At 43.6% G+C, this 122385-nt stretch overlaps 1 protein-coding gene across 3 annotated transcripts; it reads right to left on the reverse strand.

The window, feature by feature from the left end:
* Positions 1-21268: 21268 nt before the first annotated feature.
* Positions 21269-120345, reverse strand: RSPO2 (R-spondin 2). Of its 3 annotated transcripts, none has more exons than XM_035125310.3 (6): positions 119984-120345; positions 118710-119060; positions 66304-66492; positions 54064-54207; positions 51100-51288; positions 21269-22134 (listed from the first exon to the last, which is right to left on the reverse strand). In XM_035125310.3, the coding sequence occupies exons 2-6, from the start codon at positions 118801-118803 to the stop codon at positions 22025-22027; spliced, it is 726 nt and encodes a 241-aa protein (XP_034981201.3). In that variant the 5' UTR covers positions 118804-119060; positions 119984-120345; the 3' UTR covers positions 21269-22024. The 3 variants fall into 3 exon arrangements, with proteins under 3 accessions (XP_034981201.3, XP_088531960.1, XP_088531961.1); XM_088675834.1 differs by lacking the exon at positions 119984-120345 and adding an exon at positions 119468-119672; XM_088675835.1 differs by lacking the exon at positions 119984-120345 and having other exon boundaries at positions 21876-22134; positions 51100-51285; positions 118710-118931.
* Positions 120346-122385: the final 2040 nt, after the last annotated feature.

Genomic DNA, 122385 nt, shown 5'->3' on the forward strand with positions numbered 1-122385 from the left:
GTTCTAGAATAGTGACGGGGGTGCTTCAGATGTTGTTGGATTGCTACTTCAATCAATCGCTGGCCATTGGCCATGCTGCCCAGGGATAATGGGACTTGGAGTCCAATAATCTACAGGCTCCCCATCCCTTTATCTAGAAGAACCAAGCATGGGTTTGCAGAACCAATAGCAGCAATTTAGCTAATGGAATGGAGCTTTAAATGGAACAGGTAACCAAAGAACCAGAAAGGTTCCCTTTTTGTCAATTCGCAAGAACCAGCCTCTTAGGAAGGCGGCTGGTGTTACTTAATACGAATGTATATAGAAGGAGTAACAACAAAATGCGGGTGTCCCGTTCGCCCCCACCGCCCAGTCTTGCCATGCTTTATAATCAAAGCAATAAAGAATACAGGCGCTTTGTTTCTGCTCTTTCATCCTGTTACATCATGACAGATATTGGAAGATGTTTTCTTGCAACGCCATGTTCATTCTGCTCTGTGAACCATGACTTCCCCTGGCAGATGAGGACAGCTAAACAGACCCAACCTGAAGTATTAATAAAATTGAATCTGTCAGAGGTAGGCCCATTGGGCATTCACTTACGTTCTAACAAGCCCAAGTATTGGCAAGGCATTTTGGCAAACGCTGAAAATTGAGTTTGGCACCAATGCAAACTTCTATCATAATTCAACTTGTCAGGCCCATCCTGCAGTGAATTTTGTGTACTTTATTTTAAATTGGTTTATATCACATAGAACACAGAATCCGGATCAATGTGGGGAGGGAAACCCCTACTATGCTGTAGTAAGAAGACCCCGAGGCCTTAACATAGCCAGCTAGCCAGGTGACTCATGCTTAAGAAATATGCCAGCATCTGAGCCATGTGAAATTCAACTGCCTTCTGTTTTCTACAGTTCAACATGGAGGCCCATATTATAATCATTAGCAGATTAAGTAGCTTCCTTTAGCCAGAGTCCTGAGTCAAACCAAAAGTGTGCGTAGCCCAGTCCAAGCTGAAGCTTATCAAGAAAGAACAGCGTAAAACCAACCAGCCTTCTCCAGCCTGGCTCCCTCAGATGTTGTTGGGAGCAGTAGTTCAGCAAAAACTGGAGGCCACCACATTTGGTACCCCTGCTCTAGACATCCATGTATAACTCAGGTAGGGTTGTTATTTTTTATGGTCAGAAACAGCTACATAAAATGTCAAAAATTCAGAGGGAGAAACTTTCTTCCACAGTTGCGCATGACCAGAATAATTGGTTCTTGGTGACTTTTGAAATTACTTTTGGGGACTCACCAAAGCTTTGTAGTTGGGCTCTTTGGAAAACAGTGTAAGATGTTCTCATTCAAACTGGTTTGTGGTGGCCAGGATAAACTATTGAAGTGGGGCAGGCTATAAGTTGAAGTAGGAAAGCAAGTAAAAGAATAAATAGAAACTCCATCTGTTGATGATTTCTATCTATTTCGTGATATCCAATGTTAGCCATACGCAGAGCTGACTCATTGAAATTAATGGAACTTAAGGAACTCAAGCCTATTGACTTCAATGGGCCAACTCTGACTTGCAGGATATATTCGGTAGAAGAAAAGGCTAAGAAATAGACTCAGAAATAGACCCAGTGCTTTTTTCTGGGGGTACAAAGTTTGGCCTCATTGAGGGACAGTATTTCAATAAGAGTAGGAAAATGAGAGTACCCCTAAACTAAGGTTACCAGATTTTTTTTCAATGAATCCAGGGACACTTTTCAACTTCCTACTAAACAGATGGATTTTGTCAGGGGGGCGGATTTGTAAATCTGGGGGTTGTCCCCGGGAAAAGGGGACGTCTGGTAACCTTACCCTAAACATTTTAAAGAAAAAAAAGCACTAAATAGACCATACACAAATGCAGTCCCTAAGATGGTTGGATGGAGCCTTATATGCCTCCTTCTGGCGACTTCTGCAGCCAAGCTGGTGACAAATGTATTGCTCCACTTTCCTTTGGACCACATAAGCGAGGGTTTTTTGGGGGGGTGTCTTGTCATCTGGACACCTCCAGACCCTAGGGAAGTCTCAAGCAGGTTGACTGCATCCAGGAGGCTCACTCCATTGCCTTGTGAGACAGACAGATTCCAGCAGCAACAACAATTCTGATTACAATTTAATTGGATATCATCCTATGGCTTGTGCAATTACATGAAAAATATGGTTGTCGATGTCTTCTGTCTGGTGCTGTATAGAGTCGAAAAGCACCATCCCACCCAGTCATTATTAGAAGTTAGCCTGAAAATGATTCCCACTAGCCACAAATGAGCCATGATTTGGTATTTCTCTTACCACCCGTCTGGCAGCTGTTCAAAGTGCACTGCAAAAAATAACTTTGCATTAGAGAAATACATTTCACTCTCCTCCAGACAACTCCTTTGTTTCCTGTTATTTTGCTTGCTGGCACCGACTTTGACTGTGTGTCATTAATCTTTATTTCTGGAAGTATTAAAGCATATTAGCAGAGGGAGGTAGAAGTTTAGTAAAGAAAACTGTGGAGACAGCTCAAAGCATGTTGTCTTTTTTCATATGGGATTTATGCAATATAATAGATGCAATTGACATGCCCATATGGAATCACTGCCTACACAGTCTGGATGTAGCTCATTACCTGATGACTGAGTCCCACTTTTCATGATGATATACCTTATGTAAAACGCACCGAACCAAGGGAATTTATTTCATCTATTTTTAAAGGCAACTTTGCCACTATAAAAACCCCAGAGGAAAAGTGTATAATAGCCGGAAACTGGTTTTAAGTCCATTTTAAAATGACTGCAGAATGAAGAGCTCATCATCACCTAGCGGCAAGTGAGTGAATTCCATCGCCAAAGAAAGCCTTGTGCACACTTGCTTTTAAGAGCAGATCCATGCCACCAGTCTATCTCTTGACAACACAGACTGCTTTTAGATGTGGTCATTTCCACCCTTTAAAAAAAAGAGAACAAGCACCAATCAACTGGATATTACGTTGTGCCGCAAAGTAACATTTCATCCTTCCCAACATTTCATCCTGCAGATGTGAGCACTGGGCCATAATAAATCAACTTCTCTTGCCCCAGCAAGTAAACAGGATACCCTGATAAACCAGTTGCAGCTAATAAAAGCCACAGGGCTAAATAAGTGTTTTAAAAACGAATTGCCTTTGATCCCTCTAAGGCCTCCCAAGTTGCGGGGAAAAAAGAACGTTTACTCTGCAATGAGGAACCCACTCCTGTTGCACTTGCGGACTCATGCTGAACTAGATTGAGCCAAAGCAAAGTGCAGTTGAGGACATTTTAAGATGAGAGATGGGTAAGGATCACAGAGTTTTGAAGACATTCTGCACAGATGATGAAATCTTTGCCTTTGCAAGTTTTGAAGGAAACATCATTTGAATATCTGGATTTCATCAGTGCATTTGAGTACCAGCAACAAGGACTCCATGCAAACATGCCTTACAAATGTACAATATTGGTCTCATCTTGCAGCTGCATTTTTTGAGGAGGGAGACATATTCTTCCATTTTTATCTTTATTTTTTTATTTAAAAAAACAGAATACTGAGTTTATACTACAAATAGTAAACACATCCCATTTATCTACTCAAATAATGGAAGCTCGCTTTTTCTCCTTTTTACTTGCCAAGACACAAGACTCTTTGAATAAGTGTAACATGAAGTGCATTGAGATAAAACCCTAGGGATTCTCACAGGCTTCTAACATTTCTTGGATCCATTAATAAATTCCACTGCTATATGCCTAGGTGCCCATATCGGCAGTGCCTCATGAAAATTTCTAAATTGCTTGAAACGTAATCCTCAGCTTCAGCATAGAATGGAAAGATGACGGGTTTTGAAATGGTTCTTCAAATCTTTATTCTAAAGCTGCAAAACCTCAAATGATATGGGTCTAAGAAGTTAATGGACTCTGCTGAGAATAAAATTAGATGGAAAGCTCACGTCAAGAGCTTCCAGGCTGGAGATCAGATTCCAGGGACTTCCACCAGTCTAAATCACCTTGATCACTAAATCTGCTGTTACTGATGGGCAACTAAGCAAAGAGAGTTTCATTGTTCTCTTCCTTTTAGACGATAGTCAGATTTCTTTAACTAACTGCTATCCTCTTAAAACCCTGCTGTTGGGCACAGCAGTTGCAATACTCTCACTGAAATCTTGTGGAAGCATGGATGGTATCGTAGATATACCAAGGAATAACTGAGTCTCCCAGCAGTCTCACTGAAATGTATGAGGGCTGGGATAATGTTTCAGTAGACTGTGTTCTCTGCACTTCCCCCCTTGAGAAACTGTTATTTATTGATTGCTCCATAACTATCTTTTAATGACCTACCGTAAGCTGGAACCCGATTAATCTTGTCACGGCCTGATAAATATCAGCCTTTTTCACTGGTGAAACTGGTTTTATGGGATGCTCCCCCTGCTGCAGTAGGGGAGGTCTGTCTAACTGAGTCTCCTGTTTTAACTGCTGTGTTGTTTCCATGGGATTGTTTTGTTGCACATTTTCATTATGGATGTTTACACTTGGATGTGTTAATGGGACTTCTTTGTGCATTTTGATTAGGGGCGTTTATATTTTAATGTTTGTGTAACTGGTTTTTAGACTTTAATAAACTGCTTAGAAGCCTGATTTTTTTCTTTTATATTTTTTTACATCCTAGTGTCAGGCTTCAGGGAATCTGATCCCTCCCACGGTGGGCAGCCAAGAATTAGATAAACAAGAAGAGTTCTTACAAGTCTTTTATTCAAGATTCACAGAGACAGGCTTTGAAAAGAGCCTCTTTTGCAGTAACGGCATTGCTCTGAGTGAAGACCAAGCCCCTCCGTCTCTCCTATTATACGTCATCCCTATGTTGGCTAATGTGAACTTTCTGCCTCTGAGCTTTCTGTTCTCCTACTCTCAATGCCCGCCGGGTTCTGGGAGGGGGTGTCTGGCATGCTTTCCAAAGACACTGAGTCTGTCAGCTGTCTCTCCCCTGGTGCTTCTTCTTCTTGCTGCTCCTCTCCCGATATTTCCCAGCTTCTCTCCTCTGCAGTTTCTGAGCTATGACCTCCCACAAACCACTGTTGTAAATCTATACTGTCTCCCTCTTCTCTGGCAGGTTCAGGCTGAAGAGGCAGTATCCACCATTTTTTCCCCTCCTCTGCCCAGTCCCTGACACCAAGCCAGGGGCTGGCACTGTCTGCCAGCTTGCTTTTTCTTAATCTCAATGTTGTCCTTGTAGAATTGAGCAGGGAGGAAGATGGGGACAAAACTACCCTTGTTGACCCTGCCTGCTAGTGGTCATGGTTGTGTCTACCATTGCCTATGGCGCCACCTACTGTTGGGTTCCCTGCTTTTCCACCATACAAAGCCCAATGGATACCAGCTACCATGGAGCAGTTTTGCAGCACAGCCAATGTGGGATATTAGCAAATGATTTAGCCCTGCAATCCTGTGCATATGTGCATTTGCTCAGTGAAACTGTGTAAAAAGAAAAGAAAAGCAAAAGACTAAAAAGAGAAGGCCCTCTCAAGAAATTAAAGCAGAAAGCTATTTTAATCGCTCATGTTAATCCCCTGCTCAGCACAGCTCTTTGTCTAAGCAATATTGTTATAACACTCTTGCCAACAGATGCGTTGCCAATATATTCTCAGAATGTTGATAAAGCTTTGCCAAAATGATATGAAGAAGGAACATCTAAGAAATGCAAACACATCGTAGACTTTTATTAAAAGTGATATCTGCTCAGTATCTCATAATTTAAAAAAACCACACACACCAAATAAAACAAATTCACAGTTGAACTTCAAGAACGGCTTATACTCCCTACTGCAAATACATGCATTTGATGTGTTTGTAAAACAGCCACTGATTGCTACCCTGTGAACAACACCAAAACAGTGCATTGCACACACAAAAATTTTTTTAACCAAAGACACACACACACACACCCGCACCATAACTGGTACTATCCTAATGATAAAATCTGCATATGAGAGAAATGCAATACAGTACAAGGATACAAACTTATTGAGAGGCGGGCTTTGATCTTTACATTTTTGGAATGACCATGCAAATGACCATGCTTTCAATCTATTCACCATACGACAGAGGGGTTTTGTTATGGTTTTTTTTGCTATGTTGCCCCTTTCCTCATCCACGTGCCATTTTTCTTCTTCTCCTCTCCATTTCTGCTGTAGCTGTGCTCTGAGAAAGCTTTATCTGTGGGCCAGAGCAGAGGTTCGCATTCAAGCTCCCCGGGTGCCTGCGCTCCTCTTTACACCTTTGAGTGCTTGCCAATGTGGGAAGGTAGCTCATCTAGGAAAGCTCTGGTCCTAAACCTCTGCTGCCTTGTGCCTTCAGGAGAAGATAAGGCTAAGGAGCAAACCCTAGACAAATCCGGAGTGGAGTCCATAGGACAGTTGGATGACACCTTGTACGTTTCCCTTTGGGAACTCCTGCAGTCAAGCTGGTGTATTCCTCTGGGCCACATCAGCAAGGTCATCTGGGAAGCCCAGGACCTCCATACATACTGCCCAGGCTTGCGCCCCGGAGAAGTCACTTCAGTGCTGTTAATTGTGATCAAGAACCCTGCCTTTTGGGGGGTCCCTAGCAGCACGATGCACATGCAACTTACATAGACGGGAGCCCTCTTCATACCTTCCTATGAACACCTGGAGTGATGACAACAAGTGTGATTCTTCCCCTTCCACCCAATCAGTGAATAGTGAAAAGATCTTTGCTTGTGAAAGGTGCCATTTCAGATTTTACTTGTTTATTCAATGAGTCAGCCAAGAGAAGCTTCATGCCTCAGCGCCCCATACTTTTTGTTTATAAAATGATGAAAAGCACTCCAATTTTGAAAGCTCAATTAAAGTGAGATCAAATAAATCGTCTCCATCTTTGGCCATCAGGATAGGGTGGGGTGATCTCCAGGCTGTTTGTACAGTATTAATAGGATGTTATGGCCCAACTGGCACTCCTGTAATGAGGCGTATCTCCCGTTTACTTGCTTGGGATTCCAAATTTGCCAAATCATAATGATGATTAACTATGTACATATCTCAAAATGCCAGCCTCAAACCCCTAGGGTTGTTGTTCTTGTTTTTCGGAGCTGCAGTCTGTTTTACATCCCAAAGACAAAAATCATGAAGAATTGTGATAAGCCTTCTAGCGATGAGATGCGGAGATACTGATTTCTCAAATTTTTGCATACGAATGAGCACAAAGGGCATTTAATTGAGGCCCGAGATGGATGAATGGACAGACTTGGTAATTGCAAAACAAATTCTGGGGAATAGCCAGAGAAAGGAATTAAAAGTTAATCAAGCCGCTTTCTAGCATTCATGCGGCGCTAGCAGTGCTTTCTGTCTTGCTTGCTATCTGCATCAGTCCCATCCTAATTGTTAAATGCAACTTTTAAAGAAAGGCTTCCAAAGGATGTTGTTTGACATTAATCATGCTAAGGCTGCCCTCTTCTGGCCAGTTCACAAAACACAAAACTCTGATCCCACATCGCTAAAAAGGAAGCTCTCCGTAAGTAATGTCGCAAATCCTTAGTGGCAATTTAGGAAGTCATCTATGCTTGTGCGTGCACACAAACACACACATGCAGAGACTGGGGCTCCATGGTTGACTTCGAGTCTTTTGAGAGAGTTTGAACCAGCTGCTTTCCAAAGGCCCAAATTTTGTTTATTTGTGTACTCAGATTAGAAGCTCGCGAATGCTCTTCCCAGAGGCTGTTTTCAGGGAGCACCACCAAAATGCTGTAGGACAGAGTGCAACAGGGAGGGGGTGCTGAATTTTAGTGTCACTCAGGGTGCTGCTGATTTTTGAGAGCCCCAAATCTGCCACTGCTCTACCCTTTAGCCCAGCGCACGGGAGCCGACCAAGCGGGCAGCGGGGGTTCCCGAGCGGGTGGCGGGGGTCCCTGGGCCAGTTAAACGACCCCCATGGGTCTTAGGCTGCCGACCCCTGGTGGAGAGGGTGTGTTTGTTTGTTTGTTTGTTTGTGTGTATGTGTCTGTGGAGAAGCCTCTGATTTGGCATGGTTGCAAGGCAGCCCACTGTAAAAAGGAAAGAGTCTCATTTGTTGCTTCTCCCGTTTTTGCCTCAAGCCATTTTTGCCTCCCGTTTTTGCCTCAGGCCCTGCTCACTGTCAGCATGTTGCCCTTGGAAGATTGTCTATGAGAGTATGTGGCCCTTGGTCTTTTTACATATATATATTTAAAAAACTCTCTCATCTCCAGACCTTCTCTTTCAGTATAGCAGAGACGTCATAAAGAAGGACAGGTCAAGCGAGTACAGCCCTTCTCTCTCCCTAATGTAGTTTGATTTGTATGAGACAGCTAGACTTGGGCTCCATCGAAACTCCCCATAGCTGTAGTCCCATTGATTGCAATGGGAACTAAGTGTAAGTAATTCAGTCTGGCTCTAACCCATAGATCTGATGGGGGAAATCCAAGAGGTTTCCCCACCCCCCCTTACTGCTTTTGGTTGTCAACGCAAATCCACTCTTGCCTCTCAGTAAAATTTATCTCTGAGAACTCCGATTGGATTTTCAGAAATTTGTTTCTGTATTTGAGAGTGTATCACAGCAACAAGGACTTAAAGGTCAAAATATCACATTTCATGTGTAAGATCCACATGGCTAAGTTGGTAACAAGGTGATCTCAACAAGAACTTGTTGTTTTTCGGGAAGCAGCTTAGACCAAGATCATGGACAATTGCCAGAAAAAAAATGAGGAAAATAACCAGACTTTGGTCCAAGACACACTTGAAACAGGCTGTGCTCCATCCCCTTCAACAGAACACACGGGGGTGAATTTTTTTCATTAGCAAGTGTTGTTGCTGTTAATGCAAACCTATCTGCAGCATCAAGGGCTAAAAACTTGCTTTGACATTTTTAAAAAACTGGAACGTTCCCTGGGTGCTGCTTTCTGCAGCTAATACCAATTTCATATGATCCAACCATTCCCACCTTGGGGTCCTAACACTTGAAATGCCCACTGTCCCTGTGCTTGCCTTGGCGGGGATGCCTTGTTTAAAATGTGACACGTTAACACAATTATTCTTCAGGGTTCATCTCCTTCATCAGAGTCTCTAGATCTCCCATTTTGGAATGGGAGATGGTTGCATGTTGTCTGTAGTTCACATCCAGATGGATCGTTCCAGTTGCTATTTTCTCCAGGTTTTTCTCCATGTTTCCATATGTCGTGATCATTCCAATGTTATTCCAGAACACTGGGCCACCTGATCATTCGCAGAGATTCTGATATTTGCGAAAGACCTACAGTTGCACAAGGTGCTTGCATCTGACCTTTTCACCCCTCCCATGGCAGCCTCCCCCCCCCATGCTGCCCAACATAGCCAGAGCTGGTCAAAAGCGCTCCAGACAGACAATGGTTCTCAAAGGCCAGGAGGTCACTGAGATGAAGAGGAGTCAAATGAAGGAGTTGGAGACCTCAGGAGGAAGCAGTTGGCTAAAGCGGGTGATTGGAGTTTGTACACATATGTGAATATAACCTGAACAGTCACAAATTGATTTTACCCCAAGATCTTCCCTAGGTGAACCTAATTTACTCCACTGGCAAATACTCAAAAATGTAGTGTGCATTCAGCTTCTTAGACCACCATGAGCCCTGGCCATAGCACGAGGAGGAGTGGAACAAAACCAATAAATGATTTAGTGTTTAATAACACCATGTCCCTTCGCAGAGATAAATCAGTTTTGTAAAAATGATAGTACAAAAAGTTTAGAAACAGGCAAGTTGACAAGAAGAGTACCTAGGAAGCCGCAGGAGTGGAAATTCCCTGGTGGATCTTTCATCTCGAGCCAAAGAATGCGAATTTGTTTCAGTAATGATGAAAAGTTCAAGGAACCTTTGTCAAAGTTCGGCAAGTGATTAAAGTTAAGCCAGTGGAGGCCTTCCAACCTCACGGAGAAATTAGATAAATGGGACCTCTGGGGAAAATGTCGAGTATAGAGAACACAGTGTTTTTACATCAAATAATGGCTACTTTTTAACTCTAGTGGTGGTCTGGGGTATCCAAACATTGTTCTTCTAGGTACTTCTTCTATGTGTCAAGAAAAAGGCTTCCCCCCTAATCCTTTGATGGGGAACATGTGACCCTTCAGATCTCGTTGGATTCTTCCATCAGCCACAGTGGTCAATGATCAGGTCTGATGGGGTCCAAGAACATCTGGAGGGCCACAGGTTATCCCACCCTTGATGGAATCAGTGAAATGTTTCACATAGCGCTTTATATCATCCAATATAAAGTGGATTGTGGTAGGGCTGTTAGGAAATTTACTATAGGGTTTGGGTTATGGCCTAGGCCACAGGTCATGCTGAGTAATGGGGGTGTGGGCATGCAAATTCGGGAATTGTGATTGGTTGAAAGGTCCCCCTTATAAAGATATTGCCCTCCATTTTAGGATCACTTTTTGCCTTCACATTTGAATCCCCTCCCACCCGCCCCTTTTTTCTTGCAGGTTAGCACGACATTGCTACTGCCTTCGGGGCCGCCTGTATTCAGGGGCCAGTAGGAATTTTTCCAATTGGCTGATTGGCTTTGCCTCTTGGTTTTCGCCTACTGCGTTAGCAAATTGTCACAACTTGTTAGGTTGGCGGTTAGGCTTTTGGTTGGTTAATCGGTTGGTAGAGGGGTGTGGCACCCAGATGCCTACCCCCACCTCCGTTTGCTCCATATAGAAGTATTCCGTTAAAGGAATCTCGGGGCTTACGCTCTTGTCCTTACCATCCCGCCATTGGCGGGGATGGTGGGCCCAATTATAAGAGTAAGAGCCTTGGGGAACGTTCTTGGGAAAAGAGAGGAGGGAATGACTGGGCTCAGCCACCACCTCTCCCAGGTATGTTTACTTGACTTCCCTTCAGGAAGTCGGAGCAGGTACTGTCCAAGCGGACAGTGGTGAGTCCTGTCCCATGGTGACAGCTGAAGTGAGTCCTGCCCCAACTGGGCAGATGAGGTGAGTCCTGTCCGAAGGGGACAGATGATTGAGTCCTGTCCCAAGTGGACAGATGGGGATAGTCCTTCTTAAGGAAGGATGAGTGGATAACCAAAAGCCTAAGCCAACACTCGGATTAAAATTGGTGTAATTAATAAAGTTGTGGCCCTAAATTAATTGCCAAAAACCAAACCATAATTCTGGTGTCAGTTGTGAGTTATTTAAGGTAATTTCTGGTAAGCCTCGACACACAATATCTACCATGCAGGGATGCTCCAAAGTCCCTTATTGTGAATGGGATTGCACTCCCCATGGAGGCTCAAGTTCGCAGTCTGAGGGCACTTCTAAATCCATCCTTGCCACTTGAGGCACAGAAGATAACTTCTGTGTCTCATGGGGTACTGATAGGAGCGAGCCAGCAGTAAATCACACCAAGCAAGTGAAGTTAACTCTTTATTAGCAAAAACAGTATCTGCACAGCAGGAGCATAGCAATTTTCATCTGGTAGGTCCCAGTTGCTGAGACTGAAGGTCTCCCCACAGCCATTTAGGTCCCCTCCTCTTCAGGGCATTTCCCAAGCAATCTGAGTGTGTTCCTGTGTAAAGTGAACTTCTCCACAGAGCCGTCTTTCACATTGGGCTTACTGGAGCGTTGTGCCAGGGTGCCGGCCTCTCAGGGATGCCCCAGCAAGTGGGGGAGCTGCACGGCTTTGCCAGTGGCCTCCCCTTTCCCTCCTGCACACCCGCCAGCTACGCCCTGTCAACCATATGGCTGGTGGGCATGCAGCTTGCCTCCCAAGCCTCCACGGGAGGAGAGCGATCCCTGCAGAGGCTTGGGAAAAAGTAGACAACTCTGGGAAACAGGGGGCGGGGTGCCGGAGGGATCTCTGCACCAGGGCGCCAGATATGCTTATGACGGCCCTGTTTCTCCACCCTTTTCATGCCTCTCCTGGTTTGGGAAACCAGGTGTCAGGATCTGGCAGGCTGCCGGCTTAGATAATCAGCATGCAGTCGTTGTTAGTTACAAGTAGATTTATTGTTCACAGTAATTAACCTCAGAGCCACTCACACTAGTGACTGTCCATCAAGATGATATTGAGGCATCTGAATTCAAAGTGTGTCTCCAACAGGAAACACGACAGTGCCCCCCTCACTTCTTCAATTGATGCCTTTCTCTGGAAAAGTCCCCCCTCCCCTGTATAGTGACTAGAGGCCGCTCCTCAGAGAATTGGTCTCTGTCCAGCCCACTTTCACTGTCCTGATCATTTGCAGCCTCTTCTCCTCTAGAAAAGTGGGGTTGTAGCCTACTGCCTTCAGCTGGCCGGGAAAGAGACCAGTCTTTTTCTCCCTCTTCTGACTGACTGCCCCACCACTCAGAATCCTCATCATGGCTGTGGGAAGTCATGTCCATGACACCGGGGCAGGGGAGGGGAGCTTGCCACAGCAGAAAGGGGACACCCCATGGCTTTTCAACAGCTGGACTCATTGCTACCTCTTGGTCTCCCTCCTCTCTTGTTTCAGCTTCTGCCTCTAATTCTGGACTTCTCTCTGCCACAGACTCTCCCAGCTCACTGAGTCCTGTTACCTCTCCAGCTTCCAACACCTTCTCTTCTCATTCTTCTCCCTCTGACCACTCATGGGTTCATCCCACCACCGCTCCCTGTGGTCTGAACTTTCTTCCCTTGGGGGGTTCTCCAATTGGTTCATCCCACTATTCCTCTGCATCCAGCCAGTCCATGACAGGTGCTTTCATTTATTTAGGCTGGTGCACCAGCTCGGCCCTATCCTAGATAGAGATAGCCTGACTACAGATATTGATGTTCTAGTAATCTCTAGGATTGAATACCGTCATGCATTGTACACAGGACTGCTGTTTATGTCTATTCAGAAACTGCCGCTGGTTCAAAACACAGCCACCAGCCACATATTGATAAAAATTTCCCTGTGTCTGCAGCATTGCATGCTATTTGCAGAGTCAGCCACTAGATGGAGGTCAGTAGCAGCTTATGGTATTCAAAAATTTATTAGACTGAATAACCAAGTTGATTTCTTCACAACCCTGTAATAAGCAACGAGAGGAAGCAAAATAGCATAGCATCAGATTAAAACTGTATCAACTGATTACATAAAAAAAATGCTTTTTCAGGCAGCTTCTCTTGACTCAGGGTCAAGCTGGAGCGTGTGCAGAGGAGGGTAACCAAGATGATCAAGGGTCTGGAAACTAAGCCTTTTGAGTAATGGCATGTGCTGGGTATGTTCAGCCAGGAAGAGAGGAGACTGAGAGGAAATATGATAGCCATCTTGAAATATCTCAAGAGCTGTCACGTGGGAGATGAGCAGGCTTGTTTTCTCCTGCTCTGGAGGGTAGAACTCGAACCAATGCCTTCAAGTTACAATTCTGGAGATTCCAACTAAACACCAGGAAGAACGTTCTGATGGAAGAGCTGTTTGATAGTGGAATGGTCTCCCTCGGAGTGTTGTAGACTCTCCTTCCTTGGAGGTTTTTAAGCAGAAGTTGATGGCCATCTGTCATGCTCTAGCTGAGATTCCTGCATTGCAGGGGGCTGGACAAGATGACCCTATGGGCCCTTTCCAACTCTTACAATTCTTTGAATCTATGATTCATGTTTTTTCTCTTTCTCTTCCTTCACTTTTCCCTTTCCCTGGTTAAATTTGCACACCTGTGTGTGCAAATCTCTCTCTCTCTCTCTCTCGCTCTCTCTCTCTCTCACACACACACACCCCCCTAATAAATTGATTTGATTCATGGTGTAGTGCCAAAGAGAATGGTTTTTTATTTTAAAAAAGGACAATAAGGCTCAAGTTGAAGAATTTCACTTATTTCTTGAATCTATTGTTTCTTAATTAAATTATTTCTTTATTAAATAAATATCACACTCCAGTGCATAATGTGAGAGGATTTTAAATACTTAAAGAGGAGGAGCCAGCATGATAGGAAACACACAAATCAGGATGCAGTTCAACTGCTTGGGCAGTTTCATGGTTTGCATGTCCTCCTGTTAGGGTCACTGGTGCCTTTCTGGGTTGCTTAAAGATAAAGGTAAAGGTACCATTGACCGTTAGGTCCAGTCGCAGACGACTCTGGGGTTGTGGCGCTCATCTCGTTTTACTGGCCAAGGGAGCTGGCGTTTGTCCGCATACAGCTTCTGGGTCATGTGGCCAGCATGACTAAGCTGCTTCTGGTGACCCAGAGCAGCGCACGGAAACGGCGTTTACCTTCCCACCAGAGCAGTACCTATTTATCTACTTGCACTTTGACGTGCTTTCGAACTGCTAGGTGGTCAGGAGCTGGAACCAAGCAACAGGAGCTCACCCCATGGTGGGGATTCAAACCGCCGACCTTCTGATTGGCAAGCCCTAGGCTCTGTGGTTTAGAGCACAGTGCCACCCACCTCCTTCTGTCAAACCAGGAAATGTGAACACTGACAGCATCTCCATCTTATCAGGATTGAGTCTCGGTTTGTTGGTCCTTATTCAGTCTGTCTCTAACCAGAGACAATTGTTAGAATCTTCACAGCTTCACCTGCATTTGAAATAAAGGAGAAACGGATTCGGGAGTTATCAGCATACAGAAAGTAATTTTTTTAAGTCCTAGGATTCACACTTTATGTCCTCATTAGAATGGTCAGTGCTACAGATGGGAAGGAAAATGAATTCAGTCCACATTTAAAAGTGAATCTACCCAATTCACACTTTCTGAAACAATACGTAAACCAAAAGACAGACAGCGTTCAAAATTCACACTCCTCTGAATTTTGCAGTACAGTTCTCCAGTCAAGTCATGTGTGCAAGACTGCATATGCCCCATTAAAATGTGCATGAAAATACATGTATTTGTGAAAATAGCATACAAAAATGCATTGAAACGGGAAGAAATGCTTTGCCCCCCAAAGGTGTATAATATGGAAAATTCACACTAAAATAATGATGAATTTTCATGACTGCGTTTTCTTTTTTAAAAAATCACAAACTAAGGTAGAAAGGTGGAAAAAATGAAGAAAAATGAAAAACACAAAGAAACAGAAATTGACAGATTCGCCCAACCCTAGTCATCACATAAAGCAACCCAATCATCTCCGCTGGCACGAGAGCCAAAGTGAATGTGTGCATTTTTCATTTGCTTCTGTGTAAACAGATAAAAATTAGAGTCAGCTGTCAGAGTAGCCCAAATTAAAGGCCACATGTTGCTTTAATGTCAAAATTGAATCCAGATCCTTAAAAAAAAAAAAGCTAACGAATGTAAAGGAACAAGTTACGCCTTTAAAAGGTTGCAGGAAATGCATTACAAAGTACAAATACTATGGAAACCCTAAGTCTGGACTCCGGATGCAATGGAGAATGTTGGTTTTTCAGTTAGGATACAGTTAATTCTGATGGATATTAATCTCCCAGCCTTTCAATGTGGCATAAGCCTTTCCTTGTCTCAGGACTGGAAAATGAAATTGCATAAAATGTCAGCAACCTAACAACTCACGGTAGAATTTTGAAACACTAGATTTGAGGGTATACATTCTTGTCACCTTTTCCTGCTAGTGAATTCATATATGAATGACGAGGAAGCTATTAGGTGGATTTGACTGACCAAAGCCAAAGAGTGCTTACTAATGGTTACCCGTCATCCTGGGAAAAAGTGACAAGTTGTGTGGTGTGTAGGGTCCTGTCCTGGGTAGAGATGAGAAGGAGGTTTTTAAAAATAACATGTTAAAATGAAAATAACAAACTATCGTAAGTTAAAGACAGCAGCTGATGAAAGCCAACCATTTTTCACCTAAGCTACGGTACCTTTGGTAATGGTCAGGTTCAGCCAGGTTCTTGGTATCACAAACTGTATTGTGACATTTGGAGGAGGGCAAAACTGGTAGCTAGGCAGTTTTGATCCATACATTAATTTGAGTGTTGCGTATTCCATCTAGGAATTTGCATAGACTGGGTCCCTTGGCAGAAGGTCCCTTGGCAGCATCTCTTGGCTTCCTGTACACTGACTTAAAGGTAAAGGTAAAGGGACCCCTGAGCATTAGGTCCAGTCGTGACCAACTCTGGGGTTGCGGCGCTCATCTCGCTCTATTGGCTGAGGGAGACGGCGTACAGCTTCCAGGTCATGTGGCCAGTATGACAAAGCCGCTTCTGGCGAACCAGAGCAGCTCATGGAAACGTCGAAACAAAATAACAAAATTCCTTCCAGCAGCACCTTAAAGACCAACTAAGTTTTTTTATTTTGGTATGAGCTTTCGTGTGCATGCACACTTCTTCAGATACGAAATGTCATTTACCTTCCCACTGGAGCAGTCCCTATTTATCTACTTGCACTTTGACGTGCTTTCGAACTGCTAGATTGGCAGGAGCTGGGACCGAGCAATGGGAGCTCACCCCGTCGCCAAGATTCGAACCGCTGACCTTCTGATCTGCAAGCCCTAGGCTCTGTGGTTTAACCCACAGCGCCACCCATGTTCCGTACACTGACTTACCAATGTAAAAAATGACCGGGTTGGCTTGATATGTGTCCACTTGACCCTGCTTACATTTCTTATAGCACTGAGTTGTAAGCCTTGTCCAGAAGCAGGAAAAGGCCAAAAACAAAGGAGAATAAACCTCTCCCAGTTTTGTTTTTTTAAATAAAAATTATGTGCTTGATAGTGCCAAAACTAACTCCAATTTAGAACAGAAACCCAAATCCAATTAGACAGATTTTCAATTCAGTTTGGATTACAGCTATAACCTGGCCTGTTAAAGGATTCAAATTCATTTCCCCCTCCAAACCTACTTGTTGAGGCTTTGGAATTTAGAAAGCCAGAATTCAGGGTCAAATCTTTTACCTTGCCAATAAGAAGGGCCTTTTTTGTCTTTAAAAAAAGCCAACATTTGTGAACAGTGCCATGGATTTTATCCACTGAAAACAAAATTGTATAACTATGATAGACAGTAACTTTCCACATCGTGTAGCATGTGCGCAAGCATTTCTAGTGAAGTTGGGAAAACAGCTAGAAGAGATGCAGTCTGGTACTGCCGAGAGTTTGGGAACTGGTCTGAAATTGTTGGCCAAAAGTTGAGTTCCATCGCTCCTGCAAAAGAAGAAAGCCCAGTTCCATATTCATTCAGTTTGTTTGTAAAGAGCATAAGAATGTTACAAACACCACATTTGAACTGGCCATCAGTTGGTAAAGTTCCTGCATGTAGATTTTACCACCTCAAAATCATCCCTTAGAGTTATGAATGTTCAGACAATCTAAACCAGGTATGGGGAACACTTGACCCTACAGAAGTTGGGCTCCAACTTCCATTGCCCTGGACCATCATCCATGCTGGTGGGGGCTGGTGGTAGTTTGGAGTCCAGCAGGTTCCCCATTCCCAATCTAACCTAAATCCATGCTTTAGAAATATGAGATCCACTTATATTTTGTAATTGGGAACAGAATGCTTACCGCTGCATTATAAGGGGTCCCCCCCCCCTTGCTTGCATCCCCTCTACAAGCAGAACCATCAAATGCCTTTTCACTTTCTCTTGGGAACATATTTGAACAGGAAATGGCACCTAATGTTCTCCTGGTACGAAAACACACAAGGCCAACTGAGAGGGAAATGTCAGAAGGTGAAGACAGGGTATTGTAATGATATTTCTAAAAAATAAAAAGACAACCTCGAAACTCAAAGCCAGCTTCTCCAACTGGTGCAGCTCTTTTAATAATAAAATGCTTTATGAGCTCCAAGTTCTGATTCTATTAGAAGCTGGGCAGATAATTCTCCTCTGTGCTTTGCAGGAGATGGAATTGAGTACAATTAAGCCTCATCTGCACTGTACATTTAAATCAGTACTGTGCCACTTTAAACAGTCATGGTTTTCCCCAAAGAATCCTTGGAAGTGTGGTTTGTCAAGGGTGCTGAGTTATTAGGAATTCCATTTTTTGTTGCCAAGGAACAGTTCCCAGAGTTCCATAGGAAGAGGGATTTACTATTAAACCACTCTGTGCATGTTTTATTCAGAAGCAATTCTGGCAGCGTTTGATGTGGCTTACTCCCAGGTAAATGTACAGAGGACCACAGCCTTAATTGAGCATATGAATCCCTGGACTGTGCACTGCAGCCTGTTTCACTTTTTCATCCCTGATTGAGGTTGACAATTTGTTCCAGTTTAACATCATCTGCAAATTTAATTTACTGGTTAATATTTCTACCAGATCTTGAGTGAACGTAAGGGAGAATTGATTCCAGTACTAGTCCCTGTAGTGGCTTCATGGCAGAACCAAGAGAGATATCCAGGAAATATATGTTCAGGTTTAATCCATTTTAGCTCCAACTTTTTTGGTGCTGAGTATGTATGTCTGAAATGTCAGTATCCCATCAGTAATGTTATTCTAAACTTTGCTCGGTACCTTTGCAGTTGCATTTCTGGAACACTCAAGAACAATTGACACAACCCAGGCCAAATTAAACTCTTTGCAATCCCAGCGATTTAAGGAAGAAGGAAGATTTTTGGAGTTTTTCTTATGGACCAGCACAGCTTCCTTTTTATGTGCCTTAAATAATATTGAATCTAGCAATTTGGGGAAGATTCTGCAACCAGAGGAAGATACTTTTCTACAACCTGGAGATAGACTTTTTAGATTTTGAGGGTTACATCCCATCCTTAGCTTGACTCTTTTACACATTATATCATCTAAAATTAATATCAGACTTTCACTCTACTGCTGGCCTCCACCTATCCACAAACCTCTGTGTTTTGTTTAAGGCAGAGGTGGGGAATCTCAAACCTCTGTTCCAAATATGGCTCTCTAGGCTTATTTATCTGACCCTTGCAGACCTCCCTAGCTTACACCTCTTCCTCAACCACATACTCTCCTTTCACCCTTCTTGAGTAAGCTGCTTGAGTGGAATATGGCCTTGAACTGTGAAAATGACTCCGGCTTGTCTGGCTGGAGAATGGGATGGGGAAGGCTGTGTGTGTGTGTGTGTGTGTGTGTGTGTGTGTGTGTGTGTGTGTGTACAATGTTTATGAAAGGAACATTCATATTTGTTGTTTCGCCCACCACCAGATGTGACCATCAGAAGATTGTCCAGAAGCAAATGAGGCCCTTGATCTGCAAAAAAAGGCTCCCCACTCCTGGCTTAAGGCATGGGACAGCTCTGGGTTACAAGCAGGGGTGTAAGGAGTCAGTAATCTCCATCCTGTCCTGTGTTTGTTGCATTCAGCACTGTTTCCATTCCATTGCAATTCACCTTCTGCTAAAACCGACATTGTCTTGCTTTCCATTCAGTGCATTTCAATGGAAGTGAAATATCAAAAACAATGCAGAAAGTGTCATGAATGTTAAACATTTACAGAGTAACACACACTCTGTAAAACAAATACTGCTCACTTTTTGCTTGTGTGATTTCCACTTCTGACCTCGGGCAAACTTGGGAACTGTGGCCATTTCCACTCCCATTTCCATTTCTGATGGAGTTCTCCAACATCTCTAGTTCCAAGCCAGGCTTTGTATTCCCAGAAATTAGATGCCAGTTCCAAGTTAACTTGTTAACTCTAGCACCTGAGAGAGACTACAGACTCTATCTCAGGACTGTGTCTCCAAGCTGACCCTTATGGCTATGAAGAGTTCTGTGGAATTTGAAAGCTTGACAGGAGTCTGTGACATTTTAATTTGTTCTACACAAATGTATTACCCAACTGTGGATTTCAACCAGTTTATGGATTGGCACGGCTACCTTTGCTTTTTATGCTACTTGGGAGTAAACCTGGTTAAACTCTGCAGTATTCATTTCTAAGTAAACATGTCCAGAATTGAGCCCTTACTCTTTCCTACAAAGTCAATTGGTGTTACTTGCAACACAGCCCATAAAAACACTCCCTGCACTCTGAGTGTGTATTGGAGGGGGCTGGATCCTGGCCCTATATAAGGGATAGGTGGCAATTACATAAGGCAGCTTTCTACAAAGCCAACATGGCATTTTTGTAAAGCTTAAATATTTACTCCACTTCCATATGCTTCACACTCCAAAAGCATTTCGATTCCAAAACATTTTTCTGATTTGCTCTGAAGTGGGTCTTTAGGTCTCTGCAATTTCAAAAGGGATTTGTTGACTGACAGGTCTCAATCTTGACTTCGCTCTGGTTAGCGAGTAGCAATCATACGTGCTTGCTGCTCTTGAACGTCTTGGTTTTGATTTGTTTGCCCGAGCACACAACTATTTATTTCAGTGCAGGGGGGAAAGAAATGTAGAAATTAAAGGCTTGTTGAGTTCCTGAGAGCCAAGCAACAATTATCGAGGTCACGGTGATCTAAAGAGTTGCTTAAAATTAGGGATGGAAGGATCTGTCAATTTTGGGTCTCTCCGTTTCTCATTTTCCCAGCCTTAAATTCAGTCCTCCACATTTCTGCAACAATATCGTTAAAAGTCAAATGGACTTCCTAACAAATTGAGGCTTTTGAAATCACTGGGATGAGAAATGGAAAAGACTGCTTTAGCCTCTCTCATGGTAGAGAGGATTCCATCCCCTAACCTTAGTAACATGGCTATCTAACTGTGTGGGTTGCAAGAAGAGCCATTTTGAAGGCCAACGTATTTTGGTACTACATCTGAGTGTTTAGTGGGTGGAAGAATGTAGCCAGTGGTGGTTTAACACTTCCAAATGGGAGAACTTTGAATCAAGGCTCTGAAAGGTTAATGACAAGGCACACCCCAAAAGCTGGCTGGGCTAAATAGAATGGGTCCTTGATATGGATTAACTAGAAGGCATGCTTCCTTGCCATCCATTTTCTCTTCTGTGATTCTTCCAAATGAGCAGCAACAGCAGTTTAAAAAATAAGTTGAGGTACACATTGTTAGTCTCTATGCTGCATTTTGAAAATGGTACAGATATGTCTGTAGCTAATGGAGGGGATGTATATGCTATGCAGATTTTAAGCTGCATGCTGCAGTCAATGGTAGTTACTTCCAACGAGTGCCTTGTTTCGCTTTGCTCTTTTCATTAAACAGATGGGATCAGTTCATCCCATTTCTTTACACATTTGCAGACATTGTAAACAAATCATTTCTCATAATTCTACACATTTGTCCACTATTTGCATTGCTGCACATACTTTTCACCAATGTACACATTGTAATGCACATTTTGGTCAGAGATGTGCATCGCAAAATTCGGAGCGCTGGAAATTCCAAAGTGTTTCGGCTGCCCTGCTGGTTCAGGAACTGCAAATTTGGTTAGGTTCACATTCCACCACCCCACCCAATCCCTAACTGGAACCAAAGTGACCGAACCCTGAAGATGAGTAATGACTTGCATATACAGAAAAACAGACACAGGCGTATTGTAAATAGGTTTATTTATACGTAGACAGCATAATATGTACACATGGGAACTGCTATGCTCCAGAAATACTAAGCAGCAACTCCTGTGATATATCAGTCGAGAGCAGTTTGACTATACAACCGTTCCAATATAACAGGTGCTGAGGACAAAAAGTACATTATCTACGAATATCTGCTTAGTGTTATTTACTCTTGAAAAATGTACAAGATGAGAAACGAGAGGACATATATATGCAATGCTAAACTCCCCCGAGTTCCTTTCCTTATATAAATATGCACAAGTCCGTCATCACCCAGCGATGATTTGCAGCCCGAAGCTCCTGCTGCAACATTCCATGCCAAGACGCTGGCTGCCTCCATCTTGCAGGCACCGACTGAAGTCAAAACAGAAAACGAAACAAAAAGAAGAGCTTTTTGGACACACACACATCCACTGATTCAACTCAGTGTGCTTGTTCTGTCCCTGGAGTCTCCAGGGTTTTTTTTGGGGGGGGGGGGGGGAAACCAACGACGACGGCAATAACGACGACAACAAAAGTATAAATAACACACATACAAACAAGCTTGTGGACATATTCTCTCTCTCTCTCTCTCTCTCTTCCTCCACATGTTATTTGCAACCAATACTGTCAAAGCAGCAGCTGAATTGCAGTGCATCAGTGTGCAGGAGCATTTAGCAGCTTCTGTGCATTTTGCAAAAACAAAAAAAAAGAAAAAGAAAAAAAGAACAACGGAAACACATGACCCAAGTCTTTACTGGCCAGCTCGGTCTGTAGCTAAGAGGAGGCTGTGCTGCTTCTGTGCTCGCTCCATTAAATTCTTTTTCTTCTTCTTCTTGTCTTTTATCTTCGGAGTCCTTTTACCTATAAGAAAGAGCGCACACACATCATAAGCCAACAGTGAGCAATTAGAAAGCGACGTACATTTTTGAGAGGCGGGGAGAAGAGAGAGAGAATGACTACAATAAAGTTTGTATCGGACAGCTGGAGCCCATGCCCAATAGAAAAGGGACAATGCCACAAACAATGGACTCCTCGCGGCAACTGATCCCCATCCATAGCTACTATAATGAACGGAGTTGGGGCATCACGTTGCAACCCTCTACGCTCCCTCTGATGGGCACCAGGAATGTGGAGGGGGGGGAGGAGGATGAACAAGGTCATGGTCAAGTTCCATGCAGTGCTTTTAAAATGTTGGAGGCCATGTGAGCCCCAGTCACCGCAGGGAGGTCATCCTTAGCAGCTTTCAAGTGTGCTCCAACAAGGAATGGGCACATCTGCCTGTTTCGGTTCCACCAGTTTCTCATTCTTCCGATAGAACAAACTCCACTTTTTCCAAGGCAGTCCCTTGAACTAATTAAGCCAGCAGTTCAGAGCACGGCCCTCCATTTTTTTTCCCAACGGGAAGCAGTCTAATGTCATTTGTTCCTCCTCTGAGAACTGGATCAAATTGCCAGCATGCTTTTGAAAATACATCATGTCCCCCGTGAAAGGGCAATGAAATGCAGTAGACTTAAGAGATTTTAGATCACAGGCTATCCCAGCAACCCACAGCAAACACTCTTTTGGTGGTGTTTCCCTATTCTAAATGCACCCTCAGCAAAGGCATATTTGCAGGTGCTAAGTGTCAAAGCATTGAGGGGCTGGGATGAAAGGGACATCCTTTTTGCAGTTTGGCACAGGGATGGGGTTAGAACTCAGTTTAAGCAGAACGGCATAAAAAGACAATGAAAGGGGAGAGAGGAGGAGAAATAAGCAAATTCAGGCTTCATGCTGCTCCGTAATAGTCACACAATTGGGGGCAGTCACACAAACTCCTTTACACACTGAAAGAAGTTGTAGAAGACGCTGTTGGACCATGTCGCCAAAGCCCTTCAAAGGCCACATTCACACATAAAAGTGGTATTATACCACTTTGAACAGTCATGGCTTCTACCAAATAATTTTGGGGGCTGTGGTTTGTTAAGGGTGCAAGGAAGGTGGAAAAACTATAGATAGCAGCAATTCAGGGAGTGGATGGATGCACCAAAAAGAAAGGCTGGTGTTTTGTCCAACATTATAAAATATATGTATCTCATACTTACATAACATTTCTTTATTATAGTATAATTTAATATCATGCATGGGCAAGGCATTCATCTGCTTGGCAACAGGAGTCACCTGTAGTTTCTTTGGGCTAGAATACACACTCTTCAGCCACAGGGGGGCACTAGATATTCACATTTAAAATCTGGACTGGTAGAATTAATTTATTGCTCTCCTTCTATTTTGTTGTTATTGTGCTAATTGAAATGATTTGGATCCCATGTATAGTGCTGTACCCAACTAAGTTTTACTCAGAGATGGCCCAGTGAAATTAGTGCCCATTAATTTCAGTGGCTCCGCAGCAGCGCTAACATTGGGTAATAGCCACAATTTTGGAAAGTGCCACACAAGCTATTTTTCCTACTAGAATTAAAAAGAAAAACATGTCAAGGGCATGATCCAGCCAAGCCTATTCTGTTGGCAGGAATGGGAGGAACTGAAGTGTATCCTTAGCTCTCCCACAGAAAATTAAGAAATGTGGCTACGCCTCATTAAGGCTCTGTCGTACCCCATTTCCCTTCCTAAAAATCCTTCCTAAACACTCCCATCCTTCATGCTAGGGCTACAATTCCAAGTTTCCTTGTGGAAAACTTATTCACCTTTGATCCTTTTCCATCCTCCCCATTTCTACTTCTCTTTTCTACAAAAGGTAACTAAACTTCCATCTCAGTTACAGATGCAGAGAGATCTCAAGTTGTTTATTGATTTGCTTGTTTGACATTCTCGGGCTCCCAAACAGGCTTCCATATAGCAGTCCCAACAATATCTATGAAACATAGGGTATAATGTGAAACATCAGCAGTAAAAGAGCAGGCAAAATAATAAAACAGTGGAAGCTGGGGCTGAGACTGATGATAATCTAGACGTGGCCTCCAAAACATTAAGGGATCAAAATGGTATTTCCAACAGGATAGAATCCCATCAATATTGGGACACTCCATGCCTCTAAAGCAGGTATGCAGTCTTCTGTATGTTTCTGAATGGTGCCCCAATATTTGGGGCCAGGCTTCCTGGGGCTGATGGGACTTGTAGTTCAGCAATATCCAGAGAGTCAATATTTTCCCCAATTTTATTTGGAGCAGAAAACTGGGAGGTGGCCTTATTTTTCAAATGTCAGATTGGCTTATAAAATCTACGGAGCTATTCAAATTGATTTTGTGAGTAACTTGGATCATTTCTCAGTCAGCCCAACCTAAGAAAGGTCAAGGTTGCTCATCAACTTCAAGAAAGAAGATTCCACCTAAACATTAGGAAGAACCTCCTGACAGTAAGAGCTGTTCGGCAGTGGAATTTGCTACCAAGGAGTGTGGTGGAGTCTCCTTCTTTGGAGGTCTTTAAGCAGAGGCTTGACAGGCATATGTCAATAACGCTTTGATGGTGTTTCCTGCTTGGCAGGGGGTTGGACTGGATGGCCCTTGTGGTCTCTTCCAACTCTATGATTCTATGATTCTATGATTCATCCATCTCTACCCACAAAGTTCCTCTGATGTCTGGCTCTAAGCAATGCATCTTGCCCCTCTAGTCTTGCACAACCAGGAGCACAAGCGACTGTCATGTGAATGTGCCCCAACTGGAGAGCCTGCTTTGCAAAACTGTGCTGCAAAAGTTGAAATAGTCTCCCTGTGTTGAGTGATCCCTACCCCAGCTGTAAACATAGGATGTCTGTCATCTTGTCAAGAATCCCCATGTCCCTGCAAGACATTACCTGCCATTGCTGGGAAGACTCTTAACAGAATGATGGTGATCTACATGGCAAATCCTTCAGCTGGGAACCACTCATTGTAGAGAGGGTTGGTTCTGCAGCTCCCTCATGGTGAGCATCTTGTACGCATTGACCTTTAGTTAAAGACTGGTTAGAAACTGAATGATTGAAAAATCCATGGCGCTTAGCTAATGGCATCTCTGTCATTCTTAATTACATATTTACCCTGCTGGTTGGTCCCTAGAGCACACATAGAGTGGCACAGAATAAAATACAGAGAATTGCAGTACCAAAACCACAGTGAACAAGAAACCATCAGAATAGACTTCAGAATTACAAATTAAAAACAAACAACGGATGGAAACCAAATTAGCAAGCCTCGCACCTAGGGGACGGGGGAGAATTTCGGTTTGGTTTGTTCCCATTCAGAATATGCAAAGTGAAATTGGCAGTTCTCCAAATTTTGCAATGCATTTCTCCGACGAGTCAGGATTGCTCAGAAAGGTGTGCATATTAGGACAAATCGACACTAAAATGCTGGTGAACTTTTGAGAGGGTTTCTTTTTTGTGGGGGAAACTGATGTGGAGAACTGAAGTTAATATTGGAAAAATGAGAACTTGAAACTGGTTGACTTGCTCATCCCTATCTTCATCCACGTTCAAAATATATGGAGTCCTGGAACTTGATTGGGCTCCTTGAAGATGAGTTTCCATAAGACAGGAGTCCCAGAAAGAAAGCCCTGTTTCCTAGAAGAAGCCAATGTAATATATGAAGGGAGTTGCATCAGAACAGGGCCTCTCCTGATCTTAGGCTATGGGGAAGCCAATGCAGTGGGCTATGCTGCTTGAGAGCAGGTTCATCTAGGTCCTTGATATTTCCAAGGGGGCAAAACCTGCTCTTCACACTCGACATTCCCACATTTATTCAGTTACTGAACTTCAAAATCATTGCCACCCAATTCCTGTTATTCCCACCAAACCGGTGATCACAAGAGCATCCACACACAACTCCTTAAGTGCAATTATACTACAAAGCCATTCGGTGCTTCAATGGAGATCAATAAAGTAAAGGATGGAGATGAAAGAGCTGCCACACCATGAAAGGGTTTATTAGCCTACTTTGGGTCATTACCTCTAGGAAACTACCAAGGTGGATAAGTGGGCTGTTCAAACACAAAACAATGACCACCAGGGTGCTTTGTGATTAACAAGCAGAGCTTCGGGGTGCTTCTTTGAAAGCAAAGTAACTACTACTTAACAGCTGTGAAAATGTTCGGTGCTCGCAGCGGACCACTAAATTAAAAGCAACTTGCAGCTGATGGTTAGGGATCAGTTAAACAGGTCTTTAGACAAAACATCAGGAGAGCACGGAAAAATGCACCACGTCCCGCATTCTGGCTTAGATTTCGCCCTGCTTAAAGTTTCAAAAGCAGATACTTTGCCTCCCTGTGTTCTCACCAGGCTGTGCTTGGCATACCTTCTCTCTCTCTCTCTCTCTCTCTCTCCCCCCCCCAATGCCGCAAAGAAGGGGAGGGGAATCCCGTGATTGTGGCGCCGGTAAAATTTAATTTCCACAATGCAAATCAGATTATGCTCCATTAAGGACCTTTTCTACGAAACGTCAAAATGTTGGGAATGTATTTGCTCATAGCCAGTTTTTCATTTGCAGAGTGCTACTCGTTAGAGAGGTGTGTAATAAATAAATAAGATGAAGGACACACACAAAAACCCCTTCCTCTTGCAAAAGGGCAGAACAACAATACTATACTTGTAGTCAGGGACTTTTTTCCAGCCGGAACTCGCCAGAACTGAGTTCAGGTGGGCACCACTGAGTTCAGGTGGGCACCATTGCCATTATAAGAGAACAAGGGAGGCCTTCATGGTGAGCTCCAGCACCTCTATTTCTAGAAAAATAGCACTGCTTGTAGTATTTATCAGGTATATATAGAGCAACTGGCACATAGGAAGTCTAGTCCTGTGTTCTGCACCCTTCAGAACACATTAGCTCAGTGCTGTCCACTCTGCAAGCAGACAACTCTTCAAGGTCTCAGGCAAAGGTCTTTCCCAGCCCTAAGATGGGGAACCCCATGTTACTCCTAATGTCATTGGACTACAACTCCCATTCAATGAGTCCAATGATCCCGTAAAGGAGGCCTGGACAGTCTATTTGACATCCACATGTTGTTGGAACTCACCCGTTCCCCATCGCCCTTGGCCACTGTTCATGCTGACTGGGGCTGATGAGAGCCAGAGCCCAACTACCTTCAGAGGGATGCAGACCACCTGTTATATAAATACAGGTACCTGCCACACACAAACCACTAAGCTAGAGTCCCTCTCCAAATGTACACTTATCCCAAAAGAGACCCATTTCGAGTCTTGCATGCTCAACAATCGCTAGCTAGAAGCTCTCATGCAACTTACAATGCAAACAGGAAAAAGAAGATCATTTGTACTGCCAGCAGCTATTTGTATTAGTATTTGTTTAACTTAGAAGTCTATCTTTATTCCATATGCCCTGAGCCTAGAGCTTTGCTGTACTTCTGGCCCAGAGTCTGTAGCTATGTCTGGCGCAGAGACACCGCCTGGGGAGGTTCACGTCATGTTTGGATGGGTCAACATGAAGATATTCATCATTGCTTCAGAGCTACTAAAATAGTCATGCTCACAGATTTTTCCATAAAATATGAACCTCCAACTTGATGGTAATAATTGTGCAGACATGGATGTCCACAATCACGGGTGACGCTCACTAAGCTTTGCTGCTGTGCCATTTTAAATACATTCCAATTTCTGTGGAGCTGAAATACTCTCACAAAAGCCCAGGTTGGGACAATTCAGGAAAGCAAATCATTTACTATCAGTTTCTCATAGGAAAGAACCTCATGTCCAGACTTTAATGCCCAGCAAACTATGGTTTGCACTAGATAATGGGAGAAGAGTAGCTACCAAGCTCATCACTTGCTTGTTCTCAAAACAACCACCACCACCATAGTTCATCTAGCAACAATAGTTAAGTCTGAACCAGGTCACTGGGACTTGGCAATATGCAATCTTGGTTTGTAGGGAGTGCTTAAACCAGCCTTCCCTAAACAGGTGTCCTCAAGGTGTTTTGGACTGCAACTCCCATCATCCCTGACCATTTGCCATGATGCTTGGAGTTGATGGTTCAGAACATCTGGAGAGTACCACACTGGGGAAGGCTGGGCTTAAACCAGAGTTTCCTGGTCTGGACATCATTGAGAAACTGTGGTTTAACAAACCAGAAAGTCTTCTCTGCCACTTGGTGCACGAGCACCTGTTCCATCAAATCATTGCTGAACTGAGACATCTGAACTGAGCGTGTCTTAAAAAAAATACTGAAGGAAGTGCAAGGAAGTTTAACAGTTTACGAAAAATGAAGCTGCTACTCATTGTCAGCCCAAAAGACCATCATTAAAATTGTTTTGTTTTGTTTAAAAAACCTGCCTTTTATATATTGTAAAATCTGAAGCAAAATACATATTTTTTGTTTCAGTTAAGCCTAAGTGCATCTAACGTAGACTGGAATCAATGTCTCTTCCAATCTGTGCTTTAAAGACAGAAAGAAAGAAGAGAAAGATTATCCAGGTAATGTTATAGTTGGCATAGCTATTTTTTATTCATACAGATAAAGACAGGTTTGATTTATTCAAATTGTAATGTATACTCAGATATTTCTGTCTTCTGGCGAAAAATTTAGCCCACGTATTAATGTCTCTGCTTTAGTCTCCAAGAAGCAGCCTGTTTCCTCATCATCTGTGGACTTCAGGGGACCTTGAAAACGAACTTTGCTAGGTTACTGTATTTCTTCACGCTTTTGGATGCTTAGTCGATTCCCAGATTTTATTCTGAACAGTGCATCACCCACTGAGACTAGGGATTGCAGGGGATGATTCATCAGTCAGTACTTTTTTGCAAATCAATATGACTGGTACCTCCTGAACCCATACACGAACAGAGACTCAACTTCCTTCAAAACTCGCCCCTCTCCAGATGTTGGGATGCAGTCCTGAAACCGAAAAATGCATGCAAAAAAATCTTATTTGGGGGGAAGGTTCACACGAAAACCACACTCACTGCTGAAATTAATGTACAAAATGCACTACTTGCAAAAATGTGCACCATATTTTTCGATGGCTGGGCAATTTTACACACAATTGTATTTACACAAGAACGGAACACCTTAATCTACAGGACGATGGAGAGGGGTGATGTAAGATACCTTCCTGAATAACATTATTAAAGGGTTTACTGCTGACAATATATCTGTAACCCACAAGCTCGTCTGTAAAGTTGTGTTTTTCCCCCAATGAAAATAAAAACCTGGCCCTTAACTACTTGTATTTCATCCCCCTTGGCTCTAAAATTCCATGTGGCAGTTGCCATTTGTTGCCAGCTTCTGAAAGCAGATCTGTTTTCTCATAAATGCAATGTTTACTTGCTAGGGAACATAACATCTCATAGGCTAGCTAGACAGTGGATCACTCTCAAATTCTTCACTGATACAAACACTATGCATGATCCCTGAACATTGCTTAAAGCTAAAATAAAATAAAATAGATAAAATAATTAATAAATAAAGGGGGAGGGGGGGTCAGCCAGCAGCTGCTTCCAAACTTGAGCCAAAACCCATCTAGCTGATCCAATCAGAGGAGCCACAGCCTGCAAGGATGGCTCCGGCTGAAGCAAAGTAAATTAATCATCTCGCAAGCCACATCTCACGGCCAACAAAAATCACTTTACTTATGAAATATGAAATGAAGATTTGAACTTGGCTCTTGGGAAACATAAGGTTAGCATAACAGCCCACCGCACCAGCAATTCCGGCACAGGACCCAGCAGGAATCTTAAGCATCACTTCAAGAAACATTTCCCTGCCAGCATGTACAATTTCAGTTCCACGACTCAGTTCCTAGAGCTGAACCCAGGTATGTGCCTCTTCAATCACCGCGGGTGAACCTCATAAGGAAAAAAGACCACCAGCAACCATAACTTCTTTTTAAAGTTTATTGTTATAATGATTCTGGTTGGGATTTGGAAATTCAGGTCAATAATGAATTAGTTTTTAACCTACATCGTAGCCTAACCCAAAACATGGAACAAGGCTAGAGAAACCTAGCTTTGATTACTGGGGGGGGGGGGGGTGTTGCAGACGGCACACTTCTAATTTTTTGCATGTTTCCTTTTCCACTTTGTCTCAGTATAATCTGTGCACACCCTCCCTCTCAAAATCGCATCTGCAGGTTTTTCTTAACTTCCTTTTTAAAAATACTCAGTTTGCTGAACTGGTACAAATTAAGCAGACCTCTTTTCTTTCTAAAACGCTCAATTTGTTGAACTGGTACAAATTAAGCAAACATCTTTCTTTTTCTTTCCTTCTTAAAACAAGAAAGATGCCCTGGGAACTGTTGGCTAGAAGAAAAATTGTCCAGAAGCAGCCACTGACACAGGACGATCTACATCAATCACAGGATTTTTATTTTTATTTTAAAAAAATAATCACTTGATTTTATGCAGAGAAATCAAGAGTGACAGTTTTCGGGATGTAATGTGGAAATGTAACGACTCCTGACACCCACAGCAGATTGTACAAAGTGCTACAAAGGCAGGAGCATGATCTGACAGGTTTGGCCAATGGAAACGCTTCAGGGGTCCCTTATGGAGAGGAACTATCATAGATAATGGGTGGGGAACTTGTGGTTCCCCGGTGCTGTTGGACTCCAACTCCCATCAGCCCCCAGCCAGCAAGGTCAATTGTCAGGGGTGTTGAGAGTCCTAGTCCAAGAACATGTTCTGCATCCTGGCTTTAAGTTGTTGGGCTATATTATACCTACAATTGTTATCTTCCAAGTCTACAATTCTATGATTATACATTTGGTAGACAGGAAAATCAAAGCTTTATTGAAAATGTTCAATACGATGCAGGCGAAGATTCAACTGTACAATTGATTGGGAATGCTGTAGATTAGGGAGAAGAAGAATAGAATTGGAAGGGTCTTGCTATTGATATCATATGTGGTGGTCGTGTAAGGTAATAAAAGCTTTCTGGGAGATGATATATAATGAAACGAAGGAAAATGTTTTAAATAACTTTTGTCAAAAAACCAGAAGCTTTTTTTTATTACGTTAGATAACAACATTCCAAAGGAGCAGAAAAGTGAGAGATTTTACTTTCTTGGGTTCCATGATCACTGCAGATGGTGACAGCAGTCACGAAATTAAAAGACGCCTGCTTCTTGGGAGAAAAGCAATGACAAACCTAGACAGCATCTTAAAAAGCAGAGACATCACCTTGCCGACAAAGGTCCATATAGTTAAAGCTATGGTTTTCCCACTAGTGATGTATAGAGTGAGAGCTGGACCATAAAGAAGGCTGATCGCCGAAGAATTGATGCTTTTGAATTATGGTGCTGGAGGAGACTCTTGAGAGTCCCATGGACTGCAAGAAGATCAAACCTATCCATTCTGAAGGAAATCAGCCCCGAGTGCTCACTGGAAGGACAGATCGTGTAGCTGAGGCTCCAATACTTTGGCCACCTCATGAGAAGAGAAGACTCCCTGGAAAAGACCCTGATGTTGGGAAAGATTGAGGGCACAAGGAGAAGGGGACAACAGAGGACGAGATGGTTGGACAGTGTTCTCGAAGCTACGAACATGAGTCTGACCAAACTGCGGGAGGCAGTGCAAGACAGGAGTGCCTGGCGTGCTATGGTCCGTGGGGTCACGAAGAGTTGGACATGACTAAACGACTAAACAACAACCAACATTCCAAAGGAGCAGAAAATACTTTTTATGTATGTGACAACAGCCACACGGATGCTACTAGCCCAAAGATGGAAAGAAGAAAAAGTCCTTACCAGACAGGAATGGTAAACTGAGCTGATGGACTACGCCAAAATGGCAAAGCTGACTGGAAAGCTCAGGAACCAAGAGGAGGAAAATGTTAAGAAAGAATGGGGGAAATTCATAATTTATTTAGGTGGCCACTGTAAGCAGATTAAAACATTAGCAGGATTTTAATCATACTTGTAAGAAATATGATTGATAATATGGATAGATATAAAATATAGATCATTATATAATATGTAGTTGAAAATGTTGACATTAGGACCCACGGAGGGGATGGGGGGGGAATTCGCGAGATACAGAGAAATATCTGTATATGGAAATGTATTTGGTTTTGTTATAAATTGATAATTGAAAAATCAAATAAAAAAAGATTGTTTTAAAAAGAAGAAGAGTTGAATGGGTCATCTATTCCAAGCCCTTGCAATGCAAGAATCCTGACCACAGCTGTCCCTGGGTGGGCTCGAACCACCAATCTTCTGGTTGACAGCCAGACACTCTGACCCACTGCTGCCAGCACAGCAATCAAGAGTTACGGTGACATACCAAGGGAAATAGAAATATGAAAGACTGGTATAAAAGAAGGTTGCATAACTATATATAGCCGCTTCGTCTTGGAAGAAGATCACTAAAATGATCTCTGGTTATAGCATCAATTGTGGAATGTATATGTGGAAGGTATGGATGGTGTGGTCCTACCACTGGACAGAAGGAGGCAGCTGCCTCAGGCGGCAAATACTGGGGGACAGAGAGCAGCGGTGAGGCGTTTGAGCACAGCGCATTCTCTGTGTGTGACACAACTTGCAATGCACTACCTAAGCATAGCTGCTGCCCTGAGGAGAAAGAGGCCTTCCCGTTGCCAGGGTTTAAATAAGAGTCATCTGCCAGTCCAGCTGGCTTATGTAGTTATGTGGAATAAAGGGGCCATCTTGTACTTTGGCGGTCCCTCTCTCTTTGGCAAGAGAACGAAGCTGCTAGCCTCACAACTGGCTGGAGTCTTCCCACATGCAACAGCCCCACCCTAACCCTGACCGCGTAGAAGAAAAAATATGTCAAAAGTGATTACACCTTTAATGTAACATGTAGCTTGGCCCTAATGGCGATAGCTCTAGCCAGAGTAGATCCATAACTGACCTAGATTGCAATGGGTCTACTCTGCGTAGGGCTAGCATTGCATGCAACCCAATACCATTTAAAGTAATTTAACTGTGTGGTATTCAACTACGTTTTCTTCAGAAGAGACACCTGGAAATGAATGGGCCTTAGTCATGTGCGTTCGTTTCAATGCATCTGCTCTTGAGGAAGTTAAATACCACCCACTGTATTAAATGTAAGATGAAATTTAATTTAATTTTTAAAATGTCAGGGAAGTGTACATTAGGGTTGGTTGAATCTATGTATTTGTGGTCCATGTCCATTTATTTTAAGTCATTTGTGTTGTTGTTTTTTAGAACATTTTGATTTTGAATATATATTTCACCACGACAGACATAAATATAATAACTATTTGTATCTCAACGTGTGCATTTCTAAATTATTTTATCTTAAAATATTCGTTTTAATGGATTTTTTGAGAAGAGAACTATTTTACAAAATTCAGTTTTTGGATGTTGTTTTTAATGAAAGCCCAGTATGTTTGAAGAGGCCAGGATTCCACAGTACCTCCCTCCCCTTACACTTATGGTCCTGCAAACATCATCGGAAGCAAATATTTCCGCGAGGAAAGTTTCCAAAGGACAAAGCACTAGCAATTATCTCTGGAAACCTGGCTTGAACCTCACCCAGAAAAGTAAAGGTCCACTTTAATGAAACTAGGAAGGTCATGAATGGTCCTGAGCAGCTGCAACAATTCAAACATGCCATACAATAGTAGCTCTTTCTCAGATCACTCTCATTTCTGAAACAGGCCATGCCAGGTTCAGGCAGGAGCTTAGAAATTAGGTTGAAAACCCTCAGCAGTTCAAGAAACCATGCAAGTCAGCAAATACCTTTCGAAGTCATTTTCACTTAAAAAATGTCTGCAGCAGAGATGCACGAGCCAAATGTGTTGGGGACTATAAAAATCAAAAGCCGATACGAACCTTGGCTCGCGAAACCAAGAAACATCTCCAAATTTCAGAATTACGTCCATAATTAAATACCCAATTTCCTGCTGTTTTCCTCCCCTTTAAAAAACAAATCTAGGTGGTTATAATCACAGAGCAAGGCTTCGAGGAGGAGCAAACCAGATCTAATTATTACTCCCTGCTTTTATTTTCCAGTGAAAGTCCTGGCATGAAAGCACAGCAAAAAGTCCAAGCGAGGCAGGATACTGCTAGGAGTTATAGCTTACATTTTAAAATAGAGGGAGAGAGAGACCTCAGTAAGGTCATTGAGAGCTCCTATTTTTAAAAGGGAAGTATGATTGTTAGGGGAAAATTTGATTATAAAACTCGCCTGGTATTAGCTTCATCCAAACTAAGCATAAACAAACTTTTTTTTAAGAAAAATAAATTAGTTACTGAACCATGCAACCACCAGCAGTAAATGTTATCACTTCATTTTCTGCAAAATAGCTCAGAAACCTTAAACCTCCCCTTGCTTAACCCATCCAGCTATTCTCTCAAACAATTATGTGAGCTGTTTTCATTCCCAAAAGGGAGAATTTGGTGGCTGGATGGCCCACGTGACCTGTCAAAAGCCCTGTTGAGCAAAAAATGCTGGAAGGTGACGCTTGCGGCAACAACTTATTAAATTGCAATGCTGGGCTTGCATGGAATTCACCTCTTTTGCTTTCAGAGCTGCCATCTTAAACACACAATGGATGGTGTCCCCTTGAGCCCAGTGGGACTTACTTCTGAGTAAACATGCACAGAGTTTACCCCCCATGTCTAGTGAGTTTTGTCATAGGCCTGCTCAGCTGATGGACCAAGAAAGTAATTCCACAACTGGGCCAAAGCTGAATGGCACAATGTATGGGTATTTTTGTGTGTGTGCAAAAAGGCCCAGGTTCAACATCAGGAATCTGCATAAATGACTAGGAAAGACCCCTCTGAGGAGCCCCAGAAGGCGGCTCCCAGTCTGTGTAGAGCGGACAATATGGAGCTAAGTGGACCACAGTGGACTCAAAGGATTGTAGAGTTGGAAGGGACCCTGAGGGCAATCTCGTCCAACGCCCTGCAATGCAGGAATCTCAACTGAAGCATCAATGGCAGCCATCCATCCAACCTCTACTTAAAAACCTCCCATGTAGGAGAGTCGACCACCTTCTGAGGGAGTCTGTTCAACTGTCAAACAACTCTTTCCACCAGAAAGTTCTTCCTGGTATTTAGTTGGAATCTCCTTTTTTTGTGTAACTTGAAGCTGTTGGTTTGGTTCCCACCCTCCGGAGCAGGAGAAAACAAATTTGTTCTATCTTCCTCGTGAGAGCCCTTTAGATATTTGAAGATGGCTATCATATCTCCTCTTTGGCGCTCCTTTTCCAGGCTAAACATACCCAGCTGCCTCAACTGTCCCTAACAGTTACCTCACCCAACCCACATTTTACCAGCTTCTCAACAAGAATATCATGGGGCACTTTGTAAAAAAAATTGTCTGATTTGGTGTAAAGGCACCTTTCTCCTTTCCTCCTGGAACCCTCAGAACTGTTTCTGAGGATAGCAGGGAGGATGCTATGAATTGGCATGGCATGTAAACTGGATGAGAAGTTACTCAATTATTACTAGTCATGCTTAGTCCTCACTAGGGTGTGCCTGAGGCCTCCTTTAGGGGGTACATTTGTTTTTGTACTGCTGCAAACCTTGGAACTCCCAATGCCTTGTGTGTGGATGGTGTTGTGTTGGTTACATAAAATAGGCCATGGGAAAACATTACTAACAACAGCCTCCTGATCACTTGTCCTTAGCCTTCATTAAGGGTTTTCTTCTCCAGAATTTCCTTCAGATTTGTTTTTCCTCTGTGGATCTCGTCTGGGTTGGTTGCATACATGGAACATGCTGCAAAAATAATAGCATTTGGAGAGGGAAATGAAAACCAGAATCATCACACAGTGGGACCTCGACTTATGAATTTAATCCATTCCGAATGCACACTCGTAAGTTGAAAACTTCGTAAGTCGAGTTTCCCATAGGAAATGCATTGGAAATGGAAAAATTCGTAAGTCGAGGAAACCGCATCTAGCCGCAAACGGGTTTTCCGTTCGGGTGTCAAAAAAACTGTAAGCGCACGGCCACTTTTTCGCTCGTAAGTCGAAAACATCGGATGTCGAGTACTTCGTAAGTCGAGGTCCCACTGTACATAGATCTGGTGTGTATAGACAATAGCTTTCGGTTGCTTCCTCCCCACTTATATTTCAGTTGGTTTTATTAATAAATCGCATCTATGACATTTGTTTTAATAATACGTTGAGCCAATAAATTTGCAGCAGTACAAGTCATTCGATAAGACACCCTCCCTTTCACACTCACGAAAAGGGGCGGGGAGTAAGCTGGAGTAAGAGAAGCAAGAGAATGAGAACAAAATATGAAGAAGAAAAATGGGAAAGATCCACACAAATGCCACGTACACACCATTTGACCTAGAAAGCTGTCTGCAGACAAACGCCGGATCCCTCGGCCTGAATCAAGATGAGCGCTGCACCCCATAGTCAAGTTTGACTGGACTTAACCGTCTAGGATCCTTTAGCTTTACCTAACACACCATACATTTAAAGCACATGTTGTCCCCCTAAGAATCTGGGGGACCATAGTTTATTAACTATGTGTTGGGAATTGCAGCTATGCGAGGGGTAAACTACAGTTCCTGGGATTCTTGGCGGGGGTGCACTTTAAATGCATGGTGTGTATGTGCAGCCAATGCAAGTCATATTTTAAACCCATGGAAATTGACAGGACGGAACACATGAGGCACAACTAATTATTCCCGCTAATTTCAACGGGGCTCAGAAGTGTGACGGGTTAGTTCGGATCCAACACATGGGATATATTCCCCGGGATTAAAGTATTAAAACTAAGATTCAGCGAAGATTATAAAGTGAGATTAGTTTCAGTTGCCGCATCCTGTCAAAGCTGCACAGCCTTAGGGCATGCGCACAACACGTGACACAAACTGCCATTGAGTTCACAGCAATGCCAAGCAGCAGGCGATATTGCAGAATTGTCGTTGTACCTGGTAATCACATTTACTCTGGGGGCCCTGCCAGCCAAACGGGGTGGCTTCTTTCCCCTCTCACAGTGGCTTAAGTTATAGCCTCTGGAAATGCTCAAAAACACACACCCTAGATATGTTTGGGACAGCTGGCAGTCCCTACTGAATGGTGTCAAGGTGAGGACTAAAGTGTGGGCATGCACAGGCATTGGTGCAATTTTTGCAGTACTAAATGATTATTTAGGTGCAGAATTACTACTCACCCCATGGTGTAAGCTCACTTCGGCAGCCAGACTGGTGACTGGGAGCGGCCGCCGGGACCACATAACACCCGTCCCAAGAGATCTACATTGGCTCCCAGTACGTTTCCGAGCACAATTCAAAGTGTTGGTGCCCTAAACGCCTTTAAAGCCCAAAATGGCCTCGGTTATGTATAACTGAAGGAGCGTCTCCACCCCCATCGTTCAGCCCAGACACTGAGATCCAGCGCCGAGGGCCTTCTGGCGGTTCCCTCACTGTGAGAACCAGGCAGAGGGCCTTCTCGGTAGTGGCACCCGCCCTGTGGAGATAAACAACTACCTGACATTTAGAAAATACATAAAGGCAGCCCTGTTTAGGGAAGTTTTTAATCTGTGATATTTTAATGTATTTTAATGTGTGTTGGAAGCTGCCCAGAGTGGCAGGGGGGACCCGGCCAGATCCTTCCTTCCTTCCTTCCTTCCTTCCTTCCTTCCTTCCTTCCTTCCTTCCTTCCTTCCTTCCTTCCTTCCTTCCTTCCTTCCTTCCTTCTCTGCCCTCTCACATACACAGCTACAACTCCTCTGCCTTCTATTCTGCAGGGTCTGCATCCTTGGATAACATCTCCATTCCATCAGGTTTCCACTTTTCCCCCTCTCCCCATATTTACTCTTTCTGCTTACAACCAAGCACACCTCCCCTATCTTGGCTCAGAGGCTTCTGGGTTGGCAAAAAAAAGGGGGGGTCACCTGCTGCTCTTCATTTGTAGAACTCAGGGCGGATCACAACATAAAGACACAAGGCAAAAACACAAGATACATACTAAAAACAAGAATAGGAACAAAGCAAACCAAGAACCCTCCAAAACATGTAAAAGCCTATAGGATGTTGATCAGCCAGTAGCCTGGTTGAAGAGTAACCTTTTTTGAATGGCGCCTAAAGGCATATAATGAAGGTGCCAGCCTAATCTCCCTGGGGAGAGCATTCCACAAACAGGGAGCTGCTGCAGAAAAGGCCCATTCTCGTGTTGCCACCCTGTGGATCTCTCATGGAGGAGGCACACAAAGAAGGGTCTCAGGTGGTGATCACAGGGTCCAGGTACGTTCCTATGGAGAGCGGGAGTCCTTGAGGTATCACGGTCCCTGCCAAACTTACAGGTGCCACTTCTTTTGCCCACACACTTGCCCTTTCCCCGTAGCTGGTGAAGGGGGCTGTCCAGCCATCAGAGCTCAGAGAAGTTACCACTGTTGAACGCCTGGCCGTTAGTTCCCACTGAGGAAGTATCAATCAGTCATTTGGGACATCTAACCTATAACCTAAGAAAGGAATATTCAGTCAGAAGCCATCATGAAATATCTATGTACAGTGGTACCTCGACTTCCGAATGCCTCGACTTCCGAAGGTTTAGACTTCCGAAGTCCACTAACCCGGAAGTACTTTCGCCGCACGCGCGTTCTGCGCATACACAAAGCGCAAAATCACACTTTGCGCATGCGCAAAATGGAGGTTTCGACTTCCGAAGAGTGCTACGGAACGGATTGCCTTTGGAAGTCGAGGCACCACTGTATGTGTACTGTTGATCTCCAAAGTGACCCAACTTACCACTCAGCCAAAAAGTAGAGAAAGTCATTACTTGGATGCTAGAGCTTGAAGGGAAACAGTTGAAAGGGAATGGAATTTGTTCGGCTTCCTATGGACGTGATTGCTCAGCCACATGATATCAGATTGTCGATACCTTATTCCAGTGGGCTTCCGGTTAAAGCCCCAAGGCTTCCCTTCCGTGAGTTCTCGGCAATGTTTTTCCTATTAGTCCTTCCCACCGCTAGACTTTCTCTGGGCCTCAAACCCTGCTTCAATCATCATTTTTAGCTGTTTAGGCCAGTAAAAACGCTTTGATACCTGATGTGCAGCGCTGCCTTGTATATCTTTCCTAGGAAGCTCATACCATTTGGCCCGAAAGCCTCTCCGCAGGCAGTGCTGATCAAAGACACCATCGCTCCTTCTTCTGCTGTAACCAAACCCTCCGAGTTTGATCCATCTAACAGCCCTATCAACATGACAGGCCTCTGTCTAATGTTAGCCTAAGGGCTTGCCTCTTCCATACCCAATCCAACTTATTAAATTCGCTCCCTTCTTCCTACGGTTTTGAAATGTGTTCAGCTTGACCAAAAGGAGGAGGAAAAGGACGGCATTTATCAGCAGCAGATGGCAAAACTGTATATGTGCCAAGTACGGGCAGCAAGCTGTGTGCTTTCCCCCGTAATTGTGTTACGTTCGTCCCAACTAAGAAAAGAAGAGGCATGTATGAGAGGCGGTGCTCACCGACATTGCATTGCTCAGGCTGCCTCATTAATGACAGTCACATTATTATTACTTATTAAATTTGTATACCGCCCTATACCTGCATGTCTCATGACTTCCCTTTCCATGATGGGACTCAACACTGGGTTTTCTGGTGCAAGATCCAGATCCACTTAAGTTTCCGCAAGGTTGATGCTCCTTGCACCTTAAGACACTGTCGGCACAATTGGAGGCCGATACCCTCTGCTGGTGTCACTGTTCATGTTACAGCTTCGTTCCATGCGCCCAGAGCTAGACCGGAGCCATTGTGTTTTGACAATATTGACATTTATCTCAAGGTTTCCCAGACTTGGGTCTCCAGCTGTTGCTTTTTAAATAGATTCAGAGAAAGAGTTCAAAAAGACATATTTCTGCTCCAGGTGAGATTTAAGCAAAGTCTTAGTGCTGAACAAACTAGGACCCTCGTACCTACACGGCCGCCTCTCCTGGAATGCCCCGCGGAGGACTTTAAGACCCACAAATAACAACATTTTGGAGATTTCGAGCCATAAGGTGGTCAGATTGGTCTCAAGTAGGGCCAGGGCCTTTTCAGTACTGGCCCCGACTTGGTGGAATGCTCTCTCACAGGAGACCAGGGCCCTGCAGGATTTGAAATCTCTCCACAGGGCCTTCAAGACAGAGCTGTTCCGCCTGGCCTTTGGGCTGGACTCAGTCTGACCCCTATGTTTTCCTTCCTTATGGTTTTGATTTGGGCTACCTTAAAATGAGGCCGCATCTTTTTTAAAAAATTAAATTAAAATTGTATTTTAACCCGTATTTTAATTGATTGTTTTTCTTTCTTTTACTTTTTATTGTAATTTTACTGGTGTTAGCCGCCCTGAGCCCGGTTTTGACTGGGGAGGGCGGGGTATAAATAAAATATTATTATTATTATTATTATTATTATTATTATTATTATTATTATTATTGCCTTGATTGTAGAACCATTGAACTGTAAGGCACCCAAACAGTGATCTAGCCCAACCCTCTACAATCCAAGTTACACTCGTCAGAGTTTGGGTTATTGGCAGGCATTATTAATTAATTAAATTTATATTCTTTCCTTTCTTTTGAAAAACAAAAGCATCACAATGGGCAAGCGTTCAAGAGAAAAGTGTCAATCAACACTTCTCCCCCTCCCCCAATATCCTGTACTGAACGTTACAAAAGCTGTAAAGAGCAAATACTTTCCAAGTCTTTTTGCTATATTTTACCCCCTTTTCTTTTAAAAGTTGCCCACCATTTGGATGAACTGTGGTTGTTGTTTTTTGGGGTTTTTTTCAGGGATGATGTCAATCACAAATGTGGTCAGACAGCAATCCATCTGCATGGAAATATTAACTGCCGCAAATCTATTTTGCCAAAATTCCTCCAACATGGGTGTCTGGAAGCCCATGGCCCTTGCTTGAACTTCTTCAAACAAAGTTCACAATAAATCTGACACCCCATAAAGCAACTGCTTCCATTAGCACCCTATGGTTGCTCTGGCCAATACCCTGCAACTGGATACCTCCACACTTGTCTGCTGCCCAGCCGAGACTGACTCCATATGAGGTGCTCAGAAATTCCATCTTATGCACACATCGTTCAATAAGTCACACTAAGTTATCAAGAAAACAGCATATTGCTTCTTCCCCCAAGTTATTTTGCTTGGAATACGGTTGAGGCTTGAATTATCAGAAACAACAAAATTCAGGCACTTTAAAAAAAAAAAAGTTTGCAAATGGGAAGAACTTTCTGAAATTCCAGTAAATCAGTGAAACATGGGAGATACATGTCACTGTCATTTCAAACGACATCTAGCCAGTGTAAAATAATAATATACTTTACTCAAAAAAAAGACACACATCAGAAATTTGCACAAATCCAGAACCCAAAAGAGTTAAATAGCCTAATTTAAAATATGCACATTTTGCTCATTTGCATATACTCACTATTTTCAGTTGTTTTAAAACATTTTTAATATTGTGCTTTAATGTTGTAACCTGCCCTGAGACCTTAGGGTGAAGGATGGGTAATGATAACAACAATAATACAGTGCATTATTCGGCTTCTGCCAGTGATGAAGAAGGACAATAAGCCACACGTTAGAAAGATGCCACATTTCCTAACTCCTGAAAATAAGGTTTCATCAGGCAACACCCAACCCCTTTAAAGCCTATAGGCTGCATTCATGAGGACTAGAATCTCATATGATTAAAACTAAAAAAAGAGAAAGTATTTGCAGGACATCGAATTCAGTGGTTTTTGGACACAGACTGCTATTAAACTAAAGCTGTTATAAGGACCCACTTTATTATTCTCTGAAGATTATTTATTTCCCTCGCTAGCATAAAATATGCCTACCCTGGCAGTTGTGGGATGCTTGTGTGGTTGTGTATTTCACCTGGACAATTCCGCCCTGTTATTTCCACATCAGGGCGAGGCCTCCAAGTCAAGAGTTCTAGACAGCCTAACCCAGGCATCCCCAAACTTTGGCCCTCCAGATGTTTTGGACTACAATTCCCATCATCCCTGACCACTGGTCCTGTTAGCTAGGGATCATGGGAGTTGTAAGCCAAAACATCTGGAGGGCCGCAGTTTGGGGGTGCCTGGCCTAACCAGTATGACTGCACCTCTTAGGTCTCTTAGATGGCAGGGGCCGCCATCTGATAAACTAGTGAAATAGTGTTTAAAGGTGAGCACGACTCTTGGCAGCTTTTGCTTGAAGAAATTAACTTCTCCAGAACGGATGTAATTCCTAAGTGCATGTTACAGATGGAGACGTGAACAGTTGGCATTCTTGCTCCAAGCAAAGAACAGCAGCACACACTGTGCTCCTTTTGAAGAGCTTACCAATAGTGTGAGGTGAAAAGATGTAGCTAATTTGAAATCTCAAGCAATGTCACATTCAATAAAAAAAAGTATCTATTGATGGGCTCGTTTCTTTGCGCGCACGCACACACCGGATCAAGTACAACCGTGTTAAGAATAAATACTTCAATATGGATTAGTATCTGGCTGCCATTCAGAATTTTTAAATGATCGTCAACTGCATAATTGCCCGGAGACAGCTCTAACTCGTGCTCTGGTCATTTCCAAGGATTTTTCTTTAAAAATCATTAAAAACAGGTAATTCCAGAAGCAACCCACAGATCACACGATACTTTGAGGGGCTTCTAAGAGACAACACACAAGGGAATCTGTCTAGTCAAGGGAATCTGTGCAGTCCAACCTAAAGAAACCTCTTACTTGTCCAATTTCTTGTGTATATTGTGGGAAAGCTGGGGGGTGGGGGTGGGATATGAACCATGTGAGAATCAAGCAGAACGAGGGCAGATTGTGCCCCAGTTCTCCAATCCCCAAAGTTAGGCTTAAGCAAGTTATATGTTAGCAGATGCTTGCTTCGTATATATCACATCTTCTCAATAAAACCCTGTGCTTTTTGAGGGTTTGACTTCATTTTATCTGGGGACCTCTACATTGCCCTGCATCTTCAAGCAGGACTTTTCAGAAGCAAGTGGGTTAGGAATACTAGCCATTCAAAGAAAGACTGTGTCTTCTGAATAAGTGTGACCTTTTTTAAGTCAACAGTCCCAGTCAACAGTTCCTTCAGCCAACCAACCAGGGGGTGGTGAAAGGCTACAAGTGTTTGCTTGAAGAGGTTGTGTATCTTATTAGGATGCTAAAGAGCTTTTCTTCTTCTGCATGATGTGCCATGAAATTGATTAATTAACGTGGATACATTATTGAGAATTCATTCATGCAGCAGTCATTACCTGATCTCTGCTTACATAGACTTAGGATAGATTATCCAATTAATGGGGGGTTGCAAGCGAGGAGAGATGGGGCAGGGATTGTTTTGCCGTGAATTCTTAGTCCCGCCCATCCTCATAAAGAAGATACGATCTAACTATTAGCTATGCTTGGTTTTTCCTTATGAGAACATATTTACTTTCACATAGTTGTCAAGCAAAAAAAAAGGCCTGAGAGAAGCCCTATAGGAAAACTCTATATACCATGCTTTAAATTTACTTTATAATGCCATTGCACATAACATGTGCTAGCTTTCCACTGACTAATTTGATAATTTCCTTTAGATTTTCCAAATTAGGTAGACAGCATCCTTTGCATTCAGTAGAGCAAGGATGGGCGACCTGTGGCCTTGCAAATGTTGCTGGACTACAAATCCCATCAGCACCAGGCAGCACAGCCAATGGCCAGCGATGATTGTGCAGTTGCAGCCCAACAAACAACATCTGGAGAATAACTAGGTTGGGGAAAGCTGCTATATGGGGAAAGAGGTGAGCATCTATTAGTAACAAAACCTCTCCTTGTTCAAGTGGTTAAACATGATGTGTGACTCTTCAGTTAGGTGGGACAGAACCAGCTCTTGTTAGCATATGGACTGATTAAGGTGGGCAATTCCCTCCACCAGTCACCTGAGACCAGCTCTGTATTTGTCCTGTGATTATGCCCATATAATTATGGAACTGGCTAGTCCTTTTTTTGGCACAAACACACTCTCTTCGAGCCCTTCTCAAAAAGTCTTACCTTAAGCCTGGCAGGGACTATTTACAGAGTCTGAGGGCAGGTCAAAATACAGATTTTTAAGAAGGGTGTGCATGTCTTCATTTCTGAAACTGGGCACACATTTACTCGGGCCATAGGAGTTTAATGTGCTCATGGAATTAGTGGGATTCTGCGGTCATGCAAGGACAACCAATTCTGTACTCCGATTGTCAGACTGCCGTGAACTCAGTAGCTAACCTCATTCAATGTTGATGAGACTTTAGGTGGGGATTAGGATGGGTAAAGGAATATTTGTATTAATTGGGGTGAGGGCTGAAATTCCCTGCCCATTTTTGAGGGGCCCAAGGGAGGGTGTTTCAAAACTTATGATACCACAACCAACAATGGAGGTTTATCATACCTTCAGCTCTCTGAACGTACTCATCAGCTGTTGCCAGCTAAAACGAAACAGGATCCCAAATGTGACTGTCATAAATAAGTTTTGATTGGATTAGAGGACAACCCAACTAGATAAGATCAAAATAGCTGTGAAATTAGCACACACGCAGTCTATTGTCTCTTGTCCCTTTCTATGATACTCAAACTTGTCCAGCCTTGAGGTTTGCTGATTATAAAGCAAAATGAGAGGTGGCCGTATTGTCTTTACAACAATGGGAGATTAGAAAGCAGCAAATGCTGCTCAAACCAAGATTGAGAAAACTGAATTGCTGAACTAATTGTGGGAATAAGAAAGAAAACGTGTGAGAGATTGCAACATTAGCTCTCCCCAGGCATTTGTAATACAACGTAAAGTAAACACACAAGAGAGGAGCGAGTCAGCTCGGCCCCATTGCTATCGCAAAGAGGCGGGTGTCCTCACAGAGGTTCCCTGCAGAGTTTACAACCCTGAAAAAAAATTCAGGATTCTAAAACTTTCCAGTGCTTTCCCCTTCATTATTGCACCTGCGCTGCTTCAGCCACAAACTAATGTGCTTTTCACCTGAGAGGGTGGAGAAGGGTGAATTACATCCTTACTAGGGTTGCCAGACTCCATAGAGGACAGGACTTTTGTGCCTTTAATTGCCCTGCTCTCTTTTGAGCCTGGAAACCTTAGAGAGAAACCAGCAGGCCCTTTGCTTGGAAATTAAACAAAGGGTCTGCTGGTTTCTCTTTAAGGTTTCCAGACTCAAAAGAGAGCAGGGCAATTAAAGGCACAGAAGTCCTGTCCTCTATGGAGTCTGGCAACCCTAATCCTTACTGATGACCTCTGTGTATTTTGCTTAATGTGGTCACAGAACTAACATACTTAAACCAATTCACACATGCAGCACTTCACGTCAAAAGGAATCCGGCTTTGAGGAAGGGAGCAGAACAACAGCCATTGCTTTGTTGTTACACAGCCACTACTGACCAGTGTGTAACATCTGGCCTGATCCTGCCCAGCCATCTTGTTTCGGCTGCAATGGCAACCAGTAAGTTTCAAGGTTCATGTCAAGTTTCTGGTGTTTAAGAATGATTCCCTTCAGTCCCTGGCTCCCATATATCAGGTCTCTTCATCCATTTGTCTCCAGTGTGTTCTTAGACATATAGAGGGAAGAGCACCTCACAACATCTCTGTCCCTGCTGCCTGTGCCTCAGACTTATTGGCTCTGAGCAAAAGGTTTGGAGGGAAAATCATTGCATGTTCAGCTGAACATGTTCAGAATATGCCACACTATGAGGAGCACTGTGTGGTCTGTTTTCCTAGATGCCCGAACAGGGCCTGCATCTTTTTACAATTCCTGGATGTCAGCATCAACTTTTCCTCTCAGAACCTGCTCCAAGCTCCACTTCCATTAGAGTTGCCGCATGTCCGGAATTTCCCGGTCATACCTGGAATACTGCAGTATCCAGGCGGAAATTGGCTAAACGTCTGGGAAACTCTGGATATATGGCAACCCATGTTGGCAGTGCAGTTTTTGGCGATTTCCCTTAGAAATAGATCAAAAACTTTTGCGTCCGGATTTTCACTTTTTGAAAAATGGCAACCCTAACTTCCATGCAAGAGGAATGACGTGACAAAGAGAAGGACTTTCACATCAATTGTCCCGAGGCTGAAGAAATCCTCGAAATCATCCCTTTTATTAGTCCTCTGCAGGTGATTCAAGACACATCTTTTCTGATTGGTCTTTTCTTCAGCTGGTCAATTGTATTTGTTCTTAACTAGTTCTTTCGGTTGTTGAGTTTGTTTTGCTTTGTTGACCTATCTTTGTAACTCTCAAGGCTGTGCACCAAGACAGATAAAACAAACCGACTTCAGTAATAAATCTATGAAGGTGAGAGGCCCAGTCCACCCTGTGCACACACCCCAATACTTGGGACCTTCCCAATTCTTAGAGCACAAAAAGATTTGAAGACAGAAGAATTACATAAACTGGGCACTGCGAGAAATGGAGTTACCCCAAAACAGATGGCTGTTCTTAAGATATCTCACCAGCATGTTCAAGTTGATTCTTTCACCTGAAAAATGGAAGGCTCCACTCCAGGTCACACAGAACCATCTGTTGGCAAAGCAACCAGAGTTTTGAGCTAGCCTTAAACCTAAAAAAGCTGAGATTTCTCATAACAGCAAGAGCAAAGATATTAACAAGCCTAGGCTATTAATCCTGTTAAAGTGTTTTCTTCCCAAGGAAAATCCGATTCTGGATGATATCCAAAACCCATCAGTTTGGAACGACTTGGAGTAGTTGAAAAAGCATTTAGGTAATACCCACTTTTCTTTTCTTTTTTTAATCAACAACATTTAATAGTTCCCCTAAGCTATTTGATGACTGAGAAAGTGATAACATTTCAAAATGTTACCTGTTCTTCCTGCAGTAGTATTTTAATTTTATGGATTAGGTTCATATTTGCTTTACTCTGCTATTTTATTTTTTTGCATAAGACACCATAGATGGAAAGGAAAAGACACATTAATGATCCACCGTATCCAAAGACCTGCTCAGAGGACTAGAACCTTCCTCATTTCTCTATATTTACGCAATCTCATCTGTTTCAACTGCAGCCCCATTATAACAATTGTGAGGAATAGCTCCAGGCTAAAAGCTGGCTGCACATTTCCTTCAAGCTGAGCTGCAGTGATGTCACAGAACATCTATGAACATTCCAACTACTGAGAGGTAAAGGTCAGCCATATGCTATAAAAGTAAAACAATATAAAATGCCAACATTCATACAAAATGAAGCCACTGTAAAGAGGAACATGAAGCTGGAGTGCCGCATGCTGTCGGAACCAGGAGGTCAAATGCTATGCTAGATATGTTAGATACTCGAAAAGTTTCGTAAGCAAGATATCCTTCCAACTGACTGCCATGTATCATCCTTATCTCTTTAGCTTGAGTGGCTACTATACTCAAGGACTGTCACATGCTGTTTTCTGGCCCAGACCATTAATCTCCCCTAGTGTGATATACAAATGAGGCTGGATGCCCTCATCCCAAGTGGATAATGAATACCAAGTGTTTCATTTGTTACTGATGCTAGCATTAAACAGTAGCAGTGCAAGATCAGGAGAACCGTTTGCCTCAGTTCGTAAAAACTAAGATCGAGAAGAAAAAGAACAGGACATCCTACCATAGGCATCCCCAAACTTCGGCCCTCCAGATGTTTTGGACTACAATCCCCATCATCCCTGACCACTGGTCCTGTTAGCTGGGGATCATGGGAGTTGTAGGCCAAAACATCTGGAGGGCTGCAGTTTGGGGATGCCTGTCCTACCACTTGTCTGCCTCCAAGGTCCCCCAAAACTTTGGTTCTCATTCTGAAGTTGCAGTTAAAACAAATTAATCTGATGGGTTTTGTTTCTTAGTTGGCAGTTCTGCTGTGTCTTCTGTTTATGAAATTAGTGGAAGTTTTTCTTTCGTTCCACGGCATTAACTTTGGTTTTACTGCTGCTATGACTGTCATACTGCAACTGTGGTGGATGAGCGCTCCAATATTTGGGGGCAAATCGTGGTGTCCTCCCCACCTTCCAGAGAGCTCCAAGTCACTGTCACAAACAGCATTCATTTCTCCTTGTAAACTCATTACTGGCCTCCCCTGCCTTCAGGCTCAGCAAAACTTGCTGTGAATATTTATCCCATCTGTCTTCTGTTTCCATCCTTTGGGAGTCATGAATATATTTGGCATAATTGCCATTAGAATAATATGGTCTTCTAACACAGGGATGGACACTCATTCTGTTTCTTATTTAAATACGTATTTTATCTCACTGCATCCACTTCTTTATTTATTATATCCTAAGATACATGTTTTCTTGTGGATTTTATTTAATTGGAAGCATTGCTAAACCACTTAATATTTGACAAATCTTTAAGCAATACACAAATAATACAACAACAAACAACAACAACAACAACATACTATAATAAAGAGAGAGATTCAACATAAAAGTACAGTAAAAGAGCGCATAAAGTCTTCAAGGATGACAGACTCCAATCTTGGAGGCTCAGAGAAAGTCTGGGCAAAAAAAAAATATGTCTCTACAAGATGTTCAATGCAATTCATGCACGATGCTTTAGCTTTACATGGCACAGGGAAGGGTATTTTACAGTGCAGGAGCCATGGCGGAAAATGCCCATTTGAGGAGTCACTGCCCTGCAGTGTGCAGTGCCATGAGTCAAATTTCCCCAGATGATCTCATTGATCTTCCATGTCTATACAATTAACCTGGTCTTCAGTTGTTCAGGGGTTTTATATGGTGGTAAAAAGACCTTTAACAAAGCTTTGAAGCTGATCGGGCTTTTGTACTCTTTCTGAGCTGAAAATTGAAGCGCAACATTCAGAAAGTGTGAAATCCAAAGGATTCCTGAACTAGTCCAGGAGGTGCAAACTATTTGTTGTTGAAAGTTGCTTTGAGTTACCTTCGGTAAAGAATAGAAAAGTGGCTCCCAAGTTTTAAAAATATTATTATTATTCGCTTACCGAACAAAATTAATTCTCGCAAGGCCAAACAGCTAATTCAATGCCAAGAGAAGAGGCAGAAGGTTTATATTGTAATCTTTACTGTAGACTCTTCAAAATGACCCATCAGGAAATCTAATAATCGACAACTGCATTCTAGTGCGATCTTTTAAGATGTTGCACTTAACATGACTACAGGAAAAAATACAAAGATAACACAAAGTTCTTTTGCCCTTGCAGCTGTCTTTCTCCTTCATAAAAGAGAAAGAGGTACTGCAAGGGGCCGTTCTTATAAAGCCACACGGGTATATGGATACACAGTAAGCGTGGATGCAAAAGCATAAAACTGTCACTGGAAATCCTGGAAAAAACTGTCACTGAAATTCTTCTATGGCCATCGTTACACATTAACAAAAATAGTAAAATGAAATGTCAACAAAGCAAACAGAAATAGAAAGCATATGGCAAAAGCACACACACTTGACCCTGCCCCACCAAGAATGTCCTCGCTTCCTGATCTCAGTTTAATCCATCACAATCTACTACTGTCTTTGGTTACATAATGTAAGATTTATCCCACGTGTTGATGAGAGTATATAGAATAAGAACATTAGGAAGGGGTCATTTTTAATATATTTTTATGCAGAATAGAGCTATCAGTCACAGAATATGACTCCCCTTACTACTTCCTGCATTTCCTCCCTACTTAACAAGACTGACCAGACACTGTCCCATATCAGGAGGCTAAAGTGAACACGCCAACAGACAAACTGTAATTAATTTCATTTTTCCCACATAAAAAAGGCACAATCTATCTCTAATCACATTTGAACCAGGGAGTATTATGACAGTAGAAACACATTGTCCCTGCTGCACCTGTACGTTAATAAGCTTGATCTAACTTCTTAGGGCGCAATCCAGTGCCCTGGCCTGGCTCCCACCCCAAAACACACAAGCAAAGACTCTCACTTGTAAGAAATAAAAAAGATCTCCATTCAGGCAACGAGTGGTATAGGCTCAGCAACAGGCCCAGGGCCCAGGAGCCACATCTCAGTTCAAGTTGGAAGTTCAGAACTAGTGGAAGCAATGAAGATGTCTCAACAAATTTCCCCACCCTGTCTGCCAAGCTTTCAAAGTCCAGCTGTGGCGCACTCACTCGCCTTGTTCACCTTGTGGGAATGTTGGGATTGAAAAAGCATGTTCCACAGGGATGGGGTGGGCTGCTCCCATCTGTGAAGGCAGTGCCTGGTTCTCAGCAACAAGCTTGCACCCTACTTTTCGGACTCCTGTCCAGTCACTGCCTTCTGCCTCCTTGACTGCTCAAAGGCCTCCTGAGCCTTCACTGAGGTCCTCCCCTTTGCAGGAAGAGTAGGGGTGTGCAGAGAGCTGGCATCCCTGGTCCCCCTCCTGAAGTGGCTGAAGTTGTGGTGGAGATTCCTCCCTCCTCCAACCCAGATTTCCCACCATTCAGGCCTCCTTGGGTTTCTTGCTCCTCCTCTGTCACAGTCTACCAATCCCAACATCATCATGGGGCTCATGATGACTGCACCCCACTGCTCTTCAGGTTTTTTGGACTCCAACTCCCATCAGTCCCAGCCAGCATGGCCATGTTGTAACCCCAAACATTTGAAGGCCACCAGGGCTGGAGGAGGTTGCTTATTCACACACTTACCTGGTATTGAACAAAATGGAGCTTCTTTAGGAGAAGAGTTGTAGAGGTCAGCTGTCTTGAACTGCTCATGGTTTAAACACCGACTCTTACCTGATGTTGCTGGAAAACAACATTCTATACAGCATGCCCCAGAATCTCATAAACATGTTCTCTCTCCCCCCCCTCTCTCTCCACACACACACACACACACACACAGTCACAGGCTGTGCTTCAGCCCTTGGGTACTAACAGAACGAGGTGGTGTGTAAGTTGGACGGTTCCTCCAGGTTTTTGAAAAACAACAGACAGTGTTCTATCTATCTTAGTTAAACAAGCACTGCTTGAGTCAGGAAAAGCTCATAAAAACTTTTTTGGCATCTGGCACGCTTACCTCCTGGACAGTGCCTCAGGGCCATTTTGCATCTTCTGGACTCTGCAATGGTTGGGCAGGGTATTGTGTCTTTTGCTGGCTTTTTCACAATTTGCCTCGTCCGTGTTTCCAAGCCCCACTTAAATCCGCAGGTCTTGTTATTTCTGCTGCACGTCCCCCATTCACTCCAAGGGCCCACTTCACAGCCTTCTGAGGAAACCAAGATACACAACACACAGCGCTAGTTAACATCTTCTTGCCATCTGATGCACATAACATGGCTGCTCCAAAATACATGTCAATGGGGGTCAGAGGGTGGGGGTGGCAGAGAGGATGAAGAAATTCAAAACTTCATAAGTGGCAGATTTTACTATTCGGTCACTGGTGGCTTTATTATAGGAAATTTCCACAGGCTGACCACTTACTTGAAGAACTGGTTTAAAACCAATCCCTGAAATGTGTTGTGGGGAGGCAATGCAATTTCTAGTCTACCATGAATTCTCCACACCTCCTTCTCTTCCCATCTTACAGTTATCTTCATTTTCCTTCCAGTTGCTTTTGAGAGGTGTTCCAATAATTTTTAATCAGATCTGGGGAACTGCTAGAACTCACCATGAACACTTCCCTCATTCTCTTAGAATGGCAAAGGTGCCCACCTGAGAGGTGCCGGAACTGAGTTCTGGAGAATTTTGGCTTTAAAAAAGCCCTGGTTAAAACTCCCATCGTTCCTGATCACTGGCATTGCTAGTTGGGACTGACTGATGGCAGTTGGATTCAAACATCGCCTGGAGGGCCACAGGCTCACTGCCCCAATTTAAATAGTGGAAATCTCAGGTCTCTTCTCTGTTTAAGCAGCCTTAACAAACTAGGCTGGGCACAGAAGTCTTTCACTTGTTCTTTTTTGGCATTAGGTTTCAGTCTGGTTTGCAGACACGAGTCACCAAGCCACATTAGGCGTTGTTTTAAAAAAAGAAAAATGATAAAGACCATTTCACAGCAACCTATGCTCTCCCTTTTATTAAGATGCAAAGAAAAATCAAAGGGACTCAACACAGGAGTGCTTCAGAGTATCCTTACTTGGAGAAAAGCCATCAGGTTTCAGAAACAGAGATTTCCCTAGGACCCATTATTTCTAGATTTATTAACGGTAAGAAGATGAATTGCATTGCTCTAACATTATTATAGCACATTAGCTGTTTCCATCTCACTTATGTACCAAACACTCGCCAAGGTTTTTATGCAGTGAGGTAATGTGTGAACTTGTAAACCTATCTTGATGTCCAGAAAGGTTTAGACCATAAGCATGATAATTATTTTAAGCGTTAAAGCAGAAACAAAAAGGCAAGTACGAGACAAGCCCATAATCACTAATGTTTCATGGCTGAAAATGTGGACATTAATTTTATTGTTCTAACACTCAGATTCTCACTGCCTTAGAATTCCCATCATTTGCTGCTGGTAGTGGTTGGGAGGGATAATGTGCAAGAGAAAGAAGTGGAACTACATGCTGTAGAGGGGAAAGAGGAAAAGGATACAATTTTTGAGAGCAGACAGTATTTTTCTCTGCTTGTTTTTGTCAGTTTGCAGAAAGTATTGATGTGATGTGTAGAGATCTTTCCTATTCTAATTAATTCAAGAGGGTTCTGGAAGCTTCCCTGTGTGAGGGAAACAAGTAGAAGGTTCGTGATGTTTGGGTTATTCCTTCAGAGAAGCTGAGTACAGTTGGTTTAAACTGGTTCTCTGATCTCTTTCTGTCAAGGTCATGCAGACTATAAAAGTAAGGCTAGAAGGAGCCTTGGTTCACTTTCTCTTCTCTCTCTCTTCCTTCTGGTGTGGTGTTGTGTCTATAGTGTTAAGGTTTAGACCAGGCATCCCAAAACTTTGGCCCTCCAGATGTTTTGGACTACAATTCCCATCTTCCCCGACCACGGGTCCTGTTAGCTAGGGATCATGGGAGTTGTAGGCCAAAACATCTGGATGGCCGCAGTTTGGGGATGCCTGGTTTAGACTTATTATAAGTTATTCTAAGTTTACGTTAAGTCTGCTGCAACTGGATTTCTTATGGACACTGCCAATCCTGAATGTATTGGATTTGTGACCACTTATGCTCATTTGCCTTCAGTAGCAGTAAAGTTCTGCTGGATGAAATACAATTGCCCCTGGTCTATTTTTTGGGAATCCTGCAACGTGCTTAAGTTTTTACTCTGCTAACTATACATTGGAATCTAATCTGGATCAATAAAGGTAAAGGTAAAGGGACCCCTGACCATTAGGTCCAGTCGTGACCGACTCTGGGGTTGCGCGCTCATCTCGCATTATTGGCCGAGGGAGCCGGCGTATAGCTTCCAGGTCATGTGGCCAGCATGACAAAGCCGCTTCTGGCAAACCAGAGCAGCACATGGAAACGCCGTTTACCTTCCCGCTGTAGCGGTTCCTATTAATCTACTTGCATTTTTATGTGCTTTCGAACTGCTAGGTTGGCAGGAGCTGGGACCAAGCAACGGGAGCTCACCCCGTCACAGGGATTCGAACCGCCGACCTTCTGATCAGCAAGCCCTAGGCTCAGTGGTTTAACCACAGCGCCACCTGGGTCCCTACAATCTGGATCAATATTGAGTAGAATTTCATGACAATTTTATGTACTGTTAACCAGAAATGGCTCACTGGGTAGCATATAAGAAGAGTTGGCTGGATGAGGCCAATGGCCCATCTAGTTCAGCTTCCTGTTCTTAGAGTGGCCAGCCTGTAGGAAACCCGCAAACAGGATCTGAGCACAAGAGCCCTCTCAGTTTTAAAAGGTCATCCCAAGAAACAGAAACACTGGAACATCGGGACTGTTACTAGTAAATAGAGAAAGTTGGATTGTATGCAAGTGGGTGGCACAACCTAATCAGGCAAAGTGGAAAATAATTTCAGAAACCAGTCTGAAGCAGAGGAGAGGATCAGAAAGAGGTAATATAGAAGAGATGTTCAAAAAGCACTCACCCACACATTCCATGGTCTCCTCCAAAGGTGCAAAGCCATCAGGACATTCTCCAAAGCAACGACCCCGGTAGAGATAAAACCCAGGCTTGCACTTTGTGCAAAAATCTCGACTGAAGCAAGAATCACAGTTCTCTATTCTGCATCCTAAGAGGTTGGAATAACAAATTTATTTATTTTTTTCAGGTTTGCAAATTCATTGAGTGATGAACGCATCAAAGCAAAAAAAAAAACATAGCAGGACTCAACCATTTAAGAATAATGGGTTCAGAGCTTACTCTTAAGAACCTAAGAAATGCCCTGTTGGATCAGGCCAGTGGCCCATCTAGTTCAGCACCCTGTATTCACAGAGCTCCACCAGATGTGCTTGGGAAGCCCACAAACAGGTCCTGAGTGCAACAGCGTAGTTGTTTTCATCTAGGCTTTTAATATATATATATGTACCTTGAGCACAGTTTTGTGGGAAGCTGTGAAACTGCGAAGTAACCAGCACATTAGATGTCAATGAGCTCCTGCTTCTTGACCCATCACATCAAACCCACAAAAAACAAATCTGAAAAGGGAGCATTATCTCATCCATTGTGTTCAAGTGAACTGCCCTGAGATCTACTGGTGAAAGGTGGCAAACAAATTTAATTAATTAATTACATTATTAACTTAGTCAATCATTGATTTGCAGAAGATTTCAGCTCGTGGAAATCAGCAGCATGAGAGAGCCTGTTGAATTCTGCTCCCTATAAGTAATTTGCTTTCAAATATGCACATTAAATGGGTCTTGGCATACTGATGAGATGTGAATGGGTCGTCCTGTAACGCACATCAGAAACGCCGGAAGGAAAGCTATCGCTATATAATTGTTGCCCTCGCATCCAAGAGATGCAACCATCTACAGGGTCAAGTATCAGTTGCTGATCCAAATATTGGAGGGGGGGGGGAAATTCAAGTGAATCCCTCTCTTTATAGATGGAAATCTTCCATTTAAAATACTAGTTCCTCTGCTATACGAAGAGGCTGCATGTTGTTACCTGTATCTTTGTCTCAGTCTTGGGGAGTTTTGTCCCTAACACCTTCCTGTTTTAAATTGAATGGAGAATACACATGGTGTTTCCTTATGTGAAACCTCAACTTTCAGTTTCTTGGCCACAGATCATAGCTAGATAGTCTGCGATACATTTCTTGTGTCTGCCTTTTCTGGCAGCCACTCTCTTATGTTTGGTAGATTCCACGCCACTGGAATGTTTATCATCACATTTTGAGAAAGGCCGACTATTCTTCATATAGCAAGCACCCAAACCAAGTTTTCTATGGCCAGCAAAGTTCTGCAGACAAGTGAATCTGAATGCTAGACTTTGATTACTTATATTTCAGTTCCATTAATGTGCATTGAATGCATATATTTAGCCTTAGGACTGGGGGTGTAAATAAAGGGGAAAGAAAACACTACAGGCAACATCACACTTATGAATATTAGTGTCATATCCTCGTTAGAATGCAGGGATTAAACCATAGTTGCCCTGTTATGATGCAACAGGAAACTATGGTTTAAACATAACAATGTATGTCATATATTTATACACATCTTAATACCAAGGTAGTCTCTAAGAGGTTTATAAAAATTATTATGATCTCAGTGACAAAACCAGACAGGCAAGGCAAGACAGACAGGCAGTTTGTTCTTTGGCCAACAACTCATGGCTTATTGGCCTGTCACTCTTACATCAAAAATGAGCCACAGATTATTACTGAAATCCTAGGCATGCCAGCTGAAATTTAGGTCCCACCAAGTTCAATGAGACTTTATCCTTTTTATGTAGGTATTGGATTTAGGCCTAAAAAGGCGTGCACATACACACTCAAGTTAACTAACATGAGAATACGTCTGCACAACCTATTTCAGTTTGCAATGAATTCCAGTTTTCAAAAAGCTGTTAAGGCCCCATGAGTTTTATGGACATGATACAGTGTACAAATCTAGAATAGTCAGAACCATGCTTTAAAAAATGTATCTTGTTGGGGAAATGGTATAACCTGACAGACAGACAAACAGACGCGATCTAAACCTCATGACAGTTTCTTAGCAATTACGGTAATTTCCAACCCCAAATGGCATCTGCTTGCTAGGCCAACATCGACACTTGCAATCCTGTCAACTCAGAAAACTGTGGAAGGTTTGCACTGATGAAATTTGGGGCAGTACGCTAGTGCTCGGTTCTTCCCCACCATTAAAAATGTGGCATGGGGTAGTGGTATATCAATCCAAAAGCCACCATTCCATAATGCAACAAGCCCAGATAGAAGCATTAGAATTATAACCGGGAAGACTAATGCAGTAATTCTCACGTCTAAATGCACTCATAGTTCATCTATGGGCTGTGTGAAGAAATAGGCTCATTATCTGCCCCGAATGACACTCCCACCTATTCAGCTGTATTGGACGGCTATGGATTCTGTTAATATGAGGGGGGGGACCTTCTTTTCATCCATTTTTTCCAATGCCATGCATAATATTATACACTCCTACTATGTCCACCCTTAGTTGCTTTTTTCCCCAACCTAAAAAGCCTCAAAGAGTGTAGCTTTTCCTCACAGGGGATTTGTCCCACCCTCCTGGTTATTTTGGTTACATTTTAGTGCACTTTCCCCAGCTCTGCAGTATCCTTTTTGAGGTGTGGCCATCAGAATTGGACACTGCATTCCAAGTGTGGTCGCACCATAGATTTGTATCGAAGCATTGCTATGTTGGCAGGTTTATTTCCCAACGATGCCTTTTTCACAGCCACCACACACTGTGTCGACATTTTCATTGAGCTCAATATCTCTTCTTCGGTCACTCGCTCACCGCCGCCAAATATTTCTTATGAAAGTTGGTTTATAATGCTTTTTGTTTCTACCCAGAGTGGTTTCTGAGCCAGCATATCGGTTTGTTAGTGAAACATGTGAGGGGAGGCAACTTTCCCCCTTTTCCTCTGCCTTTATTTATTCTATTAAAGAGAATTTATATGCCTCTTAATCAGGCAAAACCTTTAAGCAGTTTGCATACATCAAAATTACTGATTAAAATCAGACGTTAAAAAACAAGCTTCCCTTTACAAATTCCAAAATGAAACCAGCAGTTCTAAAAAATATATGTTATAAAATAAAATTATGCATTGAAGTTCATGTCAGATTTACCATGTCTGGGTTGCCTTGCTTAAGCCAAATATATTTGTAGTACTGTAGGCGCTGAAAATGGTGCAGTGAAGGCACCTGTCTACGGTCAAGGAGCAAGGAGTTCCAAAGTGTAGCAGGTGTTGCCACACTGAAGGAGCTATTCCTTGCAAGTGCAGAGCAAACATGGCATGGCAGTTCCCATGAAGACCTTCACCTGATGTTCTAGAGCAGTGTTTCCCAACCAGTGTGCCTCCAGATGTTTTGGGACTACAACTCCCATCATCCCTAGCTAGCAAGACCAGTGGTCAGGAATGATGGGAGTTGTAGTCCCAAAACATCTGGAGGCACACTGGTTGAGAAACACTGTTCTAGAGGGTCCTCCAGCTCTCTGGAACAAATTTGGAGGAATGCAAGGCAAATAAAGTTGGCAAAAATTGCCTCTCCTCTTCTGTTAGTGACCCAAAAGGATACAACTGGAACCACCCCATGCCAAAAAGAGGGTTTTCAACACTCTGTTCATGCAGCTCTTGTTCTGCTTACATACGTACATTTATTAATGCATAATAAATTGCCATTCTACAGATATGTAACGGGTGCTGCCGAGAGTGTCGGTTTTCTTCTTCTGACTCTTTGCTGCCAGGGGAGCAATAACGATTAATTTTGTTGTTATTCCTGGATCGGGACACTCCACCAAGGTACAGAGCCATAATCTGCAGTTATTTCCTTTGCTGCGTCATTGTTTTTCTAAGAGGCTCAAAACTTTAGCCTTAGGCCATCTCCTGACTCCTGTGAGTCGTGCCGAACGTTAGCGTTGTGCATTTAACAGACCCAGAAAGGGGTGCGCTCAAGTTATAGTCAACAGCAGTCCAATCTGTGCACACAAGGCGTTGGGCTGTTCAGTGAAATGTTCAGTGCTGGCACAATCTGTGTACCTGAATTGTTCCAAGTCAACAAGTGTACACAACAAGTTCACACAAATGCTTGCACGTGCGTACAAGACAGCTTGTGTTCAGTGTAACCTGCAAACAAGCCTATTGTCCAGTAGTGGCTGGTACCCCTTGGGACTGGTGGGGCCAAAAATAGGGAAACCAACAATAACTGGAGCCAGATTAGCAGAGTCAACTAATTCTAGTTTTGTCCTTATTCTCTCCCTGCTGAGTTCTGTAAGTGGCAAAACACTTCAAGAGGAGGAAACTGTGCAGGCAGTGGATCGGTTGCAAGCCAGAAGGCAGGCAGGTAAGGGTTAACTGAGGACAGATGGACGTTAATGGTGCAATGCTACATTTACCCAAATGAAGAAGCCCCCACTGCTATTCTCCACCGTTCTCCATGGAACAACCAGGTTTGGCAGGACCACTAAAACCACATACATCTAGGCCTGGTAAAAAGATTTGCTCACAACCCACAGAAGGTTTGGCTCCATGCATGCTACTTCACCACAGGTGAAGAAGAGATAAAGAGGAAATGGAACCACTGCAAAGGAGACCACAGCCTGAATCATAATCATAATAATTTTATTATTTAGATCCCGCGCATCTGGCTGGGTTTGCCCACCCACTCTAGGCAGCTTATAGCATATCTAAAAACATAAAATATCAAGTGTTAAAAAACTCCCAAAACAGGGCTGCCTTCAGATGTCTTCTAAAAGTTGTGTACTGTAATTCTTTATCTCCTTGACATTTGAAGGGAGGGCATTCCTTAGGGAGGGCGCCACTACTGAGAAGGCCCTCTGCCTGGTTCCTGTAACTTCACTTCCCGCAGTGAGGGAACCAGCAGAAGACCCTCAGAAGACAACCTCAGTGTCTGGGCTGAGCAATGGGGGTGGAGGCGCTCCTTCAGGTATACTGGGCTGAGGCCATTTTGGGCTTTAAAGGTCAGCACCAACACTTTGAATTGTGCTCAGCAACTTACTGGGAGCCAGTAAAGATCCTTAAGGGCCGGTGTTATACGGCGGCCACTTCCAGTCGCCAGTCTAGCTGTCGCATTCAGGATTAGTTGTAGTTTTTGGGTCACCTTCAAAGGTAGCCCCACATAGAGCATTGCAGTAGTCCAAGCGGGAGATAACCAGAGCATGCACCACTCTGGCGAGACAGTCTGCGGGCAGGTAGGGTCTCAGCCTGCGTACCAGATGGAGCTGGTAGAGAGCCGCCCTGGACACAGAATTGACCTGCACCTCCATGGGCAGCTGTGAGTCCAAATTGACTCCCAGGCTGTGCACCCGGTCTTTCAGGGGCAAGGTTACCTCATTCAGGACTCAACCTCAATCAGTTACCCGCCATCCATCTACCACCCGCCTCCACTCCACAGGATCTTGACCCCCCTCACTGGTCAGGTAAAATTGGGTATTTTCCAGCCTAACCCCCCCTGATGATCTCCCAGCGACTTCATGCAGATGTTAAAAAGCATGGTGGAGAGGACAGAGCCCTGAGGCACCCCTTAAGTGAGAGCCCAGAGGGCCGAACACTCACCCCCCCCCCCAACACCATTTTCTGGACATGGCCCAGGAGGAAGGAGCAGAACCACTGCATAACAGTTCCCCCTCTAGACAGTCCAGAAGGATGTCATGGTCAATGGTATCAAAGGCAGCTGAGAGACCCAGCAAAACTAGGAAGCAACTTTTACCCTTGTCCCACTGGACTTCATCGACCAGCACAACCAAGACAGTTTTCAGTCCAACAATGAGGCCTGAATCTCAACTGGAGACGATCCAAATGGTTCACATCCTCCAGGCATGCCTGGAGTTGTTCCAGGTCACCTACAACAACCATACTCGCTAGAGCAATCAGTTTGTGTTAAACACAAACACACACACACAGGCATGCAAGTTGTCAGGTTGATAGAAGTTGTCCGGTTGACCACAGCCACTCCTTAAGTATCTTATGTATCCCCATGACAGGTCTGAGGCTTGGACTGAAATAATTTTTGACCGGGGGGCAGCCCTACAATGAGGCAGCGGCCTCAGGTGGTGAATGCTGAGGTGTGGGGAGTGGACAGAGCTGTGAGCACCATGGGGTCCACCCTGCAGCCCTTACACTAGCCTTCTGGCCTCAAGTACAGTGGACAATACTGTCATTTCACCACTATTGTGGTAAGAGTCAACTACCAGTCAAATTGGCTTTTGTTTGCGCCTTGGGAGAGGGCGCCATCTTTTCCTTTGCCTCAGGCAGCGAAACGTCTTGAGCCGGCCCTGCATTTTACTATGTCCAAGAAAGAGCCCATCTCTTTCAGACCTGCCATAGTGTTGGTTCAAACCTCCTGTGACACATGGACCAAAACCCGAAGAATCCCTGTTGCCTCGGAGACCATGTGGTGCTCTTCATATATATTAGGTAAAGGGTAAAGGTAAAGGGACCCCTGACCATTAGGTCCAGTCGTGACCGACTCTGGGGTTGTGCGCTCATCTCGCATTATTGGCCGAGGGAGCCGGCGTATAGCTTCCAGGTCATGTGGCCAGCATGACAAAGCCGCTTCTGGCAAACCAGAGCAGCACACGGAAACGCCGTTTACCTTCCCGCTATAGCAGTTCCTATTTATCTACTTGCATTTTGATGTGCTTTCAAACTGCTAGGTTGGCAGGAGCTGGGACCGAGCAACGGGAGCTCACCCCATCACAGGGATTCAAACCGCCGACCTTCTGATCAGCAAGCCCTAGGCTCAGTGGTTTAGCCCACAACGCCACCTGGGTCCCTCATATATATTACTGGACTCCAACTCCTTTCAGGCCTAGCCAGCATGGGTAACAATCAGGGATGAGGAGGAGCTGAAACAGTATCTCCTGGGTACCACGCTGGCTACCCCCACTTTAGAGGGTGATTAGTTTTCTTCCATCTGGCAAAAATAAATAAATAAATCCATGTATGCAACTTTAGAGATGAAATTACATGGCACACTGTAACCAGGGAAAAAACAACTTTTTAAACAGTCTCGCAAATTTGAGATGCCTAGCTCAGAGTTAGTGAAGAAAATTAGATTTGAAAATGCACTTTTTTTTCATAATTCTAGAGCTGCTGCGTTGAGCTGCGTGGCATTTGCAGTGTTGTGTTTGGCAAGAGTGGCACTTTTCGATCCATGTTAACATTTTCCCTAAGATACACAGGTTCAAGCACTTTTCTATTGCAAATGCGAAAATGTTCCAGAAATAAGAAAAGGTTGAAGATTTCTTCTGCTCAAAGATATTAAGAGTGCAAGCGTTTTACACCAAACTCGCCCAAGACCCCCCTCTGTAAAAAACCAGTAGGGGTTTTGAATGCAGCCAAAGCTATTTTTAAACTGCAAAAACAATGTCAGAGCAACAGACAAAAAATGTTCAGAGTCAGAAAGGGCATCCAACATCAGGGAAGAAGAATTTCATATTTATTTGTGTATTTTGAAAATGTATGAAAGATAGTAGCGCAGGGTCTTAATAACTTGCAGTATCATATTGGATAACACAGAAAAACACAGGAAAAACAGGACCACAGATATCAGAGCTAAAAGGACAAGATGGTGAGCTGGTTTGGACACATAATATTAAACCATAGTTAAGTGTTTGTGAATGAGCTGCAGTGGCCCATATGCTGGTGAATTCCCCCTTCAGGGTGACCATAAGGACGCTTTTGGAGGCTTCCACAGTTTTCGACTGCTTGCCATACCATCTGAATCCATACAAACTGTGGTTGATCTTAACTGTGGTTAGTAGAAACAAACCAACTTCAAGCCATGGTTTATGAAGCCACCCATTAATCATAGTTAAGGTCAATCACTGTTTACGGTTCAGCTGACTTTCTAAATGGCAGTTAATCTAAAACGAAAGCAGAACCTTCAATCTCCCCTTCGCAGCTGTGCCAGAGCTTGCTAAAGCTCATGTTCATGCTAAGTAGCAATGAAATGCAAAGTGGCAATTGACAAGTGGGAAAGAAAACCAGAATATTGAGCCTTGCATGACCCTCTTACAAGCTAGAGTGTCCAGTCAAGCTAGAGTGTCCCAGTGGAAGACTCCGAGACCAAGCAGATGAGAGAATGGAGGAAGAGTGGAAAAAAATTAGAGTTTATTTAGGGAATTATTTTTGAATATAAAAGAACTGAACGTCTAGGGGAATATTGTTGTTAAGGCATTAGGGAAGAAAGAAATGATTGCAAAATGAATTAAAATTAAAAGATTGAGGTAAGGATGGATGAAGCAAAAAATATGATGATAAACATTAGAAGTAATGAATAAGAAACTGTTAAAGATGGTTCTAAAAAAGAAAATCAGTTAGAGGAGATTTGGGGAAGTACAAGTGACAATGATTTAAAAGACTGAAATAAGTTGATATCTGTTTGATTGTTTTTTAATGTCTATTTTATATTTTGTATTTGTTAAATATGTGTTTGTTTTCTTTTTTTCCTTCTTTATGTATATTTTTTCTTAATATTCGTTTTATATATAAAATCAATAAAAAATATTTTAAAAAAATAGAGTGTCCCAGTGGCTGGAACCCTGAACAGGATCATTCCTGTTTGGAAGTGAGAATACAATGCAACATTGAGGGATAAATCCCACTTGCATGTCCTACCACTGAGCTTTGATTCCTCCTCACCAACACAACCGTTAAGAAGAAGCTAGAGAGGCATTAGCCAGAAGTACTTTGCAAGGAAGAGACAGTAACTGTGATCTCTCATCCAGCACTGTGGTCCAACACGCAGCGCAGTGAAAGTGAAGAGAATCACATCACCTGAGAGAATCTGTGGCCCTCAAGACTCCAGCTCACATCAGCCTCATCCAATGGTCGTGGATGATGCAAACTGAAGTCCAACAACATCTGGAGGTCCACCACTGAACTAGCTAAATCAGGAAAGCATGGTTAACTCCTTGCCATCTTCAAAGGTCCACCCAAACTTCATTGGCTGGGGTGTGTGTGTGGCCGCTCACACCAGAAGCTCATATTAGATAGCCAGGGCACCAATATTGCAGCTGCTGCTCAACAGGAGTCAGGTGACACAAACAGCAAATAGGATTACAGGTAAAGGGTTCAACACAGTGCATTACTATGCTTCAGTATAGCCTGACTCAACTACTGTCAGATCTTTCATTACTGCTTAAAGCAGTGGTGGCCAAACTTGGCCCTCCAGCTGTTTTGGGACTACAATTCCCATCATCCCTGGCCGCTGGTCCTGTTAGCTAGGGATGATGGAAGTTGTAGTCCAAAAACAGTTGGAGGGCCAAGTTTGGCCACCCCTGGCTTAAAGACGGAAAGGAACTTGAGGGCTGAGACAGCTGGAATGAAGGAAAAAATGAGTATAACAAATCAAATGATGGTGATGATGATGATGATGATGATTTCATTTACACCCTGGCCATCTGGCTGAATATTCCAAAATATGGAATATTCAGGAGGAAACAAAAGGGGTAAATAAGACAAAATCTTATTTAAATTAAAGTTCATTCATTTTATCTTAGGATACATGGTTTGATCCCACTATACTACTGATTATATTAGATTTAGGGACGAAACAGGAAAACACACAGAGAAATATTGAGGTGTATTATATTGCTTCATTTACAGAGCATAATGTTGCTGTTATTCTATTAGGTCACATTATTTGCATTTAAAAGACAAAACAATCAGTACAATTCCTAAAAATAAATAAAGGGTGGTACTTAACTATGTTTTACTCAGAGTAGACACATTGAAATTAATGGGCCTACCTTGATCATGCTTATTAGTTTCACTGAGTATACTCTGAGTAAGACATACCTGAATGGAGTCATGCAATTCACTCCCATGTCTCAAACATGATGGCCGGATTTGTGAGTATAAAAATCCAAGCAAAAAAAAATGAAAGGCACAAATACAGGATGGGAGACACCTGGCTTGAGAGCAGTACATGTGAAAAGGATCTAGGAGTCCTGGTAGACCACAAACTTGACATGAGTCAACAGTGTGATGCAGCAGCTAAAAAAGCCAATGCAATTCTGGGCTGCATCAATAGGAGTATAGCATCTAGATCTAGGGAAGTAATAGTACCACTGTATTCTGCTCTGGTCAGACCTCACCTGGAATACTGTGTCCAGTTCTGGGCACCACAGTTTAAGAAGGATACTGACAAGCTGGAACGTGTCCAGAGGAGGGCAACCAAAATGGTCAAAGGCCTGGAAACAATGCCTTATGAGGAACGGTTTAGGGAGCTGGGTATGTTTAGCCTGGAGAAGAGAAGGTTAAGGGGTGATATGATAGCCATGTTCAAATATATTAAAGGATGTCATATGGCGGAGGGAGAAAGGTTGTTTTCTGCTGCTCCAGAGAAGCGGACACGGAGCAATGGATTCAAACTACAAGAAAGAAGATTCCACCTAAACATTAGGAAGAACTTCCTGACAGTAAGAGCTGTTCGGCAGTGGAATTTGCTACCAAGGAGTGTGGTGGAGTCTCCTTTTTTGGAGGTTTTTAAGCAGAGGCTTGACAGGCATATGTCAAGAATGCTTTGATGGTGTCTCCTGCTTGGCAGGGGGTTGGACTGGATGGCCCTTGTGGTCTCTTCCAACTCTATGATTCTATGCAGTCTCGTACCCTAAGATTTCAAGAGAAGTTCTTCTCCAGAACATTTATCCAAAGGCAGTTTCATAGACATAAAAGAGTTTGTTTGCATATAATGCTAAACTGTGGCATAGCCAGCATTGTTCTGTGCACACAACTTAGAGAATTTGTATCCAAACTTATTCTGCTGCTATTTTGTGCTCTGAAACCAAAGCATGAAAACTTCCAAGAATTTCAATAGTTTTGTAAGAAGTTATCACGCAAACTAGGCAGAGCTTTACCTGGAGACTTTTGCATCAAAGAAAAAGGACTGGAGCTGGGTTGCAATAATAAATACACTTATAAGTACACTTAAGGCCCGCTGGAGACAATTGGATTTACTTCGGAGTCATGAACAAAGTTATCCGAGTTCAAGTCACAATGACCCGCATGGGGAATTGTGGAGAACTGCAGGACTATCTTGGAAGCGACAAAAGGTTATTTCAAGTTAAGCAAGAAGTTCCAAAAAGAGAATTTAATTCATCATGTCAAAGTGACATTTCAAAAAATGAGTGCATATTCAGCACCAGAACCAAGATAAATAAAACGGTAACATAAATCATGAGTTCAGAACACAAAATGGTGCAAGCTCCCATTGAAATTAAACAGGAGTTGCCCAACAGCAGAGCTCAAGGCACAGAAAAGATAGCAGGTGTATCTCTTCTGCTCAGAGAGATGGGAAGAACCAATGTGGTGTTTTTTTCCTGGGGGAACACACACCCCTAAACATTTTGTGAATCTGTCCATTTACTGTATTTATTTTTCCCAATTTGAACGATAAAATGGTGATTTTCTTGAGTCAAAATGAGAGTACCCCTAAACATTTTTTTAGAACAAAAGCACTGGGAAGAACAGATTCTGACCCCAAAAATATATGAACGCTTACAAACATTTGTAAGTGTACCAAGCAAGAAGTTTGTTTCAGATAATTAACCCCCCCCCCATCGGCAGGGCTGGGGAACCTGTGGCTCTTAGTGTTGCTGGACTCCAGTTCCCATCAGCCTCAGACAGCATGGCCGTGGTCAGGGATGATGGGAGTTGTAGTCCAACAACATTGGGACGGACACAGGTTTGTGACCTAAGGGAAGAAAGAAGAAGTTCCAATGGATAATAAATTTACAGACAATTGAGGCTTGCACTTGCAATTGCATGGGAACTCTAAGAAATGGGAGGGGAACCAATGCACTTTTGATATCAATGGTTCAAGACGGGACAGTTTTGAAAGGTTCAATGTACCAACTTGATTCGAAATGGCATCTGACAGTATCCAAACACCAGATTAAAAACTGCTCCTTGATCTCAGGAACCATCATGTAAAATGAGTGCCTGGCGTGCTCTGGTCCATGGGGTCACGAAGAGTCAGACACGACTAAACAACAACAAATCTTAGGAGGTGTCCAAAGCACAACGACTAGACAACTGGAGATTCTTTTAGGAAGGAATGCCTACAATGTATTGGGGTTGTCTACAAAAGTATCGTCTTATGTTCTCCACCCTCACCAATAACTTAGTTTTGAAATTACAGATTTTAAAAAAAGAAACATGAAAGAAAACTCACTTGAACATCTGTTCATGTCTGGGGCTCGCAGACCGTAGTACCCTGGCGGGCAGGAATTCAAGCATTCCCCATATTGCCTCATTCCTTCCCTTCGGAGAAAGAAGAACAACTTATGCTGACATCTGATGCATCCATTGTCCTTTGAGCAAGACAAACAGCCTTTGCAAATTGGATTTGGTCCATAGTTGGCTGTGGAATTAAAAAAAGAGAAGACGGCAACAGTATTAGAACCCAAAAATAAGCATGTGGCGATATTTATCTTCCCTTTAAAAGCCTACCTAGAGGAAAAACAACAACTGAAGGAGAGGGCAGGGAACTTCAGCAGACATGATAGCGAAGTGGGCACTTCCAATTTGCTTTGGAAGTGAAAGCTCCATTCACTTCCCGCCCCCCAATGCCATGTGGTATAGTTTAACAAGCCAAAAATTATTACTCTACATGCATAATACAGTTGGAGAGCAACTTAAGGGAAGTCAGTGGACAGTGGTGGGCTTCCTGTGTACAAATGGGAGCAGCAACAATAAGGATTGGGTTCAAAGGAGGAAAGTGGTTTTTACTTCAGCATAAGCCCAACTCTTCCCCCACTGCTGCATCTGCATCTAAATTTGAGGTCATTTAATCTGTTATAATATGGTGTAGCACTAAATTAATCTCTTGTTGCACATGCAGAATGCTGCTGAGCACAGGAAAGCACAAGTTTTAAACTCTACCATGCGCTCTTGTGCTAGTGGACAGAGAACAGTGGATTTAATCTGAAAATTGAAACTAAGAGAACATTCTTTCCATTTGTGATATTTTTAAAAGAATGTGTAATTAAAAAAAGAATTTAACTGTTCTTTTTTAGTTAGAAGATGGCCAAAAATAAAAATCTACACCTGTGAAACTAGCATTCCCCGTTGATTTCAATGGGGCGTAACTTAAGTCTGGATCCAACCCACTATTGCGTATTCAGGAGAGAAACAAGCAAAAAATGGAGGGCTGAAAGTGGCTCCACATGGAAGCAGATGAATTCCTGTAGGCCAGGTCTATCAATGGCTATTAGTCATGATGGCAATATGGAACTTCCATAACCAAAGGCGGATTGCCACTAAATACCAGTTGCCGGGGAGCTAAGAGCAGAAGAGGACTATGACTTTCCAACTACGGTATGTTTCTGGGCCATAAACATGCCAGTTTAGATCTTGTTTTTGAGAGTCTCCTACCACCAATTTCACTTCTATATCCCAACTTCTTGGTAGCCTTCCAAGAAATCTTTATCTTATGATGGGACTTTGGATCAGCCAGGGTCTTGAAAGGAGAATCCTTTAAGTCTTAAAAGTTTGAGATGTGCGCCAAGAAGACAACCAGATTAATCCACACAAGGTTTATTAAGTGAAATTCTAGCATAAATAGATCAGTGGAAATTAAAGCCGGAATTAGATAAGACTAATGAGCAAAGACAGAAGCTGCAAAAATAAAGGCTTATGGATTACTGGTTTTCTAATGCTTATTTAACAGCAGACCACATGTAGCTCTTCTGTGGCTCTCGCGCATTTTGAACATTACTTAATGCAGCTTGGAAAGAATTGCCTGTTAAGGGCCTGAAGACGAGACAACCGCTTGCTTAATGGGAATGTGCTGTGGCAGGATGAGGGAACCCAAGGCCTGGAGCTGAAATTGCAGTTCTCTGTAGCCAACCATAAAGACTCTCTGCAGACCTCTGTACTCTCCTTGAACATTTGGCCTGTCTTTCTCTTGCCCTATCTTCTCTTTGAGGGCCCCCCCCCCCAATCAAGCAGTATATAAATTCTATGAAATGAAATAAACAAATGTACACGTCTCTCTAACAGAGTGTACACTACTTTTTTTTTACATCTCTGAACTGTTCCACACAGGTACACACACTGTACACTTGTTGAATGTTGCATGTGAATATTCTTATGAGTGCACAGCTTAACTATTTGTGTACACAGAGACGGCACTCCTGTGGAACATAACGTGTGAATACCTCTAAGGAAGTGTCACTTTATAAAGAAGGAAGGGGGGAAATGGAGACTGTTTTGATTCCCAGGGGCTGATGGGTTTTAAAACCTTTCCTCCACGTCCCACCTTGTACCTATCTTCACTTAACACTTTCAACTGGGAACTTGAAGGACAACCCATTGCAAAAGAAAGACAGGCCAAATCAGTTTCCTGACAACAAACCCATTCTTAAAAAACCTTTCCTCTGTCCACATTTTTAAAACAATACTGTATTCACCCCATTATTCATGGCTATGAATAGCTCAGTTGGTAGAACATGGGTAAATAAGTACAGTGGTACCCCAGGTTGCAGACCCAATCCGTTCCGGGGTGCCGTTCGCACCCCAAAAAGTCTGCAACCCGAGTGGCGATAGAGCGCATGCGCGTAAGAGCGTTTTTGCACATGTGCAAAGCGAGTAGAACGCTTCTGCACACAGCACACAGAACGCTTCTGCGCATGCGCAAGAACCCAAAAGTACCGTAAACACTTCTGGGTTCGCCGCATTCTCAACCCGGAAAAACGCAACCCGCAGCGGATGCAACCTGAGGTATGACTGTAGTATGATTGTTCTTACAAGTATAAAATGTGTAACAAGTCATTGTGCTTCATATAAATGCATTCAAAATAATCACTATATTTGTCCATACACAATCTATGTCTAAAGCAATCTCTTTGTAGGTTGCAGGAGTAGTCAAGCCTTCTATCCATTGTTCAAAGGGAGGCATGGTATTATCTCCCCCCCTCCTTTTTATTCACTTTTCTTTTTCTATCATTACATACATCTCATATCAATAACATTTATATTACAGCACCTCTTCCCTCCCCTCCTGGGCTTCCCCCAACTTCCATTTCTGGTTTGTTTCCCCCTTATTACATATTGCTGTTTCCTAAAAATCCACTATATTATTTATCATTTTAAATCTTCTTTTTTAGTAAAGATGTGAATGTTTATTTAAATCCTGCCATCAAGTCAATATTCTTCCTTTGTTTCTGCAAGTATATTATAAATGGTTCCCACTCTTTTTCAAAGTCACTTTTGTCTTTTTCTCAAAGTCTGTCCGTCATTTCTGCATAGTTCATCAATTTCTCTTGCCATTGATCTTTAGTTGGTATTTCTCCAGTCTTCCACTTTTGTGCTATCAGAATTCTCCCCACCGTAGTAGCATACATAAATAGTGTCCTCTTCTCTTTTGGCAGATCTTGACCTAACAGGAAGGCTTCTGGTTGTTTAACAAATGTTATTTTCAACATTTTCTTCAATTCATTATATATCATTTCCCAATACAGTTTTACAATTTTGTAATTCCACCACATATGGTAAAAGGTACTTTCAGCCTCACACCTCCAACCCTCTTTATTTTCATTTTTATACATTTTTGCCAATTCAAACGGTGATATGTACCATCTATACATCATCTTCATGTAATTCTCTCTCAACAATATACAATCCGTAAATTTCAAATTTACTTTCCCCAATTTTATCCAATCTTCAAATTATATACTGTGGCCTAAATCTTGTGCCCATTTAATCATTACTTCTTCCTCTTTAGTTTCCCACTCCAATTTTTTTTTTAAAAAAAATCAAATTTTCTTCTATCACTTCCTTTTGGAATTTGGAAACCAAATATCAAAAACCTTTCTTATTGTCCTCTTTGAAGATATCCTTTAGCCGTCTATGGTGCAACCAACTTTGAAGATGTTCCTTTATTTCTTCATATTCTTTCAGTTTTAATTCTCCTTCTTGTTCTACCAATAAGTCTCTATATGTTGGGCATTCTCTCTTTTTTTCCCAATGATTTAAATGAATGCCTCAATAGGTGATAACCACCAAGGTGTCTTGGGTGCTAATAAATCTTTATACTTTCCCCACACTCTGAAGAGTGATCTCCTTATTATATGATTGTGAAACCATTATTATCTTTCCAATGAATCACTATCAGTCTTCCAGCAGAAGTAAGAGAGTCAAGAAAGAACAGGATGCTGAACTAGATAGACTTTTGGCCTGATCCAGCAGGGTTCTTATGTTCTTATAGTATCCTACAGGAAGGCATGGATATACAGGAGCACTCCTGCAGGGAGGTGAAGATCACACTGGGCCATTTGTTGCAGACAGCATGTGTGTTTCCTGAGGGAATCCTTGCACTTCTTGGATGGTTGGAAACACTTGGGTATAAGGCTTGTGCTTGTCAATGTCAGAGACATGTAAGTATTCAGCAGGAGGAGGAGGAGGAGGAGGAGGAGTTTGGATTTGATATCCCGCTTTATCACTAGCCGAAGGAGTCTCAAAGCGACTAACAATCTCCTTTCCCTTCCTCCCCCACAACAAACACTCTGTGGGGTGGGTGGGGCTGAGAGACTTCAAAGAAGTGTGACTAGCCCAAGGTCACCCAGCAGCTGCATGTGGAGGAGCGGAGACGCGAACCCGGTTCCCCAGACTACGCGTCTACCGCACTTAACCACTACACCACACTGGCTCTCTCAGAAATGCACTGGCTGTCGCTACAACTAAGTTTACACGAGTGCCTAGGGGAGACACACAAAGATATGTCTCCAAAGTACTGTATACTGTTCCAGATCAAGAGAAGTAATAGTATCACTCTATTCTGCCTTGGTCAGGCCAAACCTGGAATAGTGTCAAATTCTGGGCACCGCCATTTAAGAAGGATGTTGGAACATGTGCAGAAATGTATGCAGAGCTGGAACATGTGCAGAGGAGGGCAACCAAGACGATAAAGGGTCTAGAAACCAACCATTATGAGGAACTGAAGGAGCTGGGTATGTTTAGCCTGGAAAAGAGGAGACTGAGAGGAGATAGGATAGCCATCTTCAAAGACATCAAGGGCTGTAGCATGGAAGAGGAAGCATGCTTGTTTTCTCCTGCTCTGGAGGGTAAGACTTGAATCAATGGCTTCAAGTCACAAGAAGCATAGCTGCCAAGTTATCCCTTTTTTTAAGGGATTTTCCCTTATGCTGAATAGGCTTCCTCGCGAGAAAAGGGAAAACTTGGCAGCTATGACAAGAAGGGAGATTCCAACAAAACATTCAGAAAACCTTTCTGACAGTAAGAGCTGTTCGGCAGTGGAACAGACTCCCACAAGAGGTGATGGACTCTCCTTCTTTGAAGGTTTTTAAGCAGAGGTTAGATGGCCATCTGTCATGGATACGTTAGCTGGGATTCCTATATTGCAGGGGGTTGGAGTAGATAACCCTTGGGTCCCTTCCAACTCTAAGATTCTATGATTGTATAATTCTATATAAAGGTAAAGGGACCCCTGACCATTAGGTCCAGCCGTGACAGACTCTGTGGTTGCGCGCTCATTATTGGCCAAGGGAGCCAGCATACAACTTCCATGTCATGTGGCCAGCATGACAAAGCCGCTTCTGGCAAACCAGAGCAGCACACGGAAACGCCGTTTACCTTCCCGCTGTAGCGGTCCCTATTTATCTACTTGCACTTTGATGTGCTTTCGAACTGCTAAGTTGGCAGGAGCTGGGACCGAGCAACGGGAGCTCACTCCATCGCAGGGATTCGAACCGCCGACCTTCTGATCAGCAAGCCCTAGGCTCAGTGGTTTAACCCCCAGCACCACTCACATCCCTTATAATTCTATATACATGGAACTATATCTTGGTTGGCATTACCAGTAACTATCAGCCTTTGCCTATTTCCACTTCTTCCATCACCACTCCCCACACCCTTCCATGTATCCTGCTAACTACATAACACTCCAACCTGCACATCGTTGCCATGTACTTACGTCTCAAATATTGAAAACTAAATTTGTTTTTGTCAAGTCTTTTAATATCTGAAATATTTCAGCTTGCTGCTCTGGACCAGCGTTAGTCTCACATGCAGGTGAATAAACAGAGATTTAATTTTTTTCCCCCTTTGATGGCTTGTTTATTTTGCCTTTTACTGTAAGTTTCAACTTATTCCAAGCCCCAAAATCTGCAGGGATCCAAAGATGTGGCCGTCCAACAAAAACACAAGCCCAACACCAGATCTACCCAAACAGCGAAAGGCGAAACAAACACACACGCACACGCACACAACTGTTTGAAGCATTTAAAAAACTGAAACAAAGTGAAAGAGAGCAACACTTAAAGTCAAGACGTGCAGTGGCATAAGAAGGAAACCCAATAATATGAACTGGTGTTGGCTACTTTACACTTGGGACTCATTAGTCATAAAGCTAAATGAGAAACTGAACAGAAAGCAGGCAGGGGTTGTACATTTAGGGAGGGCTGGTGGACACTGTTCAACATGATTTCATAGCTGCCCTCTGAATCTAGGTTTGAGTAACTGAAAACACAGAGGAAAGGAGAAATTTGGGGAAATCGCTGCTTGAGAGACTTCATGTATCCCTCTCCACATTCCATAAGATTTATTTATTATTATTATTATTATTACTATTATTATTATTATTATTATTTCTATACCACCCTTCATCTGAGGTTCACAGGGCGGTTTACAACACAAAAATACAAACAATACAGAAGGTCATAACAAACAAAAACAACACACTTTTAAAGGCCATAGATTGTTTAATTAGCCAAAAGGCTGGGAGAAGAGGAATGTGCTTGCGTGGTGCCTAAAGATATGAAATGAAGGCACCGGGCAACCCTTCCTGGGGAGAGCGTTCCACAAGTGGGGAGCCACCACAGAAAAGCCACCGCTCTCACGTTGTAGATGAGGCACACAAAGATGGGTGCACCTAGTCCAGTATTTGCTGCACTGCATAGAAGCAGGTGAGTCTTCTACATCAACTGTTACCGTACCTTGATCCTTTTAGTGGCAGATGACAGGAACTGAACATGTGGCATTCTTCATGCAAAGCCGAAAGTTATGGACCTTTTCCTTTGGGACAGAATAAGCCAACTGTGCGGGTGGGTGATGGGTGTATATCTAACCTATTTGCCCATTCTGTTTTCATACCACACTGCTCTTGCCAAACCCCCGCATACCTAGTCTTCCCTAAGGGAGAGCAGATATGCCACTCAAACCTTCACACCCTGAAAGCTGCTCCCCAAGCAATTATGGACACCAACTTGGATGCCCTTAAAAGAAGAAGAGACAAATTCCTGGAGGGTTGTTGGCATCCATCTGTCTCGAGAGACAATAGAGTGCACCTTTAGGGGTGAAGTCAAACCACTGCATTAATAGCAATAAAGTGACCTCCCCGGGGCTCAAGCCTGGGCAGTGTGTATGGAGGTCCTGGCTGCCCAGACAACAAGACCCCCTTCTTGGCCTTGCTGATGTGGTCCAAAGGAACATAAGCAATACATATGACACCAGCTTGGCTGCAGGAGTTGCCAGAAAGAAGCGTACAAGGTGCCATCCAACCACCTTAGGGACTCCACTCCAGATTTGTGCAGGGCTTACTCCTTAGCCTTTTTGCTCCTGAAGATATCCTGCAAGGCAGCAGAGGTTTAGGATCTGAGTTTCTTTCTCCTAGATGGGATGCCTTCCCACATTGACAAGCCCCATCTGCCCCAACCTTCCCTCTACAGCAGGCACCCCCAGACTTCGGCCCTCCAGATGTTTTGGACTACAATTCCTATCTTCCCCAACCACTGGTCCTGTTAGCTAGGGATCATGGGAGTTGTAGGCCAAAACATCTGGAGGGCCGCAGTTTGCGGATGCCTGCTCTACAGCATGTGTAGTAACCACCTTCTTGACCAATGGACCTACTATTGGTTTCGTCTGCTCAATCCGCCCGAGCCTGTCTTTGGGGTTTGAGACCCATTGGATGAAAGCCATAAAATGTTTACTAGTCATGGTGGCTATGTTCAAAATCTACTGCCAGAGGCAGATTGCCAGCTGCTGGGATTCATGAGTGGCAAGAGTGCTGTTGCTTCCATAGGCAACTGTCTGGCTACTGTGGGAACAGCCTGCTGGACTAGATGGGCCCCTAGCCCGATCCAGCAAACCTCTTCTTCTGCTCTTATGACAGGTGCAGTTCACACTGGGGCTGAGCTATGTTGGCAGATGATTCTCCCAAACGATATCTATTCTATTCTTAGGAGGGACAACTTCCTGCATTTCCGTTACAAATGATAATGCCAAACGGGGTGGTAGGAAGCTCACCGGGTGATGTGTCCTGCATCTACACAGATAAAACTACCCTATTCAAGTGTATGTAAATAACAGTTTTATTGTCATTGCATTAGGTCATAACAAATCAGCTACAGAATGAGAGGAAAACAGATATGCATGGCCTGAAAACAATAAATAATACGCCAAATAGCTGGAAGAGTAGGGTGTCCCTGGAGTAATTTATCACTGACAGGGGATTATTTCTGAGCATCCATTGTGCTTTAGAAATAAGCTGATCAACTTCTAGATGTTTGTGGGGAAATAGCTCAGCTGACTTCCAACCCCGGGAGCATAGCTGCAAAGTCTCCCACTGAAAAATGCGGGATCAGCAGCAGCGCGGCACTGGAAGTCGCTTCTATGCATGTCTGGACATGCGTAGAAGCAACTTCTGGTGCCAGCGCCACCCGATTTCCGGTGCCCAGACATGGGCAGAGCAGCAGACCGGAAGTTGCTTCTACGCATGTCTGGACATGCGTAGAAGCAACTTCTGGTGCTGCTCTGCCCGATTTCCGGTGTCCAGGCATGGGCAGAGCGGCACCTGAAATCCTAGCAGGTAGGAAATCCGGGGGATTTCTGGGATTTTTTTTCGATTCAGGATAATAGCGGGGAACGGATTAAAATCCGGGGGTTTCCCGCAAAAAACGGGAGACTTGGCAGCTATGCCCGGGAGGGGGGCAGTTATTCCTTGTCAGAGTGTTGTTGGGGGTTTTTTTTTTTTTACTAGTTCTGCTATGGCTTTATTAGCAAAAAAAAAATCCAGACATTACCAGTGGATGGTGTAATGGGCTGCACATGATGCCTACCACCATGGAGTATACTGAGATGGAGAGGGGTACGGTGCTGTTGAGGCTGGCACGGTACAAATTTGCCAGCAGAATTGGCTGTCCCAGTGCATCTGCACTGTGCCAACCTCGCCAAAGCTGAACCCTTCCTCTGCAGCCCCACTGCACCACCCCTTGCAGCCAGTTAGAAAACATCTACAAATAAAGGGGAAATTAAAAATTATGCATCTTTTGGAAGCAGCGAGTTGCAACCAGCACTGCTGCTCCACTCCTGCAACCGACTTCCGCCGTGCAAATTCCTAAGCAGTGCCCTGTGTGCCCTCAAAATGTTCTCCAGAAGGTTAGGAGGCCCTGTTGGAGCATATCTGCCAGAAGGATTTAACACGGGGCGAGGAGAGGAAGGGGAAGTTCCACTGTGCAAGTGCTAGCTATGACCTTGTCATTTTAAAGCTTTTATTCTTAAAAAGTGCTGCTAGGTTCAGACAAGGCATGTGCAAGTGTGAGTGAGAGGCGATGTATGTGTTTTGTAAGGCTATATAGCTGATAGTCCGTTGCGCTGGGGCTACAGGCGGGCCAGAAAAACCAACACAAATCATCCTTGCAGGCCAAGGAAAACACTGAAACAGCAGTTAAGCTTGATTACAAAACAGCATAGAGTTAAAAGTGGGTAGCAAGTAAAAACGCTATCCCACTAGGACTCTAGCAAAATAAAATAAAATAAAGTAATTGCTTCATTCTTAGGATAGCCTTAGACCTAACAGGAAATCCAAATTGCCCGATTCCTTTCCCCCCCACCCTCACTCCACCACCAAAAAAAGTTTTGACTTTCAGTTCAAAGTACTTCATTTGTATCAAAGTCAGGCTGGTGTAGATCACTTTGAAACTCCCACCCTTTTCACTAAGAGTCTAATTATGACTGCTTTGAAGCTAAATGCCATGGATATATAATGCATGGGCCTTTCCCCCCCCCTTCCCTTTGGATCCATCTTCCTTTTGAACTCCTCCTTACCTCTTGTGCACCAGCAGTTAAAGTGTGAGTGCAAAATGGAAGGGGTCTATAATTAGCAAAAGGGAAGGGAAATCCCTCGAGATGCTGTTTTTAAAAAGTGTCCTTGAGAACATGCGCCCTTTACAGCTTACTATTTAGTTGAAACACTCAGAACATGAGCTTAACACAGACAAGCTACATTTTTTAAATAAATAAATAAATAATAAATAGTGTCTCTTAAAACCTTTCTAAAGTCTCTATTTCCTAAAGGAAACAAGGACCTCGCCAACTTTAATTATACTTTCCTCCAACTGGAACACTCCGTAAGTCTTAAATCCCTTACTTACTTTTTATTGCCAGTAATTAGGCAGAGCAGAAGTTGCCTTTCCAAAAGACAAAAGCTGTTTAAACATTAGGAATTAGGAGGAATCAGATAACCTACTTCAACTAATGCATCTTTTTCTAAGCTCTTTTAGACATTAAAAGCAACAACATGGTTTTCCTCGAATGATATTTTAGGCCACAAACTTGTCCCGGATAAACAAAGTTTTAAATATTTGTGTATCGTTTATAAAGTCTTATTCCCGAGAGATATTTAAACAAAACTTAAATCCAGGCTGCCTATTTGCAAGGAGTTAATCTGACGAGATGAGGGCTAAAATGTACTAATAAAAGCTTTGTGTTTTTAAAAGCCTAATATTGTGCTAGGTGCATTACAAATTAAAAACAAGACCCCGCCGGAATAATTAAACCTACAGAATGACTTGACTGGCACCTGACCTTAGAATAATTTAGCTCCCCTGTGCATGTGCAATGTCTGATCACAACTGACTGCCTTATTTGTACAAGATTTTAAAGATTTACTTCCATACAGGGGAGATCCTCAGTCTATCCACATGTATCTGAACCCGCAGAAAGCACTGTTCTGCATTGGAAACACTGCTCAGAACAGGTGTGGGCAGCCTAGGCCCCTCCAAATCTTGAGGAACATCAACTCCCAGCATCCACAGCCAGAATGACCAATGGCCAGGGATCATGGGAGCTGTAGTTCAGCAGCATCTCGAGGCCCAGAGGTCCCCCGCCCTGGGAATGATTCCTCAGATTTCAAATAGCTCTTTGCCCAGTAACATGTTTACAATCCTGAGGAACATACAGGGAAACAAGAGTGAAATAATTTTGGTCCTGTTTTAAGAGAAATGGATCTGCGCAGGACACCAAGGGGATGAGGAGACTGTATTCAATGGGAACCCCAATAACCTATGTTACATTTTTCATACTCTGCGCTAGACTTAAGTCTGTTTTGCTCTGACATGGTCAAACACTGCACCAATGCAATAGGTCCTATAGGAGATATTTGAGATATTTGAATAACTGCAGATGCAATAGCATCATAGTTTCCCCTCTGTCATACCGTTCCTGCACCTAGATGAATATTTTATTTTTTGCTCTCCCAAGAAGTTCTGGGTAGCGTCTGCCGGGAAACAGAGTTCATGAGGATTTCAAGCAAAAGCAATTGCCTCTTTTACTTGAAACCTCTACCACAGAAGCCAGTTCATAGGTATCTTTCTTGGCAGGATCCAAGAAAGGTCATTCATAAGGGAGTGGCAATAACATTGCCTGCTAAACAGGCTCATCTAGTTCAGGGGTAGCCAAAATGGAGCCCTATAGAGGTTGTTGGGCTCCAACTCCATCAACTTTAGCCAATATGGCCAATGATCAGGATTGATGTGAGTTATAGTTTGAACAAATCAGGAGGGCACCATATTGGCTATCCCTGGGTTAATGGCCCATCCTTTTTCTGCATGCATAAAGAAGTCAATCACTGACTACAGGCCACCTGAAACATAAAGCAAGGCTGAAAAGGAAACTTCTGCAGTTCGCCAGAAGGTACAAACTTTCAACTTAATATACTTTATGATGCCCAAGTTATCTACAAATCTCAGGGTAGATGCGGCCAAAGCTGTTGGCCACATAAATTCAATTATAGTCTAGACATGCAAATGGGCACAGGTCACAGTGACATGATGTCTGAACCTAGGTGCCCAAGGGCACATTTTAAGTTGGCACTCCAAATCCAATTTTGAGAAAAAATTTTAAGTATTGCCGTCATTTGAGACATATTCAGGGCCTATTTAAGAAAAAAAAGAACAGGAAAAGCCGACACATTCTTAGACATGGCATTGTAAAAATCTGACCCGCCTGCCAACACTTCTATACGTTAAGTGGGAAAATCTGGCATGGTGATTAAGACATTTCCTATTTACCGGTACTGGCTCTTTCAATCCCTTTATACCCAAGGCTCAAAGCTAATCTTCGATCCAACTAAGAAAGGTAGATTCCTCCAGCCCTTTAGGGCAAGGCCTTGCAAAAAGCTCAGTTGCAGCGCACAAAGCTCTCAAGCACCAGGTTTTGGAAGCCATGCTAAAGATGGCTTTTTGCCTTCCCAGCCAAAGAATATCCAGCCAAATTCAGTAAACAATATTCCCGTCGTCAGATGTCCAGCTGAACAGCAGCTTGTGACGGGATAGAGCTGGCAAATGCCAAAATGTCAGGCAAATTTGGAAGAGCGCCAGGCATGTACAACAGATGCATCGGAGGAGATGAAGGATATTGACAGGAAGCCAGGCCGGAGTGAGAAATATGGGGAGGATGGCAGGAAGGAAGTGGCACTCACGTGAAAACAAAGGAGGAAGGGAAAAACACACACATACTTTGGAAGTCAAAGAAGAATACAGGAAGGCAGAAGTGCTGAAAGCAGTGTCAGAAACTCAAATATATAAGCTAGGTGCCAAATGACTCCTTAAACCAAGGATACAGTCGCCAAAATGGAATGCTTAGTTGCCATTCTGGGGCAAGATGGCTCTAAAGTCTTAGATCAGGAATGTCCAACCAGTCGACCGTGATCAGCAGGTTGATCCCCGGGTGATAGCGGTAGATCACAGGCTCATTTTCCTCTGTGGGGGGGAAAGAGCATCCTCTCGCGTGCTGTCCTGACCTGGTGAGAGTCTGTCATCGCTCTGCCGCTGGCACTGGCACCCCGCTACACGGGAGTGTCAGAAGCCCCTGCCGCCAGGAGACTTCACGGATCCCCATGTGAGCGGGCATTGGTAGACAGTTCCTGGCACTTATCCTCTGCTTCCCTGTGACGGCCCTACCGAAGGTGAGCATGGAGCGGGAGCATCCCTAAGCAGCGTATCGGAGGCGGGGCGAGAGCGGCAGAGTGTTTTTTTCTTTTGTAAGCGATATATGGCATGCCCCCACAAAGCAGAAGAACTGTGGTGCCCCCCCCTTAAAAAAAGGTGAATGCACAGCCGCAAAGCCCTTTGCAGTGACCTCCGCAAGACCAGGTGATCAGGTGGGTGGGAAACCCCTTTGCACATCATGCCACAAACCATTGCTACAGAGTGCTCTGCAATGTGTTGTGGAAGACCTGACAATCAGCTGGTTGTCAGGGCCTTGTAAAGCCTAACGCACAGGGCTTCGCCAGTGATGCTGATCAGCTGGTGGGCTGTGTCTACAAACTTCTTTTGACTGAGCCAAGATTTTACCTGCCTGGTACTTGACACTGTATATAGGACATCAGGCATAGGACAGGTGAGTGTGGCGTCAACAAAATGGCCCCATGAGCCAAATGAGAAAGCCTGCCTAGGAATCTTCATCTGAGATTTTTAAGCAGAGGTTGGATGGTAATCTGTCAGTGATTCTTTAGCTGTGGTTCCTGCATGCCAGGTGGTTGGCCTAAATAATCCTTGGGATCCCTTCCAACCTTAAAATTCTATGGTTCTATTACATTATTAGGGACGCCGCTGTGGTCTAAACCACTGAGCCTAGGGCTTGCCGATCAGAAGGTTGGCGGTTTGAATCCCTGTGATGGAGTGAGCTCCCATTGTTCGGTCCCAGCTTCTGCCCACCTAACAGTCCGAAAACATGCCAAAGTGCAAGTATATAAATTGGTACCACTATGGTGGGAACGTAAATGGTGTTTCCATGTGCTCTGGTTTTGCAAGAAGCAGCTTAGTATGCTGGCCACATGACCCGGAAGCTGTACGCCGGCTCCCTTGGCCAGTAAAGCGAGATGGGCGCCACAATCCCAGAGTCATTCGCGACTGGACCTAATGTTCAGGGGTACCTTTACCTTTATTACATTATTATGTAACTGTGCTTGCAATGGTCTAATTTTAGCTGTTTCCCCATTTCCTTTGTTTTAAGCTGATTTGAGCTGGTGCTTTTTGTGGAAAGGCAACATACAAATAAAACGACGATAATGAATGAGTTAATAAAATACATTTTGTCATTACAGGACGGCCCCCAGACTGAATTTTGCCAGTATCTTAACATATGGAACTTCCATGCATTTTCCCACAACTTCTGTGACAGTTTTGCATTTAACTCACGAGCTCTGCGGACTTGAAACCGGCCATCAGCAAGTGTCCATGTTCACAGAACAATAGCCATTGTGTGCAAGAGTTCATCACTACTATGACAAACAAGTGTGTCAAGTTTTGACTTTAAGTTAAACCACTTCCTCAAACCTCCCCCCCCCCAAAAAAACATATAAAGGCTTCTTGACTATGGGGATGTGTGGGAGAAGAGCCTTCATAAACAAGCTTGCAGGGGGAGGAGTCCACATGATTCAACTCTGAAACAAGCTTTGCTAATACTGACGTATCAACACACACTGAAAAGCTGCATTGAGCATCTTGACTGCAGCTGTTCAGAAGCAAATGCAAAATGCATCCATTGTATTCCATTAAAATCTAATGATACATATCACACATCATAGAGAGATAATTTCTAGATCACCGCTGAACTGGTTGATTTATTCTATTAATCATGCTATATTACTTTGAACAACAGTTCGTGACGTTTAGCTTGCCAGTACTTACTGGGCACCCGTAATCTCATCCGTTGATACATTCAGACATCTCTTTGCAGTCACAGACTGTGTGTATAAAATTTCATTTACTGCTGGAATATAGGGAGCTGACCAAGTCAGACAGGCCATTGGCCCACCAAACTCAATATTATTCACTTAAACTGGCAGCAGCTTTCCAAGACAGGGACTGCGAGGGGAGAGTTCTGTTTTTCATTTTATTCCTGAATGCCCCGTTCATTTCATTTTCAATTGTCTACAGTGTCATTACTTTCATTTCTCTTTTCCCACTATACCTTTCATTTATTTATTTTCTGTTACTTTTCCGTTTCTGTGGACCCTTCCAGACATCCTTTGTGTTTATGATGCTACTGGCGAATATGTTTGCAAGTGCAAACAGTTTTCAATAATATTTGCACCTGCAAAAATAAATAAATCAGGATGGTCACGCTGCTTGTTTCTGGTCGGTGCATATACCATAACTTCCTGGTGAAATTCTGCAGCTTTTTCCATCACAAATGTGCTGGCTTATTTTTGTCCCGTGTTTGTTGTGCTATGCAGTCCTCCAATTAGCAATAATGTGGTTAGATTACAGAATCATAGAATTGGGCAGTTGGAAGGAACCATGACGGTCCTCTAGTCCAAACCCCTGCAATGCAGGAATCTTTTACTCAACTTGGGGCTTGAACCCACAGCCCTGAAATTAAGAGTCTCATGCTCTACCGACTGAGCTATAGCATCACAGAACAAACTAGGGCAGGATATACTGGTAACCACTTACTAATGCACTATTTTTGTGTTAGGAACATGTTGCAGAATATTCCTGCAATAAAACACCAGCCTGGAAGGGCCCTACTTTTATTACTACGGATACCAAGGCTGTCATTCAATGTCTATAACTCTGGTCTTTTCCAGGTAATGGGACACTTTTTTAGGCATTGCATTACAAGATGTGCCAAGCTTCAGGCAGGTTAGAGACAAGGATCCCATTTTATAAGCAATCAAAAAGGAGTGACATCTTCTAAGCTTCCCAACTTGACAGTTTTCGTGTCTTTTGAGCATTCAGATCTCTCCTACCTACAGAAGATTCCCTGTACACATCAATTTGTTAAGCAATGCAATGCCTCTTGTCTGTTTCAGGAACTCCTCCTATGAGAAATGAACGGCAGAAACAAAAATAAAAGATTTCCATTTGTTTCTCCCATTCATCTTGATATATCATCATTAATTTTTGACAAACAAATGAGTTAGGCATCTGCTATGTTTTTCATTAATTGCGAAGGTGAATGCACACCTCTCCTTCTGGGTTCCAGACAGGCAGAAATACATTCCACACTAAGTCTTAACTACTTATGGAGACCCCCAATACAGTTTGTTGCCATAACAACCAGATTTACAGCAGGGTAACCATTATGCGGGTGGCGCTGTGGTCTAAACCACCGAGCTTAGGGCTTGCCGATTGGAAGGTCGGTGTTTCGAATCCGCGCGACAGGGTAAGCTCCCATTGTTCGGTCCCAGCTTCTGCCAACCTAGCAGTTCGAAAGCATGTGAAAGTGCAAGTAGATAAATAGGTACCGCTACGGCGGGAACGTAAATGGCATTTCCATGTGCTCTGGTTTCGCCAGAAGCAGCTTAGTCATGCTAGCCACATGACCCGGAAGCTGTACGCCGGCTCCCTTGGCCAGTAAAGCGAGATGAGCGCCACAATCCCAGAGTCATTCACGACTGGACCTAACGGTCAGGGGTCCCTTTACCTTTAACCATGAATAAGATTGTACTGTTTGAGCAACTTCACTTACTCATTTTTCCACAGAGATTTCTAGCCACAAACATCTAGTCAGGATCTCAACGATTCTTCCTTATATACTCTATGAACAGGAAACTCCCATTTTATTTAAAGCATTATTCTACTCAATTTATGGGTGACAGGGTTGCTAGAGCTGGCCCCTCAAAATGTTAGTTGTTTTCAGATCTTCACTGCCTCATATCTGAGAAGACAAACTTTGCTGTGACTTCAGATGCCTCCAATTAGGCTTTTATGAAAGCATCATTTTCTATCTGCCCTGTACAGAATGCCATGCAGCTCCCATTTCCATTCTGCTGCACTGCATCTTCTGCTTATTTGTCCCATATGAGGAATGGAAATCAAGCTTGTGAATACAATCAATATTCACTATTGCTGTTGTTTTCCCTCTGCAAATGATGTGCAATTACACTTTTCCTCTTTTGCATTGTTTCCTTTGCTTTGAAATAAATGGGGTGGTGTGACGTAACTTTCATAACTAATTGTGTAGATTGCACAAGTTATGAGATTTCACCACAGCAGACAATGAGACGAATAATGTACGTAGTTTTTGGTGGAAGATGAACTGCAGTGGAATGGAAATGCTGCTGTGTGTCACAAACACGGGGCGGAACAGGAAAAGGTGCCTTTTTACATCCCTGCTGAACACACACACATTCTAGTTATCTGGCTCAGGCTGTTGTAGGTTTAAGCAGTTTTCCTTTTTAAATTGAATTTCCTGGCTTCTGATGACATAAGTGGGTCCCTCTGTGTTCAGTTTCTCTGTGCAATCACATATGCATTACAAGTGACTTTACTGTGCCTTATTATAGGAAATGAGGTGCTCTCACTTACGAAACACCAGCTTCTCGTTAAAACTCCCTGAATGCACAAACAAGTGTGCCTTTGTCACAGGAGCTCAAGTTCAAATGCACAAGGATCAGATAATGGGGTTGTTTTTAAAAAAGGAGAGTACATAACAGCATGGTTCCACTTAGATAAGAAACAATCTCAAGAAGTATCTAAATCAGATGTTCTGGGACTAAAATAGGTCCTAAGGGATATGTTAAGGCTTTTTCTCCCCCATTTATTTATCATGCGCCCATTCAGCCAGATAACTGGAGCATCCAAACATACAAAAAACTAAGGGTTTTAGATATCCACAGTAATATTGCGGTGACATTATATCATTAAACAACACCTTGCCTTTCTCAATAAATCAATAATAATGACGCTTCATACCCCGATAAATAAAGATCCCTTCTCTGATCCTAACTGTTATCGTAAGTAACGTCACACATAAAATCCATAAAACAGCACACTTCTAAAAATACACAACATAGCAACTCAGTGCACAGTGGTACCTTTGTTTACCAACAGTCTGGTTTGCATACGTTTTGGATTACAAACACGTCAAACCCGGAAGTGTGTGTCCCGGATTGCAAACTTGTTTTGGGATTACAAACCCCCCCCCCATTTTGGGGGGGATTACAAAAAAAAATTGGGAGGCCCCATTGGCAAAAGCATGCCTTGGGTTACAGCCTCTTTTGGTTTACAAGTGGACCTCCGGAACGGATTATGGTTGTAAACCAAGGTACCACTGTATAATGTAAAGGTAAAGGGACCCCTGAACATTAGGTCCAGTCGTGACCGACTCTGGGGTTGCGCGCTCATCTCGCATTATTGGCCGAGGGAGCCGGCGTATAGCTTCCAGGTCATGTGGCCAGCGTGACAAAGCCGCTTCTGGCAAACCAGAGCAGCACATGGAAACACCGTTTACCTTCCCGCTGTAGCGGTTCCTATTTATCTACTTGCATTTTGACGTGCTTTCGAACTGCTAGGTTGGCAGGAGCTGGGACCAAGCAACAGGAGCTCACCCCGTCACAGGGATTCGAACCGCCGACCTTCTGATCAGCAAGCCCTAGGCTCAGTGGTTTAACCACAACGCCACCTGGGTCCCACTGTATTGCGACTGACTAATTGCAACAGCAGCAGGTCTATGGCCATAGAGTTTTCTGCAGGTGTTAGCTGTGGCATCTGTGCTGGTCCTACCTCTGCCCCCATCCTGATCTCCTGCACCCAGCAGATCTAGGGGTTAGCATTGCTTTCAAGGCAGACAGCAGGCAAAAAAAGTGATCTCTCTATTCTGGCTGCGAGAAAATTAAATTCACCCAAGGAGCACTTCATTGAACATTTGTGCTTTTCTTACCTGTATGCCCCTTCTCTTCCCCCTCGTTATGAGAGCCTAAGAAGAGCCTGCAGGATCAGGCCAATGGCCCACCTAGTCCAGTATCCTGTTCTCACAGTGGCCAACCAGTTGACTGTGGGAAACCTGCAAGCAAGAGCCTTCCTTCTCCCATCCTGTGTTTTCTAGCAACTGGTATAAAGTTAGCTGGTCAAGGAATATCGGTGATAAAGTACGTGATACTCAGCTGATTCAGCAAAAAAGAGGATAATGAATTATGATCTATTTAACATCATTGTGGTTAAATAATAATAATTCTTCCAATAATAAAGGGCTGTTCCAATGTTCCATGCTTGGTCAATGAATGAATGAATGAATGAATGAAAAGTGGGGAACAAAACTAAGACCTCAAAAAGGAGAGAACCAAAATCATTTTGAGGAACAATTTATCATCCCAACATCCCTGCATTTTATGGGCTGAATATGTTAACAGGAAGTGGTGAACTGTCAGAGGTATGTGTAACTATGCCTAAATTATAGCTGTAAAAACCAGCTACCCCCATTCTTAGAGAACTCCTAGTTAGAACCTACTCAGATTACACAAAGATAATAAAAGGGAATTAAGCTCAGAAGCCAAAGGGTTCCTTTGCCCACACATTAAACATGAACCTAATTACCAGTGTTCCCTGGAATAGCTGTCTGTCGGGCACAGCGCTCTTATGAAACAAAGAAGATTTATTCAGCCTCGTTGCAGGATTCCACAGGGCTGAAACGGCTATTGCTACGGTTAGCAGCGTGTTTTCAATGCCATAAAAACGGCAGCAACAGGGAGGGTAATTATTCTGAGCACTTTAGTGGTAGAAGACATCCACAATAACATAAAAGCATCCCTGCTGGATCAGGCCAAAGGCCGGTCTAATGCAGCATCCTGTTCTCACAGCAGCCAGCCAGAAGCCCAGAAACAGGATCCGAGTGCAACAGCGTCCTTTGTGATACAACAGCTACTTGTATTCAGAGGAATACTGCCTCCCAACAGTGGATGGAGAAGAAAGTCATTGTGGGTACTAGTCAGTGATAGCCATTATCCCCGAGGAACTTGTCTAATCTTCTTGTAAAGCCATCCAAGTCAGTGGCCATTAATACATCTTGTTGGAAAGAATTCCATGGTTTAACCATGCACTACATAAAGAAGCCATTTTAGTTATTTATTTTTTGGTCTGCCCTAAAACAGCTCTCGAAATTCCATGGGAGAAGCAGCCATGGCTGCAGTTCCACTATAGGGCTTTAGATGTACGAAATGAATTTGTCCCAGGTTATCAAAACGTTCAAGCTTGCTGGGGAAAGAAAAGGAGTCCTCGACATTACCCAGAAAACCCATTATGCACGCTTTGTTGGAAATAGCTGCTTTTTAATGGCCTGCGGCTAAAAAGGTCCATAAATACTTTTGCTTGACAACAAGGAGGTAAACGGCAAAGCATTGCAGCTTTCCAAAGCGTGGGATCGAAGAAATGGAGGAGGATCCCAATGTATATAAGGAAGATCCCAATGTAAACTCTCTAAGCCATGAAGTTTGCTTGGTGGAGTTGCATTGTTCTGCTGAGTGGAGAGAGTGCTTGTTTGTTGGATGCAAGATGCATAAGTGCAGTATGAGCCATTCAATAGCTAAGGTTTCTGCCCCAGTTCTCTGCCAGCTGGGAAGGGCTGGTATCTTCCATTCCTGATCTAAGTCCTGCCATGATTCCTGCTTCTACAGAAGTGCATCTATAGAAGCTGGAAGTGTTGGTGATGTCACAAAACTGATTGTCACTTAATAATAATCATCATCATCATCATCATTTTCATTTCTATACTGCTTTATATTTTTAAGAGAGAGAAAAATCTCAAACCAACATTAAAACATCAAATGAAACAATCCAGAATGAGAAGAAAGTCAAATATAATGATGATTTCAGATCATCTGTTTAGGAACAGTTTCTCCCCTCCATGCAGGTGGAAAGGGCTGTTCCAAAAAAAAAAAACTGCCAAAGGTCTCCAAGAGTTGCATGTGCAAAAAAAAAGTGCTGGAATTCAGCAGCAGAGCATGCCAGTGTGATGCCACACGCACACACAAAAAGTGTTCATTGTACATGCTAGGAATCCCCAAAGGCACTATCCGACAGCAGGGTGTCAATGATAGTATGTCCCAAATGATAAATATAAAAGCTACTTCCACTGCCAGAGGCTAAAATATCTAAATTAATAAATATTTCTAAACTACATTACATGAAGGCCGTTCCTTTCAAAGGGCTTTGGGTTTGTTCCCAAAGTAGTTCTGTTTTCATTAGTAGCTCTTTTTCTTTTTCCATCACTGATGCAGTTTTGGCTTTTAAGCCGTTGTAATACTTGGGGATTACACCATGTTTGTGTTAAAATTATACCCTGCTTTCCTTCAAAAGCCCTCAGAGCAGCATCACATGTGGGCCGCAGCTGTTCCCTCATCCAAGGCAGCGTACAGGACCAGACCTACTTAGCTTCACCAGTCGGACCTGCTTGCCACTTGCCTCCAAGATCTGGGTTCCCCCGAGAACCATTTCAAAGGGATGCGGATCACATCTGCAGATGGCACAAAACCTGGGAGGGAAAGCAACTCCCAAAGAACAGAATCGAGATTCACAATAATATCGAGAGACTGAGAGCACCAGGCCGAAACCAACAAGATGAAATTCAACAGTTATCCGCGTAAAATATCCTACATTGGTACAAAATTATCCAAAGGCACAAGCAGAGGTCCTAATTTGGCAGTAGTACATGTGAGGGCGGCGGGACCTCAGTATCTTAAGTTCATCAGTCTCCATCTGGTGGGTTTGGTAGCAGCCACACTTTCCACCACTGCAAACACTTGGGTGGTAATTCAACTTCAATGTTTCCCAAACTTGGGTCTTTGGGGACTATGACTCCCATCATCCCTAGCTAGAAGGACCAGTGGTCAGGGATGATGGGAATTGTAGTCCAAAAACAGCTGGAAACCCAAGTTTGGGAAACACTGAGCTAGAAACTTGTGCTAGCTCAAGGATTAGTGCTAGTGCATCCCATGCCAGCCTTGATTCTGCTCCAGAGGGCAGGCAGAGGAGAGGCGGAGAACTTTGCAATGTCCATGGAGAAATCCTTGCATAGGACAGAATAATCTGCTTAGTGCTACAACAAATACGACTGGTTGTAAGCATTAAGAATTGATCCCCACATGCATGCTTGGTTTTAAGGTGCATCTGGGTCACAAAACGTTTGAAGACTGCACCCTTAAAGCTGAATTTAAGTCAACACTTTGATTGCTAAGAAAGATAATGCAATCTTAGGCTTCATTGATGGAAGGAGATTGTTCGGACCGTGTGTCCATTCAGACTCGGGGGATAATTGCATTTGTTTTCCTGGTTATAATGTGGATCCTTCTGTCATAGTTCCTTACATTCCTTTTTACACCGTATTTGCCTGCCGTATCCTGGAGCTGTGGCTTTTTGATCAATAAACCATGTACTAAATGTCATCCACACCAGAGGACATGGTGCGATACAACAGCAGACATCATCCGACATGTCACAAATCAACTTTATGCACATGTGCGCTTCTGTTCCCCTATGATTCAGCCATGAAAGCAGCAGGAAAGAACCACATACTAGAATATTCCCCCAAATTCCACAATATTCTGGGTTAATGGGGTTGCAAACTGATTTTTCCTGTAAGCGATTAACATGGAAAGGAGAGCTAAACTTCCTCTAGATTAAGCTAGATTTCCAGAAGTGGTTTTCAAATCGTGTGAAAGATCGCATGACACATGCAAATTATCGGGTAAGGAAACATCGAGGAAATACAACAATGTGCTTTCTGAATGCAGCCAATGAGTGGTAATAATTCTACACGATTATGCACTGGTCAGGACATACCTGGAGTGCTGTGTATCCACCTGTAGATATCACATTTTAAGGTCACTAGTAAACTGAAGCATGTCCAGAGGAGGGCAATGAGGATGGTGAACCTAGTTCTATGGGAAATTGGGGGCACTGTATGAAAATGGCAATACAGTCGTACCTTGGATCCTGAATGCCTTGCAAGTCAAATGTTTGTTTTGGCTCCCGAATGCCGCAAACCCAGAAGTGAGTGTTCCGGTTTACGAATGTTCTTTGGAACCCAAACGTCCGACGGGGCTTCCGCAGCTTTGGTTTGGTTTCTGAATATTTTGGAAGTTGAACGGATTCCGTTCGACTTCCAAGATACAACTGTATATAGGTATATTAACAGAAGAAAAGCTGCAAGTGTCAAAATACCTCTGGGGTTCGCCATGGATTGTATGCAGCTAAATTTTACTATGACTTGACGCACTGAAATTAATGAACCTATGTTAGTCATGTCTATTAATTTCAATGGATCTAATCTGAGCAGGACAAAGAATGGTATTTAAACACCCTTCTCAGGAGGATGTATCCATACTGTACTTAAATATATTCTTCCTCTCCAACCCTCACCACCACCACCACCCCAAGAGGCTACATGACAGGCAAGAATTCAAAATGTACAGTTTCCCCAAGCATACAGATGGGGAGGGGGAAAAGTGGCTCCCTCTCAGGCAAGCTATTAGATGGCCCAGATACTTTCTTGCCAGAAAAAAGTGGAAACCATTTCCAAAATAAAAATAAAAATCAAGACGTTGATGAAGTGTAGCATTTATTTCATGTGGCCAAAAGGAGTTCCCCTTACCGCTCCGCATTTAGCTGTCAGGCGTATGTTTTATCATGTTCGGGTAAAAGGGTGCAAAGAATTTATCAGCAACATACTCAAGAAATGAGTGCAAGAGTGTCCGATCAGCCTTGATGAAGCAGTGAAATGCAATCCCTGGCTTTACAACAGGAGCTTCAAAATGTTCTTGCATTCCACGCCGAACTATTGTTACATGCTATGTACATGCAGAAAACTTCGCTTTGAAGTGGCTCTCCATCCAGAAGCGTTGGAAACAGCCATTTCCAAGTGTAGTTAATACGGCACTTGATTGCAAACTGCTTGTTTGCCTTTTCTTTTTCTTTCTTTAAAAAAGAGTGCTAATTCCTTTAGGAATTACGAGCTGTTTGTTTCAGCTGCACAACTCAACCGATCTCTGCCTTACTTGCTGCTGGCTTAAATCTTGAGTGAATTAATCTTGGATAGAAGGGTGTCTATAAAAGAAGGCACTTAAAAGCCCCCGTGGATGTTATAGCGCTGATGGTTTACCATTATGTGGTATAGCAAAATTTTATCCTGCCATTACTAAGAGCATACATATGGAGACCATTAAACCCCTTCCTTTCTTGTGGTGTAACCCTGAATGGCTGCATTATGCCACTATTTTTTTTCTTTTTCTTTTTTAAAAAAGAGATTTTAACCTTCACCAGCAGTTCAAAAAAAGAGAAGCGAGAGACCTCATTTGGCATGTCAGAGAAAAGCACAAGAAATATCATCAGCATTCAGAAAAGAAAAGAAAAAAGCCATACAATCTTGCCTGGAATTCCTTTAACAGAAGTTGCTTAAGGGTGTGGATTTTCCATAATAAGATTATTATGATATATTATTAATTATATTATTATAGTGATGCTACACACACAATGGGTGAACTCAAGACACTGAATAACAAAACATACTTTAACATGCTTTAGTTTAACCTAAGGACAGTTTGGCCAGGTTTAGACATAACGACAAACTATGCTCAGTTTAAACTTGGAAGTAGATGATTTCCTCCTCATACTGTACTCACAGCCATGCAAGAAGAAGAAGAGAGTGAAGGAGGAGAAAGTTGGCACCTGAGGCTTGAACAGGACAGCTTCTGCAACACTTTAAAAAAATCATTCTTCTGCTGGCACATGCACCTAAACCATTACCAATAGCCCAAAATCCACAGTTCCAGACTGATTTTGAACTACCGACACACCTACATGCCACCATTTCTAAAGGTGACTGTGTTCCAATGTGCTTTTTCAAGCCATAAAGAGCACAGTGGCATCATCAAAAATCTCAAATAAGTCGCTTTGGTAGTAAAATGGCAATTGCTTCTTAGATGCTGTTGCCAACATTTTCCTGACAGCTCCCTGCATGAAAAGAAGCACAGAATCATAGAACTGAAGAATTAGAAAGGAACCTTAGAATCATCTAGTCCAGGAGACTGCGATCTAAAACTGACAGGGGGTAAGGTTGTTAAGCTTTTTCCAGGAAGGAAGAAGGCCCATATTTGGGGGTTCAGGTCAAAGTTGTTGAGGCAAAATTAGGGGAGCCAAAATTGTTGAGCTTAGGGGGGGCAAGCCAGTGATCTACCACAGACGTCTAGTGATCTACCGGTAGATCATGATCTACCTGTTGGACATGCCTGATCTAGTCCAACCTACTGCAATGCAGGAATATGCAGCTGTCCCATACAGGGATTGAACCTGCAACCTTGGCGTTATCAGCTAACCAACTGAGCTATCCAGAAGGGGGAATTCAGAAGGAGAGGTTTTCCCCAGCATGGAGACACATTGGTGGGGAAAGGCGTGGCTTGCTGACTATGGATGACATTTGTTGCATTTTTCCATTTGACAATATTTATATAAAGCTTTAGGACCCGGGTGGCGCTGTGGGTTGAACCACAGAGTCTAGGGCTTGCTGATCAGAAGGTCGGTGGTTCGAATCCCTGCAACGGGGTGAGCTCCCGTTGCTCGGTCCCAGCTCCTGCCCACCTAGCAGTTCGAAAGCACATCAAAGTGCAAGTAGATAAATAGGGATCGCTCCGGCGGGAAGGTAAACAGCGTTTCCGTGTGCTGCTCTGGTTCACCAGAAGCAGCTTTGTCATGCTGGCCACATGACCCGGAAGCTGTCTGTGGACAAACGCTGGCTCCCTCGGCCTATAGAGCGAGATGAGCACTGCAACCCCAGAGTCGGACACGACTGGACCTGATGGTCAGGGGCCCCTTTACCTTTATATAAAGCTTTATCGACAAAAAAACCAACAACTTCTAAGTGCAGCTGTTAAGGACACAAATGAGCCCCACCAAAGGGTAATAGAGGTTGCACTTTCAGCTAGAAAGTGGGGCTGCATATGCTTGGCAATGCACAAGCCCTTGCGGTAGTGCTGCTGCCGTTTTCTTATTCCCAAGGGGATGCTCACCTCCGATGGGCAGATAATCAGTTTTCTGGGTTAGCTACTCAACTCAGCAAGGAGAAAGCACTCTGAAATTGGCATGCGATACAGGCATACTTTAAGTCACAATCGCTGAATTTGTTCTTGGACATCGCTACCCGGGCATCCTGCCAAGAACATTCAAATATTATCGTGATAAATCTCTCTCTCTCTCTCTCACCACAATGTGGAAGTTGACTACTGCCACAAACCTAGCAAGAGATGCATTCACAGGGCAAATACACACACACACACACACACACACACACACACACACACACACAGCCCATTATTAGTCAGATGCCATTTCTAGCTTAGGTATTTTATTTTATTTTATAAAAAATGCATATTCTGTGATATCCACATCCACTGCATCATCAGCACAAACTACTGCTGGGCGTAATTAACAATACCTCATTAAATAAAAAACCAAAAACCCTTTAAACCCCCTGTGAACTACAAACTTCAAAATATTTATCCAGCTTCCCTCCCAAAGTTAGTTAGTGAAAAGAGGTGATAGTTTTTGAGCAACCTCTTTCTCACTGAGAGGCAAACCATATTGGATGCTCATCACGCCACTTGTGCATGGCTTATTAAATCTCAGCAACGGATCAGGGAGGATGATCTGGATTGTGACCGAGGGGTGTATGTGTGCCTTTGGCCAAGTCTTCTATTTAACCACTCACTTGATCACCATATAGACAATCTGGAATTCCATAGAGGCTAGTTTGTGGAATTCCCTAAAGGCGAGTGATCAAGCTGGTTTTTTTAATGTTTCACTTTAAATTATTGTAACCCACACCTTTGGGAATTGATGCTTTTGAATTATGGTGCTGGAGGAGACTCTTGAGAGTCCCATGGACTGCAAGAAGATCAAACCTATCCATTCTTAAGGAAATCAGCCCTGAGTGCTCACTGGAAGGACAGATCCTGAAGCTGAGGCTCCAATACTTTGGCCACCTCATGAGAAGAGAAGACTCCCTGGAAAAGACCCTGATGTTGGGAAAGATGGAGGTCCATGGGGTCACAAAGAGTCGGACATGACTGAACAACTAAACAACAACAATGAAACATTTTCGACACATGCCTGTTCTCACAACTGCAACTGTAGCAGAAGAGCCAACAGGCAACAGTGCACTACCTAAGCTAGGCATGGCCAAACTTGGCCCTCCAGATGTTTTGGGACTACAATTCCCATCATCCTGACCACTGGTCCTGCTAGCTAGGGATGATGGGAGTTGTAGTCCCAAAACATCTGGAGGACCAAGTTTGGCCATGCCTGACCTAAGCCATTGCTCAAGTCTTGGCATTACTTACACACACACACACACACAGAGAGAGAGAGAGAGAGAGAGAGCGCAATTTGGTGTTGGAAGGTATAGGTCAGGGGTGGGGAGCCTCAGGCCCCAAATGCAAGCCAGGCCTCTCTTTCTGAACCTCTGGATGCTCCCCTATTCATATGCCTCCCATGAGGGCTCCATGCCATCCTGGGACATCTTTGCCTCAGTAGAATGTGTTCTTGACCTGACACCACACCCCTTGCTTGCATGAAAGGAGAGGTGTGTAGGTATAGATGCCTAGAAACCTGTGTTTGTGTGGCTAGAGTGTAGTAACTGTACAAAGTTCCACCCACTGCCTACTTCTGGCACACAGCTCTCAGTAGTTTTCCCATCTAAAAAATGTGACCCTCAGACTGAAAAAAAGGTTATTCAGCTCTGGGGTAAGTGGTGTCATTCATCAGATTCCACTGTGCCCACAAGCAGGATATGAGTGCAACAGTACTCTCCCCACTGATGTCCTCCTAGCAACTGATGCTCAGAAAGATACCATCCCCAGTATTGAAAGACACTACACAACCATCTTGGCTATTGACAGAAAGCCATTCTTGGCTTTCCTTCCAAGAATTTGTCTAACCTTCTAAAGACATCCAGGTTGGTATCCATCATTGCATCTTATAAGAGAGAATCTCATAGTTGAGGAATGCACTTTGGCCTGTCTGGAGTCCTACAAAATTCAGCTTCATCGGATGTTCAACATTCGGAATATTATGAGAGGGAGAAAAACGCTATCAACTTGTAACAAGCTCCATTCCCAGCTTCCTTGCCTTTTTCTCTGAACTAAAAAATGCAAAATGCATAACCTTTCCTTGCAGGAGGAAGTTGCTTCAACCTCCTTATCATTTTCAAGCTTGACATACACTCCCCATCAGTTTTCCTTCCCATATCCAAATGGCACCCGATGGCAGTAGGTGACAGTGTGGGTACCCAGTAGAAGCAGGAATCATGGCAGGACTTAGATCAGGAATGGAAGATACCAGCCCTTCCCATCAATTAGGATGCTAAGGACTGGACCAATAATAACAACAACAACAACAACAACAACAACAACAACAACAACAACAACAATGCAGGTGTAAGGGGAAGAAAGTACAGAGAACCTCCCCGTTGCATCAGAAGTAGCTCCTCCCCAAGCAGTGATGGAAGCGAGGGCTCTGAGGAGGCCAGTGAGGAAGTGGAGAGAGAGGGCCAGGGCTCCAGCAGCATGAGAGAGCCCCGGCTACACAGGAGGGAGGCAAGAGAGGGGGAGAAGGGGGAAAAGGAAAGCATGGAGCGTAGACCCTTTCCTCCGGTTCCAGAATTACGCAGGAGAAAGAAAGGGAGGAGATTCACTGTCCCGAGACTCCTATGTTGGAGAAGATCACGTGGGGGGGGGGGGCAGTGCCGGATTCTGCATCTGAATGAGCAGACATGTTTTTACACACCTGTCTCACTGTAAATAGACTGCACTAATAAAAACTGTTTAAAGACAAGCATGAGGAGCGTCGTTACTCTAGAGTAGTCGCGAGAACCCCTGACAGCAGGATTAAGTAGGGTAAGGACACCTGGCTAATAAAGCCAAGTATTATGAGCAGCAAAAAATTGTATTATGAGGTCAAATGATGCTGCCTTAGACTGAATCAAGCACGGACCCATCTAGTCTAGTATTATCTGCTGTCTGGCAGCAATCTCCCATGGTCTCAACTGGGGATCTTTCCAAGTCTTGCTACCTTGCAATCTTTTTACGGGGTTTTTGTGCATATAGCATATGCTCTAGCTTTGAAGCCTTACTGAGTTCTCGCTTCTATTGGGCTCTTCTCCTTTATCCATAAGGTATTATTTCACCCTTCCTGTTCCATGGACAAATTCCGCAGCATTGACAGAACAGCTTGCTGGATCTTGGGCAAGGATTGCCCTAACAACACAACCCTTTGTTTCAGATGGCGTCTCGGGCAAGTCTGGAAACTCCTGCCCCCAATTGGCTCAGGACTTCCTACATTTCACAACAAAGATGCCCGCAGCTTGGTTGAAGACCAGCACTGCTGCCAGACCAATCGTCATTACGTGAAGATCACTGTGACAACAATGGACCCAAACGCACACTTGGAACAAAACAGGGCATTTTTCTTGAGTACCAATACATGGTATTTAACATCAGTTCTGCAACCATAAATCCATAAATGCTTCACACAGTAATCACATAATTCGTAAGTGACAACCACACGTTTAACATGCTGCAAATGTTCTCATGAGTCACTATCTTTTTCTGTTGTTGTTCTTAATTTGTGGGATTCTTCGAGAACATAATCATCGTTCTAATTACAAGACTAAGTATAGAACACTGGAATTGTTACATCTGCAAGAACATTTGAGGGGGGGCGTGGAGAACTTTTCATTAGTGTTGCAACCCTCAGATTCAAATTGTAACGGGGGCAAATTTCAAAAAATAAAATATAATCCAATAACTATCGCCCAAATTCCAGCCTTGCTTATTAAGAAAGCCTATCCCATTTCACAATTGCCAGATACACAGCAATCTGAGAGGCCTTTTGGTACTCTGCAGACTTTAAAGACACCGGCTAATTAAGGTTTTGCATCTTTCCTATATTCCATCCGTCAGAACAGGAGGAAAGAGTTTCAAATTTCCACGTGCAACATTTTGAGTTTCTGTTGTTCTAGCATGGTTTTGGATAGGTTACAATCTTCTATAGGAATAAACAGTGCAACCCTATAAAAGCCTAATCAGAATTAAGCTGCACTGACTTACTCCCAGGTAATTACCGTATATTCAGAGTTGCAGCCTAAAACTCTTAGAAATTGGAGAAAGGGAGAGTTGTTCAGTTCTACTCCAGAAAAGCTTTCTGCATCCTGTATTTTGTGCGCTTCTGAACTGATAATATTACCAAAAGAAGTGTTGCTGGATCAGACCAAAGTCCCATCTACTCCAGGTAGATCACCTTAAACAGGAAGCTCTGAAACGTAGGCAGCACCACCCAGATATCCATGTCCAATATCCTGCTTCAGCTGCTGAGAACCTTTGGCCCTCCAGATGTTGCTGAACTACAACTCCCATCATCCCTGGCCAGTGGCCATGCTTTCAGGGACTGCAGGGAGCTGTAGTTCAGCAAACACCTTGATGGCCAAAGCTTCCCCACACCTGTCCTCTCTCTGGTAAAACAAAGAAATGTGGAGCTTAGATGCATCCAGTGCTAGCAAATGATGGGTAGAAAAATGTGGTACAAGATGTTCTCCTAAAGTATAACACTAATCCAGCAACGTTATCAAGGTTTAATCCTACAGAAACTAGCAAGGCAGGTAGAAAATTTACTGTGATCATTGATTGCAGTTAAACATCATCACTCCACTGGGCTTTGGGTGGTAATGTAGAAACTGCTTTTGCCCATGCCGACGGACACATCAGAGCACATGACATAGCAAGAGCCGGGTCTTTTTCATTGTCTGAGCAGAGCTGCGCAGCTTCACTTATTTTAAATGGCTCTACTCAAGAGCGCAAGGCGTAGCAACTTCTGCCGGAGCTTATCACAACTTCTGCAATCAATTGCAAGCTATCTGCTAAACTCATCACGGCCCCAGTATGCAATAGTAAGCCACGTTGCTACAAAAACAACATTCTGCAAAGGTAACCAGCCGAGGACAGGCTTTTGTTCAAGGACAATAGAGATACACACATACACACACACACACACACACACACACACTACAGTGGTACCTCGGTTTAAGTACACAATTGGTTCCGGAAGTCTGTACTTAACCTGAAGCGTACTTAACCTGAAGCAAACTTTCCCACTGAAAGTAATGGAAAGTGGATTAATCCGTTCCAGACAGTCTGCGGAGTACTTATACTGAAGCGTACTTAACCTGAAGCGAACTTTCCCATTGAAAGTAATGGAAAGTGGATTACTCCGTTCCAGACGGGTCTGCGGAGTACTTAAACTGAAAGTACTCAGACCGAAGTGTACTTAAACCTAGGTATGACTGTATATATAAAATATGAGAGACCAAGACCACCAAAACGTTAAGAGGGATTCAGAACAGTAGCAAGGAGCCCTTTTAAGCTGATAATTTCATTTTTAAGAGGCATCACATGACTCACAACAGACACCGCCATTAGCACACGCTGAGGAATTATTTAGTCCTGGTTGATATTAGAAGTTCAGTGTCTAATTTTTAGGAGTTGTTTTTTTGTTGTTGTTTTTACAAGACACAGCTGAAAGCTATTACGAGACTTTACATGGGAGTTTCAAGCAGGGTGGGTGGACCAATGGGTCCCACAGCCTAAACAACCATTCTTAACATAATGGACAAATGAATTTCCCTAAACCACTTCAAATGCAAGAATGTCCTATTGAATCTCTGCAGAGACTGCTTCTGAGTTTATAGGAAGCTCAGTGAGATTTATTGTTTTAAAAGGCTACTCGACACTCACAGGTCCGGTTTGGCATAGGACAGCTTCCTAACCACTTTTTTGGCATTGCCTCAAGATGTGGTAATGGCTAGTAGCTTGGATGGTGGCTTTAAAAGAGGATAGGGCTGTTACCAGCTATTAGCCACAACAGAGAAAAGCAGCCTCTGTGTACAAAGGCAAAGCATTTCTGAAGTAGATGTTGGGAGGAAAGCAATGGGGGGAAGCTACTGCTAGGGTTGCCAGACTCCATAGAGGACAGGACTTCTGTGCCTTTAATTGGCCTGCTCTCTTTTGAGTCTGGAAACCTTAAAGAGAAACCAGCAGACCCTTTGTTTAATTTCCAAGCAAAGGGTCTGCTGGTTTCTCTTCAAGGTTTCCAGACTCAAAAGAGAGCAGGCCAATTAAAGGCACAGAAGTCCTGTCCTCTATTGAGTCTGGCAACCCTAGCTACTGCCATAATGCATGCTATGTTATGAGCATCACAGAAACAGTGGGGAAGGACCATAACTGAACGGTGGGGCGTTTGCTCTGCATTCAGTATGGAATCATAGAATTGTGGAGTTGGAAGGGACCCCAAGGGACCTCTGTAATATGGGAATCATTTTGCCCAATCCAGGGCTCAAACCTATGACCCTGAGATTAAGAGTCTCCTGCTCTACCAATGGAGCTACCTGGAGATTTCAGATGCAATCCCCAACATCTCCTGGCAGGGCTGGAAGAGACCCCAGGTTGAAACCTTGGGGAGTAGCCAATCACTGTAGACCAGGGATGGAAAACCTCAGCCTTCCTTGTAGTTCTCCCCAGGCCACACCACTCCCTTGAATAATGCCTCCTGTTTGCCTGAATGGAGGAGAGAGGGGTGGGTGGGAGTGCAAGAGAAAGTAGCTGCTGTACCAAGTTAAGATCTGCATTCATCACCCTGCCCACTTTCACCTCTGGACCTACAACTGGCATGCAGCACATGGAAGGTTGCCCAGAAGGAAATGTGGGTGGGGAAAAGAGGCAAAGCAGCGCTATACCAAACGGACCAATGGTATGACTCTGTATAAGGCAACTTCCTTTGTTTCAGAATTCAGGCTCAGTGCAAAACAGCCTGAACCGGTTACATTATCCTTATAACCTCCAGAGCTCCTCGTCAGCTTGCTGGCTTGCTTGCAGCCTAGAAGATGGAGGCTTCCATATAACCAGAAAATATTGTTACGTGTTTGGATGCCAGAGTCTGCGGGTGCAAGGGCACCCATAATTCTTGAATTTAGTAACAAGCTTTGGTTAATCAAGCTTTGGTTAAACTGTGCCAAGCATGGAAATCCCTGGATGTCGCTTATGCCAATGAGCCAGGCCAGCTTGGCAGAGCTAGCCGAGATGGGTCACGAGGAAGACAAAGGAAGAAGAAGTTGCAAACGCATCAGGAAAGCCACCAAAGAGGCCATCGGGAAATTCAGTGCCCTCCAGCTGTGTGTCAGAGACAGAGACAGAAAGGGGTTAGGGATTTCACTCTGGATGAGGTAGGCTGGGGGGGGGGGTCGTTTCACTGGTTTAGCAGTCGGAAGGAAGGAAGGAAGGAAGGAAGGAAGGAAGGAAGGAAGGAAGGAAGGGCAGATCACTGTGTGAGTTCCATGGGACAAGCTGTAACAAGGAGACACAGAGATGGCTTTGGGGCTGTCCTTGAATCCATGCTGCCCTTATGGGGAAGACGAGGCCCTCTTTGAGATGTGAACACTGGAAGCCCCTCCATTGTAGACTCAAGTTGTATTTATGTGTAAATAAACCATATATCATAAAGACACCATCGTCTCCACTGTGCCTCATTCCAAAAGGAAAAGCAAACCCTGAAATCTTAGACACTGTTTGGCAGAGATGATTGGGGTGGCATGTGACAATATGATAACGCTGGAAACAAGACAACTACACTCGCTCCTATAATGTCACAAAAACTTTTGCTCCTAGGTTCTACTGAACAACCAAGGACCCATGCACTTGCTTCATCCTCCTCCTTCAAAGTTACACTTTGGTCAAGTGATTGCCAACTTATTTGCCATTTTTCCATAATGAAAAGCACCCAAAGCACCATACAACAAACATTCAAAACATCAGAATACAAATTTACAAAACACAGAGCCTGTTAGTGACGAAAAACAACTATTAAACAAACACAGAATAAGTTCAATATTGCACAAAGAAAAACAACCCAATCTAGGTTTAAGTACGGTACGTAACTAAAAAGAAAACAAGAATTAACTGACAATAAAGTTTCTGTGTAATTTGTATAACTGGGTTTAAATTTGGAAAATCAATGAAAAAGAATTGCAAATACCAAAAAACAGTTCTGGTACTGGTCTTCCAGCACTTCAAGGAGCCTGGTTCAAGTACAGTTGAGTTGAGAGGTGTTCTCTTCCCAGGCTAGATGACATGCAGCTGGCTCCCATATCCTTACTCCAGAGGAGGTTGGCAGCAGCAAAAGAAAATGTTGGGGAAGGCAATGATGGCCAGTCTCTTCCCCAGCCTCCTGCAAGTACCAACTGCTGGTGCAGGTCTTATGGAGACACATCTAGCAGCCAAGCAAAGCCACAGTCCAACTACTTGCCACCCAGAAAGTAGGTGCAGAGGAAGCAGAATTATTGGTGCTATGAAAGCCAACGTTGTCCATTGTCCATTAGGGCTGGCCCTAATTTCATTCAGCCCACAGAGATGAGTGACACAGGGAGTCCTTCCATACTGCAAGCATAAGAACATATAAAGCTCCCTGCTGGATCAAGCAAAAAACCCATTTCATCCAACATCCCGTTCTTACAGTAGCCAACCAACACCCCAAAGCACGTTGCTTCACAAAACCACCAGTCATTGCTTTGTGAGGAATGCCCCCCCCAGAATACTGCAGTAAAAAGGGGTGAATCTCTAGTTGCTCCTATTTTATTTGAAATTCAAAGGTAAAGCAAACCCACCCCCCTGCCAAGCGACTGCTTAAACCGCTTGGGCATTTCGGCAAGCCCTGAATGGATCTACTTCATGCAAAATGTACTTCATGCAAAAATAAGTTTCAATAAGTTTTGTTGGTGCTGACAGCAAGCTCTTCACCCATTTTAATATCTGTTCATCAAGTTGTGATAGGCATCAGTAAGCAACACCGAGCACTCCAAACTTCAAGAACTTCTTGCTCAAGACTCCAGAGTGAAATGAGCAACAGATGATCCTTATCAACAATTTGCTAGTTGCCTACTGCATTCTGACTACCATATTACAGAATGCACACTTCATATCTGGTTGGTATTAAGAGTGCCTAATGAAGAACATATTTGCATCCTGTATTTTTCCAACTCCATCCACCACGTTATAGGATTAATGAGTCTTGAGTTCACATCAGGAGCCAAATTGTTCTAATAAAATACGAAGCAGTGCTTATCGGCTCAAGAGGCTGGAAGGGGCACAGTTCAGATGGTCATCGCCCTCTACGGTATATTTCCAACTCAGAGGAAAATTCAAACAAGACTGTGTTTGACTGCCATTTGCCTCTGAAAGCTGCTGAGGACAGGTTGCGTCAAAGTCCCAGGCATTACCAAATTGACAAAGATCTATGATCAATTCGGTGAGTTTTTTCCCCCTCCATGTACAGAAAATGTGGTCAGAATTATTAAAAGCTAAACTAGTTAATATATAATGTGGACCTAAAAGGACTGGTGGCACTTCTTGTCTCTCCTACAATCCCATGAGTCATTCCCACACTGGTACGTTGGGCAAAATATGTAACCAACCCACTTCTAAGGACCAGTTGATGTGGTCGGCTCAACATAACATGGGCAACACCAGCATACAACCAATCCAGGAATTTGTCCCAGATGTAATTGCAGACATAGCGATTAAGAAGGGGGGATGTATTAACATGCAAAGTAACATTTCACAGTAGTGGATGTTAAGTCCAGTACAGGCAGTGTGCACCAGAGACTAGCTGAGGATTAATTCTGTTCTTCCAAAATAGTTTGGACATCCACCCAAATGACAGAACAACCGGTTGCCTGGAGGTTCTTATTTCCAAAGGTGTTCAGTCCAGTGTTCGAAACTCCCATTGTTCTAGGCGCATTTTGTGACAGGGAATTTAATTAGCGCAAGCAGTTTCCAAGCTCTGGGAGTAGTACTGCGCCTAAGATTTCAGATTAAAACTACAGAATGGAAGGAAAGGGGGACCTTTTTCTGCCTCCCTGTTCCAGCTACTCTCTTAAGAATATTAGGGGGGTAGGCAGGGGAAAGACTAGACCATGTGAAAAATGAGCATAATATTTTAGCTGCAGTTCTGTCATTTTCAGCTTTGTATTCTTGTTACTAAAAAAGTGTGCCCAGACTTTCCATTGTTGCGCCCATAACCTAGACTTAAGGTGCCAACTAGCTCCTAGCTTTTATATCTCAGTTTCTAGCACTGATCCAGTCATAGCTATGCCCAGGCACTGTAGTCAATAAAGTTGTGGCATGATTCGATCCCATTTCAATTGTGTCCTGGCTGTTATTTTACCCTCTGTCAGTGAGGTGGAGGAAGTGCAGAGCCTGGGCCTGAAAGTGGACGAAAGTAGCCTGGCTAATTTTGAACACTGGTTCCAGGGCTGCGACTCACCAATTCCCTTTGCACAATGGCCTTCACATCCACATTAGCCTCTTAGTTTGGTGGGGATACCTGGCAACTTATGTATAATAATAATAATTTATTTTTACCCAGCCCATCTGGCTGGGTTTCCCCAGCCACTCTGGGCGGCTCCCAACAAAATATTAGAACTACAATAAAGCATTACAAAGTATACCTTGCAACGGAAAATTCACAGAATCCTTATTTAATGAAAAATTCCCAGGACTGGGAGACTGGCAGGGATGCAGGGTGTGGGGTGTGGAACTGAGATGAAACTCAAACTGGCATAAAACAAATATACATTTGTAGCAAAGATACACAGTAAGTTTTTGGTTAGCTACTGAAGTGCCAACAATCTAAGGATTTCCTAGACGACTCGAAGCGAAACATCTGAGCTACACATGCAATAGTGAGAGAGCAGCGGGGGAGGGCACACATATTTTAGCTCTAAAGTGGAATAAAAGCCACAGAATATAAATGAAAAAGAAGTTAAGACTTTTGTAATTAGAAAGAGCCAGCTGCAGCTAATAAGGGAAAGGAATGTCAAACTGGCGAGGAGGGTTGTTTAACTTTACAGCTGCTGAGACACTGAACCCTAGCAAATTAAATCTTTCATTGTACAAATTCTGGTTAGAAAAGCTACAAATTTGGGAGTGGGGGAGAGAGAAAAGTACCAGGAGCTGATCTGGTAAGAACACAACTTCTAAATGGAGGTCTCCCAGTCAGGTAAATCTTTGGCAAAAAAAACCCGCTAATCCGTGTCAGGTGACATTTCTTGTATTCGACCACATCCAGTTGATCTCCTCAAATATTTTCCTTCCTCTCCTCCTTAATCTTTCCAGAGTGTGTTTAAGTAGCACAGACTAATGTTATTTTACCCAAAGAGCCTCAGATTACAGCCGGCTGTACATGCCGTAAGTTTCACTTACTGGCTGCTTGTAAAAGCTATTAGGAGAAAACATCACGAGATCAGGCCCGTCCTCAGATTCAGGTTGGGAAAGGTTGCGTTTCGGTGCTTTTCCCCCAAAGTGGAGAACTGCGTGTTCGTTCCTCTGCTAATGTTTCAGTAAGTCAAATGAAGGTTGAGAGCTGCTACCTCACCGCCCCCCCCGCCTCCCACCCGCTCCAAGACATTTGATGGAAAGAAATTTGGAAGGGAATGAAAATGAGATCTTGAATTCCAACTCCAACCCGCTGGAGAGCGGAGACTTTTTAAAAAAAGAAAAGAAAAAGAATGCTAAAAGTGACTTAAGAAAGGAATTGCTTCTTTAGGTGCACAGAAACATGTATTTTGTCCCACAGCTACCACTGTCCCTGGGCAAAAGAGGGAATGCAGGTTTTTGAAATGACAGGAAAGCCTGCAAAACCTGTTTAGGTGTCGTGGAGTGTGTGCGCTCAACGGGAGCTGCCTTCGGGTCACTGAAAAGCAAAACCTAGCATCTGTTGAAGAATGATCATCGCAAGAGGTGCAGAACGCCCTTAGCAAGGAAATTTCTTCAGTTTCAGAAGACTCATGGCCAAGAGAGAAACTGGCCCAATTTTGAAAATTATGAGCAAACCAGAATACACTTTGCATTCAAACACACAGACACCCAACAAATGTAAATGATGCTGTATGTTTCAACACTGTCTGCAGCTGACCTGGAGTATTTTCTTCCGGTTGATGCATTTCTGACATCAAATATGCTCCTGCCATAACTGAATTTGGTCCATTTGCTGCAACTCACTTACATGTAGAGAACACAGCTATATATCAAGGAAAGTCAGCTAGTAGAAGGGATGGGGAATAAATTTTATTCATTTCACGACTAAATGCAAACCTACATCATTTGCTCTTTTCTGAAACAGTATCTGCACTGAAAAACAGCTAACATCAGAAATTCACGTTTCCTCCCAATTTTGCTGTGCAGTCCTCCAGCCAAGTAATGTGAACAAACATACTGCATATACTGGAGTGTGCATATAAGCGCATATATTAGTGAAACTAACATACAGAAATGCATTGTATAAGGGATCACTACTTTGCAAGAAATGTGTATATTATGCAAGATTGCATACAAACATGTACAGTGGTGCCTCGCTTAACGAATGCCCTGCTTAACGAAATTTCCACTTAACGAAAGGATTTTTCGAGCGGAGGTTGCCTCGCTAGACGAATTCGTTTTATGAAAAAATTGTCTAGCGAATCGCGGATTCCCATAGGAATGCATTGAATTTTTTTTGATTTTTTTTTTTGCCCATAGGAACACATTAATTGAATTTGAATGCATTCCTATGGGATTCGCTAGACAAATTTTTCGTTATAAGAAAAGACCCGTGGAACGAATTAAATTCATCTAGCGAGGCACCACTGTATACAGTTGTACTTTGGATCCCAAACACCCTGGAACTCGGACGTTTTGGCTCCCAAACACCGCAAACCCGGAGGTTATTGTTCTTTTGAAACCCGAATGTCCGACGGGGCTTCCGCGGCTTCTGGTTGGCTACAGGAGTTCCCTGCAGCCAATTAGAAGCCGCGGTTTGGTTTTGGAAATCGAATGGACTTCCGGAACGGATTCCGTTCGACTTCCAAGGTACGACTGTATATTAGTAGAAATTCATGGATGAATTTTTATGAGGAGTTAAAAAATATATACAAAGTGAAAGTGTGGAGAACTGAAGGCTCAAAAAAGACAGAAAGCAAGAGAAATAGTAATTGACAAGTTCACTCATCCCTAGCTATCGTGCCTATAATGCAACAAGCAAGCAAAGCAGATCCCAAAGATTCTCTGCTTCCGAACCCTTTAGCACCATAACTACCATTTTACCTCCCAACTCTACAGAGAGTACTCCATCTATGGAAAGTGGCCTTATAGCAGGTGAGGCTATTTATCCACCTAACCTAGTGCTGTGTTGGGTGGGCAGAGGTCTTTCTCATCACCTACCTGATCTATTTACCTGGCGATGATAGGCGCCAGATATGCAGCCCTCTGCATGCAAAGCAGGGCTGCCTTCACAAGGCAGCTTATTTCATCTCCCCGATGTCTCCCCAATTGCTAATTTCTGCATCGCACTATATTTGAGATTGCACACAATGTAAAAGCCGCTTCCAGAAAACTAAACACAGGCAGAGAGGGGAAGTCCTGCTGAACAAGCAGAAGCCCTTGTGTTAGCAGAATACCACCCTTGGACTACAGCTTCTGCTTGAAAGTCATGGTTCTAATTCTTGCCCAGATGTCTAAGCACTGAACTCCACTAAAAAGGAATGTGTTCAGGTTACTTTGGGATGTGGAGAGTCCTTTCGAATATGGAGAGAACCACCAAGCCAGCAGCCCCATTTTTAGGTACCCCTCTGCCGCGATTTCCCCTCCCCTTCAACAGTTGACAAGCCGCCCCCTGAAATTAAGCCCCCAAGTGAGACCAACCTCAAATCAACAATTATATCTAACAGTAGGAGGGAGTTGCGGCAACCCCATCTAATTCAGCAGGATTCCAGTCCCACAACAAAGAAACCACAACCCTCCGTCATCTCAGGATCCTCGAGTTCTCTGTGCCCAGCTGAACTCAACATTGCATTGATTTAAATTAAGAAAAGGGAGAGGGGGGGAAAAACCCTTAACTACTTTCAGACACTTTATTTGCCAATGAAATATCCATGCCAGATTGCCAGGAAGCAGATCCCTGGCTGGAGAGAGACCATGGTTTTAAAGCAATCTGTTAGGGGGCAGAACTGAGCCATCCCTGCCTATAGTGTGAACATTCGTTCATTTTGTCTCACTGTCAAATAGGGTTTTCTTAAGTTTCGATTTCATTAAAAATCAATAAACTCATTTTATAGGGAAGGAAGAATGTGCAAAAAAAATCTAACAATGGGAACATGGTAGGAAATATACAGTCAGTATATCACAACAATGGGATTTAAGTTACTTAAAAGCCTTCTTGCCAAGCTAGCAGTTTGAAAGCATGTCAAAGTGAAAGTCGATAAATAGGTACCGCTCCAGTGGGAAGGTAAACGGGGTTTCCGTGTGCTGCTCTGGTTCGCCAGAGGCGGCTTAGTCATGCTGGCCACATGACCTGGAAGCTGTACACCGGCTCCCTCAGCCAGTAAAGCGAGATGAGCGCCGCAAACCCAGAGTCGGTCACGACAGCACCTAACAGTCAGGGGTCGCTTTACCATATTTACATCTGATCAGAATGAAATAATACAGTTGTACCTTGGTTTTCAAACAGCCTCGTTCTTGAATGTTTTGGCTGCCAAACGATCAAAACCCGGAAGTGACTGTTCCGGTTTTCGAACATTCTTTTCAAAGCTAAACGTCTGATGGGGCTTCCGTGGCTTTCAATTGGCTGCAGGAAGCTCAGAAGTCATGCTTTGGAAGTCAAACAGGCTTCCGGAACAGATTCTGTTCGACTTCCAAGGTACGACTGTAATAATTTTATTATGTATATGCCACCCATCTGACTAGGTTGCCCCAGCCACACTGGCTGGCTCCCAACAAAATATTTTTTAAAAATAAAACACCATCCATTAACAACTTCCCTGAACAGGGCTGCCTTCAGATATCTTCTAAAAGTCAAATAGTTGTTTATCTTTTTGACATCTGATGGGAGGGCATTCCATGGGGCATGTGCCACTACTGAGAAGGCCCTCTGCCTGTTTCCCTATAGCGAGACCTCAGTGTCTGGGCTGGACAATGATATAGCTCTCACAGGGAAACATGTAACCAATAGATCATTATTTACAAATAAAATGAATAAATATACATACTTAACCATACCTGCCAAGTTCCTCTCTGAAAAATAAGGGACCGGACTGAAAGTAGCATACTGGAAGTAGCGTGGCGGCTATTTTGGAACTGGGCGGAGCATGCTCAGAAGTGACTTTTGATGCTGCTGTGCCCAGTTCCAAAATGGCTGCCGCACCAGAAGTCGCGCTGCAGACATTTTGGAACTGGGCAGAGCAGCATCAAAAGTCACTTCTGAGCATGCTCCACCCAGTTCCAAAATGGCCGCCGCGCCAGAATAAACCGGGGGGAAACAAAAAAAATCTGTTTTTTCGGCTGGGGACAGCTGGAAAAACGGGGGTTTCCTGGGGAAAACGGGAGACTTGGCAGCTATGTACTTGACACTTGTACAGGGCCTGCAAGCACGCCATCTACATTATCTAGTTGTAATCATTCCAACAAACCTGTGAGTTAAGTCAATATGATGGCTCCCCATACTGTAGATGGGAGCACCGAGACAGAAAGTTGCCTTCCGAAAGCCAGCGTATGAGCTCCTTGCTGAGGCAAGTTTTGACTCACAGCTCAGCTTCTTAGCCACTATGCTAACCAGATGAATGGGTATCCATTCATCCATAAAAGGATCTGAATCATCTCACTTTTTATAGGCATTCCTTTGTTTTGTTGGTTCATTAAAGCCAAGGACCACATCTGTCTACATCTTGTTGTACTGTAGAAAAATCCTGACTTGTACACTTGCACGCTATGTGATATTAACGGCATGAATTCAATTAACATGCACATCTTTTGTTATCCTGTGCAAATAGCAGCCATGGGGCAATCTGAGCAGTTGCAGGCAGTAGGGATTGGGATGTGGCAGTAGAGTATCACTCTATCCTCCGCCCTCCAGACAAAAATTGCCTGTGTGGTTGGCATTGCAAGGAAAGCTCCCATTGGTTCCAGTGGAGGCTTCCCTTGAAATGCAAATAGCAGCTGCAGAGAGTATGTTTTTGTAAGTGTATTAAGGACCATAGAAACCTACAAAACATATGAATGGAGTCACACCACAGGCAGGAATGCCTTTGCATTCAAACCTCCCCCTTGCTTCTTTGCCATACAGAGAGAGAGAGAGAGAGAGAGAGAGAGAGAGAGAGAGAGAGAGAGAGAGAGAGTGCACAATCCTGTAAAGATTTACCAGGGAACAAGACCATGACAACAGAGGGATTTTTTTTCTGAGAACGTGCACACACAGGATTGCATTGTGACACCCTTTACATGTGAACAAGATGCGATATCAATGCCCTCTACTGCAGCCTCAAGTTCGGCTCCTAACATCTGAGATCACTAGCCAACTGCTCATGTTCAGTGAGCTAACATAACTTAAAAGCACTACTTTCCGCCTTGATACACGACACATCTTATTGATTCGCTTATTCTTGGCTGTTCTTTTAATTTTATTTCAAATATTGTATTTTATTTTAAATATTGATTGGAAAAGTTACAGCAATCCTCACTCGAGGTCCAATCTCTCAAAAGCGCCTGTCTCGGGCTGTGTGTATCATAACCCTTCTTTAGCACAAAAAATGTAGCTTTTCTCAATACAGAATCATTCACCCTCATCCTCAAAATGCTGCTTTCAATCTGCACTGATCGTAGATCCTGCCATTCACATTGGGGGGGGGGGTATATTTACATGACACGTGTTTGAAAACCCTCACCTTGATTAGGTTATCCATAGCTTTTTCCTCCCTGAACACACGCCAGATGGAAGGGGCAGTTGTGATCTTGGTATATGCCCACCTGCAATGTGGATACACAAACATCCAGAGTGCCAGAACCACCTACATCTGTTTCCAAATCTGTACACTGTGGGGTAAACTGCAACAAGCTTTTATTTTCAGGATGAAACCAGTTTCTCAAATCGTGCTTTCCAGGAACAAAAAAAATTATGCAATGGATCTAGATTGAGTATGGACTGCATAGAAAAAAACAAGTACTAAGTCTCCACTGATCCCACAATAAAATGCGGTGTGTGCGCAGCTGAAGAAGGCGTCAAATGCATTGATTGGGCATTACAAGTTCCCCAAGCAGTGCACTGCATTGCCACGGTTTGCAGAACGAGCCAGGTGATCCCCATCCAAGAATGCATTAAGAGATCAAAACAACACCAGTGCATTAGCAATCTTGGAAAGCCAGCTCCTGAAAGTGCTATCAAAACACGAGTTGAAAAATCAGGACGGGCTTCTCCTCATAATTGGTCTGCTGGCTTGCAACCCGCATACGTTTTGAAATATTTGCAAGAGGTTTGTGAGGGGAGCACTCTCCTTTCCCGGCTCTCTAAGATCTGCGATGACACCTACCTGCAATGCCAGCAAAATGATTTGAGATGTTGGGCTGGTTATCCTACGAATGGAGGTCATCAGAGCGGGGGCCTGTTAAGCACAGCTGAAGCACGGCTCTTCCAGAATTAGTCAGAAGCTAAATTTTTGAAAAAGCTTCCCACAGAAGCACAATTTGATCTAGCAGTGCTTTTCCCTGTGGCCGAGATCTTCCTACCTTGTTGCCTAAAGCCACACATATGAACGCATGCATACCATATGTTAAAAGCGCCCCTCCAAAAACCCTGAGAACTGTAGTTTATGGGTGCTGGGAAGCATAGCTTTGTAAGGAGCAAACAAAGGTTCCCGTGATTCTTCTGGAGTGGTGTTCTGTAAATGCGAAGTAAATGGCGTCCAAGCCCCATTCAGCAAAGGTTCCCAGCAATGCTCTGCCTTGTTTGCAAGCAATGCTAAGTTGAACGATGGTTTAGCATGCTGGTGCATAGTGAGAAAGTCACAGCCACTTTGGCTATCCCCCACTCCTGCTACTTTTCCGGAAGTTAAGCCATGGTTTGGCTTAGCATTACTGTGTATCCAAAACCCAGTCTCTTCATTTGTCTGCCCCCAAACAAAACAAGAATAGCCCTTGGTAACAGAATGTGGCTTGTCTGGAGTAGGACAAACTATAAACCCAGGATTCAGATGTAAGGCTAACCCAAACCGTGGCTTAGTTGCTGGTAGTACAGGAGGAGGAGAAATGAAGCAACCATGATTTTCTGGCTTGCATCCATGCTAAGCCATAGTTTATTTTACCACTGTGTACAAACCAAGCCACCGTTTCTTCTGCATAGGTGCAGTCCATTTCCTATTGAGTGCAGGGAAAGAATGAGTAACTAATGCTTGAACAGCCTCTCTTAAGTGCCCCAATGTCAGTTTCTGTTCTGTGGCAGGGGAGGGGGTAATTACCAATTCCTCCAATATCCTCCCGTTTTTATACCGTGTTTCTCATATTATAAGACACGTCTTATATTTATTTTTTCCTCAAAAAAACACACTATGGCTTATTTTCAAGGGATGTCTTATTTTTTCCCTCCTCCTCCTGCCGCGGCCGGCATTGCTGCTGCGCCTATCACTATGTCTTATTTTCGGGGTATGGCTTATATTCCTTGAATGCTTAAAAATCCTGCTATGGCTTATTTTATGGGTATGTCTTAAAATATGAGAAACAGGGTAACAAAATATACTATTATGCTACCCTCTCTCTTTTTAAGAATAAAGGCATGCATTCATCCTCATTGCAGGAACAGAAGTTGATATGAAAGTGAGTTAAGAGAGGGCGTTCCATGGGTAAAATACTTACTCGTCACTCATCCCACGCTCGTCAAGAAGCAATCAATTGGGCTAAACCCGCCAATTTAGAATAAAAGGCACAGGATCCATAAAAGACTCAAAAGTGTGAATTCATATTGCTTTGTTTAAATGCGTTAAATTATCACAACATTAAATCTGGGGTGCCCTTTGAATAAGTATGGTGTCATGTGGGCAGGGCAGAAAACATGCACACATAGGATGCACTTAAGGCACGGCAAACTGGGGAGTGTACAGCAGCATAGCTGCCAAGTTATCCCTTTTTTTAAGGGATTTTCCATTATGCTGAATAGGCTTCCTCGCGAGAAAAGGGAAAACTTGGCAGCTATGTACAGCAGGGATGTCCAACCGGGTCAACCGCAATTGACAGGTTGATCCCCTTGTGCTAGTGGTCGATTGCAGGCTCATTTTCCTCCACGGTGGAAGAAGAGTATCTAGCCCTGCCCCTTCAATTGCGCACGAATGCAAAGATGGAAGAGGGAGTTATTGCTGTGCCCCCCCTAAAAAAGCTCAACAACTTTGGTTCACCCCCCCCAAAAAAAAAGGGTAGGTCACTGTTGTACAGCATTAGTGGGCTTTTGCACTGTAAGGGAACAAATCATAGCAAATCCACAGAGAAAGACTAGCACTTTAAGTCTGCAATCCTATACTTGTGTCTATTTGGAAGCAAATCTCCTTGAGTTCTATGGGGCTTACTCCCAGGCAACTGGTTATGGGATTGCTGCCTGCCTCACAGAATTCAAAATACTCCAAAATAATTCATAACATGACTGCCCCATAACGTGAAAATTCTGGATTACAGCAGAACAGTATCAATGTTCCTTCGGAATAAAGTTCCACTGCGTTCAGCAGGGCTGACTCACAGCTGAGTGTGCACAGGATCACATCCGTTTCCCCTCCCCCCTTTTTTCCCCATCTCTGCAGATCTGTGAAAAAAATCTACCCCAACACAAAAAAGGGCACATCCAATATTAGAAAGGCTTTCTTTGAGGAGGTCTTCCACTTAAAGCCAAACCACTGACACCACAGAGCTCCAGCGCCGATGCATTAAAACAGCACGAAAAGATTTGGATGGGCAACCTAGAGCCTAATTGCCAGGCAGTGTTTGTTTAATAGAAAAACTAATTTTGACAGAGCAGGGAAGCCGAGCTTATTTCTCAAGTTTGGAAGGATAGAGCAAAACGCTGGAAATTATTTGCTCTGGACTTGCCTGACAATGCAATTGTGTCGGTTCTGCTTAATCCTCTGCACACATTTTTTCCTGATAGGAATAGGTATCTATCACTCTTCTGTCCAAATCTAATTTTGAAAGGGCAGAAAACATGGAACTGTATCACACACACACACACGGAGTTGTGCAGATTACAGAGATAAAATCCTTAAGTGGTTTATAAATGAACTTTATTTAACTGGGCACTGGATTGCATTCGTGGGGCTGCCCCTGTATGTTTTAAACCGACATGTGGAGCAACACTTTGCTGTTGCTGTTGCTGTCAATGCAAAGCTACTTTGGGAGGAGACCATCGGGAGCAGAGAGGGGTTTAACCCTTTCACGCAAAGCCAATCTTCCCCACACAATTCTAAATGCATGTTTCCACACATTTGAAACCCGACACATTTGGTGGGGGAACTGGGACAGGCCAAAGAGCGAGAAATCCGTGGATGGGATGAAAATTAAGCACCTCTTCATTCTTCTCTGTTGCAAATTCCATCATCCCCAACCTGATTTTCTTTGGGGTTTATTTTTTAAATACACCGATACACTGTTGCATACATAAATGCGTAACATGTACCTTGCCCCTTAATAAAGCTTGTGTTTCTTTCCTCCCCAAATAACTCAAGAGACCCAGCATATTTTATGAATTCCAGAAAGCCCCTAGTGTACATGGCTAGGAAAACAAACAAATTGGATGGTTTGTGAAACACTATATAGCACAGCCACCATAACCTCCCAGATGAATATTTGCTAAAAATTCTGCCTTGTACATACAGACATATGAATATATATTTCTTTCTGCCTGTGTGTGTGTGTGTGTGTTTTAAAGCTGTATTTTAAATACCATTAGTCAAAAGAAATGATAGATTTGCTTGCCATTCTCGACTGGATGCGACTCCACAGAGGAGCTGATCCACGCCAGGAATTTTATTTCATTAAGTGATATTATGGAGCATCTGAGATCACATAAGAGACACGAGAGAGAGCCAGGAAGGTTCTAAATGCCAGTACCCCACAGCGTGTGCCTGATTATTTGCAGATGGGGGCGAGTGTGCGGGGAAAATTGTTACAGGAATCTTAATTCCATGTTTCGGCATTCTGCAGCAAGCATCGCTTTTTACCTTCCGCTATATGCAAAGATTAGCCATTAACATCCCAGTGCACATTCCTTTAAATGAGCTGAACACTTTGCATTTTCATAGACCACAATAAAAAGCCCAGGAGGGACAGCACAGACTAACTTCAATAAGTCAGCTGTCAACACCAATTCTTATGCAGCCAATATCTGAACATCCAACAAGAAGCTAAGCTAGACTCAAATCTCTTTGGGGCAAGCCAGTCATCCCATAAACACAACCACTGGTCTAAGATCAACTCGGGAACATGGGATCAATTAAAACCAGCTTATAGGGCTTTCTTTTTTCTTTTTAGCAGGAGGGGGAGTAGAAGAGAGGGATAATTCGCACAACGCGAGTTAGATTTAGGTTCTCCTGCTACGCAGTTCTTAAGCCGTCTTGCAAAAGACCGTCTAGCCTGGGGTCTGAGGTAGTTCCACATTTAATTAAAGGCACACACTACAGCTTTTATGTTGACAAAGGAAATTCAACTGGTCACTAATCAAAAGAAGAGTATGATGTTTTAACCACTCACTACCCAAAAAAAGGAGAAACGTTTAAGCTACCTGGTAGAAAGTGGAGGGGAAACTTCAAGGGGAAAAAAATCTACACGCTACACTTCTACAAAGACTACTTAGCACAATTTTGCCATCCCAAATTTCTTAGGACTACTCGATCCTCAGTGCAGTTTTCATGCACTCCTGAAAACCTGCAGTTGTATTTCACGAAGCTTTAGCAAAAAAAAAAAAAAAAGCAACCGGGTTTTAATGTTACCCGACAAAACCTGGAAAAATGTATAGGAGGAGGAAGAGAGGACTACATACAAAATTGATTTTTAAATGGTAGGTGGATTTTCGGAGATAAAAACGGGGAAAGTTTATGCATTCCCTACAGACCTTTTCAAAGTGACGCAGGTGAAAAGGTGCAGTGTGTGTTTCTGTCCACATGGGTACTGTTATAGCAACATTTTGCTTGTTCTGTCAGCTACGGCTTCTTGCTGATGGAAAGAGACGATGAAGCAAAACATTTATTGCGCCTAAAGATTCGGTTACCTCCCTGTGTATCCTTGTTAAGCCCACATACCTGCTCACCCGGGGGTTCAATAATATACACCATTTGCTGAAAGGACGTCCCCATTCACAACACTACAATCATCTCACCGGGCAAGATTTGCATGCATTGTTCAGATACTCTAAAACCATCCACACAGAGGAAGCAGCGAGAAGGGATGATGTCAAAATAGTTACTCTGGCTTGTTTTCACCCACTATGCTCATGCACAGAGCACTAACAGTAAAAGGTTATTTCCGCTACATGGCGGACTTCAACAAACAATGTACAATTGAGGACTGGGGTGTGTGGGTGTGGGTGTGTATTGTAATTATTATTTTGCCACAGGCAAAACTTGCACCTTGGTCCATTCTCCTTTCCTTTTATAGAAAAGCAAAAGTACCCCATGCATACATTTTGAGACAAAGCCGTCAGATTAACAACATGCCAACCAAGACTTGACACTGGGTTACATAGCTTCCTCTTCAAATCTAACAAAGGTCACACCCACAATATACATTTAAAGCACATCAACGTAACACACATCGTTGCAACCTTCTCCCCTTGATTTCAATAGGAGCCACCTGCAATTAGTAGAGCACAGATGTAACTCAATATGTCTAATTAATTTCATTTTTAAAAATTCTGTTGCGACCCACTATGGAAGGATTATTCCTTTCGGTTCCAATGATATGTTTTAGTGCACAAATTACCTTCCCTTTGCTGTTTTATCATGATTTTTATATTAATTTCCGGTTGGTCCATTTTTAGGCTGTTTTGGTAATACTGAAGCTTTTTGTTATTTTTTTAAAAAAATTGAATTTGTTTTAGGGATTGAGTTGTCTTTGTATATTTTGCTGATTTCTGTAAACTTTGGTGAACAAAAAAATATATATCTAGAAATAGCACAATTTAAAAATCCCTCAAAGACACCCAATAAATACTTATATACACAAAGAAGCTGTCATTAAATCAAAGGCCTAACCAAACCCAATCATTATAAGGCTAGAAAGCAATCAAGGCAAGCTCCACACTCCAAGGAACAACTTTCAAGTCGTTACCATGATACAATTTAATCTATATAATCCAAATCTATTGCCACTTCCCTTCAGGCAAAGCCTAAAAGAAAACGGTTTGATATTAAAGTCGCTTGGTCAGCTTCAAGGCAACCAGCAGGAAAGAAATTAAGTGGAGTCTTTCTTTTCTTTTCTTTTCTTGAGGCGAGACAATGGGTTTGAGTGCTTCAGAACTTCACTTGGGACACAAACTGCGATACCCACAAAATTCGAACTGCAGTGGCAACTGAAGCCAAGGATCGGGGTGGTGGAGAGCAAGCACCCAAGGGAAAGAAAAGAATCTTAGTGCTCTGTCACCAAACAGGAGCTCAAAAAGGATAGACTGAAGATGCAAAGACTGGTCTGTTTGGGACAGAAACAAGCCATCTCACCAACTGGAGGAGATGCTTGGTTCATTCACATCTTAGGCTTGACACTGATGTAAGAGGTCTCTATAAACACCCAAGCATTTGTGAGAAGTAACAGATTCATTGATTGGTACAGCTCAATTGTTGTGTACATGGACAGCCAGCCTGTGGAACCTGTGGATAACCGTACAAATAAATGTGCAGCTCAATCTGTACACAGGTTGTACACCCGTTGACCATGATGTGTGAACACAGCCCAACACACGGGTGTTTGTTCCTAGAAATATAATCACTGCAAGAACTAAAGGCGCAAGCCTGTGATTATTGACCCAGAAGCAAAACCTGCTGAATTCACCATTAGGATTTTCTCCCTGACGAGTATTACAGGATTGCAATCGAAATAAAAGAGTATGAAGGAATCACATTAGTGCTGGAAAGGGACTGAAGACAAGATGATCCAAACAAATACCCTGGGCCCACAAAGCAGGATACCACATCAGCCACACCACAAAGTAACACCCCATTCCAAGCAGTGTGGTTAACAGGAAATGCCACCAACTTCTATTTCCTGTTTCACACTTCTTTGCAGCATGCCACATGTGAGGCTGGTGCATCTATCCTGCGAGGAGATGCGTATGTTCTCTGTGCAAGGATAGCTAATGCATCCCCCTGTGAAGATGATGTGAAAAGGTAGGGAAAAAACACAAAACAGAAAGCAAAAGTAACTTCAGACTTCCTTCCCTCCCTTGCCCCGCTCTCCAGCTTAAAGTCTCAACAGCAAGGAACACAAAAGACCCTTAAAGTCAGAAGTATATTCATGGAACAGCTTACAAGTCATCTAGTAAGTAGTCACCTGTCTAGTTGCCCACAGCAAATTCAGATATAGCTCTAGGAAATCAGGAATAAGAATTGCCTCTTGTCATCCCCCTCCCTCCTTTTTTTTGGCCATTAACTTTATTAATTTGGCCATTAATAATAAATGGCAAAGTTTTAAGCCCTTGTGTACCTTTCCCCCCTTTTTACAGACTCCTTTTCAAAGCTGCTTTAATAAAGCAAACTCAAGCGAGTGAGTCAAGCCACAGAACACTGGGTGAGGGGACAGGGGGGGAAAACCAGTGGAAATGGGTTAACTACGTAATCGGACCTGGAAGAAAGCGACTTGCTGTACTCAAACTATCAAATTTCCCCTAAAAGCAACTTTCTAAATCTGCTGGCATAAGTCTTCTGGAAATGATAGGGCTGCCAGTCACTGAAGAAAGTGAGAATCAGTTCCTCAAGTTATTAGGTAGATCTCGATGAATCACTACAGAGCTGCAACTGTCTTCTTGGAGCAGCAAAGAGTATCGAGAGAGAATAGATTTCCCACATTCTCTTGATTTCCCAAACAGGAGAGGCACAGCAAATGAGGTTGCTCTATAAGCAGCAGCTCAAAACAGCAGCATGAAAACAGTCGTGTCATTCTATGCTGCTAACTGGGGAGCAACACACTGGAAGAAACTAAAAAAAGAGGTGAAAGGAATGCCAGCTGATGGAGGGACTTACGGGGGCCACCATGCCAGGCTAGCTGCAGAATTCTCCCCTGTTCAGTTGGAGTGAGAATTCCTCGCAACCCTTAAAGCAGGAAAGTTACAAGGTGCACTTATAAAAATGCATGGGACTCACAAGTTAGCACAGATCAGCCGTGAAAGTGAGCAGCATTCAGTTGTGAGCACGTATGGGAGACAACCACTATTAGGGTACTGCCCGCATTAAAGGATTTACTGTCACTCTTTGATCACTATCTAGAAATCAGATGCTAATGCTGCAATCCACTGCACACTTAGCGAGAACAAAGTCCCACTGAAATCTGTGTGACTAAGCATGTACAGGATCAGACTCTTATTTCCTATAAGACAACCTACTGCCCAACATACTCTAGGTCTAGGAGATCCATTGCCAATGAATGGATTTATGCTGTAAACTTAGACTGCCACACATCATCCCTTACGTGCGCACGCACATTTATTTATTTTTAAAGACCTTATTCAGTGACTCTAATTGAAAAAAGTTAACCTCTGTCCATCTCCCAGAGGGACCAGCCTAGAGGGAGGGTGGGCATGTTCAGCTCAGAACACCTAGAGCAAAATTATTGTCTGTAATTAGCTCGAGTTTCCTTCGCTTGGCCCATGAGCTCTCTACATAGAAAGGTACTCCATGTAAACTTACTTGCAATCATTATCACCCTCCAGCCCTGATTCACAATCGCCAGTACATGGGAGTGGGGGGGGGGAATTGTTGAACAACTTTTTAGCCCACCTTGACTGCCGTTCCAACAGAGCAACTACAAAGCATTAAAGCATAACAAGCCGCTCAATTTCAAGTGGCTAAAAATGCACTTCTCCCACCCCAATCCTACACCAGCAAGCCAGGGGCAAAACTAGGCTTTATTTCACCTGGGTCAAAGACCCAGTTTGGCACACACACACAACCCCTGTGCATTTGCATGCACACACACAGGATGGTAGTCTCAATGGCACCCCTCTGGGGGCTTCGTCTGGGCAAAAAAGACCTGGCCAGCCTCCCCACCCCCACCTATGGCTCTGCAGCAAGGCTGCAAAATCCACTGAGTGCAGCACAATTTCCTTCTGTGTGAAGGTGCATATATATATATAGGATCAGCCTGTTACCCACATGCCTGGGACCGATTTATGAATGACCCTAATTAGGATTAGGATGTCTGAATCAGACAGGAAGGGCTCAAGGGCTTTTAACGGGGTATCCCTCTATTGGGAGGGGGGAAGCTTGTGAGAAAGGGAACTTTTTTCCTCCATGGAAAGGGAAGGCCAAATGAACCGAAGTAACCCTATGCAGCCTTTTAAAGCTGAGAGAGACTCAGATGCCATGTCAGCTACTGGAGGCCACAAACGGGCAAACCCAAGTGGGGGAAAAGGGAAGCCAGCCAGCTTGAGGAAAGATGGAGAGCCGAGAGGTGAAGGTCCGGAGTAGCCTGGCTAAGACTCTACTCACCTCTCCTGCTGCGTCTCCAGCGGCCGCCTTGGCAGTGACTGTAATCCATACAGTTCAGGATGATCAAGGCAAAAGAGAAGACACGGAACCGCATCCTTCGGCTCCGGGGACTCGCGGCAGCAGCAGCAGCAAAAGGACGGGGGCTGCAGGTCGCCGGCAGCGGCGTCGGGGAGTCACCAGAAACCGCCCTCCTTGGAAGCGGCGAGGGGACAAGGCAGAGCGAGGCGCGCAAGGCAGGACCGCGGCGGCGGCGGCGGCAGCAGCAACAGCAGCAGCCGAGTCGCTCACACGCCTCCGGAGCCCCTTAGTACATCCAGCCAAGTCCCGGCAACTTCCAGCATCTCCTCGGACCTGAAAGACGGAGGAAGGAAATAAACGTTAAACACGCGCGCGCGCATACACACACAGACATAATACGGAGCGATCAATAGTTTTAAGGCTGTCAGCAACCCTGTACTATATACTCAATTACCCGGGAGTAAGCCCCGCGGAACTCTACGGGGCTTACTTCCGAGTAGACGCGTGCAGAACCGCCCGTTGGGTTTTGCACACTCTTGGGAGTAAGCGACCTTGACTCCGACGGGGTTTACTCTAGAGTAACCAACCAGACATTGGGCTGCTTCACTAGTAACCATACCTATTTCGAGGGCTGGAGCCGCATGAGCGGCTTTAAATATATATATATTATATTATAAATATATATATTTTAAAGGAATGATTTTCCTTTTCTCCGGCTCCCCCCCCCCCAGTAGATCAACCTTTAAGGTTCCCTGGAAGCAGGGTGGGATCGACGCCGTCCGATCCTGGTTATCTCCAGGTTGGGTCTGTTAGTTTCCGACGAGCCTCGCAGCCCGATCCTCTACGCGCGTTCTCTCGGGCGCAAACCTCGCGCTGCGTTTCCCTAGCCTTCCAGGTGAGCGCGATGCAGCCGATCCCGCGCACGTGGCTTGGGAAAGAAGCCCCGCCGCTCGCAACTAGGGCCTTTTAAACCTCGTGCGCAGGAAGCGCGCCCCGGCAGGAACGAAACCGCGCTAACCCCAAACGTAGCCACACCCTGTCCCTAATTCACGAGACGCGCTGATTCCACTCGGCCGGGCAGCCGGGCTCGCCCCCTTAACGACGGAGACGCTCAGAGGTGCTTTAAATATCGCAGGGGGTGGGGGAAGAAGGAGGGGAGGGGGGGAAAGAAGAAGACCGAAAGAGAAACCTCGCTTTGAATCAGGGGCTGGCGGGGCGCAACCCCTCGTCGTTGCGCGCGCAAAAGCGGAGTTTACCTCCCCCGACGGCGGGCGCCACCCTGTGCACGCCGCCGGCCAGCTCCTTCGTTCCCCCGGCGGTAGGTCAGCCGAGCGCCTCGCCTCTGCTGCCCACTAAACAACCTGGAAACACGTGGGCAGCCTGGCGAAGTTTGGGGATTGCAGCCGCTCGGCAGTTGCTGCTGCCCGGCGCGCGTTTGGAGAGCCGCGTTCGCCCTCGTGCGCTGCTGCTGCTGCTTCCTTCTCCACGGAGGGATCCCGGCGCCAGTCCTACCCAGCTCCGCTGCGGCACAGAGGTGAGCGAAGTTCCCGTCCTCTGGGCTCAGCGAGCTGCTTTCCCGCTACTTCTCTTATACGAGCGTCGCGATCATGTGCGCAAAGCCAGCCCCGCGGTTGCTGAGGGTGATTCCTCCGGCGCTCGCCCGGAGGCAGCGGTAAGCAGATGGCGCTGTGCGCCACAGCATTTTCCCTTGGCCGCCGCCTTCTGAGGCCTTGCTGCTCCTGCTGCGGTCGAGCTGCTGCCTTTCTCCCAATGCCCCAGGTCAGGCATCTTAGAAACTTCTTTCCCACCAGCAGCAGCTGGAAGAGGCAGTGTGGTGGGCCAGGCTTCACCGGTGGCATTGCTGCCTGTCGTGTGCGTACCAGTTAAGGAGGGTGGGAGCCGGTGACTCGCAGGTCACTGGTAAAACACGTGTTTTTGCATATCCCCGTTTCAATCCCACAGTCGAGAAGAGCTGTCTGAGACCAGGGGAAAATGCTGCCCATCAGAAAAAAAGATGCCTCGGTCATATCATTGTCCCATGAGCTTGGTGGATTAAGTGATCTGATTCATTATGAACTAGGTTTCAACATTGCCCACTTAAAACACAGCTAGGCCATTCTTTTTTCTCAATTCTAATGGAAGCTGGTTTGGGGATAAAGGCATGAAAACACAGCATTTCGATAGCTATGGATTGTAGCTCCTTTACTGCGAACACTACTTTCCAAACCATGAGGGAAGTAGAGACCAAATGACACATATAAAGACCTACATTGGCTCCCAGTACGTTTCCAAGCACAATTCAAAGTGTTGGTGCTGACCTTTAAAGCCCTAAACGGCCTCAGCCCAGTACAGTGGTACCTCGGTTTAAGTACACAATTGGTTCCTCGAGTTACAGACACAATTGGTTCCGGAAGTCTGTACTTAACCTGAAGCGAACTTTCCCATTGAAAGTAATGGAAAGTGGATTAATCCGTTCCAGACGGGTCTGCGGAGTACTTAAACTGAAAGTACTCAAACCGAAGCAAACTTAAACCGAGGTATGATTGTATACCTGAAGGAGCGTCTCCACCCCCATCATTCTGCCCAAACACTGAGGTCCAGCGCCGAGGTGGTAGTGCCCACCATAGCTGCCAAATTTTCCCTTTTCTCACGAGGAAGCCTATTCAGCATAAGGGAATTTCCCTTAAAAAAGGGAGAACTTGGCAGCTATGGTGCCCACCCTGTGGAACGCACTCCCATCAGATATCAAGGAAATAAACAACTACCTGACTTCTAGAAGACATCTGAAGGCAGCCCTGTTTAGGGAAGTGTTTGATGTTTTATTGTGTTTTTAATATTCTGTTGGGAGCCGCCCAGAGTGGCTGGGGAAACCCAACCAGATGGGTGGGGTATAAATATTATTATTATTATTATTTATTTATTGGTGTATGTGCATTCTAGAATCATAGAGTTGGAAGAGACCACAAGGGCCATCCAGTCCAACCCTCTGCCAAGCAGGAAACACCATCAAAGCATTCATGACAGATGGCTGTCAAGCCTTTGCTTAAGGACCTCCAAAGAAGGAGACTCCACCACACTCCTTGGTAGCAAATTCCACTGTCGACCAGCTCTTACTGTCAGGAAGTTCTTCCTAATGTTTCGGTGGAATCTTCTTTCTTGTAGTTTGAATCCATTGCTCTGTGTCCGCTTCTCTGGAGTGTCCCCGGCTTTATTGATTTTTTTTTTTGTAACCTTAGCCTAGGGCAGTGATGGGCAACCTTTTGAGCCTGGTGTGGCAAAATTCGCCAAAAAACTGAGCATAACTCGGGTGGTGTGTCACTTCGAGAAAAAAATCCATAATTTAACGATATTTATAGTTTAAATAACAAAAATTTATAATTGTAATATATAACTGTATTTAATAAACCAAAAACTAAGTATTTAACCAAACCAAAACCAAAAAACCCTTATTTATCACAAAGTGCTCAGAGTTGTTGAGCTTTCTGGGGAGAGCTGCTAACCTTTGGAGGTTTTTTTTGGGGGGGTGCCCCAAAACTGCTGTGCTTTTTTGGGGGGAAAGAGAACAGAAATAAATGACGAATAATACCTTCGCTGGAACTAACACGCAGCACCGACATAGCCTGCCAAAGCACCAAAAAAAAAACCTAGCACAGAACGG

Source organism: Zootoca vivipara, chromosome 8 (genome assembly GCF_965207765.1).
Source record: "Zootoca vivipara chromosome 8, rZooViv2.hap1.1, whole genome shotgun sequence".
Lineage (NCBI taxonomy): Eukaryota > Metazoa > Chordata > Lepidosauria > Squamata > Lacertidae > Zootoca > Zootoca vivipara.

Bases quoted from the DNA above. Each gene is read 5' to 3' on its own strand.
- RSPO2 (XM_035125310.3), bottom strand. From the start codon at position 118,803: ATGCGGTTCCGTGTCTTCTCTTTTGCCTTGATCATCCTGAACTGTATG. The intron at 66,493-118,709 runs GTGAGTAGAGTC...TTAATTCCACAG, and splicing joins CTGGAGACGCAGCAGGAGAG to CCAACTATGGACCAAATCCA. The intron at 22,135-51,099 runs GTAAGCGTGCCA...TCTTTCTTATAG, and splicing joins CCTGAGGCACTGTCCAGGAG to GTAAAAGGACTCCGAAGATA.